The sequence below is a fragment of the Mustela erminea genome, chromosome 2 (genome assembly GCF_009829155.1).
Source record: "Mustela erminea isolate mMusErm1 chromosome 2, mMusErm1.Pri, whole genome shotgun sequence".
Lineage (NCBI taxonomy): Eukaryota > Metazoa > Chordata > Mammalia > Carnivora > Mustelidae > Mustela > Mustela erminea.
Genome location: NC_045615.1, coordinates 95,353,526 through 95,497,704, shown reverse-complemented (window position 1 = coordinate 95,497,704; position 144,179 = coordinate 95,353,526). Strand labels below are relative to the sequence as shown.

Sequence of the window (144,179 nt, the reverse complement as noted above, 5' to 3'; positions counted from 1 at the left end):
ATGCTGAGATTCTCAAAAAGATCCTAGCCAATAGGATCCAACAGCCCGTTAAAAAGATTATCCACCATGACCAGGTGGGATTCATCCCTGGGCTACAAGGATGGTTTAACATTTGCAAATCAATCAACGAGAGAGAACAAATTAATATGAGAAGAGAGAAGAACCACATGGTCCTCTCAATTGATGCAGAAAAGCATTTGACAAAATCCAGCATCCGTTCCTGATTAAAATGCTTCAAAGTATAGGGATAGAGGAAACACTCCTGAACTTCATCAAATCTATCTATGAAAGATCCACAGCAAATATCATCCTCAATGGGAAAAAGCTCACAGCCTTCCCTTTAAGATCAGGAACACGACAAGGATGCCCACTCTCACCACTCCTGTTCAACATAGTATTAGAAGTCCTAGCAACAGCAATCAGACAACAAAGAGAAATAAAATGTATCCAAGTTGGCAATGAAGACGTCATTCTCTCTCTCTTCACAGATGACATGATTCTTTATATGGAAAACCCAAAAGACTCCACCCCCCCAAACTACGAGAACTCATACAACAATTCAGCAACGTGGCAGGATACAAAGTCAATGTACAGAAATCAGTGGCTTTCTTATACACTAACAATGAAAATACAGAAAGAAAAATTAGAGAATCGATTCCATTTACTATAGCACCAAGAACCATAAGATACCTGGGAATAAACCTAACCAAAGAGGTAAAAGATCTGTATTCGAGGAACTACAGAACACTCATGAAAGAAATTGAAGAAGACACAAAAAGATGGAAGACCATTCCATGCTCTTGGATTGGAAGAACAAACATTGTTAAAATGTCTATACTGCCTAGGGCAATCGATACTTTTAATGCCATTCCGATCAAAATTCCACCAGTATTCTTCAAAGAGCTGGAGCAAATAACCCAAAAATTTGTATGGAACCAGAAGAGACCCCAAATCGCTAAGGAAATGTTGAAAAACAAAAATAAAACTGGGGGCATCACGCTACCTGATTTCAAACTTTACTACAAAGCTGTGTTCACCAAGACAGCATGGTACTGGTATAAAAACAGACACATAGACCAGTGGAACAGAGTAGAGAGCCCAGATACAGACCCTCAACTCTATGGGCAAATAATCTTTGACAAAACAGGAAAAAATATACAGTGGAAAAAAGACAGTCTCTTCAATAAATGGTGCTGGGAAAACTGGGCAGCTATATGTAGAAGAATGAAACTCGACCATTCTTTTACACCGTACACAAAGATAAACTCAAAATGGATAAAAGACCTCAACGTGAGACAGGAATCCATCAGAATCCTAGAGGAGGACATAGGCAGTAATCTCTTCAATATCAGCCACAGCAACTTCTTTCAAGATATGTCTCCAAAGGCAAAGGAAACAAAAGCAAAAGTGAACTTTTGGGACTTCATCAAAATCAAAAGCTTCTGCACAGCAAAGGAAACAGTCAAAAAAACAAAGAGGCAACCCACAGAATGGGAGAAGATATTTGCAAATGACAGTAGAGACAAAAGGTTGATATTCAGGATCTATAATGAACTCCTCAAACTCAACACACACAAAACTGACAAGCATATCAAAAAAAATGAGCAGAAGATATGAACAGAGACTTCTCCAATGAAGACATATAAATGGCTATCAGACACATGAAAAAATGTTCATCATTACTAGCCATCAGGGAGATTCAAATTAAAACCACATCGAGATATCACCTTACACCAGTTAGAATGGCCAAAATTAGCAAGACAGGAAACAACATGTGTTGGAGGAGATGTGGAGAAAGGGGAACCCTCTTACACTGTTGGTGGGAATGCAAATTGGTGCAGCCTCTTTGGAGAACAGTGTGGAGATTCCTCAAGAAATTAAAAATAGAACTTCCTTATGACCCTGCAATTGCACTACTGGGTATTTACCCCAAAGATACAGATGTAGTGAAAAGAAGGGCCATCTGTACCCCAATGTTTATAGCAGCAATGGCCACGGTCACCAAACTGTGGAAAGAACCAAGATGCCCTTCAACGGACGAATGGATAAGGAAAATGTGGTCCATATACACTATGGAGTATTATGCCTCCATCAGAAAGGACGAATATCCAAGTTTTGTAGCAACATGGACGGGACTGGAAGAGATTATGCTGAGTGAAATCAGTCAAGCAGAGAGAGTCAATTATCATATGGTTTCACTTATTTGTGGAGCATAACAAATAGCATGGAGGACATGGGGAGTTAGAGAGGAGAAGGGATTTGGGGGTAATTGGAAGGGGAGGTGAACCATGAGAGACTATGGACTCTAAAAAACAATCTCAGGGGTTTGAATTGGTGGGTGGGTGGGAGGTTGGGGGGTTGGGGTACCAGGTGGTGGGTATTATAGAGGGCACGGATTGCATGGAGCACTGGGTGTGGTGAAAAAATAATAAATACTGGTATGCCGAAAATAAATTTTAAAAAAATAAATTAAAATTTTAAAAAAGGTTATTATGGAATTTGTTGTACTGAACCTCTTGTAATGGTAAATAGGTTAAAAAATTAAGAAGAAAAAGAATAGTGAGAACGAATTAAAAATAATTAAATGAATTAAAAAGAAAAGTTGTATTTATGAAATATATAGTTTTTAGGGCAATACCAGCAACTTAATATCTTGTTTTTCCCTGATATTTGGGGTTTTATAGTTTTATGGGATGCTGTGGTAGCTGTCCTCTTGTTCTTTAGGCTGACTTTCTGGGGGAGGGGCCTGCCTCATTGTTTTTCAGTCAGTAGTGCTTGGGTTGAGTCCTCCTGCTCCCTATCAAGGGGCTGGGCTCCGTGGAAACCGGTTTTTCAGGCTTTTGTTTTCTGGAGGTTTTTGTTCTTTGGTGGCTTTTTGGAGGTTTAGTGGAAAGCACCCAGACCTCCATCTTAGAGAGAAGCCTCAGTCTTCTCCCCTCTGGTGGTCCAGAACACACAGACTCTTCCTCTGCAAACTCCGCTGAGCTGAGCCTTGCAACCTCCCACAGGCAGTGCACATCCCCAGCCAAGGTCTCTGGGGTTGCCCAAAGCACCTGCTTGTCTCTGCACCCCCGTGCTACTAAACCGCAAGTGATATTGGTCCAAGGAGCCTGCGTCTAGTGGTTGCCTTTGCCAGGACTGCTGTCTGGGGTCCAGATGCCCCCAGAAATCCCAACCAGAGATAGCCCTCTGAGATTTTCAAGCCGGGGCTGGGAGTGTTCAGACTCTCAGCGGGGTCCTAGAGACCACCGGCTAGCACCTGCATGGAGCTTTCTCAGGGGGAGGGCAAGGAGTGCGGTTCAAGTCCCAGTCACGTAGTGCAGTGTGTATGCAGAGTGCAAAAGGCCATCATTCTAGAGAGTGCTGGCTGGCATCCACACCAGACTCTGTCATGTGCACTAGCGGGAACTGCGCCTAGCCCAGCGCTGGTGTAAGCAGCGGAAAGCTGGGGGCTAAGGGACCACAGCCTGGAGGCTTCCCCGAACTCTCTCTGGCATGGGTGGTCACCGTTGGTGGCTGTCCTGGTCCTGGCTCTGTGGGCTTAAGCCCGTGCCCGTGACTGTCCAATTCCACCAGTTGCCCCTTAAGATATTTTGCTCTCTTTGAGTGCTTTTAACCAGACTCCAAGTTAATGCTGGTCCCCAGTCACAGGGCACTCTCGTATTAGGGTATTACTTTCCAATGGGTTGCTTCTGGTGGTTCCCTCCCCTCTTCTGTTTATCCTTCAATACCAGTCCAATCATTCCCAGTACACTTTACCTCTTCACTGGAGTCTTCTGCCCCCGTAGAGATCCAGAAGTGTATAATCCTACATCTCAGGCTGATTTCATGGGTGTTCAGATTGTTCTGGTAGATAATTAGCTCACTTTGGGGGATCAGTTGAAACAGGGTCTCCTACTTCTCTGCCGTCTTGCCCCAGATGGTCCTTTCTTGAGCTGCAGGAACTGCTTTATGAGGTTACCATATGAAAACTCAGACAGAGTTTGGGAATGCTGTTAATCCTTTATGGTAAAGGAAATGATCTTTGTAGGGATGAATGGAGGCAGAGGAAGAGCAGAAAAGGAGGATGGGGATGGAGAAAATGAAGGAAGAAGAGAAGAATGGAGGGAAAGAAGGAGAAAAAAGAGGCAAAGAGAAAGAAGGCAGAAGAAGAGAAGGCCCTGTATTTTTCTGGTCTAAAATATTGACTTATTCTGTACTCAAGGAGCTCCTAGAACACACATTTCTGATTCCTTTCCCTAATGATGACCTTTCCCATGAAGCCCACAGGCTATACCTTGATAATGTAGGTGGAGAAGAAATGGGAAATAGACAGTCATGGGGATTTTTGAGAGGTGAGGGTAACTACACCTTCAGGAAAAATAATTTCCTTGGCTATAATTATGCAAACTAAGCACTTGCTGTGATGAAGTTCACAATATTCTTTATGTTTTGAAATATCCATAGCTCTGACCAGCAAGTGCAACAATTTTAAGATCCAATCATAGTTTTACTTTTGAAACCCCTCTTCTTTCTTAAAGTTTGGTCTTTGTGTTCTGGTTTTAAAAATAATGAATGGAAACTGCAGTATAGAATTCCCCTTCCTAAATGCGGCGAACAAAATTAATTTTTAAAAAGTCAAAACTTTTAGTAGCAATCAAATGAGTAGAGCTGACTGAGAAAAACACATGACTCTAGACAGAACAAGGAAACACTGAGCAGCAATAAATCATTGCTAATCCCCAGTGAAACCTTGCTACTGCATCAAGAAAGGTCTAAGCATTCTGAGACTCTCCAAATTTGGAGAAAAGCAATTGATTAGGATCCTGGACTTTCTTATATGCTGATTATTGGCTAAATTGCTGCTTGGGACAAACAAGAGTTTCTATAAGGAACAATGTGGGTGGCTCTGTGTCTTCCATGAACTCCAGAGCCCCTCCTGAATTAAGGAAAGAATTCACAAGTTAAGGATTATCCTCAGGAGAATGAAAATCACTCCCAATGCTACCCTGAACCCTGAAGTATGTGGCCTGAATACTGGCACAAGACATTTAAAAAATCTCAGGACAACAGAGACTGAGTACCAAGCTATGCCAAAAATATTCCCATATTGCCTCCGCTAAAATTCTTTTACCTCTACTCTCTCAAACTTTAGGAAAGCCACTAGAATAACAGAGTAAGTCGATTTTAAACTACAACTTGGGAGGGACACAAAGCTGGTTGTCAGTTTTGGTGGGAAGAAAATCTAGCCGGACCACTGTAAGACATACTCATGTCAGTTAGAATAAAAAAAAAAAAAAAAAAAAAAAAAGCAGCCATTAAAAGGTGCAGCAGCATGAATGATGATCTAGCTGAATGTCATTTCCAATCGCCTCTTGGACTAATTGCCTGTGCAATAAAGCAGTTGCACCGAGATAGGCTGTGGCCCTAAGGTCAGAAAGAAGGCTGCAATATAGCAGAGTGAATGTGATGACTCTGTGAAGAGCCACCTAACTCTGAGCTAGATGGAAAGAAATTTTGTGGAAATGGTATTCAATAATAACGTGAGCACAGATGAAGGAAAAGAAACAGTTTGTAAAATGTGGGCTAGTAACCTAGAGGAAAACCACAAATAGTAGAAAATTCCACAGAGTTGCTTCATGCTATAGAAGAATGCAGTGAGACTGTGAATTCAATAAAATATGAATTTAAACAAAAGATGACAGTATAATAGAGTAAGATAACAAGAGAAACTGCATACTTAAGGAAATAAATCGAGGACAAAAATAACATCATTATAGAATTAATATATAAATTAAAATCAGCAAGAAATGGAAGAGATGATAAAAATCAAATTATTGTCACGGAACAGGCCCAAGATAACCACAATAAGTACAGAAAAAAATGGAAAAAGTGATAAATGAAATTAGAGGGAAAACTGAGAAAGATAATTCAACATAAAGATAACAGGTATCTTGGAAGCAAAGAACCCAAAAAACGAAAGAGGAGATGTATTCAAAGATTCACTGCATGAAAAATTCTCTGTCATGAATTTTTATCTTTATCTGCAGAAAAAGAAAACTCAGGGATGAGATATATCTTAATGAAGCTACCAAGTTTCAGGATTAAAGAAATGACTTTTTGGGCGCCTGGGTGGCTCAGTGGGTTAGGGCCTCTGCCTTTGGCTCAGGCCATGGCCTCACGTTCCTGGGATCCAGCACGGCATCGAGCTCTCTGCTCAGCAAGAAGCCTGCTTCCTCCTCTCTCTCTGTGTACTTGAGATCTCTGTCTGTCAAATAAATAAATAAATAATCTTAAAAAAAAAAAAAAAAAGAAATTATTTTTTTCAGGTAGCCAAGAAGAGAAAGAATATCAAAACATGGTTAAAAAAAAAAAAAAAAAGCAAACAGCTAAAGTATGTCCACAAAATCCCACTAGAACCTACGCCCATCCCCATCCGTATACATCTTTGCCCAAATACATCTCCTCTTACGGTAATGTGAAGGAACTGTCTGAGCTCCAAAGTAGAGCCAACCCCTCCATGTTTGTACTCAGTACCCATGCACCTATGAAAGGACATCCTTCACCAGCACCTATGAAAGGACATCCTTCACTAGTTAGCTCTCTCCTGTGTCATTGTGTTTTTGTTTTTCCTTCTTCTGGGATATTTCTTTTCATTATATAAAAAATAATATACTTTCACTACTGCAACAATCTCAGCAACAGATATGTTAATAAACAACACTAGCAGTAACCAAACAGCAAATATTTTATGAAGGTAAAAGTATTCAGGATTCTACCATGAAACGTGTTTCCAGCTGTACATTTTTTATAGATCCTCCTCGCCCAATCAAGTGAGTAATTTTAAATGCCTAGTTTTCTGAGTTTTTAAAAATCATAATCGAATTTTATGAAAACACTTTTTTGTACTTATTGAAGTAGCAATTTTGTTTTTCTCCTTTATTCAGTTAGTGTGGTGGTAAACTACACTGATTAGTTTTTAAATATTATAAACAACCATGTATTTTTTAGACAAATTTCCCCAATCCAACATACACTATCTTTTTTATAAGTGAGTGGATTTTATTTGCTAATATTGAGTTTTAATTTGCTTTTCTTGTCTGCTTTTACATTAAGGTGATACATCGGCCCCAAAAAAGAGTTTGGAAATATTTTTCCTCCACTGAGCTGCATACAAATGGTATTATTTCTTAAATGTATGGTGGACCTGAAGCCTTCTTCACAAGAAGGTTTTAAGTAAGTTTCAGTTTCTTTATTTATTTTTTTAGTGGGTGTGTATCTTTCTGTTTCTTATTCCATCAGATTTGGAATTATGTGTTTTTCAGGGAATTTGTCCACTTTACCTAAATTGTCAAAATTATTGGCATAAAGTTGTTTATATTTCCTTATTACCTTTGAAATGTCATACAATTTATAGGATTGTCTATATTCTCAGAGTTGTTCTGAAATGTCTCCAAAACATTTTTTGGTAAATTGTATTTTTTCTCTCTTTTCAGTCTTGCAAGGGTTTATGAATTATGATAGTCATTTCAGAGAACAAATTGTTAGCTGTTTTGTCAACTTCCTTTATTCTTCAATTGACTCTTATTTCATTGATTTCTGTTCTCTTACTGTTTTCTTTTTTCTACTTTCTAGGGTTTAAAATTTTCACCCATATTCTTGGGTTGGTAGCTTACATCATTGATTTTAAACCCACTTTTTGTTTTTTAGTTTGTTTTGTTTTGTTTTATAAATTGCATTTAAAGTGATGCATTTTACTCTAAGAACTGCTTTACCCATATCTCACAAATTGTAATATGTTGTTTTTATTATTATTTAGCTTAAATAACTTCTAACTAATTGTGATTTTTTCTTTGGTTATGGGTAATTTAGAATTATTATACTTTATATCCAAATACTTAGGGACCTTCTCACTGTGTTGTTACTGAGTTCTTCTTGTGATAAGACATTTGAGATCTCCTACTTCCTGACTCTTCTTTAATCCCCTCCGCACAAACCTAAGGGTTTTCTAATGGAGTTTGTATTTCCACATTTTTTTACATTATTTATTTTTTTTTTCATTTTACTTTATTTCCTTTCAGTGTTCCAAAATTCATTGTTTATGTACCACACCCAGTGCTCCATGCAAAATGTGCCCTCCTTAATACCCACCACCAGACTTATCACCCCATCCTCCGCCCCTCCAAACCCTCAGTTTATTTCTGAGTCCACAGTCTCTCATTATTTATTTCCACATTTAAAAATTTTGTTTCAAAACAAACAAAGAGAAAAGTCTTCTAAAGTTAATACCCATATGACCACCACCCAGTTTCTATCATTTACATTTTATTATATTTATTTTATCAGATTTTCCCATCTGTTTCCATCCCTCTATACAGTCATCAATCAATCTTATTTTTTTCAAATATTTCAAAGTAAATCCCACCATCATTGCACTTCTCTAAGTGCAATGACCACTTCAAATCTAGACGCTTTAATTAAAGTGAATTTCTATTTGCATAAGTAAGGGTTGTCAGCACAAATTTTAACAGAGGTCAAGACAAGTGGATGATAGAGATATAAATGATAGAGAGGAGTGAGGGAGAAAGAGATTGAAATTCTGGTACTTAACATCTCTCTGATTTGTATTTCAGAGTGATGTGGTGATGCAGCCTTGACATATTAATTCTGTAGTCCTTTGTTAAAGAAACACTCGGAAAATCTGGACTTTCAGATGTGTTTCAGTGAACTAAGTCAGAGACAGTTCTTCTTATATATGTTTTCTTCTTTTTTTCATAATAGAGTTTCCAGATTTGGGGCTAGACACAGGCCAACTGAAATAGGCACTACATTTGCCAGCTTCCCTCACAGCTGTTTTTTGCTATGTGATCCAGTTCTATCCAACTTCTGGGAAGAGAGAATGAAGGAAGAGGGCACACCTTCCTCACCCCTCCTCCTTTCTGCTGGCTGGAAGGTAACTGTAACAGCTAATGGTTAGTTACCTTCTTGGACTGTAAAGTCCAAGCAATGAGGGAAGAGCAAGGTAAGAGAAGGCTGGGTCCTGATGTTATCATAAAGCCTTGATCACATTGTATAAACCCCTATTGTGTTTAAATCAGTCCTATTTGGGGGGTTTCAGTAAGACACGGCTAACCCCAATCTTAATATAAAATTTGGTATTTGTGATTAAGTGGAAGAGAAAAAGTGTATTAATGAATCATCTGTGTAATATAATTTTTAAAACTTCAGTTATATCACTTTCACAAAGACAAAGTAATCCCTTATGTCTTTATTTTTAGCATACATATGGAAGTTTTATTCCTGTTCTATCTCTGTAATTGACTTCTCCCCTGCTGGATTATATTATTCGGTATCAGGAGCCGACTGACATAATATATGTAAGAGTCTTCTGTAGTATGTAAGATTTTACTTTATGTTGCCTATGTTAATCTTTTTCATATTTATTTGAAAGAACTATTTTTAAATTATTTTTTTTGTTACATATAGTATGACTCTTTTAGATCATGATTTAAATTTAGTTCATGACATTTGACATTTTTTAACTTAATAGTCTTTTAATTGATATCATAAATTATATTCCTAATTTTATCTACAAGTTCTCTTTGCTTGCATACTTTAAAAAATCCTTTTGTACTCAAGATTTTTGTAATATTTGTGAACACTTTCTTCTAGATTTTGAGAAGGACGTATTATTCTTTAAATGTTAATCTTCAACATATTGGTTTTTTATTAGATAATTTATTACTGAGGCAATATTTTTTATTTAGGTATAATTACATAATATTATATTAGCTTCAGGTATAAACATAATGATTCAATATTTGTATATAATGCAAAATGGTCACTGCAGTAAGTATAGTAAACACTGTTTTTTGTCTCTATTTCTTTTGTTTCTGTGATGGTTGGAATACAGTTTTTTCTAATAGAGAACCAGTTAAATAGCCCTATAATCATTCATTAAGGCATTAATCAATCATTTCCCCCCTCATATAAATGCCTATTTTACTATATACTATATTCTGATATATACTTTATTATTTTCTATATCTTTCATTCTGTTCCACTGAATGTTACTTTGATTCCTTTGGCAGGAATACTTTTGCATTATCTGAATACTGCAAGTTTATAACTTTTTTTATATTGAGCAAAATTCTTTTACTTATACAGCTGGAATCCAACTTTTGTGAAGACTTTCTTCAAATTTTCAATTCTCATTTGTTTTTATATTCTCCAACTTTCAAAAGCATTTAAATTTTTACCACATAATTTAACATATTGTTTTTCTCCTAAATTATCATACCTTCAGAAAATATATATAAAGTACTTACTATCTGCCAAGCAGGTCTAATATAGTGTATAAACTATCATAATGGGTGTTATACAGAGTTGAATAGATACATTTTATGTATTTCCACAAAGAGCTTTTTAATTCCTTGAAATAATAATGGAAAAATACCTGAATTATGAATTTGTAGAAATAATTTTTGGTTGTTTCATTTTGAACAAATCTGTGAATCTCTTTACAGTTCTTTTTATTGATGTGTACCAACTGAGGGAAGTAAAGTCAATGAACCCCAAGTTCTAACAAAGTTCATGATTATTATGAACATTATCATCCTTAGATTCAAAAGATGTGAAACTGGAATGTTGTGAGCTCAACAATAATAACAAGAACTTATTTTTTGTAGCTTAATCAAATATGGTTGCTCTTCTCCAGCTGACCCTCCCAGTGCCTCTGTGCGAAATTATGAGAATCATTTATTAGACATTTCTGCTTAATGAATTTTCACTGGCTTATCTGAAATGAGTATCTTCTTTATAGTCCCATTTGATGCTTCTAAGGACTTTTTTTCTATATTGATAAATACTGAATGTTTAATCTATTAGCAGAAATTCCTGAGACATCTGGAGTCATACTAAAACTTTCTGGAGTCTGAAGCAATGGGAATATTGCATTGAACCAATTAATTTTTTAAAAATGTTTCTTTTTTAATAGATAAGTTTGTATTTGGAACTTATAATGTAATGACCAAGAGCACAGAGTGCAGTCAAACAGCTTCAGTTCAATTGCTTTCTCTGCTGTGTGAATTTAGATGTGTTGGTCTACTTGTCTTTACTTTACATGCCTTTAAGATGAGAATAATAACTTCTTTTCTCTAGGACTGTTTTTAGGTCTAAGTGAGTTAGTGTCTGGCACATAGTAAGAACTAAATAAATGGTTCCTTGTTATCTCCAACTATTGACAATATAAGCAAGAATATTTTGGTCTTGACACATTCTAGCAGAGAGTAGACCTTCAATAATATGTGTTGAACAAACTAGTTGAATCAATAGTCTGTTTAGAGAATTTTTAGGTTAATCCATGTTTGTTTGTTTGTTTTTTCAAACTCAATACTATTGAAATTTTAGACTAGATAATTGTTTGGTCTGAGGACTGACTGTCTTGTCTTAGGAGTATCCTTGGTCTCTACACACTAGGTACCAACAGTACTTCCCCATAAGTTATGACAATTAAAATATCTTCAGACTGAGCTACATACATATTGAGTGATAAAAATCATGCCCCCTCCACACACATACACACACTGAGAATCACTGGGATATACATAACCTTATCTTGAAAGTATAAAATCTATACCTGAGAGGTGTTGATGTTCATATGCCATCAATTACATTTTTTGTTTTGTTGTTGCAATTTTGAATTTGTGCTGAGGAGATAGCAAAAATATTTCTCATTGTTGTAATGTTAAAGGAAACCCTGAAAGAATAAATGGCCTAAAGTTAAAGACCTTGAGACACTGGAAAAATTACTGCTAAGTTAGTCAACTTTTCCTTTCAAGAGATTCATTGATTTATTCATTCAATAGTTGGGATATGACTAAATAAAACAGTGAAGGATTCCTGTTCTCATAGGCCTTACAGTTAGGGAGGGGGGATATTGTTAAATAAAAATTTCAACTGAGTAAATTTGAAGATCTAATTGGCTATATCAAATGATCCATGAATTGGGCAGCTTCCATCTGGCAGAATAGAAAGGTGCTCCTTCAAGGTGTAGAAAAGCAAAAGTTATTAAAGGCCAGAGAAGAAGCAGGAAAAAAAAAAAGGAAATATTGGCAAAACAGTATGGCTTTAGGCAAGATTGCCCTCCTAAGGAGAATGGAGGGCATCTATTGGTAAGTTTCCTAGTTCTGACCAGGAAATTCCACCTTGACTGTCTAAAAGGAAATTCTTGGAGCCACTGAAACTACAGTCAGGTGAGGTAGTAAGTCTTAGTTTGCTTATGTGGGGCCTTAACATAAGTAATTCCATTTAGAGCCTATAGTTTTCTTTTTAACAGTATACAAAATGAGACAGATAATAAACAATAAACTTAATACATAAGTAGATTAAACTGTGTGCTGCAGAATGATAAATGTGATAGATAAAGAAAAAGTAGTGCAGTATAAGGGAAATCAGAAATATAGGGATGGGAGAGAGCAGGTTGCAGTCTTAACATTGACGATGGATGGCCTCATTTGGAAGGTAAAATTTGAGAAAAGTTAAAAAATGTACTGGTGGATATTTTGGACTCCCCTAGATTATTTAAGGCATAAGAAAACAGCTAAACACAGGCACCAAGGCAAGAATAAACCACCTGTATTCAAAAAGCAGTCAGCAACCAGAGTTGCTGGAGCAGAGTGAAATGGGGGCGGGGGGGGGGAGTGGTGGGGAGGAAGAGGGAATGATAATAGAAGATGGGTAAGAAAGGCAGGGAGGGGGGAATCTTGTGCTTTCACTCTATGGGACATAGGAGACTCTTCACCTAGTTTTGAGCAGTACAGGGGATGATCATACATAAGTTTTAAAAATATATCTTCAGTTTCTGTGTTGAGAACAGACTGAAGTGGGCCAAGAATAGAAGCTGGGAAACTTGGTGAGAGGCTACTAAGGGGATTCACATGAGAAATGACAATGGCTTGAGTCAGGATGAGAGCAGCAGAAGTGGTTAAAAATGCTGGGATTCTGGATATATTTTTAAGCTGCAGCCAAGGCTTGCTGAGAAAAATATAAAAGTCAAGAATTACTCTAAGGCCTTGGGCCTGGACACTTGGAAAGATGGCATTGCTATAAATGAGATGGGGAATGCTGTTATTGGAGCAAATGTGGGAGAGAGAGAAAGGAGTTCAGTCTTAACATCTTACATTTCAGATGACTATAGAACATCAAAGTGGAGATGCTGAGTACTCAGTTGTGTATACCTATGGATGTGACGTTCAGAAGAGAAATATGTGGTGGAGACAGGACTTTGCTAGTCATCGGCACAGAGTCAGTATATAAAGCCTTGTGATCCACTTACAGAGAAAGGAAGAGGACCAAGGAAGGCTCGCTCCAAATGTAGATGTGGGGAGAAGGAACAGAACCAAGCAAAGAGACTGAGAAAGAGTGACTAGTGATTTAGGAGAAAAATCTAAAGGTGTGTTGAACTAGAGTCAAGAGTAGAAAATGCTTCTAGAAGGGGTTGAATAACTGTATCAGATCTTGTTGCATGGCCCAACAAGAAGAGACCAGTGTGTGCTGTGAAGTGTGTAAACCTGGTGATTCACAGACCTGTACCCCTGGGGATAGAGTATTATGCCTCCATCAGAAAGGATGAATACCCAACTTTTGTAGCAACATGGATGGGACTGGAAGAGATTATGCTGAGTGAAATAAGTCAAGCAGAGAGAGTCAATTATCATATGGTTTCACTTATTTGTGGAGCATAACAAATAGCATGGAGGACATGGGGACTTAGAGTGGAGAAGGGAGTTGGGGGAAATTGGAAGGAGAGGTGAACCATGAGAGAAGGTCAACAGTAAATGGGGATGATGGAAAGAAGAGAAGTGAAGGCATCCAAAAAGGGCATTAAGCTGTAGGTGTGTTATTCAGCCACAGGTGACAAATGGAGCTTAACTGCACAAGAAAACTCCGGGAGAGTGTGAAACACAGCTCAGAATTAGCCAATGGGCAGGGGAGCTATGGTATTTTATTTTCCCACGAATTAGTTATGCTGTAAGGGCAGTGATGTTCATTCTCTGATGTTTCTCACTTTCCTCTCATGTGAATGTGACTTTCCAAAGGATCTGGAAAGAGCCCTCAGGTGGAGATGCTGATCCTGGTACTTTTCAGGCTGAGCTCCAACACAGTGAAATGGTTATCGTCTAAACAATATGGGTGGGCACTGCAGGGCAAGTGGTGATAACAGTGAAGGCCAGACTGGAGTGGGTTTAGGGGGGAGGGCAGGGGAAAAGCTGATGACATCAGAACACAGCACTCTTTCAAGAGTAATTCTGCTGAAAAGGGGGCAACTGGTGCAGCAGCTGATGGAAGGAGGTAGAGCTGAGACAAGCTCTAACACAAGGATGGCAACTTCAATGTTTTAACTGCTGGTACTGTCTAGTAGAAATCAAGAAAGTGATGTTCCAGAGGGAAGTGGGGAGAATTACAGGTGTCCCACTTGAGTAAGGATGGAGTCTGACCGACACATGAGGGAACTGTCTGTAGACATGAATAGATCAGGATGTGGAAGAGAGTATATAGGTAGTTGGAGGTGTGTCCTGAGATAAAGGAAGTCTGTAGGGCTTCTTATCCAATTGCTCTTTCTTCTTTTCTTTCTTTCTTAATTTCTTTCTTTCTTTCTTTCTTTCTTTCTTTCTTTCTTTTCTTTTTCTCTTTCTTTCTTTCTTTCTTTCTTCTCCTTCCTTCCTTCCTTCCTTCCTTCCTTCCTTCCTTCCTTCCTTTCTCTTTCTACAGTTTGAGTAAAAAGCTACATCTCGTTATTTTTTATTAGTTAGCCACTATATAGTATATCAATAATTTTTGATGTAGTGGTCAATGATTCATCTGTTGTTTATGTTTGTTAGTAAAACAGAGTGAGGCCACAAGCTGACGGTGAAAATGGGCCAGGGATTGTCTACAGTTTGAAGAGAAAAGAGATGGTACAGAAGATAGTGAAAGTGTAAACAGACTGGGAATATATAGTAAGACTCCCTGGCAGATTTACAGCCCATTTGGAATTCGTGGTCATGAGCCATAAAGTAAACAGAGTCAACATGATATATAGATAGATAGATAGATAGATAGATAGATAGATAGATGGATAGATGTTTTGTACCAATGTTTGTTTAAAATATATATGTATATATATATATATATATAGATAGATATATATATATCTATCTATATATATATATATATATATAGATCTGATATAGATAGATAGATAGATAGATAGATGGATAGATGTTTTGTACCAATGTTTGTTTAAAATATATATATTTTAAACAAACATTGGTACAAAACATCTATCCATCTATCTATCTATCTATCTATCTATCTATCTATCTATATATGATTTTTCCCAGTCAATATCAGCTGCCAGAATAAAGAGGCAAAAATGGATGCATTATAGGCAGTGATGTGCTGAAACTGGCTCACACATGAGCTGATGTTGAAAGCTTGACATCAGCATGGTGAGATGATCTACAACAGGGAAACTGGCAAATGCTACATATCAGAGTTTGGTTTTTTTCCCTCTTGGGATACATGGTTGTTTAATATCTAGCAGCATGCTATGCTTTAAAGTTATATACAAGGCCTATTCTGTGCTTTCTTTTTATTTCACCCTAAAGAAACAATTTCTTAAAGAATCAATCCTCAAAGGTACAGATAGTTTGTACTCAACTGATGTCTATCCACTTACACAACCGGAATCATCAAAAGTTTTATCAAAACTTTTCATACCTTAAAATTTCACCTATCAGTTCCTAGTCCCTGGGACCTTTATGGGCAGAGGAAGAAATAGGAATATTCATGCAAGGATGGCTGGCAAGAAATGGTATTCTATACTACAACACAAAGAGAATAGTATATTCTGGTGAACTCTTTGTTCTCTGCCATTCCTTAATCTTCTAGCTCTCTTCATCATTCTACTTCCTTGGGGATGCTTCTGGGAAGGAGATCTTCATGGATGAGAGCCACATCCCAGTGCATTACAATTCAGAAATTACTCCCACTGAAGAGGGCATGTAGTTAAGTAAGGAAAATGTTGATACGGTTGTAGGGAAAACCTGAATCTACCCCATTCTTTAATGTGAATGATTTCTATACTTTAGTAATTTTATTATTAACAGTTTACTTGATCCCAAACCAAAAGTTTGTCCACTAGAGCTGAGAACCATTGCTTTAGTGTAATTTGCATGTCGAGATCATCAGTGTGAGTTACTGTCTTTTAAAGGGATCTTTATTCATAGCAAAAACTATGCCCAATTACTTAGTTTTTAAATTAATACAGATTTTATTAAAGTTGTAATTATAAAGGAAATTGGTTCTCTTAAGCTTTCAACTAACAAATCTTGTTCTACTATTTATAAAACTAATAAGCAAAGACCAATTATTATCTACCTTTCCTTGATGAGTATCTAATTAATTCAGGTTGAACAGACTAAATTACTTTAAATAATTCATCCCATTGACAAATTTAGAAATTACATTTTCTAAATATTTTAGACTACGCTTAGAAATTTAATATATTTTATGTTTAAAACACTTAAAAAATCTTAACAACTCAAAATCAAAACCTCAACAACAACAAAAAAAAACCCTGCATATATACTGAAAGCAGGCTTGTAAATATAATAAAATGTGACTTTAAATAGAGGGCATTGCCAGTTCTTGAATTATTACAAATTTATGCAAATTCTCAGGTATAGTTTAACCCGAAAAGCACAATTCCAAAATCCATCATGTTTTAATTGATACGGAGAGTCTTTTACTTACCAAATTCTTTGAAACATTATAAATTCTTCAGATAACAAACATATAAAACGCACCCCCAAATTTAAAAATGTATTCTAGACCTTATATTAAAAGTAAAACTGACCTTGGTTAATATGCTTTATCATAACTAAATTTAATTTAAAACTTTCTTGATTTGAAAAACTATGAAATCAAGGGAAATCCATTTCACCATTTCAGAGGAGCAAAGTTGACAATCATGATAATGGTATGATTCCATGAGGGTCAGGGCCCAGGAAGGAAACACAAGAGCCATATCCGAGTGATCACCTGACCTCAACCTGACTTACTAAAATCCTTCTTCAGAGTCGCTAGCTGATCAAGAGTTTTCAATCCACACTCATATCCAGTTCTTTCACCTGACTTGCATAGACTAAAATCTGTATTTTTTAATGCAGTTTTACACAACTTCCTTCAACTAAGCTAATTCCTGCTGTTTTGAGTTCTAACATCTTTCATATTTGGGAGATAAGTGCAACTAGAGATATTATATTGATGTGTTTATCTTGTCTTCCTCTGTCCAGTTTCTTATACCATAGAGTCCTCAGTACATCTCACAACTTAGTCTGATATTTTATTTATTTTTTTTATTTTTTTTAAGAGTCTGAATTTTTTAATTTAAATTTGGTTAATTAGCATATAATGTATTATTGGTTTCAGAAGTCGAAGTCAGAGATTCATTATGCCTCACCTCTCTCCCCTCCAGCAACCCTCAGTTTGTTTTCTATGATTAAGTCTCTTATGGTTTGTCTCCCTCTCTGATTTCGTTTTGTTCTATTTTTTCCTCTCTTCCCCTACGATACTGTTTTGTTCCTTAAATTCCACATATGAGATCATATGATAGTTATCTTTCTCTGATTGACTTATTTTGCTTAGCATAATACCCTCTAGTTCCATCCATGTCATTGCAAATGCTAAGATTTCTTTTTTTTGATGGCTGTATATATATATATATATATACCACATCTTCTTTATCCATTCATCTGTTGATGGACATCTCGGCTCTTTCCATAGTTTGGCTATTATGGACATTGCTGCTATAAACATTGGGGTGTAAGTGCCTCTTTGGATCACTACATTTGTATCTTTGGGGTAAAAACCCAGTAGTGCAATTACTGGGTCGTAAGGTAGCTCTACTTTCTATTTTTTGAGGAAACAAGAGTCTGAATTCCTGACTCAGATTGCTAATGAATGAAGGTTGCTCATTTGCTCTGAGTTCATCTGTAAAATGAGATTAATAGTCACTAGTTTATGATTTACAGGTAATCCAAGTAAAGTTCTTAGTATAGGTTCATAATCTGATATTTTAAATACAATTTTGTTGTCATGCAAATTCTGAAGCTCAATTTCTAACATATAGCAGAGAGATGGCTTCATAAACTCTAATTTCATCATTTTTCAATGATTTTTTTTATTATGGTAAAATATACATAGCATAATGCTTAACCATTTCGACTATATTAAGTGTACAATTCAGTGGCATTGAGTACATTCACAACACTGTGCAACTATCACCATTTTTAATCTTTTTCTTTATCGAGAGAAACTCTGTACCCCTTAAACAATTATCCTCTATTTTCCTCTCCCCCCGGTCCCTGATAACCTCTATTATACTTCTTGTCTCTATGAATTTGCCTTTTCTAGGTACTTCAGATAAGTGAAATCATACAATATTTATTATTTTGTGACTGGCTTATTTTGCTTATTATTGTGTCTCCAATGTCCATCCAGGTTGTAGGATGTGTCAGAATTTCACTAATTGCTAAGGGTGAATAGTCTTCCACCATGTATGTATATAGCATGTTTTATTTAATCTATTTATCTGTTGGTGGACATTTGAGTTGTTTCCACCTTTTGGATAGTGTGAATCATGCTGTTAGGAACATCCACGAAGCAGTCTCTACTTGAGTCCTTACTTTCAGTTTTCGTGGGTGTATACCCAGAAGTGCTAGATCACCTGGTAATTCTGTGTTTAACTTTTTAAGGAGCCACCATACTGTTTTCCATATGGCTGCTACCATTTTGCTTTCAATCAGCAACGCACAAGAGTTTGAACTTTTCACATCTTTACCAAAGTTGTTCTTTTCTGGTTTGTTTTGCTGTGTTTTGTTTCTCTGGGGTTTTTTTGTTTGTTTGTTTGTTTGTTTTTTATTTTCATAATAGCCATCCTAATGGGTATGAAGTGGTATCTCATTGTGGTTTTAATTTGCATTTCCATAATGACATAGTGATGTTGAACAAATTTTCATGTGCTTCAACAATTACATTTGACATAAAGTGAACATGGTATATAGGAAAGAGCATGGAATTTGCATTTAGAAAGACTAGAATTCCAAACCAAACAATAACCACTATATGACCAAGACTAATTTATTTAAACTTCTTTGAGCCTCTGTATCCTCATTTATAAAGTGAGGGAAGCAATACTATTTTTCAGAATTTAAGGTACACACTCAGATAATGGTCATAATTAATAACGTTGTAATATAAGAAAACAAATTTAATGTTTTATTTCAGGACACTAGATATACTAGTAAAATTCTAAATGAGATTCCAGTTTTAACAATAGTGAAAAAACTCTATTCTCCAAGTCGTTTAGCATTACACTAGGGGAAAAATAAAGAAAATAGTCCTTCAAATAAAAAAACTAATGATCGTAAACTTGTTTTTTAATGTATAAAAGTAAAGGTGAAACAAAATATTTTAGTATTTTTTTGTTTCCTTTTCTCTACTTGCAAACCATTTTGCATGGTAAAAGTTCTGAGTTAGACAATGGAAGAAATTTTAGATTTCTTGTAATGGAGCTTGAACAAACTAATAAATCTTGAACTACTGGCACACATTTTTCAATGGCAGACACAGGGTGATGTTTTATTTGTTTAATAGAGAGAGAGAATTAGTTCTGGTTGTGCTGTCCAGGCACAGTGATAGATCTAACTCCCTTATCTAAATGAGAACCATTATTTTGAATAAATTCTTCTCCCATGTCAGAGAAAATGGAGTCCAAGAGCCCGTAATATAGATAAAGGATAGGAAGGACATGAGACTGCCCACTCCTTTTCAGGCAGAGACCTGTCACAGATGAAAGCAGGATTGATTAAAACATTCATTTTCTGACTTTCTGCCAAGTTATATCACTTGTAGATAAGAAGAACGGCCTGAAAAGTAATAGGGCTTGCAGGCATTAATCACAGTGACTCTTTACCTTGGCTGATTCAGAACTCCCCTTTTGCAGAGCAACTGATGACTATGCAGAGCTTAATATTCTGTCTTTTAAAACAATCAAGTACGAGAAACCTAAAAATCCTGTACTCACAAAACACTGAGCATTCAAGACATTCAGTGAACCAGTCATTAAGGAATTAACAAATATTTTTCAGCTTTTCCAGTTGGTGACAATTCCTACATCCCTTGAGAAGAACGTGTGAATCTTCATAGATTCCTTTGAAATGCTTCTGTTAATGACGATGATCACCCCTTCTGTGTTCTCCTGTAGGGTGGAAACAATCATTTCTTATAAAAATGAGTCAGGTCTGGGGTTGAATCCTCACACTACTTCATCCCATCTGTGGCTGACCTGAGACAAGATCTCAATGAGCTTCAGTTTCATCATGAAGTTAGGGAGGAGAACCTCAGACTCACAGGACTGTTGGTAGATGAGCTCTGATAACACTGGTGAATGTACCTAGTACAGTGCCAGACCAGCGGGGATTCAAAATAAGTCTACTTCGTTCTTCTTTTTATAGTGTTTTATTTGTTATTATTCATTATAAACTTTCCACAGATGTATGACTCCTCTACCTTCATGTAGAAACTCCTCAAGGGTAGAAAAATGATTTCTCCTTTTTCTACTATACTCATGTAGGGTATTGAATGTAGTCATCCATATGATATGGCTTCTTTTCTAATTATAAAAATAATATATGTTCATTTTAGATGATTTACAAAGTAGTTACACTATAAAGGTAAAAATTAAAATTGCTTATACTACAATACCATAGAGAGAGCCACTCATAACTCATTTTGGCATATTTCCTACTAGTCTTTCCCCCTGTGTGTTTTTAAAAACTCGGATCATGCAGTACTTAGAGATTTGTGCTTTGCTTTTTTTCATTTAACTTTATACGGTGAACATTTGTCACATTAGTATTTTCAAAAATGTACATTTAGTAATCCATCAACTGACTGCTAATACTTTATTTTACCTTCTTTTGGACATTTGTTTCCAAATTTCCACTATGATAAAAAATTATCCATTAAACAATATTGTACATAAATTTTTGTGCAAATTTCTTATTATTTCCTTAAAAATTCCTTTAAGTGAGATGAAAAGATAAAAGAAAGCGACTATTTTTAAGACTCACCATCTCTTCTCTTTAATACAACTTTATGATTTTTACTGATTTATAAGACTCATTACATAAGATTCAGATATTATAAATATCCTTATTCTTTATGGAAAGCAACAATATCTATTTTGTTTACTGCTGTATAGTCAGTGCTTTGTACATGATAGTAGCTCAGTATATATTTATGAAATCAAATGAGCCTGAATGAACTTGTTAACACTTGGCACTACTGACATTTTGGGCTGGATGACTACCAGTGCCCCTGTCTTCCACCTACTTCAGTAGTACTTTCCCAATTGTGACAACCAAGAATATCCCCAGTATTGACAAATGTCCCCTGAGGAAAAAAACAAGTACTGCCACTTCACCACACAAATATCATTGAGAAACCCTACCTTATATTAAACTAAATTCAAAATCATCTATAATTTCACACACATAAATACATTCCATTAATATGTGGTATGTATCGTTTGCCCATGCACCTATACATACCTATTAGTTTTCAAATATGGTCATATTATTTTTGTGTTTTTTGTAGCATGTTGTTTGTTTTTAATTATCTAACACATTATGGACCATCCCTGACAGTGGTAAATATTTATGTCATTATCTTTGATGGCTGTGTAGAATTTCATTGTGTGAAAACACCAAAATTCCTATAATCAAATCCATATGTATTAATATTATTCTCAATTTTTTACTATTATAAATACCCATTTTAGTTAAGCACACACACACACACAATCTTTAAACACTCATCCAGTTTCTACCTTGAGATAAATCCCCAGAAATGGAAGATATTGCCAATTTTTTTTCAGGAGATTATTCTAATTTATATTTGCAAAATTAAATTTGAAGAGATGTAAATGGTACCAACTTTTACTTGCTTTATTAATTTGAGAATGTGCAGATTTCTTCATATCTTTGTCAAGCCTAATTTTATCAGTTTTTTCATGACCTTCTTTCAGCTTGTTTAATGGAACACTGTTTTTACTAGAAATGACAGAGTATGGTTATTCATACTCAGGTACTTGGCAGACATTTTACTCTCCAAAGAAAACGACTATTTGTTGTCAGTAATAAAATTGGAGATTTCAAAGGAAAGCTAAAATTTGGGGGAAATTTGTACCTTCCACCATTAACTTGACAATATCACAATACTTAACGGACTTTCTGACAAGGTCTGCAGTGATGTGAATAAATACGATTATTTGATGTTATATGATGGAATATATCCTTTATAAAATCTTCATAACTCAGTGCATTGCTATTTTCCAAATATATACATTTACAATGCAAAACTAAATGACCGGGGAGTGCCTGGGTGGCTCAGTGGATTACGCCGCTGCCTTCCGCTCAGGTCATGATCTCAGGGACCTAAGATCGAGCCCCACATCGGGCTCTCTGCTCAGCAGGGAGCCTGCTTCCCCCTTTCTCTCTGCCTGCTTGTGATCTCTCTCTCCGTGAAATAAATAAATAAAATCTTAAAAAAAAAAAAGCCAACTAAATGACTGAAAATGCAAAAGAGACAATGGATTTTAATGTAAAAGAGTTCTTTAGTATTAATTATTAACAGTGCTAGTAATTTTATTATCATTTAATATTAACTTTTAAATAATAACTTTTATTAATTATTAACAGTGTAAGAAGTTCTTGAGATCAAAAAGTTTGGGGACCATTATTTTAAAGGATACTTTTTTAAAGGAAAATGAAATATCAGTGTGTGTTCTTTCTATACCTTATTTGTTTTCTATTAATTTATGTTATTTCTTTTTTTTTAAGATTTTATTTTATTTTTTAATATATTTTTTAATATTTTATTTATTTATTTGACAGAGAGAGATCACAAGTAGACAGAGAGGCAGGCAGAGAGACAGAGAGAGGGGAGCAGGCTCCCTGCTGAGCAGAGAGCCTGATACAGGACTCGATCCCAGGCCCTTGAGATCATGACCTGAGCCAAAGGCAGCGGTTTAACCCACTGAGCCACTCAGGCACCCCTTAAGATTTTATTTATATATTTGACAGACAGAGATCACAAGTAGTCAGAGAAGCATGCAGAGAGAGGAAAAGAAGCAGGCTCCCTGCGGAGCAGAAAGCCCAAAGCAGGGCTTGATCCCAGGACCCTGGGATCATGATCTGAGCTGAAGGGAGAGGCTTTAACCCACTGAGACACCCAAGCATCCCTATCTGTGTTATTTCTTATGGAAAAAAAAAACCCCTGTGCTTTGGAGTGAAAATTAGGATGACTTTTCTGAAGGGAAACCTCTCAGTGTGTTTAAATGTTTTAAACTCCTGCTTTTTTTAACCCAAGAATGCCTCTTCTAGAAATTTATGGTAAATTAAAAAAGCACATATGCAAAAAAAGTAGAAGTTTGTTTAAGCATACATGCAAATTTTATAAATTGCTGATAATCAGACAAATTAGAAAAAACTTGTGTCCATCAATAAATATGTTTTTCAATATTTTTCTCTTGATTTCTTTTTTCTCTCTATATTCCAAAAACCATATTTCAAATGATTACCAAACTGATCAATCTTGTCCAAATTCTAAGTATCAAAAATCAGGAGAATTTTACCTTTGAGTATGGAATGAAGAAGAAACTACCAATATTTCAAATTCAATATAATAAAAAAAGGATGAATCTTTTGAACCAAGTGAAATTGATAATTCTGACTGTTTTTGCCTAACAAAAACAGGAATTTCACATGGTTCAACCTAATAAAATGTAACACCTTCCTCCCAGAACCTCAGTTCCTGCATTTGAAACATTTTATTTAATTCTTTCATTTGCTATGTGTAATTAGTATAAGTTATCTAGTCCTATTGCTTCTATTTCTATAAAAATCTCTATTTTATCTCAGTTCATAAAACTCACTACCCTAGTTCAAGGTATCATAACCCCTCACTTGAGTTATTGGAAAAATCTCCATATGGCTCACTATGACTCATTTAGTTGGCAAATTGTGTGCCTGCCCTATCCTAAGCCCTGAACCTGGATGTGCAAAAATAATGTGATATGAATAAACTCTTGAGGGAGATTTATGATCTAGTGGACCCAGAAAAATTATACTCTATGATGTCAACAATAATGATGCTAACAAAACTTTGAGTAACTAAAAAGTCAAACATAGTGAAAGAAATTCAGTGTTATCTTCCACATGCAAAGGGGAATTTTAAAATTATTTATTTTCCTTTATTCTTTAAAAAAGCACTCAACTTTTACTATGAGGTAGGCACTATCGTTGGGCCTGATGGTACTATGAAGAACAAAACATTCTCCTCATGGATCTTACGGGGTGGAAAAGAAAGCCCTAACAGCATAATGCCTGTCCATACAGAATTGCAAGTAGTGGTTTAAGTGTTTTGAAGGAAAAGTGGTGGGGTTTTTTTGTATTATGGTAGTGTGTACAAAAGGACAGAATTGAGAGTGTAGGAGAGTGGAAAGCATCCACAAGAAAGTGACATGTAAGCCAGACTTGAAAGATAAGTAGAGTCACCAGAGAAAATGTACAGTTAAGGCTTTCTGAGCAAAAGGAACAGCTTGAAACAAACACATCATGTGGGAAAGAAGCCCACATATTCATGTGGATACAAAGGGGATGTCAGATGAGAAAATATATACTAAAGCACTCTGTAACTTTGTAAACCATAAATGGTAAGTTGTGTTAATTATTATTGGCAAAAACTATTCACAAGGATAACAACATAACCATATATATATATGGTGTTCTAGAATTTACATATTGATCTCAGGAATATGCTATTTAATCCCCATCATGATTCATGAAGCACTAACATATGAACATAGTGTCCAATTTTTTAAAAAGATTTTATTTATTTATTTGACAGAGAGAGAGAGGGGTCACAAGAAGGCAGAGAGACAGGCAGAGAGAGAGGAGAAGCCGAGCTAGATCCCAGGTGCAGAGCTAGATCCCAGGACTCTGAGATCATGACTGAGGGCAGAGGCTTAACCCACTGAGCCACCCAGGTGCCCCTCCTATTATTTTTTTATCTGAGGATTCTACAAAAGGAAATTTAATTATCTATGATGTATGATTTCCTATTCACACTAGAGAAATGGAAGCAATGTTACTGATAGCACAAAAATAAGATCCAAATTTGTCTGTCTCTGTTTTTGCCTATATTACCTAAATCAGAGCTGATAATCTCCCCCCCTGGACTCCAGGAACCCCTTCTAACCCCCTTTCACCCTCAGCCATGATCCCCCAGTCTGTGTGGTCATGAAATAGTCACGAAACAAGTTTGATTGTATTACTCTCCTGTTTAAACAGCTACAGATTTTGATCTGTAGTAAACCGTGTTTGCCGGTATTCTTTATACATACGACCTCTAACCCATCATCTGTTGGAGAAGCACTTCAGGTATTCATTACACAAGTAAATGAGATGAGAAGAAGCCGCAGAGTCTCTAGGTTTAATGGGGATGAGGGCAAGGATTCACAGTGCATTATTACCCAGAGGCTAAGTTAAGTGCTTGAGAGATTTGTCTTTGGGTGTTCAAATCTGATCTTAGTGGGTAGTTATTTTCATAAAAATGAACTGCATATTTATGTCTTACATTTTTGCCTGCTTCAAATGGCAAAACAACATCCTCTTTAGAATATCTGCTTAATGATATATCAAGAAGTGTCTTCCTTATACTATCATCAAATTTGTACATGTTACCTTTGTTAATAAGACACTTTTTCTTTCCCTGTGCTCAGCTTAGGAACACAGAAGACAATTCTCCAGACACTCTCCTGGCCTTTCTTTCTTTTTTTTTTTTTTAAGATTTTTATTTATTTATTGGACAGAGAGATTTATTTATTGGACAAGTAGGCAGAGAGGCAGGCAGAGAGAGAGGAGGAAGCAGGCTCTCCACTGAGCAGAGAGCCTGATGCGGGGCTCAATCCCAGCACCCTGGGATCATGACCTGAGCCAAAGGCAGAGGCTTAACCCAGTGAGCCACCCAGGCGCCCCTCTCCTGGCCTTTCTTAAACACCTTAATCTCATTCAGGATTCATGTGATTTAATGTAACATCTACCAGCTTCATAAAGATCTCCCAAGCATCTTAAACCACATTTTATACCAATAGGTATGTGTATGTGCCTTCATGTTGAAGTTGTTTCCAGAATGTTACATGGATTTGGCTACAGTTGGGGTGCAGACACTTGCAGAGTTCCACTTCTGTGTGCATTTACTTGACTTCCCGGAAAGAACTGCTGGAACCAAAGGGCCTAATTCCCTATAATTCTATTCTTCCTAGTTCCTGAAACCATGGACCAATAACCTTCGCTTCAAACAGATATCAAATACTATGATCAACCTTCTTTTTAAAAAGCTTAGTGAGGAGGAGGTAGGGAAGATTGGAACAGAAAGAGTAAAACTTCTCTCCAAGACTAGAGAAATTTAGTTTCATCCCTACCAATGTGCATTAGGAAACCTTCCTCCTAGGGCAAGATGAAGCAGATCTGAAAGATTTCAAAGTCATTACCAACACTTAGATCCAGAGAACGTATGATGATCTTAGCAGCTTTCCTAACTTAAAGGTCTGTCGAAATCCCCATTTAACTTCTACATGGACCAGGTACACTTCTTCCATATTTTGGCATATAATAATGCCCAAATAATGGAGACAGCCACGCCATAAAATCCACATTATCTTCCAAGTAGTTTGGCCCTCGGGTAGTTATATATCTTAGCAACAGACTGAAAGAAAGACTGTTATTCTTTTCTTTAAGAGCTTTGTCATGCAATAACAGATCAAATAATGTCTTTTGAAACACTTAATAGCCCAAGATGGACAGTTAAAACAGTGTCTTGCTGTTATGTATTCTTTTTATCAATACCTTTTCTATCATTCTACCTCTCCATACAAATCAAACTACGATTTACCATAAACTGAACTGCAACCTGGGAATCTAGCTTTATTCTGTAGACCCATATATCATCGACTATCTTGAATAACAGCATGTCTGAACTCAGGGGGCAATTCTGTTGATATATGAGACAGAATGGAACACAGCTTATTCTTTTGCTGCTTTATTGACTTTGCTGCATGACAGTAGCAAGAGCACAGCATTTTTTACTTATAATTTTCTTGAACAGCCAGGTCTTAGAAGCTCACAGAAGAGGAACAATGTGGTGACTTTCTTGACTAGCTTGTCATTTTAATACACCACCAGGAATAATAATTATGGAAATAGTTCTGTTATTTGACTCTTAAAGATTGTACTCTAAGTAAACATTCATTCATGGCGTTGTTACCAAAAAAATTTAAGTGAGGGTTAATGACTGTAAGAGAGCAGCCACTAGATATTTAAGAAAATGAATGTGTAAAGTCGGGCACATGGGTGGCTCAGTCAGTTAAGCTTTGCCTTCAGCTCAGATCATGATCCTACGGTTCTGGGATCCGGTCCTGTATTGGGCTCCCTGATCAGCGGGGATTCTGCTTCTCCTTCTGCCTCTCCCCCCCATCTCCGGCTTGGGCTCTCTCTCTCTTGTTCACTCTCTTTCTCTCAAAGAAAGAAATAAAAACTTTAAAAATAAATAAATAAATAAATAAAGCCTTATAAGCAGTTCTGAGGTTGAGAGACATACTTGCAGTATTCATTGCTTTAAGTGTTTAATATGTACAGCTTCATTCAAGTTTGCCAGAAACCCTATCAAATCAGGGGTGTTGCTATTCCATCCATATCCCGTTCCTTTTACCACTTCATTGCACGCTGTCCAGCTTCCCACTTCCAGCAACTGCATTTCTTCAACCTTTACCGAAGGGCTTTCTCTCTTTCATACTAGCTTGTATGGTAGGCTACCAGGCTAGCAGAGAATTAACTCCCTCAGAGCAGCCTCCTTGCAGAGACTGACAAGAGTTGGCATTTCTGCTCCACTTTCCTCCATTCCCATTCCCATGGGGTAACTGCACTGACTCCCAAAATTTCCCACGTGGAATTCATGTTCATACGTTAACTGCTGCTAAATACACATTTTGCTGACCTCCTCCCTATCTCACTTTTTACTCATTCGAATTGTTTTTTTTTTTCTCTCTACTTTATAAATAAAGTACATACACTTAAATTTCTATCTTAAAGTCAGCATTGACTTTCCCAGCATTATCTGGGAAAACTCAAAAAAAAAAAAAAATCCCTCTTTTCACAGAAGGGGAAACTGAGGCCTAGAAAAGTCAAGTTACTTTCCTAAATTCACATAGCTTTTCCCAGGATGCAGGCCCAAAATATTGTCCTTAATCCCTAGCACTTAATCATTATATATGCAACTTCCACTTGGTAAAGTAAAAAGTTCTCAATTTCCCCTTCAACAGTGCACTCATAAACACTTGCTAACAAAACTCTTTCTACTCATACATGTCATTTCTGAACAAAACAGAGAAACATCATTTGGAAAACAAAACATAGTCAAAATCATCCAAGTCCAAACTGATTCAAAAATAAATTTTAAAAAGGCTGGACAAAGCAAATTACTTGAATTAGACATGCAAGTGATTCTACCTTTCTTTTCTTTCTTTCTTCTTTCTTTCGTTCTTTCTTTCTTTCTTTCTTTCTTCCTTTTTTTCTTAAGAAACAAGAACACAGGGGATGCCTGTGTGGCTCAGTTGGTTAAGCTTCTGCCTTTGGCTCAGGTCATAATCCCAGGGTCCTAGAATCGAGTCCCACATTGGGCTCTCTGCTCAGCAGGGAACCTGTTTCTCCCTCTGCCTACTGCTCGCCCTGCTTGTGCTCATTCTCTCTCTTTCTCTCTCTCTTTCTCTATGACAAATAAATAAAATCTTTTTAAAAAAGAAGAAGAAGAAGAAGAACATGGGTTTTAATGCATGCTCTAACACAACCAAGTCCTAACTAAGAAATAGGACGTGTCCTTTCTCGTGCACAGCTCACAACAGGCTCTTAACAAACATGCATTAGTTTCTTGATCCTTCTCTTCCTCCACTGCAAGGGGGGCTTGCAGGAGTAGCTCCTCTTGCTATATGTCAGAATCACAAGGAAGATTTTAAGGACAGATGGCTGAACTCCCCTCCACGAAACATGGACTTAAAATATTCAGAAATGTGTATTTTAAAAAGCTCCAGATGAGCTCTAGAATAGATATACAAAGTGGTCACCTGTGCATCTGTCACAGACAGGGCTTACAGAAACTTGCTGCTGCAACCTACCTACCTGATCAGCATTTGTTTAGGGGAGTAGAGGAGTTAAAGAATAGACACTGTTTAAAGCCAACACACTCATTTCAGACTTTCTTTAAAAAGACTGAAAAACAATCTGAGGGTTTTGAAGGGGTGGGGGGGGTGGGAAGTTGGGGAACCAGGTGGTGGGTATTAGAGAGGGCACAGATTGCATGGAGCACTGGGTGTGGTGCAAAAACAAGGAATACTGTTATGCTGAAAATTAAAAAAAAAAAAAAAGAAAGAAAAATCATCTCTTGGGGCACCTGGGTGGCTCAGTGGTTTGGGCCTCTGCCTTGGGCTCGGGTCGTGGTCTCAGGATCCTGGGATCAAGTCCCACATCAGGCTCCCTGCTGGGCAGGGAGCCTGCTTCCCCCTCTCCCTCTGCTGCTCCCCCTGCTTGTGCTCTCTCTCCTTCTCTCACTCTCTTGTCAAATAAATAAATTCTTTAAAAAAAAATCAGCTCTTGAAAATTCTCATAAATTTTAATATGCTTATCGGGAATCTCTGGGCCTCCTTGACTTTTCCCATAGAAATCTAAATATACCAACTATAATTTTGAGATATAACCTTCTCTCTGCATGTAAGCAAATTCATTTTTAAGATTTTATTTATTTATTTGACAGAGACACAGCCGAGAGAGAACAAACATAAGCGGGAGGAGTGGGAGAGGGAGAAGCAGGCTCCTCACTGAGCAGGGAGCTCTATGCGAAACTCGATCCCAGGATCCTAGGATCATGACCTGAGCGAAGGCAGACGCTTAACGACTGAGCCACCCAGGGGTCCTGCATATAAGCAAATTTAAAATGTGACTTTATTATTAGGATTTTATTCAATGTGGTAGATTAGCAGGATTTGGATTAACAGATTTTTGGCTAAGAATAGTTCATTTTCCAAAAGCTTAAAGCAGCTTTAAAGCACCCTGATACTTGTGTTACTTAAGTTCCAAAATAATTTAGCATTATGATAAAATGATGTGACATTTAGAAAAAACAAGGGAGAAGATTATAGAATTAAATAAAATTTGAAGATCTGTAAACTGTGATTTCTAAGGTAGAAGAGTGAATTTGAGTATTATGTTGTGACTAATCAAGAGTGATTTATTAAAATCCCAAGTTCTCAACCTAAGTTCAAGGTGAAATCAAATGCAAGGATGCAACTCTAGAATTTGGATTAGATGTGAGTAGTAGATACTTAGGATCTGTTCCTTGAAGTATTTGATTTTCTTGGTCACGAGGTAACCTAGAAAGATGACATAGTCTTGGTTCAGTTTCAGAATTCAGAAAGACTTACAATCTAAGAATATGATTGTTTCTGATTTCTTTGAAGGCTTCACATTGTCTATTTATGAAATAAATTCCAGAGATATGATAAGTCATGTTGGTTCTAATCTATCAAAATTTCAGTGTAGATTTAAGATAGAAGCACATTAAAGTTATTTTAAAAAGGAGAATCCTACCATAAAATTGCTGAAAGGGTACTAAGCTTTCAAGTTTAGAGACATCTATTTTAGGAAATTTCTGTTAGGATTTACAGAGAAGCTTACAGTCAGTGAGAAATAATTAGTTGCATTCCCTAATTTTCAAAGCTCCCCAGTCTTCCCAGAAATTTACAGACCTGAATGGCTAGAAAATGCAAAGTGTAGGAGGGACGGGTGACTAGGGTGTTGACTGAAAAAAAAGGAAGACATTCTCTGACTGAAGAGTATTTTAAATTCAGTTCCACAATAGAAAAAAAGTTTATTATGGCTTATAGCCGGGCATAATATTCCAAATATCTAATCACTGCTAGGGCACAGAAAATAATCAATGAGAACAAAACCAGAGGTTAGTCTACATTGGTGCACATAAGGTCAATCTTATGATTCCATGTTAACTGGCAAAGAAATAAAAAATGATAGAACAGATAGGCTGAAAGAAATTGCAAGCCAAAAAGAAGATTTAGAGTGTGGTCTATCTTTTTCAGCAGGCGAAATACAAAGGGAGAGATTTCCAGTTAAAGATCAATTAAATGTACTAGAATCACCATACTCTAGAGAACACCACACACATTTCTTGACTCATGGCACCTACTGTAACTTCAAAGCTGGCAACATCCCATCTCTTAATATTCCTGCGTCGTTCCCTCTTTCTGTTTTTGCCTCCCTTTTCCACTTTGAAGGACCCTTGTGATTAAACGGGGGCACCTGATAATCCAAAATAACCTCCCAGCTTAAATTCATCTGATTTGTACCCCTAATTCTCTTTGCCGTATTACCCAATTTATTCACAGATTCCAAGGTTTAGGCCACAGGATTTCTTGGAAGACCATTATTCTCCCCACCCCAGACAGTAAAGAGATTTTTTTTAAAAGGCCACCAATTCACAAATCCAAAGAGAAGAGGTAAGGAGAAAACAGCACAAATTTATAAACTGAGAATAGTGGTCACTGATTTGGCAGACCAGAGAATGCTAAAATCTTTGTCAGCATGTGGGAAAGTGCAGAAACAAGCTGATTCCTGTCGCACAACCATAAAAAGTAGGAGAGTTAAGTGGAGTTCAGTGTATTTATGGCATGAAACTTGTACCTCCAGATCTTCTTCTCAAATTTCAGCTTTTTGGCAACTGCCTCTTCATAATTCCTTCAGACACTGGATGCATCTCTTGAGAGGTTGATTCAGGAAAAAAATTCGAGTCAGAGACTGAGCCCAGCAGGGTGATGAAGGAGCACGCGGAGGCAGGTGGCTGGAGCACAAGTCTCAGTGTTACATACTGAAGACCCCAGTCTCCTCTCCCCACTAGCCTTGAAAATTCTGGGAGAGTATAAATTCATTTCTGGAGAAATGAACTAAGCACCAGATAAAGACCCATAGATAATAACTGTTGGGAGCCAAATTCAAATTACCCAACCTCTCTACCTCATCATCCTACAGTGGACCCCAGTAGTTACTACTAGCCAAAGTCCTCTCCATCTTTACAGAGCTTCCAATTAAGTTTTTTTTTTTACTGCCATATAATTCACAGCATACAACTCAGTAGTTTAGTACATTCATAATATTATGTAACTATCAGCACTTCTTAAATTTCAAATATTTTCATCACCCCAAAAAGAAGCCCCATATTCATTAGTAGTCACTCCCCATTCCTCCCTACTCTTAGCCCCTGGCAAACATTAATCTATTTTTTTCTCTATCGATTTGCCTATTCTAGTCATTGCATTGAAATAGAATCATATTAAAAAAATAAATGGAATCATATAATCTATGGCCCTGACTCCTTCCATTTATCATGTTTTCAAGGTTTATCCCTTATGTAACATGTATCAGTACTTCACTTCTTTTTGTCGTTGAATAACATTTTATTTTATAGATACACCACATTTCATTTATCTATTCATCATTTGATGGATATTTAGGTGCTTTCCACTTTTCAGCTATTATGTATAGTGCTGCTATTAACAATCAAATACCAGTCTTTATATGAAATCATACAAATCGCTATACCACTTTACACTCCCACCAGCTAAATATGAAGGTTACAGTTTCTCCACAACCTCATACTTTTACTGCCCATCTTTTTTTATTTAGACATCCTAAAAGAGTGAGTGGTTTCTCGTATTTTTTCTCGGTCATTTCTCTGATGGCTAAGCATGTTAAGCATATTTTCATGTGCTCATTGGCTATCTGAATACATTCTTTGAAGGTATTCAAATCTTTGCCCATTTTTAAGATTAAGTTGTCTTTTTATTGTCTGGTTGTAATAATTCCTTATATATTCTGGATACTGTAGACTCTTACCAGATACATAATTTCCAAATATTTTCTCCCAACCTATAGATTGTCTTTTTACTTTCTTAATAGTGTCCTTTGAAGCACATAAGTTTTAGTTTTGGTATAGTCCAATTTATCTAATTTTTATTTGGCTGTTTGTATCCAATTAACATTTTGTGCATGTCTTAAATATAAGTTGACAGCTACAGATCAACAGATGTTGGAGATCTTCTCTAATAAAAATGGCAGTCAAATGAACACACTACCACCACCACCAACAACAACAACAACAACAAAACTAATAGAAATAGAGGCTATGCAGAAAGTAGAGGCAAATTAAAAAATTTACAATTATTATTGTATAGATGAAAAAAGTGAAGAAAATTAGTGTGGAATATTCCAAAACTATTTTTAAAATTGGAAATTTAAAATATACTTGTAGAAATTAAATGTACTAGAATTATCATACTCTATAGAACAGCAACAAAATAGGAAAAAAATAGGTAATAATTCAAGAGATTCTACTCACTAAGTCCTATATTGGATTACTACGTCTAGAGATAGAAAATAGAGGAAAGAAAATTATACTAAAAAATCCTGAAATATGTTCATAACTGAAGAATAGAAACCTAGCTTCTAGATAGAGAAGTTCTATGATGAGCCAAGTACAATGGATAGAAAAACCCCAACACTTCATTTAGCATGAACTTTCAGAGCTTTCAAAACAGAGTATCTTATTGTGTAAGACTGATGAATCACAGACCTGTATCCCTAAAACAAATAATACATTATATATTAATAAAAAATAAAATAATTAAAATATCTTAAATGATTCCAGAAAGAAAAAAATGAATAAATCATACTCAAAAGATAAAAATTATAATCAAACTGCTGAAACTTGGCCCAACTCTTTCATTGAATAGGCATGTTTATTGGAGTTATACCTTAACTTGCTCACATAGTGTTATCAGGTATGCTGAGGGAAAATAACAGGTCTTTTACTTTATGAAAGACCATGAGGAGCTACACCTTGACCCACTGGAAGGGAGAGGGCTGACCACCACCCAGAGGTCTTAGATTTCAAACTTGGGAGGTTTGAGTAAAGACTCCATGAGGCCAGGTTTCATCCAGTTTACTGATGTGTTCCAAAAGTGTAGATGGTTCCTGGCCTTACCTAAGTTCTTGATAAATATTTTTAAAGGAATAAATGAACAAATGAAAATTTGGATATAATTTTAAGGTTATCTTCCTTGTATGTATGTATATATATGTATACATATATATATGCAAAAAAGGGTGGTGAAAGTATTGGGTAGTTCACTCAAAAACCATTCCAATGGAATTTTCTTCCATCTACAAATTATAGAAGCTAGAAAATGTAAGAAACTACCTAGCAAAATTCTTGCAAGGGTGTCCACATGGCCAATGAAATATTATTGATCTTCTAGAATTTTCTTGGAAATTGTTTTCTTTTCCATTATAAATGCTTCTGCTTCTTGCTTTTCTTCATCTTCCTTCTGAGTGGAATGCAGATATAAAGGTTGTTGCCACTGAAGCCTTCTTAGGACCATGCAGACCAGGTGAAAAAATTTGTAGAGACCTTGGTATTGACATTCTGATCCACTGGCCCTACCCTCAAATATACAATCCAAAAAAAAGATTTATATTTGGGCCATTGTTAATAATATTTTTTGGTGTTGCTCACAGCCACAGCCACACACACACACACACACACACACACACACATATTTATATACATATGTATATGTATATATATATGTATATGCTAAAGGATATACTGTCTAAAGGGAGAGATGAACAGAAATATTAAATAAATTAATCTACAAATAAAAACCATAATAAACACTGACTGGGGCACCTGGGTGGCTCAATGGGTTAAGCCCTCTGCTTTCGGCTCAGGTCATGATCCCAGGGTCCTGGGATCGAGCCCCACATTGGGCTCTCTGCTCTGTGAAGAGCCTGCTTCCTCTTCTCTCTCTGCCTTGCCTCTCTGCCTACTTGTGATCTCTGTCAAATCAATAAATAAAATCTTAAAAAAATCATAATAAACACTGAACACAGTGCAATAATGGAGAATGGGTGGAAGGAGATAAAAGTGACTGGATAGGGTGTCAGACAAGCTCTAAATAAGTGACATTTACTAGGGCCTGGAAGATACAATTCAGCCATGGGGAGAATCGGGGAAGACAGATTCGATCAAAGTTGATAAAAACATTCACTAAGCATCTGAGGTGGGTATAAAATGGCATGAAAGCAACTGTGTCCTGAATGCAGAGGGTTGGGGAAAGAGACATCTAGGGAGGTGATGAAAGACCAGTTGTCATGTTTTGGGCCATTGTTAGGAAACTTATACAAAGGATCATGTAAGGCTTTTACAGAAGGTAACGACCAAAATATAGTTTATGCTTTTAAGACAAGTCAGAAAGTTTGGTGGTGAGGGAGAATAGAGAAATAAGATGGTACCTGGAAGGACATGCAGGATCAAGGGAGATATTTTTATACTGATGTTAACTATGTAATAGTGAGGAATAACTGAAGGCCCAGAAGGTAGACGTGGTAACAAAAGAGACAAAATCCTTGAGCAGCTGATAGAGAGTGCTGCCAGGATCCTGAGCACCTATGCAGCAACAAGTCTTTAAAAGGAAGCACAGGGGCACCTGGGCAGCTCAGTGGATTAAGCATCTGCCTTTGAATCAACAAAATCAAAATCATCAAAATCATCTGTCATGATCCTGGCATCCTGGGATGAAGCCCCCATCAGGCTCCCTGCTCAGCGGGGAGACTGCTTCTCCCTCTCCCTCTGCCTGCTGCTCCCCCTGCTCATGCTCTCTCTCTTTGTCAAATAAATAAATAAAAATAAAATCTCTAAAAATAAATAAGTAAAAGGAAGCACAACAGGTCCTCAGGTCCATCACAAGTGGAAAAAAAGGAGAAGGTTTTGGACTGGATAGCCACATGGCTGGTACAGTCACCAGGAGTGATGGCAAGAGCTGGGCCACAGGGAAGAGCGGGGGTTAGCAAGTGAGGCATTCTGAGAAGACAGAAATGAGAACAGGAGGATATGCCCTCATGTGTGATCATTAAAAAAGCAGAGGTTTTATAGGATGGAAGAGTAGAGTTCTGGAGGCAGCTGCAGAGAATAATAAACATAAGCTCCCCATCTCTATATCCAGTGTTCACAGAGTGTGAGAAAAACCCAACTTTCTCCTTAAAGGCCTCCAGGGGAAGCCTTCTGAGTATGGTCACTTAAGGCCAGTATAACAGATAACGATAAGTAAAAGGTGTTCCCAAGTGCTTTTTTCGTGTAAAAAAAATTTTAATAGACTTAATTTTTTTAGAGAAGCTTTAGGTTCATAATAAAATTGAGCAGAAAGTACAGAGATCCAAAATATTTCCTGCCCCCATATTTTCACAGTCTCACTGTGAACATCCCCACCAGATGCACATTTGTTGCAGTTCATGAACCTACCTTGACGTATTATCACCTTAAAGTCCATAGTTCACACTTGGTTCAGTCTTTAGGTTGTGCATTCTATGGGTGTGGATAAATGTATAATAACATGTACCCATCATTCAAGTACCATACAGAATAGTTCCACAGCCCTAAAAATTCTCTATGTTCAGCCTGTTCATCCATCTTAACCCCTAAGCCCTAGCAACCATTGATCTTTTTACTATCTCCAGTTTTTCCTTTTCTAGAATGTTATATAATCAGAATCTTACTGTATGTAGCTTTTTTCAGATTGGCTTTTTCCACTTATTAATATGCATTTGAAGACTCCAACCCCCGTCTTTTCATGTCTTATCCTGCCCATGTCTTTTCACGTTTTGGCAACTAATTTCTCTTTAGTGCCGAATAATATTCCATTGTTTGGATGTATCCACAGTTTATTTACTCACTCACCTACTGAAGGATGTCTTCGTTGCTTCCAAGTTTTGGCAATTATAAATAAAGCTGCTATAAACATTCATGAGCAGATTTTTGCAAGGATCTAAGTTTCAACTCTTACTGGGTAAATATCACAGAGCATGGTTGCTAGAACATGTGTTAAGAGTATGTTTCATTTTATGAGAAATCACCAATCTGCCTTCCAAAGTGGCTGTACCATTTTGCATTCCCACCAACAATGAAAGAGAATTTCTATTGCACATTATTTTATGGGTTATTGTTTTCTTATTGTTGAGTTTTAAGAATTTCTTCTTTTGTATGTTTTGGATAGCGGTCTTTTACCAGGTGTGTCTTTTGCAAATATTTTTTTCCAGTCTATGGCTTGTCTTATTCTCCTGATAGCATCTTTCTCATAACAGAAGTTTTTAATTTTGATGATGTTTGATTTCTCAGTGATGTCCTTCATGGACTATGCCTTCAGTTCTGTACCTACAGTGTCACTGCCAAATCCAAAGTCATCTAGATTCTATGTTATCTTCTAGGAATTTGATAGCTTTGCATTTTACCTTTAAGCCTATAAATCCATTTGGAGCTATTTTTTATGAAAGATATAAGTTCTAAGTCTAGATTCATTCTTTGCAATGTATTTGTGAGGGTCTACTTTTGCCCAAGCATTTTTATTCCTTTAAAACTTATGTGTGGAATGAGAAATTATAGAAAAAATGTGTTACAAAATACACCTAAAAAGAAATTATGTCATTTTTACTGGGCAAGTAGTATCTATGATTTTGTGTAGATATTCTTTGTTTCCCCATCACTAAAAAGGCTTTTCTTAAATTATTGTTTCATAAAGTGGATAGCTGTCATGCATTGCAATATTATAGAACCAGAAGTACTACAAATATGTTTGAGAAAAACACTTGAAATTGATTTATTTTGGTTTTTCTTGACTAATCTCATAAGATCGTAATTGTGAAATGTAGCTGAGTTTGCACTGCCTCATTCCTTTTTCCTTTTTTCCCTTTTTACTCTGAGAGTAAAACAGAAATAAAAAATCCCCTCCAATTATTTAAAAAATTTTTAAAGTAAGAAGTAGGCACAAACTTAAGTGAATTTAACACCTGGGTATGTATTTGTGTGTGTGTGTGTGTTCAGTTAGCCTACATATAGTACATCGTAAGTTTTTGATGTAGTGTTCAATGATTCATTAATTGCATATAACACCCAATGGGTATTTAACAGCTCCCTCCTTTATACAGTAACATTATTTCCATAATAATAATGTAGTAATCAATAATGGTCATTATTCTCTTTTTCCATTCTTTAGTTTTAAAATAATTTAAAATAATGTATGTTAAATTGAAAGATAGTATTCAAACAATATTCCATGTGTAATAGAATATTTGTACTTAACAGGATATTACACTTTGAAATTCACATTTTGCAGAGAAGTCAGGCTGATTCTGAGATGGCATTTTCTTTCAATCTGAAAAATGAAAAGTCTGCCACAGGAAGAGCTCAGGAAGTCATGTTTAAGCAGAGTAAAAGCATATGCTTTTACTAAGTTGGGCCCTGAGTTGGGAAAAATTTAGTATATTTTAGAAATGAGGAAAAAATTTGCTACTGTGACTGGAGTGTCCAGGTGAGGAGGAAAAGTGGCATACTTCTAAATATCAAGCAAATAGGAACTCCAAGTAGTCATAGGGAATTACATAATTGAAAGAGCTTAAGTTTTTCATTTCTCTTAACAATTATTGTACAATCAGTATTTATTTCAAACTTACTCTTTAAATGCAGGAATCTGTAGAATTCCAGAGAGTACTACAGATTCCTACAAAAGGTGTCCATAGAAAGTTCCAACTATTATAAACCATTAAAAATTCATGCTCAGAATCACATTTGTAGCTGAGACTATAGGTACTGAAGTCCAATACGTAGCTGAGACTTCTGAGAATTAACTTTCATGTAAAATACAATATTTACAAAGAGGCAATAAAAATGTGCTGATTTGAAGCTTATGTACACATTATTAAACTCAATGGTAAGTGCAGAAGTTGTTTTGAACTTAGACCAGTGAAAGGTTCTCTTCAAGCAGGAGGAGAGACAATAAATTTTAATTACTGGTAATGTTTAGAATTCCTGGTGTAAAGTGATAATAAAGGACAGCTATGTGAGGAAGAATGAAACTTGACCATTCTCTTACACTATACACAAAGATAAACTCGAAATAGATAAAAGACCTCAATGTGAGGCAGGAATCTATTAAAATCCTAGAGGAGAACATAAGCAGTAACCTCTTCGACATCAGCCACAGCAACTTCCTTCAAGCTTCAAGATATGTCTCCAAAGACAAAGCGAAAATGAACTTTTGGGACTTCATCAAGATGTAAAGCTTCTGCACAGCAAAGGAAACAGTCAACGAAACAAAGAGATAACCCACGGAATGGGAGAAGATATTTGCAAATGACACTACAGACAAAGGGCTGATATCCAAGATCTATAAAGAACTCCTCAAACTCAACACACACAAAAATACAGATAAAAGATAATCATGTCCAAAAAAATGGGCAGAAGACATGAACAGACACTTCTCCAAAGAAGACACACAAATGGCTAACAGACACATGAAAAAATGTTTATCATCACTAGCCATCAGGGAGATTCAAATCAAAACCACACTGAGATACCACCTTACACCAGTTAGAATGGCCAAAATTAATAAGACAGTAAACAACCTGTGTTGGAGAGGGTGTGGAGAAAGGGGAACCCTCTCACACTGTTGGTGGGAATGCAAGTTGGTGCAGCCACTTTGGAAAACAGTGTGGAGATTCCTTAAGAAATTAAAAATAGAGCTTCCCTATGACCCTGCAATTGCACTCCTGGGTATTTACCCCAAAGATACAGATGTAGTGAAAAGAAGGGCCATTTGCACCCCAATGTTCATAGCAACAATGACCATAGTCATCAAACTGTGGAAAGAACAAAGATGCCCTTCAACGGACAAATGGATAAAGAAGATATGGTCCATATATACCATAGAGTATTATGCTTCCATCAGAAAGGATGAATATCCAATTTTTGTATCAACATGGATGGGACTGGAAGAGATTATGCTGAGTGAAATAAGTCAAGCAGAGAGTGTCAATTATCATATGGTTTTACTTACTTGTGGAGCATAAGGAATAGTAGAGGACATTGGGAAATGGAGAGGAGAAGTGAGTTGGGGGATATTGGAGGGGGAGACAAAGCATGGAAGACTGTGGACTCTGAGGAACAAACTGAGGGTTTTGGAGGTGAAGGGGGTGGGGGATTGGGAGAGCCAGGTGGTGGGTATTAAGGACAGGTGTTGCATGGATCACTGGGTGTGGTGCATAAACAATGAATTCTGGAACACTGAAATAAAATAAAATAAATAAAATAATAAATTAACAAAGTGACTTTTACTTGTCATGAGCCATTTTTAAATTCATACCCAGCTCCACCCATTGCATTAACTTATTGCCAGTATCCAAATGAATATTCCACATCCAGCCCTTGATACACCACCAGTAAGAAAACTATTTTACCACTCAATTTCAATAGATTCTTGTAATTTTTTCCAGATTTTCTTAAATTTATAATAATAATTAAACTTGTTAGAGCAGTTACTGTGTGCCTGTTATGATTTTTTTCATAGTTGTAGAAGAGTACTTTATTAATATCCTCAAAATCAAGTTATTCTTTCACTCATAATCAGATACTTGTGTTTGCCTATTATTTTAAATGTTATTAATTTATTTAATCCTCATGATAAGGCTATGATATAGATAGTATTTTAATACTGGAATTATAAATGATTTTTATGTTATCTTTATTGAAAAATGATATTCTCACAGTTTTCTCTTTGTTTCTTATTTAAGGTGTCCTTTTTCTTTTTTTACGGTGTCCTTTTCTACACGTAAGGTTTTTTGTCCCCCCTCCTCCTTCATTTCTGATTTTATCTATTTGAGTCTTCTTTCTCTCTCCCTCCCTCCCTCCTTCTCTTTCTAATGAGTCTGCCAAACGTTTATCCAATTTTGTTAATGTTTTTAAGGAACTAGTTCCTGGTTTTATTGGTTCATTCTATTGGTTTTTTGGTCCCTATTTCATTTCTGCTCTAATCTTATTTCCTTCCTTCTACTGGCTTTGGGCTATTCTTTATCTGGCTCCTTAGGTATAAAGTTAGGTTGTTTATTTGAGATTTTTCTTGCTTCTTTTATATTGGTATGATCTTCCCTCTTAGCTTTTGCTGCATCCCAAAGATTTTGGAACATAATGTTTTTATTTTCATTTGTTCTCCATGTATTTTTTATTTCCTCTGATTTCTTGGTTGACTCTTATTGTTTAGTAGCAAGTTACTTAGCCTCTATGGATTTGTTTTCTTTCCAGGCTTTTTCTTGTGACTGATTTATACATAAGTTTTTAATTTTAAGTAGTCAAATCTGTCAACAGTTATCTTTATGCCTTCTGAGCTTCTCATTTTACTTAGAAAGGCCCTTTGCAAGCATATAAACACATTTGCTTTTCACACTCAAACATTTCCATCTGGAATTTATTTTTGTATCTGCTATGAAATGAGAATCTATCAAATTCTCCCAAATTTGTTCATTTGTTCAACATTTATTAAACTTACAACTTGTACTATACAATATTTAAGGCATGGGGGATATACAAATAAGGTCAATGTAAATAAAATAAATATAAATACATTTAAATACATTTTAATATTTTTATTAAAATTTTTCACAATCTAGCAGGAGAGGCAAATAGATACAAATAAATTTTGTATGAGGTAAGGAGTGTCAAGGAAACCTTCACAGAGAGGATAAAAGTTGAACTTGGCTTTGAAGGGACCTTGCAAGGAGGTAAGGTTGGAATGGGAAAAGGAGAATAGGGCATTCCAGGTGGACATGGCGTTTCAGTCTTGACATAGAAGCTTCAGAATCCATGTATTTGAAGTGTTTGGTGAGGGTACAAGTACACGAATAAAAAAGGCCATATGGATAGAATAAGATGTTGGGCTTAAAAGTTAGATTTGGAACTGTGTGTGTATGTGTGTGTGTGTGTGTGTGTGTGTGTATACACACATTTAACAAATGCCAAGTTCCCTCTGCCATGATGTGCCATAATTACAAGATCTTTAAAAAAAGATCCCTGAGAGACTGTGGATTCTGGGAAACAAACCAAGGGTTATGGAGGGGAGGGGGGGGGGGGATAGGTGACCCTGGTGGTGGGTATTAAGAAGGGCATGTATTGCATGGAGCACTGGGTGTGGTGCATAAACATGAGTCTTGAAACATGAAAAAAATTAAATTAAATTAAGACATTAAAAAAAAATAATCCCTGCTTTGCAACATTCGCTGATTTTGAGATTGTAAATACTGCTATCATGGTAATTTAAAGCTACAGGAGCATCACTGAATTCAGGGCTGGGGAAAGTTGCACACCAGCAGCTCTCCAGGGCTGCTAGGAGATGGCTCCAGCTCACCATTCTCCCTTTGTTTTTTTGCCTACTTCTACTGTGCAGGCTGGAGAAAATAACTGAAGAATTCAGGGAAGGGTATAATTATCATTAACCATGTATTTATAAATGGGGATTTTGGCAACAGTTACAAAGGTGGAATGGGGAGGAATTGCATGTAGGGAAATAAGAGGGTAATTTGGGCAACAGATGAAAAACGATGGTCTGATCAAGGGCTGGAAGAGTGGAAGCAACAAATAATGAATATCTGAGAAACACTGTGATGAGTGTGATGGGTTAGATCGGGCTCAGGAGGGGAAGGAAAGTGGGAATAAAACCCAACCTGAGGTCTCCAGGCTGGAGCCTGGGTTGGGTGTCAAAAACAACTGGCAATATCTAACATGGAAAAGCAGGTTTGTAGGGAAAGACGTTAGTTTAATTTGAGACATAACTTTTGAGAGATCTCCAGAATATTCAAATAGACATATTCAGAATGCAATTAGAAATAGGAATTTGTTTTATGGTAGGAAGTTCTGCCTTGCATTCATCATTGAAAAGGACATCACTGACAAAGCCTCTCTTCTTCTAAACTTCAGTGAGGCCCCTCTAGGCTTCAACCTTGGACTTCAGTGCCCACTTTTTTCAGGTCTGTATTGCCCAGTTATAGCAAGAATCTTCTTAAGTCAGTTTAGAGAGAATTCCCCACCCTGGATATCTGCTCAATTCTTCATTTAGATCCCTGATATCTAGTTACCCTGGCCTGCTTCCAGTAAGAATCTTTTTAAGTCCATTTAGCTAGAAGACCCCCTTACTTCTGATGTTTCTTCTTAGTAAGTTTCCATCCACTGACCCCTCCTCTGCTCCTTGGCTATGAAGTCCCTTGTCCCCGCTGTATTCAGAATTGAGCCCAGCTCTGCACTGAAATCTCTCCTCTCCTATTGTAGTAGTTCCTTAATAAAAGCTGGTTTTACAAGATGGGATTGGGAGAGAGACAAACCGTAAGTGATTCTTAACCTCACAAAACAAACTGAGGGTTGCTGGGGAGAGGGGGGGTTGAGAGAAGGGAGGTGGGGTTATGGACATTGGTCAAGGTATGTGCTATGATGAGTGCTGTGAAGTGTGTAAACCTGGCAATTCACATACCTGTACCCAGGGGGATAAAAATATATTATATATTTATAAAAAATAAAAAATTAATTTAAAAAAAGCTGGTTTTACTGTTTCAATTATTATTCATCCCTGGGTTTTCTTTAACACAATTAAGGGGAAAAGGTGTAGAAGGAAAAGGACCAAGAATGAAACCCAGGGAAAGCTAACACTTAAGGATATGAAGGCATAGTAAGGGGCGCCTGCCTGGCTCAGTCAGTAGAGCATGCAACTCTTGATCTTAGGTTATAAGTTCTAGCCTCACTTTGGGTGTGAAGATTACTTAAAACCTTTTTTTTTTTTTTTTAAGAAGTCATTGTAAAGTGAAATGAGAGTGATCAAATAGGAGAAGAATGATGGAAGAGACATAGGAGTAATCAGATTCATAGAGGAAGAGAATTTCAAGAAATAGAAGGTGACCAAGTGTTGTAGAGACACTATGGAGAATGGCCAAGTAAAGAGTTTGGATTTAGGACATCATCCCTGACCCTTGAGGGAGAAATTTCACCTGAGTGGTGCCAGATGGGAACCAAGTTAAAGTTCAGAGGCAATGAGGGAGTACATAGAGAATGGATAAATTAATGGAAATATTAACAGAAGAACACAAGTAATGTGTGATAAGATGGCAAAACAGAGTAAAAGGCATTTGATTGGATTGATAGTGATCATCATGTCATGAAGGCCAAAGTGTACAAAAAAAAAAGAATAAAATGTGAATCCCAAGCTTTGAAAAATTATAACATTCTATTACCACTTTTATAAGTAAAATTTACTAAAAGTTCTTGCCTAGATATTGTATATTATATAGGGGATGAATTTAGGAGTGAGACTTACTATTAAAATGAGACACACAATTTCTTTGGTGCATTTAAAGGACCCAAATTTCCTAGTCATTCAATTCTAAGACAGACATCTTAAATTTTCTAAGCTTCTACACATTAATTTATCAGTGCTCTGGGGAGAGTTATTCTGCTGGCTTAAAATAACTGAAATTTCCTCCCAGAAGATTGAAAGGGAAAGAAAACTTCTGCTTTCATCAATGCCAAGGTAATAAAAGTCTTTTTTTTTTCTTTTTTCCTTTCTTTCTTTCTTTTTTTTTAAATCTGATCCTGGAATTGAGTGCCTAAAAACAAGATATAATTTTGGGTTAATCTCTCTTTGCTTCCAATGTAAGTGTGATTCTTCTGTGCTATAATTCATTGGAGCTAATGTATGAAACAGGCTGACAAATGGTTTTGAAGATTAGAAAAAATATGTCTGTGTAGGAAGTCTGGGATTTATCTCTACTCTGAACTCTAAAATGTGACCTCCCTCCAAAATATGGAGCTATAATAATTACTATTTCTACTTTTACTTTGATATGAATTTTACTGTCTGAAAATATCGCATCCTCTCCAATTTCATATTTTGCAATTTTTTTGAATGTATGTGGTATGTGTATCATTGAGGAAGATATGACTTTTTTTAAAAGATTATTTATTTATTTATTTGACAGAGATCAAAGTAGGCAGAGAGGCAGGCAGAGAGATGGGGAAGCAGGCTTCCTGCTGAGCAAAGAGCCCCATGTGGGGCTCGATGTGGGGCTCGATGTGGGGCTCGATCCCAGGACTCTGAGATCATGACCGGAGCTGAAGGTAGAGGCTTTAACCCGCTGAGCCACCCAGGCACCCCAAGATACGGCTTTTTAATTGGAATTTGTGCAACTCTTGAAAGCCTTATGTTTTAACTCTGTTCACATATTGGGAACATAAATGGATATGCTCCATTTCCATTTTGTATTTCCCTTCTACTTAAAAGAATATTTTCTTATTGTTTGTAATGGAGAATTATTTGATAATTTGCTTTACTTAGATTCACTTATTTGTGAGGTTTAAGTGACCAATTCAAAACTTGAAATGTGGGAAACAGTGGAGATTCCTTAAGAAATTAAATATAGAGCTATCCTATGACCCTGCAATTGCACTACTGGGTATTTACCCTAAAGATACAAATGTACTGAAAAGAAGGGCCATCTGTACCCCAATGTTCATAGCAACAATGACCACAAGTCACCAAACTGTGGAAACAACCACGATGCCCTTCAATGGACAAATGGATAAAGATATGGTCCATATATACAATGGAGTATTATGCCTCCATCAGAAAGGATGAATACCCAACCTTTATATCAACATGGACGGGACTGGAAGCAATTATGTTGAGTGAAATAAGTCAACCAGAGAGAGTCAATTGTCATATGGTTTCACTTACTTGTGGAGCATGAGGAATAGCATGGAGGACACTGGGAAATGGAGAGGAGGAGTTGGGGAAAATCAGAGGGGGAGACAAACCATGAAAGACTGTGGACTTTGAGAAACTGAGGGTTTTAGAGGGAGGGGGTGGGGGGGTTGGGTGAGCCTGGTGGTGGGTATTAAGGAGGACACGTATTGCATGCTGTGCTGGGTGTGGTGCATAAACAATGAGTTTTGGAACACTGAAAAAAACTTTAATTAAAAAAAATAATAATTATGTAATCAAATAATTATCTAGTCAAAGGCAGGAACCTGGGCCTTTTTTTTTTTTTTTCCCTAAAAGAGAAACCAAAGGGAACTCACTGATTTTGAGTATTTCCTTTTTTTCCACCCCTCATGTCTTAGGAGTGCTAGATGTTAGTAAGGGTGAAAAGAGAGAAACACTCAAAAGAGAATCAATTCTTTCTTTTAATCCCAAAGATAAATAATGTAATTTCCATCAGCAACTATTCATCAAATGCATTCTAAGGCATTTTTACTAAAATTAATCTTTTATGGATATTGCCATCATGGAGCTTATGGTTTTGTAAAGGAGTTAAAGCAGGTGTGAAAATAATTATAATTAGTATAGAAAGTATTTATGATAGATAGGGGTTTGGAAGAAGAATTTTGTATGAAGAAAGGGATTATTCATTACAGAGTTAGCATTTGATTGAGCTTAATCTAGAGTCTGAGCATGCAAATAATGGGTGGGAAAGAGTTATCCAACTTTTGGCATGTAGAGATGGGGAAGAAATTGTTGACAGAGGGAGCAATGTGGACAAAGGCACAGAAGGAATGTTAAGGGGATAATGAAGTTTGGCTGGAGCATAAAGTGACAACTGTGGTGAATCTTTAATCTTTATGCAAATGGAAAACCATTAAGACTTTTGAGCAAGAAATGGTGTTGACCAGAGCTGGCTTCTGGAAGAAAGTTCATTTTGCAGCATTGTGTAGACTTGTCTGGAGTACATTATCTATACTATATTATTCTCCTTTAACCACTTTCTTTTTCTCTTTCTCTCTTCCTCCCTCCCCCCCTCCTCTCTCCCTTTCTTTCTGTCTCTTGCTCTCTTTTCCTCCCTCCCTCCCTCTCTTCCTTCCTTCATATCTATCAGTCTTTCTTTCTTTCATCTACCTATCTATTCCCCCACCCACCTACCAAAATGTTCTCACTCCTGGAGGGTAGGGCTTCATTATCCCATTCCCAGGGACAACGCACACAGGAGAATTAACGGCTGACACTTCCATCTCAAGGTTGTTTCTGAGTGTTGAGTCTACTGCCAAACTGTGGTCAAGGCCAAGGAAATCTGTATCTCCATTTCTGAGTATTACTAATTGAGGAAAATACGTGTCATGTTCGAGGGAATCAATTTTATTCTCCAGTATAACAATGTGTTTGGAGATTGCCTTGAAAATATTTTTTCCACCCCTTTCTTGCCCCTTCTTTGTCCAGAACCTTTTAGTACAAAGACCCCTCCACAACTCAAGATACTTTCTGAAATATTTGATTTAAGGCACAACAGTCCATTGGAGTAAACAACTTCACTTTAGAATGAATACAATTAAAAATATTGTTGCAGAATTGAAATGTATAACAAACTACTCCTCTGAACCTTTAAACTTTAATGGGCACTATTTTCAGATGAAGCACTTAATGTTAATTAAAGCCTTTAGTGACATTTTAAATTTTACCCACAAATTCTGGTTTTTCTTTTGTATTTCTTTTCTATGAGTATTCATGTTTACTTTCAAGGCAAAATAGAAGACAATGTGATTTATTTTCACTGACTCTTTGGTTTATGGCACTCTGTCAGTAGAATGATCTATAGCACATTACATTTTGATGGCATATGTTATAGTATGTTGATGAAATGAATTATTGAGCTTGATTAAAGATTTGAAGGAACACATCTTTCACATAAGGAATAAAATATTAAAACAAAATCTCGTGGAGAAATTGTGATTAGATGGATTGACTCTGTAAATGTGCTTCCTGTTTATTTTAACTCAGTATCAAAAGGTCACATTATTTCATCTACACACTTTGTTTTTCTCAGTGTGATTAAGAAAATAGCAGTTTTAGTGGGTTGTTTGAGATTTTATGTATTCGTATTTCCAAAGTACCTTGACTTTGTATGACTTTGTTATGGCTTTCTTTCTGTCTGAGGAAATAATTTCACTTTTTCTTAATTTTCCTCTTCTGTGTTTCTTATGCTTGCTACTACAAGTAGTGACAATCTCAGCATATTACTGAATAGTTTAAACATTCTGTCTATTATAGATTATAACCTGTATCTCAATTTCCAAAGGGGGAAGAATCCCCAAAATCTGAGAATACAGTGCAACCACTGACATCTCCCTTTCTGGAATGATATGCTTCTCTTAAAAATGACCAGTTAACTCTGGAGTAGCACATTGTTATTGACCATAAAAAGTTAAACACTTACTACTCTTAAATTGCTGCAGTCAGCAGCTTGTGTAGTAGTTACATAAAGTCCATCTGACACCCAGACTTCTATCTAAAGGGGGCCTGCAGTTTGATTTCACTTAAATCTCAACTGGGAAGCCACTGCTTCCAGCAAAGGACAAGGACATTGCCTTCTTGACAGCACAAGCCAAACCCACTGGGCTCAGGCTGATGAGAAGTGAGCAGCCTGGAGCAGACCTAGGGACACTGCTTATTGCACAAGTTGCATCCAGAAGCCTTGCTGACAACAACCCATATATAAAGAACTTTTTTAGTAATCACACACATGTGAACTAAGATTTTTTTCCCAAGTGGAAATAAAGACCTTGATTCTAGGAAGTCTCATTCAAGAATATACCAATATAGGACAAAGCCAATGAGGGACAAACAAGAAAAGAAAAACTTAGATAAGACAAGAAAAATTCACTAAGGGTTTCCACTGGCTTTTTCTTCTCTTTTTCTTTACTTTTATTTTCTTTTTTTTTTAACATTTTATTCTTTTTTTTTTTTTTTTTTTTTTTTTTTTGATAGAGAGAATGCACAAGCAGGGGGTGGCAGGTAGAGGCAAAGGGAGAGGAAGGCTTCCTGATGAACAAGAAACATGATGTGGAATTTGATCCCAGGACTGGGATCATGACCTGAGCTGAAGGCAGACACTTAACCCACTGAGCCACCCAGGCGCAACCCCCCCCCACAAGCTTTTTCTATTCCATTCTGTTCATTCTTCAAAGAAGTATGTACTGGGCACCTCATAGGCATTTGTAATTTATGCTTATGTTACTATATATTCCATAATGAGGATTCGGCCAGTTATAATCAACATTTCCTGTCCCAGTAAATATCCTCTCTTGGTATTGTTTAGAGAAATACCTGGGTCAGACAGTCTCCCCCTATTATAGCTATCACATGCTGTAAGTTGACATCCTGTACAAATCAGGAACCCATCTCCGTTATGTAATATTGCTTCACCAATACTTATTTTGGCTTAATCAACTAAATATCATGATAGATTAAGAGAACATAACTATAAATTTCTAGTAGCCACTTTTCTTTTGTAGGGGAAGGAGGGAACGAATTTTTTAAAAGATGGATAACTGCAAACTAATTTCATAAAAATGATATGGTAATAAATCCCAAATTTATGCATCTGCATAAATATATACATTGGATCTTATAAATTCATTTAGTCTTTTCCATGCAACATCTGTTAAATCACAGCATCCATAGTTATGATCCTAGGACCCATATTTATAATTATAAACATAGATAAAGCTTATTAAATGCCAGGCACTACTCTAAGCACATATAAGTCATTTATTCTTTAAAATGTTGTAAGCCTATCATGTAGATATTGCGATTATAGCCATTTATAGACATGTATGTCTGGACTTTCAAGCTGGCAGCTTGATTTCAGAGTCTACACTCACCAGCTACCCACACTGCCTATCATTAGGATGGGTGTGCAAGAGTGAGCTTACAAAGATTAGAGGGGGCAAGTCTTCCCTTTTCATCTGCTAACATGTACAAAGTCCCTACAAGGTGACAGGTGCCATTTTAGGCATGGAGGACACCAAGGAAAATCAACCCTGGCCTTTGACTACAAAGACTATTTAATACTATTTGGTGAATTCCAAAATGCAAATTCCTTTGAGCACTCTGAAGCAATAAAGTTCAGTGTTATATTTTGGTTATTTCTATGAAAGTTAATCATAGTGTCTGTGTTTAAGATTGAGAGCTGCACTGAGTTTGTCTTCCCCTTTACAGATAGTTCTATATCTTGAAGGGCAAGTGCTTATAGTAGAAAACCCCAAAGGAAATTCTTATTACTGAGATGATTGCCATTCTTCAGTCTCAATTTAGTTTCATACATGTACTGAACATTATATAAAGTGTCTAAGATTGAGGCATTTTACTCCTCTGTGGAAACATCTTGGTGAGGTGGAAAGGCCCAGGACTTGACGTTTGAAAACTGATCCTCCTCACTAGCTTCTAGACCTTGGGTTAATTCTTGTTAAACCTGTTTCCCCATCTATAAAATGAACACATAGGGGTGAAAAGTATCTTCAAAGACTATTACTAAGTGAGTTGTGTGTATGTGTGCATGTGGCAATTTTGATAACATGAGTGATTATTATTTTTTTTAAAAATAAATTGTTCCAGGAGGAACTTTAAACTCTTATAATTATATCTTTCCATAGGGAATATCTTAAGTTTTGTAGGGACAATTAAACTCAATAAACAGTGATATTCCATCTTGTTTTCATCAGTCCTGGTTGAGTGACACTCTGGCTGCTATGACCAAGCCTTCAGAGAGTCTCTTGCTCTGGCCATCAATCATGGTCATCCAGAGAAAACAAATTGGTGTATTTCTTTAGGAGGGGGTAGTGGTAGTACAATATGGATGGGAAGAAGATATATAGACATGATATTGCAAATGTTCTTTTTGAAGTAAGCCAGAAGGTATCTCTAAACCTTATAAGCACTTAACATTCAGAGAGGTAAATAGCTATAGGAAAGCTCTACATCTTTAGAACAGAAAAGAAAAAAAAAAAAAAAACCCCAAAACAAAAAAACCCTGGAAGCTTGAATAAGAAATTTTTCTTTATATAGTACCAAATTCAGCTGCAAACCATATAGATATTTCCAAATGAATACAAAATGTATCAAATGTATTAAATTAATGCTATTAGGCAGCCATTCTGTCAGGCACTAGAGAAACAATTGTGAGTAATATATGTCAATTATCTGGTCTCAAAGCTTGCATTGTGTTAGACATATAAACAAGTAAAGGAATAATGGTGCATGATGACTGATATGAAAGGGGAGATAGAGCATTACAAGGGAAACAGGAAGGGCAATTAAGTCAGGGAGGGCTTTCCAGGGAAAGTATAATTTAAACTGAAAAGGGGAAGATGAAAACAAAATTCTCTACAAGTAAATATTAGTGTCCTCAACTTATAATGAAATTAAGGCATTACTAAGAGGTTACATGGTTTGTAATTACATGGTGGTAATGAGAGTGATAGCAAGTCAAGGCAGCTTGTGTGTGTATGTGTGCGTGTGTGTGTGTGTGTGTGTGTGTGTGTGTGTGTGTGTGTGCAGACACACATAAGAATGAAGACTAGCTTTGATTTTAAAGATGGAATAGATTTAAATATATGTGAAAGATAATGGGAGAGAATCAGTCCCTGTCTGGCTGGAAGGGAAGGGGTTCTAGAGTTCCCAAGAGGGAATGGCCTGGGCATTACATCATTACATTTACCAGAGAAATGTAAACGGTTGAATGCATGTGCAGGCAAGGGAATTTTAATCTAATACTCTAGAGCTGGTTGGTTAACTTTTAAAGTGCCCTCATCAGAAATTCACACTTCAGATGTTGCTGTTTTCAAAATACTGTTCTCAAAATCTACATCAGAGAGTTTTTTTAATTAGGCTGAAATATGTGATAGAGGAGTTAACCTGAAATAATTCTCATTGGTGCAATGGATAGTGCTCAAGATATGTTTTTGTCAGAAAGATTCTCCAGCCCCCACCATATTTGTCTGATTCAGGTTTAAGACTCTGGCCAGTCCAACTTCATTGTATCTCTGCAACATGCTTCTATTTTCCTATACTTCTTGAAGAATTCTATCAGCTAATTCAACTGCATTTTAGGCTGGTCATAGAGTATTTCTTAATGCTTAAATGAAACTTGCACTGCAAGTTTCTGGCTACTAATTTTGCAAAGTCCAGTGCAAACTGAAAATGCAGGGTCACCTGATAATAAACAGGAATATAATGCCATTACAGATATTAAAATATGTTTTTTTTCTTTTCTTCTTAGGTCTTACTTTTGACTTGTCATAGTGTTTTTTAGTTCCTATTTTTTTATTATGGTAAAATACACATAACATGAAATTTATCATCTTAACCCATTTTTAAGTGTAGAGTTCAAGGGTATTAAATATATTCATAATCTTATACAACCATTACTGCCATCCATCTCCATAATCCCTTTCATCTTATAAAACCAAAACTATATCCATTAAATAACTCCCCTTCCCTCTTCCCCAGGCCATGGCAATCACCACTCTACTGTGTGTCTCTATGATTTTGACTATACTAAGTATCACTTAAAGTGGGAGTCACACAGTACTTGTCTTCTTTTTTGTGACTGGCTTATTTCACTTAGTATTATATCTTTAAGGTCCACCCATGTCATAGTATATATCAGAATTTCCTTCCTTTTTAAGACTGCATAATATTCTATTGCATTTCTACACATTTTGCTTATTTATTCATCTGTTGATAGACATTTAGGTTGCTTCCATATTGTAGCATCTGTGAATAATTCTTCCATGAACATGGGTGTACAAATACTTCTATGAGACCTTGCCTTCAATTCTTTTGGGTATATATCCAGAAGTGGAATTGCTGGGTCATCAGGCAATTCTATTTTTAATTTTTTGAGGAGCTACTATATATAGTGGTGGCATCATTTTGTATTTCCACCAAGAGTACACAAGTTTTCTCCAGATCCTTACCAACAACTTGTTATTTTGTTTTGTTTTTTGTTTGATATTAGCTTACCTAAAGGGTATGAGGTAGTATCTCCTTGTAGTTTTGATTTACACTTCCTTAATGATTAGTGTGTTGAGAGCATCTTCTCACATGCTTATTGGCCATCTGTACTGTCTTCTTTGAAGAAATGTCTATTCATGTCCTTTGCTCATTTTTTGAGTTGTTTTTGGTTTTTTTGAGTTTTAGGAGTTCTTTATATATTCTTGATATTAATCCCTTATCAGATATATATTTTGCAAATGTTTTCTCCCATCCTGTGAATTGCCTTTTTACTCTGTTGATATGTTGATATTGCTTTTAATACACATTTTTTTAAAATTTTGTGAATTCCAGTTTGTGTATTTTTTATTATCTATGCTCTTGGTGTCATATTGTCAAATATTGCCAAATCCAATGTCATGAAGACTTCACTCTTTGTTTTCTTCTAAGAGTTTCATAAATTTTTTATCCCTTATACATAGGGCTTTGATCCATTTAAAGTTCATTTTTGTATGTGGTGTTAGGCAAGGGTCCAACTTCATTTTTTTACTTATGGATATCCAGTTTTCACAGCACCATTTGTTGAAGAGATTGTTCTTTCCCCATTGAGTAGTTTTCCCCATCTTTGTCAAAAATCATTTTACCATGTACGTGAGTGCTGATTTCTGGGCTCTTTATTCCATTCCATTGGTCTCCGTATCGGTCTTTATGCCAGTACTACTCTGTTTTTTTTTTTTTTTAATTAATTTTTTATTTTTTATAAACATATATTTTTATCCCCAGACTACTCTGTTTTGATTACTGTAGCTTTACAGTAACTTTTGAAATCAGATGTTGGTTTCCCAATTTTGTTTTTCTTCTTGAAGATGGCTTTGGCTATTCAGTATCTCTTGGGATTACATATGAATTTTAGGATAACATTTTCTATTTCTGCAAAAGCATCATGGCAATTTTAATAGGGAGTGCACTGAATCTGTAAATCACTTCGGGTAGTACTGACATCTTAACAATATTAAGTCTTCAATTCTATAAACATAGGATGTATTTCTATTTATTTATGTGTTCTCTAATTTCTTTCAGCAATATTTTGTTGTTTTTATTGTGTAAGTTTTTCACCTCTTAAGTTAATCCCTAAATATTTTATTCTTTTTTATGCTATTATAAATGGAATAGTTTTCATTACTGTCTTTTCAGATTGTTCATTATTAGTATATAGAAATGCAACTATTTTGTGTGTTCACTTTGTATCCTGCTATTTTATTGAACTTATTACCTCTAACAGATTTTTGGTGCTATCTCTAGGGTTTTCTACATATAAGATAATATTACCTATGAACAGATATCATTTTACCTCTTCCTTTCCAGTTTGGATGCCTTTTTTATCTTGTCTAATTTCTCTGGCTAGAACTTCCAAAACTATGTTGAATAGAATTTCCAACTCTATGGTGAAGTATCATCTTTTCCTTGTTCCTAATATTAGCAGAAACGTTTTCAGTCGTTCACCTTTAGTATACTGCTCTGTGGGTTTTTCATATATGGCTTTTATTACATTGAGGTAGATTTTTTTTCTCTTCCTAGCTTGTTGACTGTTTTTTTGTTTGTTTGTTTGTTTTGTTTTTGTTTTTTTTTTTTCCAGGGGAAAGCGCAAACGCAGTCCCCCACTACCACAAATTATGCAGTCGAGTTTCCCACATTTGGGGAAATCACAGGGGTCAGCACATCCGGAGTGCAATGGATAAGCCTCGCCCTGGGAAAACCACCTTTGTGATCATGGTATCTCCCCTGCCAGGTAAGTATTGTTGACTGTTTTTATCATATAATTTTACTGCAGCAATTGATATGGTCATATGATTTTTCTCCCTCTTTATTCTGTTAACATGGTGTTTTGATCAATTTTCATATGCAATAACATCCTTGCATTCTGGAAATTAATTTCCTTTGGTTATGGTATATAATAATTTTTATGTGATGCTGAATTTGGTTTCCTAGTATTTTGCTGAGGACATCTGCATCAATGTTCATGAGGGCCATTGGTCTGTGTAATTTTCTTTCCTCATAATGTTTGTCTGACTTTGATATCAGGGTAATGCTGGCTCATAGATAGAGTGATGAAGTGTTTCCTCCTCTTCAATTTTCTGGGAAAAAAAAAAAAACCTGAGAAGGACTGGTATTAGCTTTTCAGATGTTTCATAGAATTTATCAGTGAAGACAGTCTGATCCAGGGCTTTTCTTTGTCTGAAGATTTTTTATCATTGATTCAATCTCTTTACTAGTTGTAAGTCTATTCATAGTTTATCTCCTGGTAGCTTTCATGTTTCTAAGGGTATGTCTATTTCAGGTAAGGTACCCAATTTGCTGTTTTAGGATTGTTTGTAGTACTTTCATATAATCCTTTTCATTTCTAGGATCTGTAGTAATGTCCCATTTTAATTTCTGATTAGTAAATGAGTCTTCTAGTTAATCTTGGTAATATTTACCAATTGTGTTGATCTTTTCAAAGAACCAACTTTTTTTTCCCCTAATATTGTATTTATTTGTTTGAGAGAGAGAGAAAGCACAAGCAGTGGGGGGAGGAAGAAGCAGGCTTCCCTCTAAGCAGGGAGGGATCCCTTTTTGAAGCTCGATCCCAGGATCAGGACCTGAGCTAAAGGCAGATGCTTAACCAACTGAGCCACCCATGCACCTCTCAAAGAACCAACTTTTGATTTAATTAATTTTCTCTATTTCTTTAATTTTCTATCTTATTTGTGCTTGAATCATTATTATTTACTTTCTTGAAATAACTTTGAGTTTAGTTTGTCTTTGTTCTTATTTCTAGTTCCTTAAGTAAAGTTAGGTTGTTGATTTGAGATCTTAATTGTTTTTTAATGTGTTATAGCTGTAAGTTTCCCTTTAGTACCACTTTCACTGTGTCCTGTAAGTTCTGGTATGTTGTGTTTTCATTTTCATTTGTCTTTAATTATTTTCTAGTTTTTCTTGTGACTTCTTCTTATACATTGGTTATTTTAAGAGTGTACTATTTAATTTCCATAAGTTTCTGGATTTTCTCATTTTAACTGTGATTGATTTATAATTTCATCCTGTTGTGGTCAGAGAAGATACTTTGAATGATATCTTTTTAAATCTACTGAGACTTCTTTTGTAGACTAACATATGGTCTATCCTGGAAAATGTTCCATGTGCACTGGAGAAGAATGTGTGTGCTGTTGTTGTGTAGAATGTTCTGTATAGATCTGTTAGCTCTAGTTGTTTTATTGTGCTGTGTAAGTCCTTAATTTCCTTATTTATCTTCACTGTTCTCTACATTATTGAGAATGAGATATTGAAATATCCAAACATTACTGTAAAACTGTCCATTTCTCCCTTCAATTCTGCAAGTTTTTGCTTTATATATTTTGAATACTTGACATTAAGTTTATGTTTGTAATTGTTATATCTACTTGTTAAATTGAACATTTTATTAATATATCCTTCTTTGTCTCTTATAACCTTTCTTGATTTAAAATATATTTTGTCTGATATTAGTACAACCACTCCTGCTCTCTTTGGATTATTATTTGTAAGGGGTATCTTTTTCCATCTTTTCACTTTCAATCCATTTGTATCTTTAGATCTAAAGTGAATCTTGTAAACATTATATAGTTGGATTATATGTTTTTATCAATCTTCCAATCTATATCTTTTGAATGAAGAATTTAACCCATTTAAATTAATTATAAAAAAACACTTCTATCATTCTGTTATTTGTTTTTTATTCGCTTTATAGACTTTTTGTCCCTTATTTCCTGCATTAATGTTTTAAGTTTTTTATAGTGAAATGTTTAAATAACTTTATTTCCTAGTGTGTATATTTGATTGCTGTTTTCTTTGTGGTTACCATAGGGATTCCTTTTAACATCCTAAAGTTGTAATATTCTAATTTGAATTTATATAGCTTAACTTCAGCAACATACAAAAAAAACTCTCCTCCATCACAGCATTATTCCTACCTTTTTAGTTATTCCTACCTTTTTGATATCACAAAATTACATCTTTATCAGTTAATAATATTTGAGTGTATTAGTCTCTTAATTTATGTAGAAGACAAAATTTGGAGTTACAAATCAAAGTTATACTAGATTTCACATAATTAGATTTTTTAAAATAAGTTTCTTTAATCAAGTCGAGAACAAAAAAAAGGAGTTACAAACCATTGTTAAAATAATATTAGCCTCTATCATTGCTCATGTGTTTATTTTTATTGAGATCTTTATTTCTTCACATTGCTTCAAGTTACTATCTAATGTCTTCATTTCACCCTGCAGAACTCCCTAAAGCATTTCTCTCAGGACAGATTTAATGTCAACAACTTCCCTCAGCTTTTGTTTATGTGGGAATATTTTTATCTCTTCTTCACTTTTGAAGGACACTTTTGCTGGATATGTAACCCTTGACTTTGACATTATTTAGCACTTTGATTATATCAGCCCATTACCTCCTGGTCTCCAAAGCTTTTGATGAGAAATCTGATAAACCTGTTGAGGATCCTTTCTGTATAATTAGTTACTTCTTTCTTGCAGCTTTTAAGATTTTCCCTGTCTTTATCTTTCGAAAGTTTAAGTATGTCTTGGAGTGGGTATCTTTAAGCTTATACTACCTGGAGTTCTTTGAGCTTCTTAGATGTGTATGTATATTCATGTCCCTGGGTAGTTTCCAGCCCTTGTTTCTTCAAATAATCCCTCCATCCCTTTCTCTCTCTCTTCTTCTGGAATTCTCAGAATACATATATTGGTCTACTTTATAGTATCCCCCAGTTCCCTTAGGCTCTGTTTACTTTTTTTTTCAGTTGTTTTTCTTTCTTTTCCCTGGATTTGATCACTTCCATTGTCTTGTCTTCAAGTTCACTGATTGCTACTGCTTGCTCAAATATGCCTTTGTATCCTAGTTAATTTTTCATTTTGGTTATTGTACATTTTAGCTTTTCAGTTTTTTAAAAATTTTTCTCTTATTGATACTTTCATTTTGTTCATCCATCATTTTTTTGACTTTCCTCACATCTTCTTTTAGTTCTTGGAGTAGTTTTAAAACAGTTGTTTTAGAGGTTTTTTTTTTTGTTGTTGTTGTTGTTTTCTAGGAGATCTGCCATCAGGCCTTTCTCAGTGACCGTCATGATATAGTTTTTTCTTTGAATGAGCCATACTTTTTTGTTTCATCATATGCTTTGTGATTGTTTGGTTGAAAATTAGGCAGTTGAATCTCACAATGTGGTAACATGGAAATCAGATTCTCCCCCTTCCCTTTCCCCAGTATTTGCTATATATTGTTATTATTTTTATTTATTTGTTCATTTTTTATTGTTGTAGACTATCTTCATGCTGAGGATCAGCCTGGTGTAAATTTAAGAACTCTTAGCCCTTTTTTGAGACTTTCTTGGACATGTAATCATTACCTTATTTTCCCTATGCAGTTGTTTTTTAATGTTCTAGTCTTTAACATATTGCTCTCAAAAGGGGAAAAAGATGAAAAAGAAGAAGAAAGAAAAGTGCACTGGCTCTTTAAATTTCCTGGAAGTCACTTCAGCCTGTGGAGGGGTTTGTAGCAACAGGGTAAAGTGCAGCAACCCTGACCTCCCACTACTTTCCATCTCTGTGATCAGAAGCAGCAATCAGTGATCAGATCCCTAGTATTTGAAAGACAAGGTCTTTTCTACTTATTTGCTATTTGATGCCTTTCTAAGTAAAGAAAAATTCAAAGTTTAAATAGCATCTTTATATAGTGCAATGTAGGGGTTTTTTTTTTTTTTTTAAGATTTTTATTTGAAAGAGAGAGAGAGAATCAGTCGGGGAGAGGAAAGAGGAGAAGCAGACTCCTCTCTCCCTGCTGAGCAAGGATCAAGACATGGGTCTCAATTCCAGGACCCCAGATCATGACCTGAGCCAAAGGCAGATGTTTAACCTGCTGAGCCACCCAGGCACCTCTATACAGTAAAATGTAGTTTTAAATAAAAATATAAAAGCATATGACTCATATGCAGAATCACTAAAATTACATAATTTGTATTTTATAGTTAATAATTGCATATGTATTTTGTTCTTAACAGAATGGAAATTCTGCACAAAAGTAACAACAATTTTTATTTCACTTCTTGATACACACACATTCTATTAACATGCTCTACCTTCAGCTTACTGATGGGTCATTCAGAACTAAAAAGAAGAGAAATAGGAGTTGCTTTATCTTCCTATTTCCCTCTATGTCATTATTTTCAGAATAAATGGTTGATTAATACAAGTAAGTAATACTAGTCAGAAAGGATACTGACAAGTTTCCTTGATCATGTATGCTTTCTAAAATACTATGCCCTCTTTTAAGCAAGTTTTACATTAAGAGGAAGGATGGCTTCTCAAGGCTGTCAGAGACCTGCTTACCCAACCAGAGATGGAATATGCTTACCTTGTACTCATTTTGAATCCCACTGACTCCCACACATAGTGGTTCCACCAGATTCTCACTGAGCATCATGAACATTATTTGTGACTAGCCACAAGGAACAGTGGTGGACACACACATTGCATGTGTCTCCTCTGATCATACAAACCCCATTGTCTCACTAGTTTTTATTTTATTCTCAACACCTTAATCCTTAGCAATGATCTCTCTTCTCAATACAGACTACTTTGTATATAAGCTTAAGGATCTCCTAAGGAGACGTCCTAGATCTCAGTCTTCTCCCCCTATTTTTAATAGATTGATATGGACCACAGTGACACTGACTAGGTGTGCCTCCAGATTTCTTGCACAAGTCACCACATCAGAGATGAGAATAATGGTGAGGAAGAGCTCAAAAAACAGAGAATGGATTTACTGCTAATAAAGCTTGGCAAGTGCTAATGCAATTAACTGGAAAAATTACAGAGATCAATTTTATTGTAGGCATCACAAATAATATTAGTTAGATAATCCAATATCCATTCTCCTCAACTATCAGATATCTTGGGTTTGGATTGATAATAAAACCCATGAGATACAATAGGCTTTCCCTAGTATCAAGTTCACTTAGCTGGCAGAAAGAATAAGGGATAGAAAACCCACAGCTTGACTGGTAATGGGGAGGTCTCTTTACTCCCACTAGATATAGTTGCCAAATATCTTCCAAACTCCCCTCATTTAGGAACCTGAGGTCACAAGAGAATAGGCTAATTGACATTGACCACTTCAACCTAGAGAAGCCATCAGCTCTTTGATCTCTTGAGCTTTTTTATCTGGCTTCAGTGCTACTATATCTCATCTGTAGCCCCTACAATTACTTGTTGCATAATCTCAACAATGAGGGACATAGCAATTTCAACCAATTTTGATTTATGTGAGATAGAGTTAAAGTAGTCTCAATATAGTAAAGACAGTGTATATAGCAGATATAGTATACATACATATGGATATGTATGCAATAAAGAGTTAACTTTGTCCCCAGCTCCTGGGAGGTCATCTCTAAGCCCCTGAAATGTCCTATCTGATGGGAATGTCTGTTTAACTGGAGGTCTTAGGCCACATCTGCTCTATGCAAATAATTTTACTATGGTGAAGGCTTTGGGTCATGCAGGTATTAGCTTGACCTGTGGATAGCCTGGAGAATAAGGTCAGCCATAGATGGTTGCCACGTCTACATGGCTGATCCTCAGTAAAGTTTTCTGAAACCCTTAGCAAATTTCAATTATACAATAAAGTGTTATCAACTACAGTCACCACATTATACATTTGATCCTTGAAACTTTTATCTTATAGCTGAAAGTTTATACCCCTTTACCAACCTGTCCCTATAACATTGTATTGTATAACTGAAATTTACTGAGACACACACACACACACACACACAAAATATGTGAGGTAATAAATGTATTAATTAACAAGATGAGAAAAGCCTTTTCACAATGTATACATATATCAAATAATCACAGTGTACACCTTAAATATATGACAATTTTATTTGTCAATTATACTTCAGTAAAGCTGGAAAAAGAAATCTCAAAGACTTGAAGGAGCTTCCCAGATTAGCAATACACTACAGGTACTGTCACACACCATTGCTCTCAGAAGTAAGTACTGTTCAAAGATTCTACTGGAAGAGAACTGGAATCTCATGCTTGGAACTCTCCTGGGACCTGCCCGATGTGCCTCTTCCTTTTGCTGATTTTTCTACAATAAACTGTAGCTGTGATATAACAGTCTTTCTGACTTCTATGAGTCCTTCCAGCAAATCCTTGCACATAGGGTTATGTCGTAAAACCTCCAGGACATGCAATATCCTTCTATGAATTTCCCAAGTTAATGTTTCAAGGAATCCCAGAGGCTACGGGGAAGATCACAGATCTGCTGTTAGCCATCTCCTTCCTTGCAACATGCATTAGAGGGATAGAGCTCTGGGGCAAGTGCACACTGAGGAGCTATATCCAAGGCAGGGGTGGCCTATAACGGATAAGATATGGTTTTTAACTCAAGGAAGAACTAGTTTATTAAGAAAAAAATGGGAAAAAGACATGCAAAATGTAAAATAGTAAGGACACTGATATTCTTCAATTTCTCTTTATCTCAGTTTTCTTATCTGCAAAATGAAGGGGAAAGTCAAATTACATGGAAAATGAAGACAGGCTTACAGACTTCTTTCAATACCTTAGAGCTAAAGGGGGAAAAGAGAGAGAGAGAGAGGCTTTTGTCATATTCCAGCAAAGAAACTCAATTCTTAAAAAAGTTGTTTTCTATACCATAAAGCAAGCCATCTCATTCACTTGCAACTAGGGTTAACAGCCCAGATGTTTGTATTATTCTTTCTTCTTAGAGGAGTACAATATATACCAATTAAAAATAAAATATATAATTGATTTGTGTTTTATTTCCATGTGTTTGGAACTGCCATATTCCAAACTAGTCTCTCCTTGTATGTTTGCTAATTTTCATGTTAATAACAAGATGTGTGACATTTATTAGCCTATAAATTATAACTCTATTTAGAAGTCTCTGCTTCCAATTAGCCTTAAAGACAATTAAAGACCAATTTTTCATTGCTTCCTTTTCTACACAATACCTTCTAATTTTGTTTATTCTTTTGTTCTAATCAAATTTAATAACAGCAAAAGTTTATCTGTGACTCTCTGGTCTCATTTGGTTTATCTTTTACATAGCTAAGAGGTAGTACAGAGTCTGAAAATTCACATGTTCTTACGGGTAAAGAGGAAAAAATTATGAAAGAAACCCTCTATTTATAGAACCTAGGCAATAGGTAAAATTCACATGAATTTAACAACTTGGCAAAAAAAAATGTCTATTTTTCCTTTTTCTTTTAATGACAGAGGCTACTATACTCACAATTACCATTTACTTTTTATGTCCAAAACCTATATTCACTAATGGTTAAAAATTAGAAATAAATACTAATGAATCACTTCTGTGATCTGTTACCTCAGTTAACTCAGATGTTTCCACTTGCTACTGATGAAGCCAAGGTCATGGGAGTAATAGAAATAATTGGATCTAGAGTGTTAATGACTATAAAGGTCCTTTACAAGTATTATACCATTTGGCCCTCACAACATCCCTGTGAGATCCTTAGAACAAGCATGATTATTTCCACTTTATGAAAAAATAAACAGATTCCTAAAGGCTAAATAAGTGACTAGTATAACGTCACGTAATTAATAGACAGGGTTAAAATCTTGACTCTACATTTTCTGACACCGGCCTTCTTTCCACTCAGTAACACTGCTTCAAATTGAATGTGTTAACTGTTTCCCTGTAAATAATAAAATGATTATGACATTCATTACCCTGTTGATTATACCTGCATTTAGAAGACCTTGACTTTTGGGTTGAGATCATGATCTCAATGTAAATGAATTACAGGCAAAATCATAAGGAAAGGCAATAATCTGCAATAGCTTAAAACATAAAGACAGGAATCAAATGTATATGCCAGACACTGACTGATAATTCCATCGACTTTAATGTTGCAGCAGCTGGATAAAGCAGCATTACCAGTGGTCTGCCTGCAATCTACTCTCTGAACTAGAATGACATAACCGGAAATAAAGAGGAGAGAAAGAAGCTTTGACTCATTTTTACTGCTTGTTTTCAAGCAACAAATACCACACTAATAAAAAAAAACTGAAGGATGAGGGCACCTGGGTGGTTCAGTGGGTTAAGCCTCTGCCTTCAGGTCAGGTCATTATCTCAGGATCCTGGGATTGAGCCCCGCATCGGGCTCTCTGCTCAGAGGGAAGCCTGCCTCCTCCCCTCTCTCTACCTCTCTGCCTACTTGTGATCTTCCTCTCTGTCAAATAAATAAATAAAATCTTAAAAACAAACAAACAAAAAGGCAAAAAAAAAAAAAAAAAAAATGAAGTGTGCCTGGGTAGCTCAGTCAGATAAGTGTTGGACTCTTGATTTCAGCTCAGGTCATGATCTCAGGGTTGTGAGATGGAGCCCCAAGTGGGGCCCTGCCCTCAGCAGGGAGTCTTCTCCTTTTCCCTCTCCTTTTCCCTCTGCCCCACCCCAACTCACAACTCTCTCTTCTCTCTCTCACCTCTTTCTCTCTCCTTCTCGCTGTCACTCTCAAATACATACATAAATCTTAAAAGAAAAAAAGAAAAGAAAACTAAGTAGCCACCCTCTGCTGTCTTTTGAGACAGCTGAGATCTTGCACTTCCCTTCTCAATTGCCTTCACCCGGTAAAATGCTATTTGTACAAGGCAGGAATAGATAGCAATGGAAAGTGGCCCTTGTATCCTAGGAAGATGACCTTTCAAGTGAAGCTAAATAAATAGTAGCAGAGACAGAAAGAGCCCTGGAGTGGTGCTGGCTGGGAAGAACAATCTTTCATGGACTGCACCTAATTAAATAATGGAGGGCTGTTTTAGAATATATGCTATCTCTCTTATAGTAAAGAAACTGAGAAGTAAAAACAGAATTTTCCATTACAGTACCAGATGAATGTTTCTGAGGTATTATACACTGAGTTAAGGCTGTGTACAAGAGCATGGTTTTTACCGATACACAACTGACAGTAAGGACAGTCATGGACAATCTATAGCAGCAATGTGTCTGCAAACCCAAGGCCTGGATATAAATCACTTCATACCAGAATGAGAAAAACAGCAGAGAGTAAAATAAGAACAGGCTACATTAAAAAGCAAACATTTTAAAGAAAATTTACACATTGTAATAACAGGATTAAAATTTTCATTGGAGTCATGCAGAACAGAACTGAGTCCAAACAAATTGAGTCAGTAATGTGAGCAAAAAACTTCTAAATTTCTAAGAAGAAAGAGGGAAAAATCATAAAAATGGCAACTGTGACAACATATGAGAGAAGAGAGCCAATATATTGACAAAAAGATATTCTAAAAAAAGGAAACAAATCAAGTAAAAGAGAAACTATAATCCAAGATATCATAGAAGAATACTTTTCTAGACAGGAAAAAACAGATCTATTGTGTTCCTCAAAAAATTAATAAAACATTTTTAATTACAAGCATAAGAGTAGAATGCTTTCTTAAATATTAAATTCCAGTAAAGAGAATAATGTCTACAGAGGCCTGGTTTAAAAATGGGGAACACAGAATCCCAAATTAAGCCAAATGTCACTCATGTGTGATAGTAACAGAAAACATTCTTATACATGCAAAAGCATCAAAAAAATACAACACCCACTTCCCTTCCATGAATGAGAGAAATGAAACAAAACCTCAGGGATGTACTCCACCCACTTGGAAGTTCAATCATCATCAAGATCTCTAAAATGGAGAAGTACTTGGGAATTGTTAGTAATGAACAATGAACCTAGCTACAACTATGCAAAGATATTTTAAGGTGTCTTCTGAAAATTCTCAGAATTAAAGTGAAAACTCAAAAATATTGCTGTAGTTAAACCTTGATGTTAAAAATTCATAATCATGGTCTATAATTATAATCTCAGGAAAAAGTAACACCAAAATAGGAAGTGGGTGTGTAGTAAAGGAAATTAATATTTGTTAAATTCCTGATTTTAAAACAATTACACAACTGTTGTTTTACTCTTGATTTAATAATTAAATATAGGGCCAAGTGGGTTGTGTTTTTTTTTTAATATTTAAAATAGTTATTTCTCTTATGAAACACAGGCTATATCTTGAATTTTTAAAGAAAATGAAAGCAAATTAAAGTTGAAGGGCTAGAATTTCCCTAGACTGTTGAATACAAATAAATGTTTTGTTTTGTTTGTTACGCTTTGTTTTTAATTTTCAAACTGTATTTCAGGGAGTACTTGGTGTTTCCTCAGCCACAGCTGGGGTTGGAGGGATGAGGCAGGAAAGTGTGACTGGGGCAGGGGTTGGGGGGAGGGGAGGTACTACAGCTGGGTCTCCTGCCTCTGTCTGATTAAGCAGAGAGTCTTATGTTGTTTACATGTGGGGCTTCTGAGTTGGATGTCCATTGTTCTATTGTAAAAATGCTTAAGAAACATGCTCTAAATTAGGACTCTATGAGCTGTCTTTGGCCAAATTAACAGAAAGACCATTTGTTCATAGGGTGGGTTTCATGCAGGTTGAACCAGTGTGGTCACACAGAGCCCCTACCACAGAAGGCCCTGTGCTTGAGATTTATTGCTCTTTGGTCACCATCTTAAAATTTTCAATAATTTTATATTTGAGTTTGTATGCTATAAGTGAAGGCAATAAAACAATGAAGCATCTGTTGGGGGCTTGGAGCCTTGGCTCATGGGCACTTCTACTTACATGCAGTCTTAATTCCTACCACTTCCTGCCTTCCCTGCCCCACTGCATGCTGCCTCCCCACTTCTCTTACTTCCTTCTCTGCCCAGCAAGCACTGCTGAGCTCAGCCTCTTTTGCAGGCCTGAGTGTGGATATGGGGAGGGTCCAGATAAGACAGGTGTGGAGGCCAAGAAAAACAAGGCTGTACCCACCTCAAGTCTAGCCCTGACATAAGTACAGCCATCTTGACAAAGCAAAAGCTGGCACCTTGCACCCCCTTTCCACCTGCTCCCCTCCCCTCGGTAATATGTGTGAACAAATAGTTAACTTGCAGAAATCACAATCCTGCAAGACAGGGGCTTCCCTCGGTTTACAAATGTCCCAGTGCTAAATCTCACTAACAAGGACACTTGATAGGAGGAATGTGACATTCCACCAGGAAACTCCCAACTGTCTTCATGTTAGTGCCTCATTAGAGGGAAAAACGGCATTGGCTTGGTAATAACTAGGCCTCCAATATCCTCCAATATCCTGACAGTTTTCTTTACCCTGAGAGCCCTTCTGAACACCCCCTTTATCTTCACCCACCCCCGAGTCCACCCCTACCCTGCCTTTAAAAACTCTGACTATAATCTGGTTCAGGGCCCAAGTCCCTACTCCACTGTGTTGGGTATACTTGGGCCCAAGCTTAAGCTTGTCAATAAGCCCTCGTGTGATTACATCAGTGTTGGCTCCTTGGTGGTATCTCAGACGCAAAAACTCGGGCATAACACAGGTACCTGGGACAGCATCTCAGGGCAGACATGGCAGTGGTTGTCCCTGCCACAGGCAGGCCATACATCCATACATTCAATTGTCACTACATAACGGTGAGCTTCTGAACTTCTTATCCACGCCACCCAGAGAAAGGACTCATCCAGGTATTGAGGTTTTTCTCTTTGGTCATCTCTAGTCCACTGCAAACTGGGATGGCAGGTCACAGGAAGGGGAGATTTATTTCCCTGCCTCCAACTGGGACATGGTACTGTGCAGTGATGGTTGGGGGAGGAACGGAGGAAGCCCTGCCACTAGGGGGTTGTGTACTAGACAAACCAGGGGGGCACCTGTAAGCACCTATATCCAATGAGAATCCCCATGCCAAGGGCTCAAAATTAAATAGCAAATAATACACTATGACAGGTCAAGAGAGACCCAGGAAGAAAGGGAAAAGCTTTATATTTTAGTACCTTTAATGGCACTTCTTTTTCCTGTCTTTTGAATGAGGAGCACGTATTTTCATTTCACAAGGGGGCCTTGCAAATCATGTAGCTGACTCTATAAAGGTTTTCCTTTTCAGGTATTTCTGTGAATGCTTAGGCACTTACTGGTTTCTCAGAGAATTCTGATCATCCTGGAAGCTAGATTCAAAGCCATCCACTTGAATGCTAATTGGGAGAACAATGGGACTAATGAGTCTGGACCACCACCATTCACAAGGAAAAGCAGCAGCAGCAGTAACCGAATTGCAAGGACTTCTTTGTTTCTGACTTGGGAGATCAGGTTGCTGGAGATTTCCCTGATCAGTACAGACTGGAGGGAGGAGATATTTGGGAGTTCTATAACCTTATTAGTTCTGCTTTAGATATACTGAGATGTATACTGGAACATTTTATTTGCAAGTTATAGAAATCTAACTCAGAAAACATCAAATAGGTACCACTGGCTTATATAAAAAGAAAAAGGGTAATTGAGGAATCCAAATGCACCATCAACGTCCATCAACGTCCATGGTTCTCTAATTGTAGGTTTATTCTTTTCAGGTGTTGCCACATTGCAGCTATACAGATGATCTAGATTTGGAGTCTATCTTTACAGCTCATGACCCAGGAATAAAGAGATCTTTTTCCCTCCCAATGTGAAGCTGAAGAAAAGGACTGATTGCCTTGGTTAGTATGTTCATTCTCAAGCCAACACTATTACCAATTAGATGCATACTATGACTGCCCAGTTCTGGGTTATACATCAGAGTAGGACAATTCTGGAACTGGCATCCTTGCGATCATAAGGAGAGGCAGAGAAGTAGCCCTGCAGTGGAAGAGGCTACTAATTCCAGAAGAAGGATGAGTATAGAGACTAAGCATTAGGTGCTGACTATAAATTATCTGTGAAATGTCCAGATGGGGGGTGGGTATATTTTTAAAAACCAGAAAACTGCCTTCTACTTCCTGGATCCATGTAGCAGGTATAATGAGAAAACTCCAATACCTTGCGTTTGATGTATACTGGGAAGTCTTTCTGTTCTTTCTGTTCCCACACAGTGACCTCTAGATTGCCCTGCTCATGGCTTGCAGTCCATCTCTGCTCAGTACGAGGTATTGGAGGCAAGGAAATCTTTCTGGCTATTCATTTTTCTCTTTTTCCCCTGACTTGGTGATGTGCTTTGGATTGGCATCTCTCTGAGTGCAGTTGCAAGATCAACTTGGATGGAGGTTGAAAGTGAAATATACGTTGTTTGAGGGTAAATGTTGCTTTAACCTAAGACCCTTCTCAAATTAAATCTTTCCGTGCAACTTTTACGGGAGATTTTCACAGTTACAGGATAATTGCCAAGCTATTGTCAAAAGGTACTTTCCAGTTTGGTTATTATCCCTGTAAGTTTCCTTTCTTGCAGGAAATCAGAGAAGAAAATAATCATAGTTGAGATTATTCAGGCACCAGAAATTTCTAACTGCATCTAGATATAGAACTCATAAGAGAGGTAAGAGTGAAGTCTAGAATTATAATTTTGAGAGTAGATCGTTTGTGAGTGATGTTGGGAATCATGGGAGTGGCAATGATTATTCTGGGGGAGAAAGTAAGGAATGAGAAAGAAAGAGCAGCTAGGGACTTTTTCCTTCTTATCAATGGTAATTAATGGTAGTAAAACACTGTAAATCCAACGTCTATATGCTCTTTTCCTAGATGATAGACACTACTGAGCAAGAATATGAAGAAAAGTCCTCTTGGGTAAAGCCTGTATGTTAGTATGGTACACTGACTTAATCTATTTTTATTGGAAAATAAAGAAAAATCTATTCATCCATGTCTCCAATGAGGGAAAGGATTTATTATTGATATCACCACTGAGTTCACCTCAAATAACCCAACAGATTTTCAAATGGGTATTATTAATTGTCCACAATCCCTGTCTTTGGGAAAGTAATTACAAGGATTAAAAACAAACAAACAAACAAACAAACAAAAAATTAAAAAAAAAAACCTCCTCTGGAATGGTCAATGATGCAATGGCAGAAGTTTGACAGCAAATAATGGACATCCTCTCTGGGGTTTTTTCCCCCCTCAAAATCTACATGAACTGATCCAGTCTGAAGAATCTGGAAAAGTAAGGAATGTGAAGAATTATCAGTTTTAAGCTGATAGCAAGAGTTTCATAAATATCTGCTGCTACTACTAATATTAAGATACTTAATCTTTGTAAGGTACTCTGTGTCCTTTATACAGATTATTTAGTTTATTCTTCATTATAACTTTAAAAAAAAATTTTTTTCTTTTACAGATAAAGATCTTAAAATTAAATAACTAACCTAGGGGGCAGTGCTATCATTTCCCTAAAGAGCCCCCTCCAAATCCACTGATTAGAGTAACTGGCAGCCCCAGGTCTATCCACGGGGGTCCAGGCTCCCCAGCATAAGCTGCTAAGAGAATACATCTTAAAGTTCTCCTCACAAAGAAAAAAGATCGTAAATGTGTGTGGTGATCACCAGTCACTGTGCTGATCATTTCTCAGTATACACATATCTACAATCAGGATTGTATACCTGAAATTAATATAATGTTCTATGTCCATTATTATCTTAATTTTTAAAAATAGTAACTCACTGCAAGGTAAAAATTTCAAAAATGAAAGAAAAGAAATAACTCATCACTACTGTTCTCTGCTGCCAAGAATATTGTTACTATTAATTATGGATTCTCAAACTTGAACCGTGATTCAAGTCACAAAAGAGTACAGTAGAAAAACAAAGTTAAATTATGAGCTTGAAGATCACACAACATGTAAGTAGAGAAATCAGTATTTGAATTTGAGTCTCTCTGATAACAAAGTTCATGCTCTTCCAACAGTCTATACTGCTTTCTGTGAGTAGTAGAAGAGATGAGAGCAAATGATGTCACAAAAGTGAAGGTATAAGGAATCTGTGAACTAAGAACTGAAAAAGGACCATATGACTTGAAGAGTAAGTAATTCTTACAACATGGTGAACTAAGTTAATGTAGTTAAGCATTGAACACGTTAAAAATACATAGAAATGATGCATAAAGGTAATCAAAAATATTTTTTAAAGATTTATTTATATTGGAGAGAGCGAGAGAGTATGTAGAGGAGAGGGGCAGCAGGAGAAGGAGAAGGAGAGAGAAGCTCAAGCAGACTCCCTACTGAGCACAGGGCCAGACAAGTGGCTCCCTCTCAGGACCCTGAGATCTCAACCCAAACCTAAACCAAGATCCAGATGCTTAACTGACTGTGCCACCCAGGTGCCCCCCCAAAATATTTTTTAATATTGTATTTATTATATATTTATATACAATATATTATATGTTATAAATGTATTATTATATAATATATAATAAATTGTAAAATACATTATTTTGTAGTATTTTATTTAAATATTATTTATTTAAAAATTGTTAACATTTTATTTTTTAACATTTTATTTTTTAACATTCTCTCTCTCTCTCTAATAAATGAAGAAAATCTTTCTTAAAAAGTGATAATTCCATTCACTGATTATCTATAGAGTCTTCATTCTTATTTATAGCTTCATTATATATTGTGCAATTTTTGTTGGCAGCTCTTCTTCAGAAATTGTTTTAACTGTGGGAATGAATACCTTGTGCCCTGGGTTTTAAAAGTGTCCTTTTGAGAGAGTTTGATATTTCTGGATCACGGTATTTTATTAGTTCTCAACCACACAGATAGTATGCGTCCAGGTATCTCTGGAGTGAATATGTGTTTCTTTGATTGCTCTATAGGAACAGCAGATATCCTTATTTCTTTCTCATCCGGTTGTACACAGCTTGTTTACTTCCTTTTTTAAAAGACAGGACATCCTTTGAGGCCCTCCCTGCCTGAGGCTCTATCTCAAGACCTACACGGGTATTGAAAACCCAGACTCCAATCCCAGAGCCAATATAAGTCTGAGCACTCAATCTCCCAACACAGTATTAGTTTCTACTTCCCATTAAATATTTGAATTCAGTCTTCTTTTTGGTATTTTGGAATGTTTTCCCATCTCTTGCAAAGAGGCGACCCTGACCAGTCAGTTTGGTTCTCGATGCTTGGCGCGAAATAAAGCTTTGCTTGACCTTCGCTTTGTATCAGTCTCGCTCCTTTGATTATGGACCCTAACATTGGAGGGGGCACCCGGATTCAAAACGAGGAGAACTGAGCCAGCATCAGAATTTTTGGGAAAAGCCTCCGGAGGAAAGATCACGGGATCCTATCTGTCTGTCTGGTTAGAGCTCCAGGGTATGGTCCACCAGGGAGAAGCTGGATGCAGCCATGCTCCCCAGGGCTGGAGTGGATGCGGGGACTCCCCATCCCTCTGCTGGCAGATCGACAGTGCCCCTGGGCAGTTGGGGGGTTCGAGTCCCCCTAGACGGTCAGGGGGTTTGAGTCCCCCTACACGGATGGGGGGTTTGAGTCCCCCTGGGCGGTCAGAGGGTTTGCCGGGGGGTTCGAGTCCCCCTGGACGGTTGAGGGGTTCGAGTCCCCCTAGGCCATCGGGGGATAAAGAAATCCCCCCACAGGTGGCAGGATAGCTGAGGCAGAAGAAGAGAGCTGTCAGAGGAAGAAGAAGGCAGAAGGAGAGTCGGCGGGAGCAGAAGAAGGAGAGCTGTCGGGAGAGAGAAGAAGGAGAGCAGTTAGAGCTCTCATAAAATCTGTAAGAGCTGTAAGAGCTCTTGTCAGAGCTGTAATAGCCGCCCGGAACCACGGCGCTTGGCAGCGGCACCGTGGGGAACCGCCCAGCCGCCAGCAGCCTTGCCACCACAGAGGAGCACCCCACCCGCCAACAGCCTCGCTGCCCTGAGCCGTGGCCCCGCCCTGAGTGGCCTCGCCACCCGGAATCGCGCCCCACCCCAAGGGGCCTCACCCGAGCGGCGTCATTCCAAGGAGCGGCCTCCTCGTCCAGCGGCCTCATCTGGAGCGGTGGCCTCCTCTGGGGAGCCAGCCTTGTCAGAGTGGCGTCATGGGAAGCAGAGTCTGTGTCATCGGGGTTGTTGTCCTCCTTGTCATCATCGCTGTCGTTGTCACCTCTTTGTCGTTGGGAGCGGCCTCATCCAGGAAGCGTCCTCGTCCAGAGTGGCCTCTTCTTGCGAGCAGCTCCAACCGGGGAGCGGCCTCATCTGCGGAGCAGCCTTGTCCAGAGCAGCCTCGTCTGGAGGGTCCTTCTTGGGAGTGACCTTGTCGGGATCATCGTTGTCGCCTTTTCGTTAGAGACAGCCCTGACTGGTCAGTTTGATTTTTTTTTTTTTTAAGATTTTATTTATTTTATTTGACAGAGAGAGAGATCACAAGTAGGCAGAGAGTCAGGCAGAGAAAGAAGGGGAAGCAGGCTCCTCCCCGCTGAACAGAGAGCCCGATGCGGGGCTCGATCCCAGGACCCTGAGATCATGACCCCAGCCGAAGGCAGCGGCCTAATCCACTGAGCCACCCAGGCGCCCCCGGTCAGTTTGATTTTTGATGCTTGGAGTGAAATAAAGCTCTGTTTGATTTTCATTTTATATCAGTCTCGTTCCTCTGATTATGGACCCTAAAAGAAACATTTATGAAAGAATAGTAAGGGGCACCTGGGTGGCTCAGACTGTTAAGCTGCAGCCTTCAGCTCAGGTCACGATCCCAGCGTTCTGGGATCTAGCCTCACATAGGGCTGCTTACTGAGCAGGGGACCCTGTTTCTCCCCTGCCTGCCATTCCCCCTGCTTGTGCTTGCTCTCTCCTTCTCTGTCAAATAAATAAATAAAAATCTTAAAAAAAAAAAAAAGAAAAAGAAAAAAAAATGAAAGATTTAAAAATAGAACCAAATCAAATTTCTAAAAGGAAATACAGTTATTAAATTTTTATACCAATGTTAATAGCTTTATCGAGGTACAATTTACATACAAGAAAATCAACCCATTGTAAGGACACAGCTCAATAATTTTCAGTAAATGTGTAGAGCTGTACATTTACTATTGCAATCTTGTTCTGGAACATGTCCTTTGCCCCCAAACAGTCATTATATTTTAATATTAATGGGAAGTCAAATAAAACTCCAGAAAAGAAGCATAACCTATATTAGAAAAGGTAAGCAAATCAGTGATTATTGTGGTCAAGGGCTAGATGGAGATGCATATAAAGGAACTTTCTAAGGTAATGAAATGTTCTGTATCTTGGTTGTGGTAGAAGTTACAGAATATATAAAATTGCAAAGCTCATGGAAATGCATACTTACATTTGTCTTTCTTAGTCCATTCTGGTTGTCACAGCAAAATATCACAGATTGGGTGGTCTCTAAACAATAGAAATTTATTTCTCAGAATTCTGAAGCCTAGAAGTCCAAGATCAGAGGGCAGCATGGTTGGGTGAAGGTCCTCTTCTGGACTGCAGAATTCTTTCTGTGTCCTTCCTTGAAAGAAGGGACAAGGGAACTCTCTGAGCTCTATTGCACAAGGATATAATCCCATCAGAAGGGTTGTACTCTGATGACCTAATCAGTTCCAAAAGGGCTCATCTGCAAATACCCTCTCACTGGGGATTAAGTATCAATACATGAATCTCCGGGGGGGGGGGGGCGGTAGGGAAACACAAACATTCAATCTATAGCAAGGATGTCTTCAGCTTGAAGAAATGCAATAAGCACTGAAAAGGATAAACAGAAACAAATCCACAATGGTGGCAGGATGAAACTACAGAACACCACTTATCAAAATTAAAAGCAACCAAAGAAGAAAAATTACCTTGAAAACAGCAACAGTTTGATTGATAGCAAACTCCTTTTCAGCATCAATAGGAATCAGAAGAAATAAAATAATGTCTTCAAAATACTAAAATAATATCTGTCAACCAAGAATTCTACCTTTAGCTAAACCTTCAATCTGGAGTAAGGAATAGAAAACCATTTTCAGATTAAAATAGAGAGTTTACTATTCATAAACTAAACACTGTATCTCAGAAATCAAAGCCTTTGTATAGTAAAAAATGAACTGAAGGCTCTTCCCAGGGCCAAATCAAGAGTGGGATAATGGTACAACCTCACAGTATTGGCTCAAAAGTGAGCAGAAAGAAGGAATTTAGGAGAATCCAGGAAGGTGAGGCTTGTGCCTTTTTCTTTTCTAGTTGTAGTACATCAGGTGAAAATGTTACTGAAGGAGAGTCGAGTGTGGTTGTGGATCCAGCAGTAAAGCTCAGCATAGTTGTAGGCTAACTAAAAAACAAGAGAAAGTGTTATTGAAGAAATGATGATTGTCCAGCTGAGAATGGAAACCAAGAATTACTACCAAGAATCCATAACAAATTCTTTGGGCAGAAATATATTGCTCCTTTAATTCAATTCAGAGTGAAGTTTTAGAGAGCTGTTAATAAGTCTTTGGTGATAGCATCTTTCAATTCCAGGTTTTGAAAGATACTTCAAAATGATTAACCATCATGGCAAGCCAAGATTTTCAGAAGGTATGTCAGAAATAAGGAGGTGGGGGAAAGGCAATAGGGAGTTGTCATAAATATTGACTTGCTTGCCATTCTATGTGGGGTGTTTCTTTTCAAAATATTTCTTGAATATATTCTGGGTAGAAGAATTTTAAAGAAAGATCTAAAATATATATCTTTGTATATATATTTATATGAATATATGTTTTCTATATTTTATTATTTATTATATATTTTTATATTTTGTTATTAAATATTATACATTATTTATATATTATATATTATTTATTGTAATTATATATTACATATCTTGTGTGTGTGTGTGTGTGTGTGTGTGCGCGCGTGCCTAGGCTACTGCTCTGCTAGAGGAGACTATTTTAGGTATAGCAGTGAACACAAATTTGAAAACAAAATGTTTACTATCTAACATGAAAAGGCACATCCCCAGGATTTTAGTATAACAATGCTGAATATGCATTTTTTGAAGTCTGCAACACTTTGGGCCTCTATGTCTGAGTAGGACCATATTTGTATTCTTATGGTAAGGAGACTGATATTTCAAGAGAAGAAAGACATACCAACCAATTAAAGGGTCTCACCAGTTTTCATAGTCTTCACTATCTTTCCCAACCCTCTTCTTAAGATGGGAATCTCTGGGTCTCTTACAGGACCTCTGAGATGACTTTGCTCCCATAGGGAGAGAGGGGTTGCCCTCACCTTAGAGCCCAGATTTTGGAGAATGAACTAGTTTCAGCAAATGTAACAGTACTCTTCTGCTTTTCATTACTCTCTCTCAGGCAAAAATAGTGGGTCCACAGTGAAATCCAATTGTAATTTCATTTTATTTGGTATACAAAAGTGAAAATTTCTCCCTTACTTCTTTTCAGAGCAAGCATGTGGGTTTCGTAAATAAGAGGACCATTAGTCAAGGAATCAACTCATTTTACCTTGGTGTAAACACTCTATTTTAACAAAAGGAATTCATCTGGATTTAATTCATCTTAAGAATGATACTAATCATAATTTATTACTTTTCCATAATCCCATAAGAAGGAGAAACATTGACACATGTGAGCAATGTCTCATTACAGGATGACTTCCCTGAGGCTCCCCACAAAGGGCACAAGGCAGCAATACAAAGGGATGAAGAACAGCTAAGCTGAACATTTAGTGACTCATAAAAGCGACAAAATATTTGCTTATCTGAATGACAGATGAAATATTAAAAGGTATGATTTCTTTCAGAGGCATTTAGTTGCAATATTAGGCAAATGTGATTATATTTAGGAGTCAAGCAGAGAGAGTCAATTATCATATGGTTTCACTTATTTGTGGAGCATAACAAATAGCATGGAGGACATGGGGAGTTAGGTGAAGGGAGTTGGGGGAAATTGGAAGGGAAGGTGAACCATGAGAGACTATGGACTCTGAAAAACAGTCTGAGGGGTTTTAAGTGGTGGGGAGGTAGGAGGTTGGGGGAACCAGGTGGTGGGTATTAGAGAGGGCACGGATTGCACGGAGCACTGGGTGTGGTACAAAAACAATGAATACTCTTATGCTGAAAATAAATAAAAAAATAAATTAAAAAAAAAAAGAATCAATTAATCAAGGGGTACCTGGGTGGCTCCATCAGTTAACTATCTGACTCTTGATTTCAGTTTGGATCACAGAGTTGTGGGATGGAGCCCCTAGTAGGGCTCCACATTCAGCGTAGAGTCTGCTTGAGACTCTCTCCCCCTCCCCCCCATTCACACATGTGTGTGTGTCTGTGTGTGCGTGCATACACGCACTCTCTCTCTCAAATAACTAAATCTTTTTTTTTTTTTTTAAGGATCAGTTGATCTGAACATTTGGATTCTAACAGTGAAGAAATAATTGATTTAATACCAACTGTGTTTTACTTGGAAATATTATCATTCATTTAAAGGTTTTTTTCTATTTTTCCTGGCTATAATATATGTGGAGGTACATGTAGAAATGTCAAGAAATAAGAAATGGAACTGGGTAGAGAGCACCAGTAAAGTAATAGAGGACATCATTTACGTATAAGACACGGTTATGCATTCCATAGACAAAATCCAAAGACATGAAAACCGGGTATAAACCAGACTACAAACTCAAACTGGAATGTAAATCTCAGCAAAGACTAAGCCAAAAAGGTAAGACAGGACAATCTAATGGTTACCATTTGTCAAAGTTATTTTGAAGGTAAAGAAACAGGCTCAGACAGGTTAAATGACTAGCTCACGTTTACACAGCTATTAAGGTAGCAGAGCCAGAATTCAAAACCTCAGGTCTGCCTAACATCCGATGTGCTTTCTGCTCTCCCTTCCTCACCTGGCTCGAGTATCACAGAGCCAGATACCAAGTGTATAGTCAGCTGGTTCTAGGCCTCTAGGTAGGAAGGGGCCCCAGGGGCCAGAGAGAACTTTAACCTTTCCTCTTCCATGCAATGTCAGGCTGTCCCAGATATTCCAGTAAAAGACATCACAGCGATACATGTACACTTCCCTGTCAACTGAAATTGAACTTTTTATTTTTTAAGATTTTATTTATTTATTTGTCAGAGAGAAAGAGAGCACAAACAGGGGGAGCAGCAGGTAGAGGGAGAAGCAGACTCCCCACTGAGAAAGGAGCCCAATGCAGGACTTGATCCCAGCACGTGAGATCATCACCTGAGCCAATGGCAGATGCTTAACTAAGTGAGCCACCCAGGGGTCCCAAAAATTTAGCTTCTTTAATCAAAGCTCATACACAGTTGGAATTCAGCTCTTCACCCTCCCAGAAAGTCAAACATTGCACTTAAGGATCAGCTTTCACCCCCATACCTCTCTTTTATTACTCATAGTATCCAATTAAATTCTGTTAAGCTATTAATAGGTTTTATTCTTGTGTCTCTGAATGTACTAAGCCAATTTTGATTTTTTTTTTTTTGCCAATTTTGATTTAATGGAGATTGTAAAATAGGTACTTCGTAGCCTTGTTGTAAATAGAAATAGTGTTTAATGTCCATTGTATAGTATAATGCCTCATGTATTCGATAGATTCATTTCATCATCCTGCAGATGGGATCAACCACCTTCAATGCAGAGAGCCTATATCAGAACAGGCCTTACATTCTACAACTACTGTAAATTTCAAGCAAGGCCTACTGCACTAACTTAAGACTTTCTGTTCTTTTGCTTTGATTTTTAGTAACTGTAATTCAAAAAACGTGTTAGATGATCTATTTTCCCAGAAAATGCCATACTGCTCCACAAACATTTATTTTGGTTTTCATTACCATGCTGAGATTTCTCTGTATCTTAGAATTAGAAAGGAATTTAGAAATCATCCATCTCTGTCTGCACTTTACATGCAGAGGAATGGAGTATTAGAGCAGTTCAACAATGTGGCCAAGGTCACACACACTGCAGTAGCCCGGACGAACCCAGGGTTTGTGATTACAGACCAAGGCTCCAACAGTTCATGCCCCTTATGCTGCCGAATATCAAGTGTTAACAGTAGAGAAGCTGCCAATACTGAATTCATGCACTTTAGAAATATACTTTAGGCATAGCCAGACTACACTTTAGAAAGGAATTTTTTTAATTAGGGGAAAGACCTAAAAAAATGATAATTCATAACCAAGTAGTATAAAATAGATGCAAACCTATTCCAATCAATCAGATTCGTTAGCAAAAATTGCTCATAGCATGACATGTGAGAAGTTCTCTAAGGCCTGTTCTGATATAGGCTCTCTGCATTGAAGGTGGTTGATCCCATCTGCAGAATGATGAAATGAATCTATCGAATACATGAGGCATTATCCTACACAATGGACATTAAACACTATTTCTATTTACAACAAGGCTACAAAGTACCTATTTTACAATCTCCATTTCACAGATAGGGAAATTGAGTCTTCCATTCTGTAACAGGTGGAGTCAACAAAACAGTTGTGAGAACAGAGACTCCCCAGTGGAGTGAAGATCACTGGATGGACAGTTAGGAGAGTTTCCTCTCAGGCTACTGAGTTGGTGCCGTTGGGTAAGTCACCTCTCCTCTCATGCCTTCCTTTCACTGGCTGTTAAAGGAGGATGTTTGCCTAAATAAAACTTAAATTTCATGCCAAGGTAACAGACCCAGTTCCAAGTCTCTCAATGCCTCATCTCTAATTGCACAACACTGAATGTAGTCAATACAAAATGAGAAGTGGTGTCTGGAACAAATCTAAACTGACTGCTGAAGGAAACAATGTGCTTTGAATGTGGACCAAAGGATGAAGGAAAGACAGAAACTGTGGGAGGATGCTTTGCCATCAGCAAGCTAAATTTGAGGACTGTGTGGGAGACCAGTTAATGCTCTGAAGATTTAAGACAATGTTGCCTGAATTTACATATTTATAGATACTACTGGTGGTCAAACCTAGAATGAGAGCAGTGCCAGGCACCACATAACCTACTATATCATTACTATGCTACTTTACACATTTTCCCCCCAAATCTTGGCTAAATCTTCCTTAAATTAGCGATAATATCCCAGTTTCTTAAAACAGCATCTCTGCAAATCCATCTGAATTACTAAATAAGGATTGAACATGAGCTGCTGCAATGGTATCCGGATATAGTTCTCAAAGGTTTAATAGGACACCAAAGGAGGGCAAGAAGCCACTCAGTCATTTAATGTGAAGTGGTACATTTTTCCTACCAGTTTTAATTGGATCAAGTCACAGCATTTCCCCTTCTCCCCACTCCCTCTCACTGCTGTGCTGTCAGGGGCTGCTGGCTGGATTGGGCGGCATGGATGACTATTATGGGAAATGAAGGGAGAAAGCCCAAGCCTAAAACAATTCATTTTTTCTTGTTTTTTCTTTTTCCACTCTCGGTATCAGCAAGTCATAAAAAAGCACAGACTTTTATAGCCATTTACAGTCAACATGTTTTCATTTATTTATGTTTTGTTTAAAGAAAACAGAACATCAAGAGACTCCGTATGCATGTGTGTGCATGTGTGTGTTGCCCTCTCTCAGTTTCCAATTCTTACCAAATCCTATTTTCTAGTGACATAATGTTAAAATCCAAATAATGAAAACATTCCCAGGGCCACCTGGGTGGCTCAGTGGGTTGGGCGACTGCCTTTGGCTCGGGTCATGATCCCAGAGTTCCAGGATGGAGTCCCCCATTGGACTCCCAGCAACATGGGGAGTCTGCTTCTCCCTCTGACCTTCTCCCCTCTCATTTTCTCTCTTACTCTCTCTCAGATAAATAAATAAAATCTCTAAAACAACAACAACAACAACAAAAACATTCCCAGAGTTTAAATGCAGCATGTATTATAATGTCTGACATAAAGTATGTTTCTAATAAATATGTATTATTTGATTGAGTAAATACATAATCATAAAATATATTATGACTCATTCTCTCATTAACTTTTAAGAGATTTGAAAAAAAGGACAAAATTGACATCTTTTAATTCAAAAATTATTAAGTGGGTTTTGTTTTTCCTTTTTGTCTTGTTCTCATTTTGTTACATAAACCAAAAAAGAAGAACTGAGTAAGGGGTCAAGAGGTCAAGTGTGAGTAACAGGAAGGAAACAGAAGCTGACTTGCCAAAGAAGGGAGTGAGGATGACAGTTTGTGAAGGAGGAACATTTAGAAGTCCATCGGCCTCTGACAGAACAAAGCAATAAAGTTCAATACCAATGAGCACAGGGCCATCAAGAACTGCACAGCTTCCAAACTACCTAAATTTAGCCTCATTTCAACAATGTGTGAGTAATTCCATTATAGGAAGGTATGGCCAGTAATTTGTTTTTTAAATTTAAATATTTCAAAAAGAAGTTATGACTTCCTAATGCAAACCATCCTTATTACCCTGATCAGCATGAGTTAGAAACGCAGATCATAGGTGTACAGTATAAACATGGGCTTAAAAGTGTTCAGACTGGGGGTGCCTGGATGGTGCGTTCAGTTGGTTAAGCATCTGCCTTTGGCTCAGGTCATGATCCCAGGGTCCTGGGACCAACTCCCACATTGGGCTCCCTGTTTAGCTGTGAGTCTGTTTCTCCCTCAGCCTCTGCCTCTCCACCTGCTTGTGGTCACTCTCTCTTTTTCTCAAATAAATAAAATCTTTTTTAAAAATTGTGTTCGGACTGAGGGTTTTCAACACCCTAACAGCTAAATTAGATTAACTAAAGAACGAATCTTTGCACACAAGCAAGCCTGTAAGAAAGAAAACAAGAAGGTGGCTATGACATCTGTTTGCCCTTTTTGCTGCACAGGAGCCCTTGAGATTGATTCAAAGTTAAGTGCAGTGTTCATTTATCCCTGTCCCTTCTGGAATCTTCTATTGCACCAAAGAGAGGGTATAAAGACCATGAAGGAAGGGAGGGAAAGAAAGTAACATAGTCAAGAATTTACTGTATACCAAAGAGCTGTAAAAATGTTAGAAAAATTCAAATTTTTTCACTTTATTAGTAACCCTAGCACAGATTTACATGAAAATTTAAATGCCCAACTATGTGAAAGAGGTTCATATCTGTAAACGGTCTACATTTCCCATATTCCAGAGACGGTAACCAATGAAGATGTCTACAAATACTTGTTGGCTTTTCACAACAGATTTCTGTTCCAAAGTTTCATCCAGTCATAAGTATGCTGCCCACATCTGAAGGAGCAACATAGACATTTCCGAGATTTTTTGGCCTTTCATTTTTTTACCTTATCCCAAGAACATCCTTTTTAAGGAGAATTCTCTACATTTTAAAGAAGTAGTCAAATTGTCATTACTCAGCTGCACATTTCTGTGCTAATGCTTTAGGAATATACAGTTCACACGAAATCAATTTTATTTCTTTTTATCAGTAACATCCGGTTTTCTAAGAAATGAAAGGAGATTGAGGTGAACAGTGATCCATTATATCCTTGATGAACACACTATGGCTGGTTTTCAAAGTGGTTCTGAGGAATTTTTTTTTTTAAGATTTTATTTTTTTGACAGAGAAAGAAAGATCACAAGTAGGCCAAGAGGCAGGCAGAGAGAGGGAAGCAGGCTCCCTGCTGAGCAGCCCGATGCGGGGCTAAATCCCAAGACCCCAGGATCATGACCTGAGCTGAAGGCAGAAGCTTAACCCACTGAGCAACCCAGGTTCCCCTCTAAGGCATTTTGATTACTTAGTGTCCCAAGACTTATCATAAGCTTTGGGTTTTTGTTGTTGTTGTTGTTGGTGGTGGTGGTGGTTGGTTGTTTAGATGGTTTTAGGAAAGGTGTGCCTCTATTTTTTGTTTTAAGGTCTGTTTGAAATACAGAGAACAGAAAAACTCATAACCATTGTTATAGTTGATTAACAAAAATTCCCACTGATTTTAATTCCAATCTAATGTTTCCCTATCCCCCAGAAAAAATGCTTCACATAATTATAATAATAATAACCAGGTACTCTACTACCACTTTGTATATATTTCTCATGTTTTCCTTGGAAATAACCTGATGAGGTAGGAGTGTCATGCCATTTGGCACACACTGTTTTGTTCACTGCTGTATCTCCAGTACTTTGTGTGTACCTAGCTGATACTGTTTGATAAATATTTGTTTCATGATCAAATGAATGATTAAACTAAGTTGTGGAGAGTTCAAATGTCCCAAGAGTTGCCCACCACGTAAGTCCAGGAGTAGGGATTCAAGCTCAAATCGATCTGACTTTTGAGCCTGAGGCAAAATTGTCTAGAATTAGCGTGAACAAATAACAGGATGCCACAGTATGCTTTTGGTAACCATTCCAGAATTCTGCCTACCAAACTCTGAGGAAGTGTCTGCTTTTTTCCCAATTAAAATACCTTGTACTACTGTTGAGACATTATTTCTTTTGTTTTGTTTAGAGTGAAAATGCAGACATCTCATCTTCTAGTATTCTCTACCTCATGGTATTTCTAAAGTGACTGAACAATTTTACTTAAACTCAAGTATTACAAATTGTCATTGCACTACAGGAATTTGCTTCCTAAAGTAATTTTATAGTGAATAATGCCCTGCACCATAGGATCACATGGAGAGTGTTTTAAAAATCCTGAGGCCTAAATCATATCCCAGACCAATTAACTTAGAAGTCCCAGGGATGGGACCAAGGCATCAGCGTATTTTTAAAGTTTCCCTGGTGATTATAATATGAGCTTAAATTGGAGAACTATTGTCTTAGAAGAGGAAACAATTCACTGCTAATATCTCTTTTCAAATGAATGTTATCTTTTTCTCAGCCACCTCTTTCCTCTAATAATTCCTAGTTTCCTTAACCTCTTCCCCGAGTTGTAATTTTTTACTTTCATTATTTTACTAGCTCTTTTGTAGCTTTTTGCCAAATTCTTATATGTAGAAATGAATTAAGCATAGAGCTATAAGGGTCAAATATGTTCGATTACTACTAAGAACTTCCTTCTGATAGTTATAATTCACTATATGTAATAGCACTTATGAAATGACTATGCTCTAAATTAAGTTATCCAAAAGGACTGAATGATACAGATTTCCATGCAACCACCATTTAAGGTGGATCCTTTTCTTACTCTGAGATCATGACAGTAACACTTCCCTCAGAGTGGCAGAGCTTACTAATCACTTGGATTTCAAATGTGTATATTCAGTGTTAGAGTAAACAGTGGCTTTTGGTTCTGAAGGTCTATTTGCATATTTACACTTATTTATAAATTCCATGCCAGACTAGAACATATTGAAAAGGAGTGATCTTTTTTTTTTTTTTTTTGAAAAGGAGGGATCTTATTTTGTTTCTAGTCTTACCTTAGATTTTTCATACTCTATTCCTTTTCATTAATAATTTTAAAATGTCCCCCAAAATTCATCATAAGGGAAAATAAGCACATTGTCATTTTATGGTGTAGAATGACAGCTTAGAAGCATACAATTTCAAGTCTGCATGAAAAGTTTAATCTTTCCCTAAACCCTAAAAGAAGACTTTAGATTTCCACTGTTTAGTCATTGCAGACTACACTATTTAGACACACACACACACCCCACCCTAAAAATAAGGAATAATACTGGATAAAATAGTCTCTTAATTTTGAAAAACTTACAATATAGGAAAGAATTATCAGCTCGAGGCATACAAGAAAACAAGAACCCAGAAAACCATGTAAGCAGGATATTCAAAGTCTACTTTGACCAGAAGTCCTTTACCCATCCAGGACAAAATGAACTATAAAACGGAATTGGAGACTGCCCACCTTAAAGGGAGCACCCCAAAGGATTATACCTTCATGGTAAGGAAGAATTCCAAATAGCTACATCTTGCGGGTAAGGAGGCCTACTACTTACCAAGCCTACTACTCCTGCTACCATAAATCTCAGGACTTCCAAAAATTTACACGGTGCTAGGCAGATTAGGGCAAATGTATGTTAAGAAAACTATCTTGAGTTGAGATATTATAATCATGGCTGATGTATCTGTATTTGCAGTCTACATTTTTTTACCATCAAAGTGTTGCAAGAAGCCATAAGCAATAAATTGGAAGTAGTATTGAACTAAGAGTGCTCCTAAATACCTGAAAGGAACAAATGTAAATCACTTCTAGAGGAAAGCACATATATCCTAAGCCTCAGGGAACTTCCATAAATAATGTTTTCAAGGACAATGTGCAGTGTACAATTAAACATAACTAAGCATAAAAGTAAATAAGCTTCCATAAGCAATAAACAGCAGGAATAACAGGCAGAAGAAGACTACAGATACTGCCATTATCAGATAGCGTATAAAAAATGGATGGTCACATGCATAAAAGAAACAAAAGAGAAATCTGAAGTTATATGCATGAAATAGGAAAATATAAGAAGTAATGTAGAAGATTTAGCAAAGAACCAAGAGAACTTTAAGAAGTTAAAACAAACTGAAGTGAAAAACTCAATGGCGAAGTACGGTAGCAGATTACACAAAACAGAAAAGATAATTATTAGTGAATTAAAAAGTAGGTTAAAAGAAATCATCCATAATTTAGAATGAAGATATCCAAAACAATGGGGAAAAAAACAGTTGTTTAGTAGACAAGAAAGAAAGAAAGTCTTACATGCATCTTATCATAGTTCCTGAAAGAAGGAAATGGAGTAGAAGTAGTATTTGAAGGAGTAACAGAGGGGCTGAAGAAAGATGTTGACTGGAATCCATAAAATAGGTCATCCTATTTACTTGATCATGAAAATCCTCCTCTCCTAAGCTCATGCTTTGGTGAATATTCATATAGGACATAAATGCTTGCATGTTTTTCACCCACTCAGAGAGGTCTATCCACATACCTCTTCCCTAGATCTCTTCATCATCAATATTCCAATCATAGTTCTTCCAACTTCCTGACTATCCAAACTACTAACTGCAGCCCATGAATTAGCATACAGTCACACTTCTGGCCATTTCACCTTTCAGGCAAAATGAACAAGCAGATACATTGCCTGAAGTTTTGCTCACCGGGAGGTTTTCACTTCACCCCTCTCCTTCACAGACATCTCAAAAAAGGGCTATGGTACTACAGCTATCCACTTCTGGGTGGTGACTTACACCATCTGTAAACCAGACCCAAGTTTTCTTTTCCTCAGTCAACTGATTGTAAAGAGTTTCTCATGAGATCACAGATCATAGATCATAGATAGGGTGAGACAAAGTGATGTAGCAGGAATAGGGACCAGAGGCATTTGGGCCACTTCCTTATGCAACTTATTTGTGGCTTTAGATCCTGCTCAAGGCCAATCTCATATGTACCATTTCTGTGTGACTGTGTGACTGTGGGAGGGCAGCCTATAACAAACTTCATCCTACCCTCACCAAGAAGGGATATCTTGATGACATGCCCCACACTGCTGGGTAGAAATTTCACTGAGGTAGGTCTCTGAATTTCCCTAGTTCCTACCCACGACAGGCAAATATCTTATCAATATGTTCCTCACTTGATCCAATAAGCATAATGTCATCAATGTAATGAACCAGTATAATATTTTATAGAAAGGAAAGGTGATCAAGTTCCCTGCAGATTAAATTATGACACAGGGCTAGAGAGCTGATATAATAAGATACAATCATGAAGGTGTACTGCTGACCTTGCCAACTGAAAGCAAACTGTGTCTGGTCATCTTTACTAAAAGGAATAGAGAAAAACAATCTGAGAAGTCAATAGCAGCATGATAGCTACCAGATGTGTTAATTTGCTCAAGCAATATAATCTGAAAGAGCAGCTGCAATTGGAGTCACCACCTGGTTACATTACAACAACCCACGGTTATTCTCTAAAATCCATCTGTGTTGTGCAAGGCCAACTAAATAAACTAGGGATGATGTGGTAGGATTCACCAGCCCTGGATCCTTCAAGTCCTAATTATCTGCAATCTTTAAAGGAATAGTGCTTCAGGGTTACTATTTTACCATGTAGAAGTAGGTCTAGTGGCGTACACTTAGCCTTTCCTACCATAATAGTATTCACTTCAGGGAACCAATGTGAGGATTCTGCCAGTTGCTGAGTATAGACATTCTGATACTGGGGAAATAACTACTCAGGAAGGATGGATTTGGAATACACTTGACCCATGGTGGAACAACCCTGAGCAAAAACTCTACTGATTACCTAACATTTCTAAGTCCCTACTCTGACTGGTAGACACAATCATATTTTGGGGCATCCTGAAATTAGTACCACTTTAAATACAGGGTCCAGTAATCCCTAAGAAATCTAATTATTTCCTTTTCCCCATTTCATCCTAGTAAATGGCCATGAATCCAAGACTAATAGTATAAATGCTCTCAAGGATTCTTCCTTGAGAACACCCAGCTACCCTGTTACTTTGAGAGGTTCTGAGTCTATAAATTGGCTCAAATATGGGAACTGATTGAGAGAACATGACTCTTTGTTTCAATGATTCAAGTCAGAGGTATGTTCAACTGATCTAGAACTTTTCTGCTCAGACCAAGTAAAAATTTAGTAGACTACTTATTTCACCTGGAGGAACACCATGACCAATTAGCTAATGTCACAGATTTGTGAATCAGACTAATTATTGCACTTACTCTGCAGTCCATTATGGTAACCAAGCCTAACTTGCCTTTGGTCATTAAGTGTCACCACTTGGGTCCTGCCACTCCAGGATCCAATTATACCCATTGCATTTAGGGATCCTGTACAATGTCAGCAGTTTCTACTGTAATTCCTGATCTACAGAGAAGACTGACCACAGAGTTCTTCAAGGGTGTAGGATCTTCTCAAATTTTTCATTCTAGAAAGCTGTTACTTGCTGAGGTGGATGAGCAAGTCTTATGTGATTAATCTACTCTAACATTCTAATTCTCTAAGCCTTTAGATACCATACTGTACAGTTTATTAATGCACTTCTGTCGTTTCAACTTATTTAGCACAGGCCATTTTTTGGGCCACGCTTCAACTAACCAAACAAACTGCCGGAGCCCTTTCTAACTCTTCAAATTACAACACTGACTCCAGAATGTATGTTTAGTGGACCCATTTCAGTAAATTCCACCTGATCTGACTCAACACTCCTTCCTCCAATTTCCAAACCCTTAACATCCATTCTTACACATATTTCCCGGATTTCTACATATACAAACTAACAAAATCAAGTAGTTCTTTGAAGTATGATACATCTCCTTCTGTGTCAGATTGTGTGCCTCACCTTTTGGGACCTGGGGCACTTGAGTCTACTGATGCGGCTAGAAGCAAGACAGGTGGTTGAAGAGTAGAGGTGCTGAAAACAATCAATGGTGTCTTGTGAGGCAACTACTTTAGGGAAGATCATTATAAGTTCCTCAGGTGAAGCACAGTTAACCTCCTCAAATGGAGACAGACCAACTGCTATTGGCAAAGAAGATGCATCAGAATTTGGACATTCAATGTCATGTCCCCAACTTCATCAGGATCTGCCCATATGTTTTCATTTCAATTCTCAGGATTCCATTCCTTCACAATCAATATATTTACTTTAATAGCAAACATCTTGTGAGCTTGGGTATTCAATTTATGTTGTAATTCAGCCACTCACAGGATGAGACTGTGATTAGTCTTCAGAAATTCCATCTCTGCAGCTATAGGAGATAAGGCAGACACAGAAATGGTGAGAATTCTCCAGGCAAACAAAAACAATGGATTATATAGAAAGTATTATAAAATAACCGAATGGGTGTGTGTGTGTGTGTGTATACACACTGTGTGTGTGTGTGTGTATATATACATACATAACACACACACACAGACACTTATTTTAGAAATTGGTTCATGTGATTGTGGGTCTGGCAAATCTGAAATCTGGATGTCAATCAGAAGGCCTGAAACTCAGGTAAGAGTTGGCGCTACAGTCTTGAATCTGAAACTCATAGGAGATACTAGAGACTGAAAACTCGGGCAGAATTTCTATGTGACAGTCTTGAGACAGAATTTCTTTTTCTCTGGGAAACCTCTGTTTTTTCTCATAAGGTCTTCAACTGATTAAATGAGGTCAATATACATTACTGAAGGAGTATCCTTTACCTGGCTATAGTATCTGACTATAAATGTTTAATCATACCTACACAATACCTTCACAGTAATATCTAGACAGGTGTTTGACTAAACACCTAGGCACCAGAGCCTAGTCAAGCTGCCATATAAAATTGAGACTTAATAATACCATTTACAAATATGATTTTGTAATATATTAGAGATTGCAACACAAATAAAATATACATAGAATAATATGGGTAGTGGGGTGCCTGTATGGCTTAGTTGGCAGAGTCTCTGACCCTTGATTTCAGCTCAGGTCATGATCTCAGGGTCCTGGAATTGAGCTCCATGTCCAGCTCCCTGCTCAGCAGGGAATCTGCTTCTCCCTCTCCCTCTCTCTACCCCTCTTGCCCATTCATGCTCGCTTGCTTGCTCTCTCTCTTCCTCAAATTTTAAAAAAAGTCTTTAAAAAACTATGAAAAGCTGCTCAATCTCATTTATATTTAATGCAAATTAAAATCACTATTAAAAATACTATTATAGGGAGCCTGGATGGCTCAGTCTTTAAGCATCTGACTTCAGTTCAGGTCACGATCCCAGGATCCCCACATTGGGCTCCCTGCTTGGAAGGAAGCCTGCTTTCCCTCCCCTACTTCCCCTGCTTGTGTTCCTGCTCTCAGTGTGTCTCTCTCTGTCCAAAACAGACACACACACACACACACACACACACACAACTATTAAAGACCTACAAAGCTAGCAAAAAGAGTATGAAAACAGATATGAGAGTGAAGGAGAGGCATCACAGCAGAGTGCTTTAATCTCTTGAGCTGAACTCCGTACCACATTCAAATGTGAAGCCAGTTGTTCCTCCTCTCTGTGCCTTTATTTCATTATTTGGAAAGTACAAGTAGCAATACTACATAATCTTAATGCTATTATAAAATTTAAGTCAGTGCTCTTAAAATATGGCCTGGCACACAGTAAATATTATTGGTTTTATTCTTTAATAAAATAAATGTGGTAAAAGAGAAACCTTACTACTCTGCTGGTAGGCGTGAAGATTGAAACCACCACTTTGGAAAACAATTGACATGATATATTATCATTAAAGATGCATAGACTCTGTAATACATCAAATCTGCTTCCAGATATATAACCAAAGTACATACAGTAGAACCCATTTATAAGAGTGTTTATAGCAATATCGCTTAATATTACAGAAATGGAAACAATCATCTACAAAAGAATAGGAAAATAAATTGGAGGAGACATATAATAAAATACTATACAGAATGAAAAGGAACAAACTACAGCAGTAAACTTCAGGTATACCCAAGAATACAGATAATATCACAAACATGTTGAGTGAAAGCAGCAGACACAAAAGAATGCAAATTATGACTCTATTTCATAAAATTCAAAAACAGGAAAGATTCAAATATATTAGTTAAGTTTAGAGTGTAGTAAGATTATTGTCATGTAAGCAAGGATAGCAGCTATCTATAGAAGGAGCAAGATTTTCTGGAGAGGGTTAGAGGGAGTATAATAGGTATACCCAATCTGCAGAAAGTTATTTCACTTCTGTAAGACTGAATAATATTGCTATAAACATTCTTGTCATGTTACCTGGTTTATGTACTCTTGGTGATGTATCTAGGAGTAGAATTCCTGGGTCATGGGTATCAATATTTTTCTGTCTCTAGACCTCAGTGGAAGATACACAGTTACTTTTTAATATATATGATTCATGTACATTTTCTGTATTTATATTTCATAATAAAAATCAGTGAATGGATTGTGAGTAAATGGGGGAACCAAGCATGAAACCACTTAAGAAATTGGGTTGGGGAGAAGACAGCATGGTAGTGAGTAGATGGAGACAAGAAGTAGAGAGAGATTGGCTAATTTGCTTTTTCCTTTTTTCCCTCAACTTTATGGAGATATAATGACCAAAAATATGGTGTAAGATTAAGGTGTGCCATGTGATGATTTGATATATGTATACACTGTGCAATGATTACCAACTTCTCCCCCATTTCTTCCACCCCCTAGTCTCTGACAACCACCAATCTACTCTCTGTTTCTATGAATTTGGCTTTTTCATACTCTCCATATAAGTGAGATCTACAGTATTTGACTTTCTCTGACTTACTTATTTCACTTAGTAAAATGCCTCCAAGTTTCATTCATGTTGTCACAAATGGCAGGATTTCCTTCTTTTTTATGGGTAAATTATATCCCATTATTTATATACACACATTTTCTTTAAAGATTTTTTTTTCATCTTGTGTGTTCAGTATTTTTTTTGGCAATAATATTTTTAATATGACATCAAAACAAAAAAATGGGACTACATATATGATCATTATTTGCATACATGAAAACAAGATTCATATTTTTTTCCAGTAAAAAAAGGAATCCCCTTATCAACATGCACATTATGGTACCATGTCCACTCTTCAATTTATTTATTTGACAGAGAGAGCAAGCAAGCACAAGCAGAGAGAGGGGCACTGGAATGGGGAAAAACAGACTCCCCACTGAGCAAGAAGCCCATGTGGGACTTGATCCAAGGGCCCTGGGATCATGACCCAAGTTGAAGGCAGATATTTAACTGACTGAGCCACCCAGGTGCCCCACACATTTTCTTTATCCATTCATCTGTTGACAATTAGGTTGTTTCCATGTCATGACTGTTGTGAATAATTCTGCAATAAACACAGGGGCTCAGATATCTTTTCAAGACAGTGATTCTACTTCCTTGGATGTATACCAGAAGTGGGATTATTGGATTATATGGTAATTTTTTTTTAATTTTTTGAGGAAACACCATAATGCTCCTCTAAGATCAGGAACAAGGGTGTTTACTCTTGCACCCCTATTCAACATAGTACTAGACATCCTAATCAAAGCAATTAGGCAAAAATAAAACTGTTTTTGTTTGCAGATGACATGATCTTATATAGAGAAAGTCCTAAAGAATTCACCGAAGATCATTAGAACTAATAAAGTAATTTAATAAAGTTGCAGGATACAAAATCAACATACAAAAGTTAGTTGTGTTTCCATACACTAACAATGAACTATCTAAAATAAGAAAAGAAAAGAATCCCATTTACAACATCATCAGAAACAATAAAATACTTAGGAATAAATTTAATCAAGGAGGTGAAAGATCTGTAATCTGAAAACTGAGACACTGATGAAAGAATATGAAGACACGAATAAATGGAAAGATAATCCATGTTCATGAACTGAAAGAATTAACATTGTTAAAATGTCTATCCTACCTAAATCCATCTACAGATTCTATTAAAATTTCATGATATTTTCACAGGAATAGAAAACAGAATCCTAAAATTCTTGTGGAACCACAAAAGACCCCAAATAGTCAAAGCAGTCCTGAGAAAAAACAAAGCTGGAGTCACCATACTTCCTGACTTCAAACTATATTACAGAACTACTGTAATTAAAACAGCATGGTATTGGCATAAAAACTGATACAAAGACTAATGGAACATTATCAAGAGCCCAAAAATAAGCCCACAATATTCAATCAACAAATACTTGACAAGGGAGCCAAGAATACTCAATGCAAAAATGACAGTCTTTTCAATAAATGGTTGGGAAAACTGGATTTTCACATTTTTTTCTTTTTTGGAAGATAACTATTCAAGAATTTCTAAATGTTTATGGGAAATATTCAGTTAAGAGAAGAATTCAACTGCACAACAAAAAGGGGGGCCATCAATTGAGTACAGATTCTATAAAGTAGGGAGTATTACTCTGTGTGATACTATAATGATGGATACATGTCATCATACATTTGTCCAAACCCAGAGAATGTACAACCTAAGGGGACTATGGACTCTGGATGATAAGATGTATCAATACTGGCTCGTCAATTGTAACAAATGTACCACTCTGGTGAAGGATGTTGATAATGAAGAGGCTCTGCATGTGCCAGTGGAGGAGATACATGAGAAATTTCTGTACCCTTCTCTCAATTCCCGTGAACCTAAAAAGTTTAAAAAAAAAAAAAAAAAAGAAAAGTAGAGATTGTTGGGATGCCACATGGACCTCTAGTGCACCTGTTTTTGGGATAGAGGCGCTAACTACTTTTGTTCTGGACCATCTTTTCAAAGATGTTGTATAGGAAACAGCCTTGAAAGAGATAGCGTCAGTCTCTCTCTAGCAAAGGGCAAGTTTATTTTATGTAATAAAGATGATCTCTCCATGCCAAATGTCAGTCAGGCTTATTACCCATTGTAAAATATTCTGGTTCCTAAGCTCAGGATTCATTTATCTATCTATCCATCTTCTTCTTCTTCTTCTTCTTCTTTTTTTTTAACATAGGATTCCTCCCTTGAACATAACCCACTATGTATTCCAAGAGTCGCCTGGCTCTTATAACATCACTCTGCAGGACACTGGGGCTCAAGAACGGGTACAAATGCTGATACTCTGGCTACCGTCTTTGCTCTGAGTAATTAACTATCTTCTGTGTCTGATCCGAACACCTCATATCTTCTGCCAGCATCCATAAAAGAGCATCAGACTAATTAGCTAGCTTGGAATTAGGTAAACTCTCAGACTTTTCCATTTTTTATGGGTAGGGTAGGGGCATAAAATCTAAAGCATAGGCATTTGGATCATCTAAAATGACTTCAGGTATGTTGCCTAAAGCTGTTAGCTTTGTATCTATGTAAGACACTGTGTAGTTTTTTCTATATGGGTTATATATAATTTAATCCTTAAAAATTCTATTAGAATTCCCACCTTACAGCCAAACAACATAAAAAAGCAAGTTGACCAAGATCTGACATTAATAAGTGCCTGAGACTAGATTCCGACAAGGGCCTCCTGGCTGATCCCAGAGCTGCAGCACTTGCATTTTCTGCCAGTGTTTCCCAAATCATAGTTTATAGACTGGTGCCACCGCCTGAGAAGTATTTACAAAGTGAAATAGCACAAGTATTCATGAAGGGAATTAAAGGGAAAAAAACCCACAATAGAAGAATTTTTTCATTCAGCTAAATATAACCAACTACAAGGTCTAACTTTATTTTGAGAACTAGCCCTTCCTTTTTGGGGGTAAAGGGTGTTTTTATATGCTTTTTTAAAGGAATGAAAGGGATAGTAAACTGTAGTTTTGTTTGGGGATGTCTTTTTTTTTTTTTTTAAAGATTTTATTTATTTATTTGACAGAGAGAAATCACAAGTAGATGGAGAGGCAGGCAGAGAGAGAGAGAGAGGGAAGCAGGCTCCCTGCTGAGCAGAGAGCCCGATGTGGGACTCGATCCCAGGACTCTGAGATCATGACCTGAGCCGAAGGCAGCGGCTTAACCCACTGAGCCACCCAGGCGCCCCTGGGGATGTCTTTAATATCCTCCCTTGACAACATAAATGGCTAGCAATCCTATATGGGTCTTTTCATCTTCTTTCCCTTTCCTTTTCAATGAAATCCTAAATTCTTAGAACCACTAGCTATAGTTTATATTCTAAGTAAGTGTTGCTGAGCACTACTGCCCCCTAAATGGGCTCATAGTCTAGTTCACATCTCTAATATGGTGAAATATCTCCATGTGCTGATGTGTAAGTGTGGTTATGGTTGTGGAATGTAGGCACATTTGCATCAAACTGTCTTCGGAAAACTAAACATAGGACTTTCATTATGATCTCTTCTTGTTGGCTTTTATAATATTTGAGAACTCAAGGCCAGCCCAGGGCCTGACATATAGTAGGCACTGAATAAATATTTGTCAAATGAATGAATATGTGAATAAATGTATGAAAGGATGCATTGATGGACTTTGAGGTTCTTGATTGCTTTGGAAATTTAGTGGTGCATATGATTGAATATCCCTTCTCCTGTCATAGCAATAGGATTGATTAATTCAGAACCATTCTACTCTTTTTTAATGAACTTTTTAAAGATTTTATTTATTAGAGAGAGAGAGAGCACAAGCAGGGAGAGTGGCAGGCAGAGGGAGAAGCAGGCTCCCCTCTGAGCAAGGAGCCCGATGTGGGACTCAATCTCAGGACCCTAGGATCATGACCTGAGCAGAAGGCAGACACTTAACCGACTGAGCCACCCAGGAGTCCCAGAACCATTCCACTCTTTAAAGAGAAAATAAGAAATAAGTGGCATATATTGCCTGACATGGAGCTTAACGACATTTGATTTTTTTTTTTACATGTAATAATCTGTTCAGGATAACAAGAAATACATATCTCCTGAAATATTTCTAAACATAGGCAGATAACTGCATTGCAAACAAATAAGCTAGTGCCTGAACTATGTTTGCTCCATTCAAGGAAGCAGTGACTGCATGCTAACCTCTAAGAAAAGACAGAGACTTGGGATGTTTTGTGATTGTTGATGATTTACTTTTTTTTTTTTTTTCATATTTGGTTTGGAACATCTTTAACACATTTTCTATTTCTTGGACATTTTAAAATAACACTGAATTTATTATCTCTCAAAGTGTGCAAATGAATTAAAAAGATCATGTTTAGTATGTTGATAATTGGTTGTTACACTTTCTGAATTTGAGAGCTGGACTATTCTCTTACTACATACATCTAAGACCTTTGTGGAGTCAAATGATCAGAATTTCCTTTTGTTTGAATTAGGTGCAATCATCAAACTTCCCTTTACAGTATTCTTTCACTTTCCTTTAAACTGCCTCAGAACTGGTAATTAACAGATTACCTTCAACAGGAAGTCTTTGTTCTCTGCTCTTCTTGAAGATACCAGAGGAAGCTCTGGTTTGATTTGGTTAGTGTTGCAATATCATAGTTCATCACCATGGAAATACTGTAATATGACAAATATTCAAGCAACTAAAATAGGAAGGGGTTGATGAGAATAGAAGAAGGCTTGTGGCTGGGAACAGATCTCAGTTTCTAATCTTCTATTCCACCCTCCAGGGGAATCTCCCTGGAAGACATGCCTTCCAGTCTTACACAGAAATATGCTCAGGTAGCCCTTCCACTTTAGAATCACTATCACGATTTCCGCTTCTCACCGTCAGACAGATCCCTCTTTCTCATATTTAGTGACTTTGTTTAATTACTTTTTCTCATATAATTTTTATAAAAATTGGATTCAAAGCAACTACTGAGCAATCAGGAATAAAACAGGAAATATGTCACAGTCTGCTGAGTCAATGAGGTAAATGGGGAAAGGGACAGATGAGAAGGTAGATAACATGAGTTTTTATCTTGGCCCCACCACTTATGTAACTCTAAATGTCTTTATCAGAGAGGCTTAAGAACCAACTGAGATGATATATGGGAGAAAAAAAAAAAAAAACCCTTAATAAACAAAATCCCATATAAAATGTTATATAGTAATCTTAAAAGAATACAAAACATGATTAAGCTAAATTGTTCTCATTCACATACACTGGTCCATAATAAGTCCTAATAAACCTGTCCTTTAGCATCATCACCCTAAACTATATCAAAAGACCAGGTTTTCCAGAGACTGTATGACCTTGATAGTTTAAAACATGAACTATGCAAAGTCCTGGAAAGAAAAGTGCTAAAATTAATTTGGCTTTGGCAGAAAGATGTACTTACTGGATGAATGAACAGGGAATTTTTAATCTCTACTTTCTGAGGTAGCAGAAACAACAGCATCCCAGCACCAGGTGATCATAAGCCTTATAATGTCCTACTGAGCTAATTCACATCAGGAGTGGGCACATTGCGACTTCTGCTATGGGTTCTACAAAAGAACAACAACAAAAAATTCTCTTTACTAGGAAACAAATTGCCTGAATTAAAAACTCCTATAGGTTTAAAACAGCAGAAGCAATCTAATTTCAAAAGGGCTCCAAAGACACATTTTTCTTCACCGAATGGACATAAGATGTGAGTAATTATTAAACTCATAAACTAGATATAATTGGGAAGATATTTCAGTAGATCAAAGCTCTGTTGTCAAGGTTGGTCCAGACCTGCAGACAGAACCAGGAAGATTTGAACCAGTCTATGAATGAAGTTCATTGGTTGATGTGATCTTCCTTTTGGTCCTTTCCCTCTCCTGCCTTCCTTTTCCCTTATCTACCCCCTTCTCTTCCTTGCTTCCTTTTTCCTCCTTTATTCATTTCTCTTACTTTACTCTTTTTTCTTTCTTTCTTTTTTTGTCCTGCCTCACCCAAATTGATCATCCAGGTTTTTGCAAGTAATAATTATGCAAAAAAAAGCATGCTATTTGTTTTGTTCTAAATTGGTTGGTGTTTTCATTCTAACCTATTCAAAATTTAACAGGTAATTTTGCCACACCGTTTCACTTTTACTTTTTAGACCTTATTATGGGTTGAATTGTATCCACTCCCACCCCCATGACCCCCCTCGCCGAGTAAAAGCTACGTTAAAGCCTTAACTCCAAGTACCTCAGAACGTGACTAACTTCAGGAAGAGGGTCATTATAGATGTAATCAGTTATCAAAGGAATGCTATGTGAAGGGGCACTGACATGCACAGATGAAAACTACATGGAGACACAGGAAGAACGCCATGTGTAAATGAAGGCAGAGACTGGAGTTATGTTACCACAAACCAAGGAGTGTCAAAGATGGCCAGCAAACTTGAGAAGCTAGGAAAGAGATTCTCTGTCACAGTCCTTGAAGGAACCAACCGTGTCAACACATTGATTTCCAACATCTAGCCTTCATATCTATGAGACAATAAATTCATGTCATCCTAAGTTGCCCACAAAGTGTGTGACTTCATTACCACAATACCAGTAAATTCAGATCTGGACCATAATCTTCCTTTATTTCTCTTTTTTTTGAAAAATATATTTATACCATAACACTTCCTTCTCTAGGACCTGAACATTTATAGCCCAATCCATAAATGTCAGCCCTTCCTGAGTAAGCTAAGTTCTAACTGCTTTATCATGCTAACACAGAAGCAATTAGACTCAAATTTATTTGAAAACCTAATTTTTTTTTAGAACAAGAACAATAAATGTATAGCTCACAAACTCATAAGCCAAGAATAATGAAAAAAATCAATATTGACATTTTAATTCTAACAATAAAATGACTTCTTAGTTGTGAATGTAGCATATTCAGGTTGAATTATGAACTTATATGTAGAACAGGAGCCACAAAAAGGATTGATTTGGAAACAACTGGTAAACAAAATGAGCACTAGTTTGGGAATCAGATGTTAATTTTTTTTTTAATTTAGCTTAGTCTTTTATTTTTTTTAATTAATTTATTTGTTTTCAGCATAACAGTATTCATTATTTTTTCACCACACCCAGTGCTCCATGCAATCCATGCCCTCTCTAATACCCACCACCTGGTTCCCCCAACCTCCCACACCCCCACCACTTCAAACCCCTCAGATTGTTTTTCAGAGTCCGTATTCTCTCATGATTCACCTCCCCTTCCAATTTACCCCAACTCCCTTCTCCTCTCTAACTCCCCATGTCCTCCATGCTATTTGTTATGCTCCACAAATAAGTGAAACCATATGGTATTGACTCTCTCTGCTTGACTTATTTCACTCAGCATAATCTCTTCCAGTCCCGTCCATGTTGCTACAAAAGTTGGGTATTCATCCTTTCTGATGGAGGCATTATACTCCATAGTGTATATGGATTAGTTTAGTCTAATAAGACTTTAGTCAAATAACTTAATCCTCTGAAGTGTTGTTTTTCTCTAGCAAGGTACCTACCTGGCACATAGGCAGACTCCTTAAAGTATGCCTAGTATTTAATAAAGTTTCCTTTTCCTAAATACTAAAACATTTATATCTAGTAGGGCCTAGCTACATGCCATGCCTTTTCAGCCAGAAGTTTGCAATAAAAAATGTTTCCTTTTTATTAATCCCCAAAGCCTCTATTTACTTAATGACAAAACCCCCAACCAGAGCACTTACAAAACTTCTTAGTTTATTTCAGTGTGAGATTCCTGAAATTTTATATATTTCACAGCCAAAAAATAAGTAACACCAGTCAGGACTTTAAAACTAAACTGAAGGGTAAGTTATCACCTCAAATAATTTAAACTTCAGTTCCAAATCTAAAATTAAACTCACAAGCTCTTAGAGGTTGTATTTCAGAGTTTGGAATAGATAAATCCATGTCAAAATGAATGGTGAAAGCATGATTTACATTGCTTGGTAAAGATCAAATTTTTAAAGTTTTGGTGCTTACAGAAACCTATAAATATAGATAGAAATCTTATCTTATAAAGGATTAACCTGTGGGAAGTTCAAAGAATAGCTGAAAGGAACATTTGCTTCTCAGTGTTATCCTGCAAAGAGCCCAGGAGAAAAGGAAAGTCATGCTTGCTGAGTGTTCCAGGCAATAATTGGGCACTTACCAATTATATATACTACCTATATACCTATATATGATAAGTATATATACTATAGGTATATACCTATAGTATATATACCTATATATATACACTATGTATATATGTATACTATGTATAGTATGTATACTACCTCATTAGATGAATCTGCATGGTGCTCTATAATCATTTAATCCATCTTATGGATGAGAACTGAAGTAATTCTAGGTCGCTTGTCAAAATCAGAAATCAGATATGGGATTGGCTAAACCAAGAACCCATGGACCCTACTAACCAGACGCAGAGTTTTGTTTCTGAATCTATACTTGCCAAGCTGGGTGAACTTGAATAATTTACTGAATCTATATAGATCTCAGTATCTACCAGTATAAAGTATAATGTTTTACAGTAGATGATTTTGTAGGCTCCTAACACCTAGAGAATTACTACTTAAAAAAAAATTTTTTTTTTCAACACAAGCCAGAATAGTAGGGGCCAAATAGGTAATTGCTGACTCCACTATGCTATTCCACTTTGATTCCATCACGATTGTTCACATTTGCTTACATATTCAGTAGAACCTGCAGTACCGTTATGCCTTTAAACATGAGTTTTACTATATATCAGATTATATGCATCACTTGAATTAATTTTTATTGCTTAAAACTGTAAATGAACTGAAAAACACTGTAGAAAGAAGGTGTAAGTACAATATTAAAGGCCATCAATTTTTATTTTGCAATAATTTTAGAGTGAGATATTATTTCATCAAACCCATTCTTTATAAGTTAGTCCCCAGAAATGTATATGCTTTTATTATGGTTAGTTTAAGAAAGGTGTCAAAGAGACTAAGATAAGTGAGTAATCTCTTCAATAAGTCTTCTACAAATTGAATAAAATATTGTCCTAAGACAATGTAGATAAAATCATGTTAGCTTTGGATATAGCAAAACTCAATACTGCCACAACCCTTATTTTATGTAACTATTAAAGTAAAACTTGCTTGATGACACATTTATATAATATACCTAAGAAAACAATTTGGATGTATAGAGCATCCTTTTGGCAGACATCTATAGTGTTTATCTCCTTGGCTACTGTTCATTTAACCAAGAGGCAAAAATATGTTGCAATGGCTACAAACAAGCAATTTGCTGTTCAGTGTTGATTGATAGAGAATTAACACATTACTGTGAGGGTGAATCTTGATGAAATGGGCCCTTCCAAGATGAACTGAAATAGTGCCATAATCACAGGCCAAGAAATCTTGGCCAGTATCTTCGGATCCTGTCATCACACTCACTAAAAATGTTGCAAAAACCTGCCCAAGACAAACAAACATGTATGTGCCACTTGCAAAGAATCCAAAGGAAATGTGGAAATTGAGATTCATCAAGAAATGCCAACTGCCACAAAAACTGGATGATTTTCACATGCTGGGTGGAACTAGACAGTTATCATGTCCTGAGAATATAAAAGAGTATAGAAGAGCATGAAAATTTGTATGGATTATAATTGCTGTCCCTTAGCCTCTGCTCTTACCACACTGCATGATATCTTACACATTTTGTTTCAGATTAGAGGCAGCACCCCCCAAGATCACTTTATGTTAAGTGTTCCCTATTTGTGTTCTGTACTTGGCAAAGTTGTTCCAATATGCAGTTGTCTGAGTTTTGAACTGGCCATTGGCCTGGCCACAGTTATTCTGATTTAATCTCTCATTTATAAGCCATCAATAATACAAACACTGACAGTGATGATTAAAAACACCTATCAATTCAATATAGTAAAGTAAACAAATCTTTAAAAAAAACAAAAAACAAAAAACTATTTAACCAGAAGACATGAGCATTCTTCTCTGACCTCCCTAGGAAAGTTTCTTATTTACTCTGATTAGATTTGAATTTTCTTGCACTGTAATTTTGCAATCAGTCAGAAAAAGTTGCCATAAAAAAAAAAATTAGACACTGAGCTTGTTTGCTTAATTGACCTAAAGCTTTTCTTCCTTTTTAATAGTGCAACTGGATGCCAAAGAATGATAAATTGGTCTTAGAAAGGTATGGTACATACAACTACATAATGGAAATAACTCATTTTAATTATCTTAATAATTATCATGATGATTTTTAAAACATTTCATGTCTTCAGAGTCTTAACTAAATGAAGAGGGTATAAAAATCATCCATATAGAAAGGAATGTGCTCTAAAAGCATTGCTTTATCTCTGGCATATATTGAGAAAGGGGCAATATGGATGACTTGTGTAGGCATTCTAATTTAAATGAAGGAACTGGGACTAGCTCTCCCCCATCACCCTTTGCAGAGAATAAGGATCCTTTATCTTTGGCACTGCCTTTCTCGGTAGGTGGTTCTATGAAAACAATTCAAGTTTGTCGCCTAAATACCTGATAATACCAGGGATCAGATAGGCCTAAGGCCAAATGCAAATTTTATTTGGTGAATTAACCAAAGATGAAGCTTTCAATTTAAACACAGAAATAAGAATTGACTGACATGAACCATTTAGAAAGCAATCAAAACAGGAATTAGTTTCTTTTTATCTGAGTAGTTCAAATTGACAGGTGAAAGAATATTTCAGTCTCTCTAGTCTGAGTTCAGATTCTGATGTTTTTTATTTATTTGGTCATCAGGGCAGAGCAAAGTTTCTTGGAAATTCAAGATTTATAGGACAGAATGGTTCAAATTACAGGTGCAAACCTAGGCCATTGTACTACACATGACTGGCTCTCTGTCTTTCTGTCTCTGTCTCTCTGTCTATAATTCTCTCTGTCCATCTAAAAGTTTTATAAGTAACAGTATTTTTCATTGACACTAATACAAACGACAGGATATAAAATCCTTTTCACACACACAAAAAGTAAGGAATTGTTTTCTTAACAGCTGATTTTCTTCCTTCCTAAACTATAATGACAATTAGGAAAAAATGGCTATAGTTTGTTTTTCATAAAAGATATTTAAGAATTAGGGGGTATTTTAAAGAATTAAAAATATTGTATTTTCATTTTCTCAAGAAATACTTGAGGTGGAGCACCTGGGTGGCTCAGTGGGTTAAGACTCTGCCTTTGGCTCAGGTCATGATCTCAAGGTCCTCAGATCTAGCCCCGTATTGGGCTCTCTGTTCAGCGGGGAGCCTGCTTCCCTTCCTCTCTCTCTGCCTGCCACTCTACCTACTTGTGATCTCTGTCTGTCAAATAAATAAATAAAATCTTTTTTAAAAAATCTAATTTAGGTTCATAAGTACATTTGTTAGAGATGGAAATATATCATTACCAGACATGAAACAACAGTGTCATTTGCCAGAAGTTGGAGAAAAGAACCATAAGAAGAAAAATAAAAGTGGTTATCACACTCTGAAATAATGTTGCTATAGTTTAGATCTACACAATAAATGCAAATGGAAAGTTGAGTCTATTGGAAAAGAAAAATACACCTGGCTAATGCACAGCTGTGCTCATACATACACATTCACTCACACACACCCCCTACCTGTGGACCGGAACTGCTGACTTCAGCCAAAGACTAGCTAGCTGTAGGTCACGCTTACCCTGTTCTTCCCACTTACCCAGATACACTCAATAAATTAACAGACATCAGTTTCTCAACTACCAGAGTACAAATCTCTCTGTTGGGCACAAAAATCTTTAAAAACCTTACCCTGTCAGAGTTTTATCCCCCAATGTCTTAAATAGCTGAGTCTTTTCCTAACTCTCTACAAATATGTGTCATGTGCTTGCCATATGAAAAGCACTGGGTTCCGTGCTGGGAATTCAGTGGAAACACCAAAATCACCTTCTTTCAAGAAGTTTATGGCTTGTGATAAATAAAGAAAACTAAACAGAAAGATTAATATGATGTATGAATTGTATGTGGAACCCAGGCTTGAGGCTTATATTCACCACTGTTCAGAAGATAATAGAAAATCAGAAAGCTAAACACATGAGCCAAGCAACACATAACAAGCTAAGATCACTTTATGACAATATGGAACTTGGATGCTGGGCACCTGGATGGCTCCGTGGGTTAAGCCTCTGCCTTCAGGTCAGGTCACGATCTCAGGGTCCTGTGATCGAGCCCCACATCAGGTTCTCTGCTCGACGGGGAGTCTGCTTCCCCTCCCCCCTCTGCCACCTGCCTCTCTGCCTACTTGTGCTCTCTCTCTCTGTCAAACAAATAAATAAAATCTTTTAAAAATATATAGAACTTGGATGCAAAAGATCTGTGTGCAGGATTATTTCCACTAACAGATACATCTGGCCTCTCTGTCCATAGTATTCAAAATAGTTACAGTTTGCTGGGGCACCTGGTGGCTCAGTCAGTTAAGTGCCCAGCTCTTGCTTTCAGCTCAGGTCATGATCTCAGAGCTGTGGAACTGAGCCACGAGTCAGGCTTCATGCTCAGCATAGAGTCTGTTAAAGATTCTCTCTCTCTCTCTCCCTCCCCTTTTGCACACATGCTCACTCACTCCCTCTCTCTCAAATAATCTTATAAAAAATATTACAGTTTGCTAATCAACTATTATGTACCAGTCACTTAGCTAAGTTCTACCTTCTACCTTATAGTCATTTTCTACTATTCCTCACACATGAGGAACAAGCATGTTTTCACCCCAGAGTATTTGAACTTTTTCTTTTCTCTTCCTTAGAGACTCTTTTCAGATTTCACCTGGCATCATTATAGCACTTTAGACCTCTGCTTCCCTAAAAGACTTTGGTGTCACCCAACCTAAACCAGCAATCTGAGCCCCTCTTTACCCCCTGGCTTAATACTATTCCAAATCTTTTGTTTTTGTATTTATCTGTTTATTCTCAGTCTCCCCAGATAACATGTAAGCTACATCAGGAGAGACATGCTGCTGTTGTTTCAGCCATCCTGTCACTAGGATCTGGTCATTGTTTATCATGTCATATCAAACGTTCTCAATACATGTTGTTGATTAAACAAATACATTTTATTTAATCTTAAAACAATAGGAAGAAATTGAGAACACTGAGGATTGGGGTGGATAAGCCCAGTCATATGTCTCATAAGTAGTAAACGAAAGAGCTGTAATTTGAATCCACGTGAGTCTGTGGATTTAAACCATTACACTATTGCCTTTAGGATTAGTGTGAGTAATTAATAAAAAGAGAGGTGTTAATAAAAAGAGAGGTGTTCAGGTTAAAGAAAGTTAAGAATGTAGAATGAGTTAAAAAATGGTCTATGTGTGCCCAGACCATTGCAAGAATGGGTTCAATTTTGTTGAAAGTGGAAAAAAAAAAAAGAAAGTTTGAGGTAAATGGGTAAATATGAGAATCTAACTATCTCAACATTAGGGAAAAATAAAACAACAAACAATAAAAATGACACACAAGAGCCATCGATCTTATAACTTGCAGACACAGGAATTCTGTTAATATCTTCTTCTATGGCTGGTGAAAGAGAGAGAGAAAGTCATTGAATTGGATCACACATACCTTTTTGGAATGGCTATATGCTCCCACTTGGGAATGGCTATATGACTATTACCAAGTCAGAATGCAGACCCACTCTGTCAATCTGAGTCACACTGCTCCTGGCCCTGACCTAGATTATCTTGAAGAGTCTCTTCTATGCTTGTATTATGTCTTTCCTCTCCACCATGAAAAAATATGGCCCTTTTCCCTAAGCTTTATACATATTTCAAGATACTGGAAACAAATTCACCAAGCACCTTTTCTAGTCAAGTTTTAAATTTCATAAATTATCTAATTTTCACCTTTTAGTGGAAGAACTATTTCACAGTCTAGTAAGTCACCATGAGCATCTTTTTCTCATGCTTAGATAAAGAAGCAATTCCAGTCTACCTCAGAGACACAGTGAGTAAAACCACTTTTACTGTTCAACACACAGAGCCATCCTTACAAGGCTTCAGACCACGGTCCCCTCACCCATAGGTTCATGGAGTGTGGGCCTGCCACACACTGCATCTCCAGAGACCAAGGAGTCAGTGTGCCTCCCCCCACCCCTCCAAATCCTAACTACAGCCAGAGAAAGACTTGGGCACCAGAGAGAAATGAAGGCCATTAGGTGCCTGCAAGCACAGACCTGGGTACTCAATCATGTTAAACGAAGGCCATAAAAACAGGCAGCAGAGAATAACAGAGATTTTGCACCCATCCTCCGCTAACAGGCTGCCAAGAACATTGTTATCTAAATAAATCATTGAGGTATCATTCTATTTTAAATTCTCTGTCTTGGCTCCCATCTCCTTTTTTCAAAGACGCATTGAGTGCTGTCTTAATTTATATTTTCAAGAGAGCATCATTTCACTGTACAATACAAACACAGTATTATTGGGGACTGTGTCTCAAGCAGTATTAGAGCAGGCTTCTAAAAATGCAGGTGGGTACATTATAGAGGAATAAGTCATTTTTCCTGGAGGTGTTAATACCTCCAATTTTTCACTCTTTCCAGTTAAGAAAAAATGTCATCCTAGACTGCTAAAGATAGTGGTCACAGACCTGAGCCCCAGGCCTAAGGGAGCACTGTGATGAATGAGCTGCTGCCACCATGTGAAATGAGGATGGGGTTATCTGATTGGTAGAACTACAAAGCAATTTGACCTTAGTAGATTTCATTTAATTTCAGTTGAACAAACCTTCACTGAGTCTGTGCTGGACACTCTGCTAGGCACTTTCACATTGTCACTGTTTTTCAACCTCCATAAAGGTTGATATCATATTACCATGAGGTCTAGACATCATTTATCCCATTCTGATGGAATAAAGCCAAGGTTGAGAAATGTTAAAAAAAAAAAAAAAAAAATTGCCCACAGGGAAGAACTGAAACGCAAACTACCAACCTCTGAAGTCATACGTGAAAATTTTGCACAAGGTGGATTCCAATGTCTTGTCACATGCGAGAGTGGACGAAAATATTTTCCTTGAATATTGGGGGAGTTTCACAGCTGGCTTTTACGCCATAGAGGGGCTCTTTTAATTAAGAACTTGCCACACATCCCAACATATATCTGCATCCCAAACTGGTCTTTCTTCTCTACTGTAAGTAGTTATTTCCAAAGCCGTACATTTTTCATCTTAGTCTTTGATTCTTAACCTCGGTTCCATCTTTACTACCAAATTTTATTTTCTCTTTAAAATGCTTCTCAGAGGGTGCCTGAGTGGCTCAGTGGGTTAAAGCCTCTGCCTTCAGCTCGGGTCATGATTCCAGGGTCCTGGGATCTGCCCGGCAGAGAGCCTGCTTCCTCCTCTCTCTCTGCCTGCCTCTCTGCCTACTTGGAATCTCTGTCTGTCAAATAAATAAATAAAACCTTTAAAAAAAGTACTTCTCAGTTTCATACCCTTTCTCTTCATCTCAGATTCTTCACTCCACCATTTCTGTACTGTGCTACTGCCACAGCCTTCAAACACAGCTTCCTTTCTATACCTTCTCACTCTTTCCACTGACCTCACCATCTGGGGCCATCCTAGGATGTGCAGAATCCTGGGCAAATATTTTTTTGTGTGGGATCCCTATCTATCTAAAACCAGTTGATTAAAAAATGTGTTATAAAATTCATGGTCCCAGGTGAAATATAATGATTTATCAATGGTGATTTAGAATAATTAGTAGAAAAGAGATAATTACATATTTCTTTATTTTATAATCAGTGCACAGGAAGATTCTTCATAGTGCAGTCACCCTTTCTTCCTATTCAGTCCAGGAAACAACTCTTCATCATCTTTAGATTTTCCTAATTTTGTATCTCTCACCATGAAAAAAAAGGTAGCAATGTTGTTACTACTCGTTGTTTAGAATCAATTTCTATTGAAATGATCTAGATCTTCTTGTTTCTTAATTTCCTTAATACCATTTATTTAATATTGGTTACATCATTATTCAAGATGCTCCAACATTCATTATGCCACCTATGAATACTGACTTTCAAGGGCTCTCACAGGTTATTCTGTGCATCACTGATGATGTTCATTAATGAAAGTCTTACTCAGACCATGTTGGAAAAAAAAATTTTAATAATTTCCTGGTGATGTTAATTTATCATTCAGAATTTTATACTATTAACATAAAATAATATGTCTTCCAGCCATGTGTTCCCTTGACTTTTTGGCCCTGAATATTGCATTGCTAACATGAATTATCTTCTCAGCTTTATTGAAGTGTATTTAATATACAAAATAGTATACACATTTAGTGTATACTTTGATAAGTTCAGACTTATGAATGAATACACCCATGATATCACCAGCACAATCAAGGTAATAAATATATCCATTACCTCCAAAAAATTTCTTACACACCCTTTCTCCTTCCTTCCATCCCTCTCTCCCTCCCTCTTTCTTTTCTTTCCTTCCTTCCTTCCTTCTTTCCTCTCTCTCTCTCTTTCTCTTTCTTTCATAGTAAGAACACCTAGCATGAGATTTATCCTCTTAAGTTTTTGAGTGTACAATACCATCATGTTAACTCTTGGTACTGTGTTTATAAGGGGATCTCCAGAGTTTATTCATCTTGTATAACTATATCTATACCCACTGAACAAAAACTCTTCGTTTTCCTCCTTCCCAATCCCTGGCAATCACCATTCAATTCTCAGCTTCTATGAGTTTGATTATTTTAGGTACCTCATATGTATAAGTGGAATCATTCAGTATTTAGCCTTCTGGGATAGACTTATTTCACTTAGCATAATGTTTTCTGGGTCCATTCTATTTGTTGCAAGTGAGAGAACTTCCTTCCTTTTTAAGGATAAATAATATTGCATAATACCATAAGTCCTAACCAGAACAAGAGGCAATACAAAGAAATAAAAGGGATCCAAAACAGAATGGAAGAAGTAAAACTGTTTCTGTAGGCATTACCTACATTATTTATTGAAAACCGTAAATATTCTACAAAAAGTTGTTAAAATTAATAAAACAAGTACAATAAAGTTTCAGGGTGCAAAAATCAATGCACAAAAATAATCTGCATTATCTATACATTAACAAAAACCTAACTAAAAAGGAAATTATAAAAACAATTCAATTTATAGTATCAAAAGAATAAAATATAAAGGAATAAACTTAATCAAGTAGGTGAAAGATGTGTACATTAAAAACTAAAATACACTGATGAAAGAAATTAAAGAAGACACAAATAAGTGGAAATACATCCATGTTCATTGATTAGAGGATAATATTGTTAAAATGCCCGTACTACCCAAAAGAATCTACAGATTAAATATAGTTCCCATCAAAACTCCAATTACATTTTTTGGAGAAATAGGAAAAATAATCCTGAAAAATTAATATAAAACAAGAGAAGACACTAAAAAGCCAAAGGAGTCTTGAGAATGAGAACAAAGCTGAAGGTATTACACTCCTCAATTTCAAACTATACCACAAAGCTAGAGTAATCAAAACAGTATGGTACTAACCCAAAAACAGACACATAGATCAGTGGAACAGAACAGAGATCCCCAAAACCAACACATGCCTTTCTGGTCAATTAATCTATGACAAAGAAAGCAAAAGTATAAAATGGGGACAAGACAGTCCCTTCAATAAATGGGAAAACTGGACAGCTACATGTAAAAGAATGAAACAGGACCACTTTCTTATACCATACCCAAACAAACTCAAAATGGGATTAAAATCTTAAAAATAAGAACTAAAACTGTAAAGTAAGCTCTTATTTTGGGGGTTCTTTTTTCGGGAACTTCTGTGCATTGTTTATGGGAATGCAAGTTGGTGCAGCCACTATGAAAACAGTGTGGAGTTTCCTCAAATTAAAAATAGAACTACAATATGATCCAACAATTCTACTAATAGGTATTTATACAAAAAAAATGAAACATTAATTTAAAAAGACATATGGCGACCCCATGCCCTCTGCAGCATTTTTACAAGTCAAGATATGGAAGCAATCTACGTGACCATCAAGAGATGAAAGGATAAAGATGTGATACACGCACAATGAAATATTAGTCCGCCATGAAAAAAGAATGAAATCTTGCCATTTGTGATAACACGGATGGACTTAAAGGGTATTATGCTAATAACTCTGACTCTGAAGTAAGTCAGAAAGAGAAAGGCAAACACCATATGATTTCTTTTATATGTGGAATCTAAAAAAAAAAAACCAACAACAACAAGGGACACCTAGGTGGTATAGTCAGTTAAGCATCTGACTCAGTTTCAGCTCAGGTACAGAGCTCAGGGTTGTGAGAAAGAAACCCTGCATTGGACTCTGTGCTCAGCACTGAGTCTACTTGATATTCTCTCTCCCTCCCCTTCTGTTCCTATCCCCCACTCTTTTTCTCTCTCTCAAAAAATAAATAAATAAATCTTTTTAAAAAATGAACAAACAAGACATAGAAAGACTCATAGATATAGAGAGAACAAACTGATGGCTTCCAGCAGGAAGCGATAGGGAGATGGACATAATACATGAAAGGAATTAAGAACTACCGTCTTTTGCTTTATAAAATAAATAAGATACGGAGACATTATATACAGTATAAGAAATACAGTCAATAATACTGTCACAACTTTGTATGGTGACAGCTGGTAACTAGACATTGTGGTGAATATTTCATAATGTATACAAATATCAAATTACTGTGTTGTACACCTGAAACTAATACAATATTGTATGTCAATTATTCTTAAATTTAAAAGAAAGAAACTGTAAAACTCATCAACAAAAACTCAGGGAGAAAACCTCATGGCATTAATCTTGGCAATGATTTCACAGCTATGACATCAAAAGGACAGGCAAAAAAAGCAAAAATAGACAAGTGAGATTACATTAAATTAAAAGGCTCTGTATAGCAATGGAAACAGAGTGAAAAGGCAATCTACAAAATGGAAGAAAATATTTGCAAATAGTAAATCTGATAATGGATTCCAAAATATATAGGAAACTCCTACACTCCATAGCAGAAAGACAAATAACTGGATTTTAAAATGAGCATCAGACTTAAATGGACTTTTCTCCAGAAAGGATACACAGATGGCAAAGTATATGAGAAGATGTTCAACATCACTTCCTGCCAGGGAAATGCAAATCGAAACTACAATGAGATATCACCTCACACCTGTCAGAATTATTTGCTATTATCAAAAAGCAAAAGATATTATCAAAAAGCAAAAGATAACAAGAGTTGGCAAAGATGTGGAGTAACTGGAATCCTTGTGTACTGTTATGGAAATGTAAAATGATGCAGCCGCTATGGAAAACAGTATGAAATTTCCTCAGAAGTTAAAGATAGAACTATCTTATCCAAAAAACGTGCTTCTGGGTATATATCCAAAAGAACGGAAATGAGGATCTCAAAGAAATACCTGTGTTCCCAGGTTATGGCAGCATTATTCACAGTAGCTAAACTGTGGAAACAACCCAAATCTGTCTACAGAGGAAAGGGTCACATTCGAATCTGATGGCACACCTGCCTTCTACATATCATTGCCCTTTATACTTTCAGATCTGCTTTACCTGATCCAGCATACTCTAACCTCTACAGTCTTAGAGTCCAATTTCTCTGTTTCCAATTCACATGCTTAAGCAAGTTTTAACCATCTCTTACAAGCTCATTTCAACCCAAGTATCTTTGTTCACATTCTTCTCTCTAACTTTCCTCATTCCAACTATACATATTCTATCCATTTAAAAAGATTCAACTCAACTCCCAAGTCATCTATGAGTACATTATTTTGTACTGTTTTCTCCATTTTTATCATCATGCTGTGTTTAAATGTCACTACAATGAATTGTTACACTGAAAAGAAATAAATAATTTTTTTAAAAGTCACTACTAATCCATTTAGGATAAAACTGCTTGCCTTTTCTTTTCTTTGTGTATATGAACATATTAGTTATCTCTCTTCAATTAAACTACAGATTCTTGATATCTGGAAATATGTAATATACTTTCTGGGATCCACTCAGTGCTTTGAACAATATGTGCTGATAGAGTAATTCAATAAAGCCACAAATCATCAACCAAAGCTGAACTTGCTCACTTTGTTAAAAATAAGGCATTTCTTATTGTTAGGAATCTTGGTGAAAATGAATGATTAAAATAAAGGCAAGAAAATAGCACATGATTTAAAGGAAAGTTGAAATTTAGATAACAATAAAGATAAAAGAAAACAGTAAAGGAAAAGATGGGTTTTATGCCCACTTCCTCAAAATATATTTTATCTAAGAAATCGGCCAGGTCATTGTTTTTCTCCTGGGAGGTCAGATGATAGGTGAAGTGAAACTACTTAACTGTGATTTCCTGAAGACATGTAATGCCACAGAGAGCACTTTAAATTTGAAGAAAATAAAGTCAAGTCCTTTTTAACTGTGTAAAAAAAAAAAAAAAAATGAATGGGAGATCTGCAGGTTATGGAAGAGAGAGCTAAAAGCAAACACAAAAATCCTTACAATTTCTCTATCCATCTTTATTATACTAATTGCATTTTAAAACAGAAGCTGAAAAATAAAAAAGATCATTTATTTTTAAAATCATTATATCTGCTCTATCCTTGTAACTTGTTATTATGGAAAATTTCAAACATATATAAAAGGAGTAATAAAGCAAATCACATGTACCACTCACTCAGGTTGCAATTATCAGCTCATAACTATTCTTACATCATCTCTACCTCCTACCTCTCCATCCAAATAATTTCTAAGCAAATTTCTGACATCATACAATTTCAAATAAATATTTCAGTATGTATCTCTAAATGACACACATTTGAATGTCATTAAATACAAAAAAGGCAATATTTTTATTAAATGCACAAAATACACACATATTCACCCATTTCCCTACTATCAAATAGCCTATGTTCACATTTTCCAAACTGTGCTATGATTTTTAACATTGTGTATATTTGAATTAAAGATCAAAACCAGGCCATACATTGGATTAGTTAATATGTCACTTATCTTAATATATAGATTCCTACCTCTATTTCATGTTGCATTTTTTTCCTTGAAATTATTTCCTTGAAATAACTTATATGTAGCCTATAAATTCCTCACCATGCATTTTCCTGATTTCATCCTCTTTTGTATCATTTAACATGTCCCCATGGCTCTCCTCTTTTCTCTAATTTAACAGCGCTAAATGCTTGAATATTTAAGGTTACATTTTTGGAGGCAAGGGGTACAAACTCCTTCATAGGTGATATTATAAGTAGATGCTTACTGATTTACTGTCTGGTTTTTTTTTTTTTTTTTTTTTGGTAATGTTACCAGCCATTGATGAACATGGTTTGGATCAATCAGTTCCTTAAGGTAGGAAAATGATGATTTGTTAACTTTATCATTCTCTACTTGTTCAGTGGAATATTTTTAGAAAGAGAAATTTCCTCTCATCAACTACACCAAGGTAATAGTTTTACTAGCATAAGTTACTTATCTCCTTATATTTATTTATCCATTTTCTAAGTAAAATACATCCTTTATGAATATAGATGCAAAAATACTAGCAAACTGAATCCAACAATACATTAAAAAAATTATTCACCCCCATCAAATGGGATTTATTCCTGGGTTGCAGGGTGGTTTAATATTTGCAAATCAATTAACACAATACATCGCATTAATTAAAAGAAAGGATAAAAACCATATGATCATTTCAATAGGTGCAGAAAAAGCATTTGACAAAAGTACAACACCCATTAATGATTAAAAACCTCGGGATGCCTGGGTGGCTCAGTTGGTTGGGCAACTGCCTTTGGCTCAGGTCATGATCCCAGAGTCCTTGGATCAAGTCCCACATTAGGATCCCAGCTCCATGGGGAGTTTTCTTCTCCCTCTGACCTCCCCTCTCATGCTCTCTCACTCTGTCTCTCTCTCTCTCTCTCAAATAAATAAATAAATAAAATCTTAAAAAAAAATTAAAAACCTCAACAAAGTAGGTCCAAAGGGAACATACCTCAGCATAATAAAGGCAATATACAAAGACACCACAATGAATAATCTTCCTAGATGGGAAAAAACCTGAGAGCTTTTCCTTTCTGGTCAGGAACAAGACAGGGATGTCCACTGCCACCACTTTTATTCAACATAGTACTGGAAGTACTAGCCTCAGCAATCAGACAACAAAAAGAAAGAAATGGCATGCAAATCATCAAAGTAGAAATAAAACTTTACCATTTGCAGATGACATGATACTATATACAGAAAATCCAGAAGACTCCACAAAAAAACTGCTAGAATGGATAAAAGAACTCAGTAAAGTCACAGAATACAAAATCAACATACAGAAATTTGTTGCATTTCTATACACCAATAGTGAAGCTGTAGAAAGAGAAATTAAGAATCAATCTCATTTACAATTGTACCAAAAAAAAATAAGATATCCAGGAATAAACCTAACCAAAGAGATGCAAAATCTGTATTCTGAACACTACAAAACACTGATGAAAGAAACTGAAGATGACATAAAAAAATGGATGCTCATGGATTGGAAGAATAAATACTGTTAAAATGTTTATACTACCCAAAGCAATCTACACATTCAACACAATCCCTATCAAAATACCAATGGCATTTTTTATAGAGCTAGAACAAATAATCCTTAAATTCATATGAAACCACGGAAGACCTTGAATAGCCAAAGCAACCTTGAAAATGAAAAGCAAAGCTGGAGAGAACAAAATTCCATACTTCAAGTTATATTATAAAACTGTGGTAATCAAAACAGTATGGTACTACCACAAAGACAGAAACATAGATCAATAGAACTGATTAGAAAAAAAAAAAAAACAGAAATGAACTTGCAACTATATGGTCAATTAATTTTTGAAAAAGCAGGCAAGAATATTCAATGGGAAAAAGAAAGACTCTTCAACAAATGGCCCTGGGAAAACTGGACAGCAACATGCAAAAGAATGAAATTGGATCACTTCCTACACCATACCTAAAAATAAATTCAAAGTGGATTAAGGACCTAAATGGGAGACCTGAAAGCATAAAAATCCTAGAGGAGAGCACAAGCAAAAACTTCTTTGCCATCGATCATAGCAACTTCTTTCTAGATATGTTGCAAGAAGCAAGGGAAACAAAGGAAAAAAGAAACTACTGGGACTACACCAAAATAAAAATCTTCTTCAGAGGAAAAGAAACAATCAATAAAACTAAAAGGCAATCTACTGACTGGGAGAAAATATTTGTAAATGACATATCTGATAAAGGGTTAGTATCCGAAAATATAAAAAAACTCAACTCAACATCCCCAAAATGAATAATCTGATTAAAAATGGGCAGAAGGGGTGCCTGGGTGGCTCAGTGGGTTAAAGCCTCTGCCTTCAGCTCAGGTCATGATCCCAGGGTCCTGGGATTGAGCCCCACCTCGGGCTCTCTGCTCAGCAGGGAACCTGCTTCCCCTTCTCTGTCTCTGCCTGACTCTGCCTACTTGTGATCTCTGTAAAAAAAAAAAAAAAAAAAAAAAAAAAAAAAAAAAAAACCTTAAAAAATAAAATAAAAATGGGCAGAAGATATGAATAGACATTTTTCCAAAGAAGACATCCAGATGTCCAACAGACATTTGAAAAGATGCTCAACATCACTGATCATCAGGGAAATGCAACTCAAAACTACAATGGGATACCTCCTCACACCCATCAGAATGGCTAAAAATCAACAACACAAGAAACAACAGGTGTTGGCAAGGATGTGCAGAAAGGAGGATCCTCTCACGCTATTGATGGGAATGCAATCTGGTTCAGCCACTCTGGAAAACGTATGGAGGCCCCTCAAAAAGTTAAAAATAAAAATCTACCCTATGATCCAGCAATTTTACTAATAGGTATTTACCCATATACAAAAATACTAATTCAAAGGGATCCATGCACCTTGATGTGTATAGCAGCATTAGCTACAAAAGCCAAATTACGGATATAGCCCAAGCATCCATACACTAATAAAAAGATAAAGAAGAGGTAGCATGCATATATAAATATGTGTGTGTGTACACACACACACACACACACACACACACACATATACATACACATGTATACACACACATGCACACACACACACACACTGAAACTAATATTACATTGAATATTAACTAACTGGAATTTAAATAAAAACTTTTCAAAAAACTTGTTTCCCAAGTATTTCCAATAATGATCAAAGAGATGTCTTAAGTATCATTGTACACTCATGAATTTAGATATATTTAATGTGTTTCAAGTTTTTTTAGTTATTATCCTTATTGTCTCAATTTTGGTGAGTGGGAACCTGTTCAAGTTGGCTATTGTACCCTTTTGACAGAATTCTGATAGTCTTTAATTGTATCCTTGCTTTCTAACTAAAATATTCTAGATACATCTTGCTTATTACTACCCCCAGACCTAAAAGCAGCCATTTCTCCAGTGAGGACACATATACATACATACACACACACATACATAAATATACACATACATACATAATTACACATATATATTATATATTAATATGTAATCATATATTTATATAATCATACATTATCTATTATTTATTAGTATACTATAATATGTATAAGATATATAGAATTTTATATATATGTAATCCTTTTAAGGACAAAAGTTGTCATAAAATCATACTGATATTCTCATTCTAATTCCAAAATACATGTTTTGGCTTATCCTCAGCAATCTTAGAGGCATGTCTCTCTATATTCCATGCCAAACAGCCTGAGTCTAAGTCTTACGAAGTCTGCTTTATCTTACATCACACACAAATAGTTTGAGAATAGCAATAACAATGAAACCACCAAAGATGTGATTACTAAAAACATAAGTATATAATCAAACTACTGTGATTTATAGCTATTTGGAATAGTTTCTATCTTCACAGTTGTTGCATAACCTGGATGTACATTTATGTTCATCTGTCTTACGCTGCATTCCACTTTTTAAGAATTACTTTCTAAAATTCAATTTTAACTATTATTTTAAACATACATTTACAAAGTCAAACATAAAATGAAGTGTACTAAAAAATGTATCACTTATATCCCTTATTCCTTCCAAACTTATTTCTCCTTCCTTTTAAAGAAAAACTTTTATTTTAATATTATGATTTATCATCCTATTTAGTGGTAGCATATATACAAACAAAACTTTATCTACCTATTCCTTTTACTCATACTAAAGCCTGCTCCAGAGTTCTATATTATATTTTAAAATTAATAATAAACAAATACTAAATTCAAATTAATTAAATTTGAGTAAAATGAAAAATTCAGTTTCTCAGTTTTACTTGTCTCACCAAGTCTGATCCAAAACCAAGGCTGAAGCCCCTGATATGGAATCATCCCTTAAAGAAATCACAATTAATCAATTAACCTCAACTACTTATGGCAACTTGATTAAATTCAACCACTTTCTCCTTAGAAATACAAAATTCATTCCAGCCAAGATTGATAGGTGCCTTAGGTATGGTTTTGGCTTTCCTTCCCACAGTTTCTCAGTTACTTGAAGACTCACACAGTGTCTTGAGCTACTGATATGGGATCCTACTAAATAAGTCTTTGGCCTAAAAGACCAGTTTTCCATCCAAAGATGGGCACCTGTACACAACTATGGGTTCCACTATGGCCTACCACATACTACACTGTCCAAAAGCTACTTGCCTGATAGGCCAGTAAAATGAATTTTTGGAAACATATCTGAGGCACCAGCTTACACAGGATACCCTCTGAGGACAGAATACAATCTTTCAAGATGAAGGTCATCTTAAATTAGTGGCCTTCATACAGCACAATGTCTGCAACAATTAGAATACTTAAGTCTACGAGTCAAGGTGGAGGAAATAGAAATGACCATGCTTAATATCTATCATGGGGACCCACTTGATTTTGTGCTTCACATCTCCACCGTTCTTGATTCTGTGAGTCTATGGTTCCAATTACTGCCTGGCCACACTGGATTCCTCGATCCAAGGAACTGTGTACTGTATATATGACTACACCCCATTAAGGCTTTATATAAAATCTTAAGATTCTGGCAGACAGGTGCAGTGATCTAATCATCTTGACGCTGCCCAAGACAAGTCTCATATGTAAGTTCCCTTGCTTATTAGAACTGCCACCTACCAATCTGGAGTGGTCATGTCTTTCTGCGGTCTTTGTCCTCTGTGTATGGGGGCCAGTTTCCAATTCTACCTAGGGAACTCCAAAGGTTGTGAATCAACAAGTGGACAGTGCATATCATACTAACTTTCCTATTGTAAAGTTTCCCAAAACTGGAGCTAACTAAAAACACTAAGAAGCTATCAGTGAACAGAGAAAACTCAATGGGAGAAAGAAGTAGAGTTTAGTGGTACAAGTGGTACACTCTACAGATACTGTTAGCATGCCCCTGAAATCTTATTTAGTAGGCAGTGTACTCATCTCCCAGTTGGTCTGAGTATAGTTCACACCTCTAGCTTTCTGCAGAGGATTGCCTTAGGCTGACAGGAGCCACCTTGCCCAGAAATGCCCAGGAATTTATGCACCCATCCCCATTAGAGCTGGTCTATAGCCAATGACTATGGTATAGTTTAGATCCCTTGACTCAGCTAGATGAGACAACCTCTGTACTGCAATTCAATTCATGCTCCAAAGTACTCCATAGAATCATGTTAGGGCATGATTTCCCATGGTTCCTTCCCTGACACTGTTCTGTTTTCCTTATTCTCTTGATTTTTTCCTAAATAAATCCTCAATCACTTGCAAAAAAAAAATTCTCATCTCAGAAACCCAATCAAAAATCATACTTACAGGACTCTCGGTATTACTACCCTGAATCTGTTGTTTCTATATGTCCATTTATGTTTGTGGTTGTATAGATTAGGATGAAGCTAGTGAATATTTTTGTGATATTCTAACTCTACCATTCCCAGTGTCATTGCAATTATCACCCAGCACCCTACCACTTTTGTGGTAGAAGAAAATAAATACAGATGTAAAGTGATAGAGATTTAAAAAAAAAAAAAACTCTTAAAATTAAAAATTTTTTAAAAACCTCTTTTTATCTAAATTTTGATTGGAAGCTCATCTTCATGAGATATTTTTTCTTAAGATACTTTTTGAAAGACAAAGGTCATAGTTCTGTACATTAAAAAGTTCTATAAATTATGACAGATTCAGTGGCAAAATGCTCAGATTGTCTTGAAAATACTATTTTCCAATAAAAGTAACCAGGGCTCCTTGACGTTATTCTGATTATCTATATTCAGAATCAGAATCATGAACTCTAAGTTCACAACAAAGTGTATACCAGATGAACCTGAAATATCCTATCATAATAGATAACAAGGTGATTATCTAACATTATCTGGAACCAACTTAAAGAGGCTTGCACTGGCCATAGATGGGGTAATTTTATAAGGATAGCAACTGTAATAAATTGAAATAAAGCCAATATGCTTAAATCCATGAGTTAATAATAATACTAAAAGAGCAAAACAAAACAAATTGTGCACTGCTACAAAACAAACTATAGACAATGCTAGCAAATTCAATTCAATTAAAGATAGTAGAAATGGCCAAATCTCTCAAATTAGATCACAGACTTTACAAAGCTAGAAATGTTCTATCACAAAGTACTGCTTCCAATTTCTTACCCAATTTCAGATTTTTTTTCAATTTCTAAGGTTATATAATTCAATACGGTTAAAAACAAAATCAAATGCATGCATAATGTTAATTTATATAAAAATATAACTAATAAAAATAATTTAATTGGTGTCCCCATTAACTGTATTTCTAATATTTAAGGATATGAAGTATAATTTTTGAGTAATAGAATATTAGAATAACCTTAGAGATCATAAGCCAATATCTCATTTTACAGATCAAGTAGTTGAGGATTTTCTTTCTAAGACCTCATCCATATAGCTATGGTAAGACACTATTTCCATTAGAGAGTTGAATGTTGGTTCTGAAGAGCATTGCATGTAAGATGTCTGTTCCTCCCTTTTTCCAACATGGCAGAAGGTCTGCTTTTATTGTTACTGCTACATGCTGAGTTCTTGTTGAAGCCTTTGGGTGTGTTGGAAAAACATTTTATTTTCCTTCTGCTCATGAATTGATAGGCTTTGCTTTTTGGCAATTATTTTTATGGCTCATAATCGTTACAATGAGGAACTTACTGTGGTGGGACACAGATGCATAAACTCCTGCCCAAACTTGTTTGTGGCTCTGTGGAAGAAGAGAAAGTCTGCTAAATAAAGGAAGTAGTCAGCAGGGCTGATCTGGAAGCAATCCTGGAGACAGCTGCCAGAGAGAACAGTGTTCTGGAGACCCTGTGGCCAGGACAGGCTGGGGGTGGAAGGGGAGTGGAGGGGGTGGTATGTGATGATCATAAGTTGAAAGTTCACGGATGATCTGCCATTACACTGTAAACATATTTCTTTGATGAGTGAGTACACACAGTCATGCCAAGCAGAGGGATGGGAATATGAAACATAGAAAACTCACTCTGCAGAGGCAGAAACACTTAACGGAATTAAGCTGATAAAAGGCCTTTAAACTCATAAGTGAAATCCAGTGAGCTACTAACAAGAAAGACCTTTATAATCTCAAATATGTCAGGTAAATTTTAAGTAATCTATACGAAAAAGTCAAGCAATTAATTTTTTTCTTGAGAGAACACAGTGTTTTCTATGAGAAGACTATTGTTGGCCATACCCCCTATTAGAATGAGGGGTACAATTCTTAATCTCATAATGAATGTGGAAAGATATTCACCAAAGAAAACAAGAGTTACGTCAGATCCAGCTGTAGTGAGTTCCACAGGAGTGTTTAAATTCCTTTATTGCTCTGGACCTTTCTGATGCTCAGTTTCTCCATATATAAAATGGTGTATCATCATATATATCTCCTACATTTACCATCAGAGCCAAACAAATAATATATGCACAGCAGAGTCCTCTGTTGTCTCACAACACCTTCCTTCTGCTAAAATGGCAGAGTTGAATAGTTGCAACGGGGGCATATGGTCCACAAAGCATAAAATATTTACCATCTGGCTTCTTTTTAGAAAGAGCATGTGCATGCATGTGCAAGTGGTGAGAGGTGGGGTTGGGAAGGGAGGGGCAAATGGAGAGGGAGGGAGAGAATCTTTATTTTTGTTTGTTTCTTTCTTTTTTTCCCCCTTAAAGAGAGAGAGAGAGAGCCCAGAGGGAAGGAGCAGAGGGAGGGGGAGAAGAGAATCCCAACCAGGCTCCATGCTCAGCACAGAGCCTAAGGCAGGGCTCGATGTCATAACCCAGAGATCATGACCTGAGTCAAAATCAAGAGTCTGCCACTTGGGGCACCTGGATGGCTCATTTGGTTAAGCATCTGATTTTTGGTTTCAGCTCAGGTGATCTCATGGTCGTAATACTGAGCCCCATTTCCAGCTCCAGGCTCAGTGTGGAGTCTGCATCAGATTCTCTCTCCCTCTCTCTCTGCTTTTCCCATTGCTCATGTGCTTGCTCTCTCTCTCTCTCTCTCAAATAAATTTAAATAAAATCTTTTAAAAAAGAAGAAGGAGGAGGAGGAGGGGGAGGAGGAAGAGAAGAAGAAGAGGGTCAGATGCTTACTGAGCCACGCAGATGCCCCTTCTATCTGACTTCTTACAGAAAAGTTTCTTGATCCTAATCTAAATCAACAGTACTAAATAAGTACTTACACATTAGAGACTCACCCAGGACCCAAAATTCTGAACTGCTTCCTATTGAATCTCAGCAAGAATATCAGGCTAAAAGAAAACAGAAGCTCACTGAGTCAGTCTAGAGCCAATATTCCTGTGGAAAACACAATTAGCATTTGAAATGAGTAATCTCAAGGATGTGCTATTTCTTTTTTTTTTTTCTTAAGATTTTATTTATTTATTTGTCAGAGAGTGTGGGACAGAGAGCACAAGCAGGCGGAGCTGCAGGCAGAGGGAGAAGCAGGCTCCCCACTGAGCAAGGATCTTGATGTGGGACTTGATCCCAGGACCCTAGGATCATGACCTGAGCCAAAGGCAGACACTTAACCAACAGAGCCACACAGGCATCCCAAGGATGTGCTACTTCTAAAATCCTCCAGGTACTAGTATATAAGAAGTCATAGTCTAGAAAGTTACCTCCCTTGATTACTTTGCTTCATTTCTTCACAGCAATTTCTTATAGGACTAGAATTTTAAATGTTGACCTTAATCTTATGAAGAACAATTCTGTACCTTAAATAGAACTCAAGTTCAAGTACTTGCCCATTATGCTCTAAAATATTCTTTGGGGAATCTATGTTAAAGGGACATTTTTTTTTTAAAGATTTTATTTATTTATTTGACAGAGAGAAATCACAAGTAGATGGAGAGGCAGGCAGAGAGAGAGAGAGAGAGGGAAGCAGGCTCCCTGCCGAGCAGAGAGCCCGATGCAGGACTCGATCCCAGGACCCTGAGATCATGACCTGAGCCGAAGGCAGCGGCTTAACCCACTGAGCCACCCAGGCGCCCTGTTAAAGGGACATTTTAATTGATTCTACCTACACTGTGACTGTAAGACCATGTTATGACCTCAGAAAGTATGCACTGTATTTCTACTTGTAAAAAAAAAAAAAATTCTTGCATTCAATATTAGGGACAGCTGGTAAAAGCTCTTATTTTCATTTTTAGTGTGATATGGACTACATAATTTAATCCTTTACACTTCCCTTTTTTCATTCTGGCGTATGGAGTGACAGAAGTCAGCTTGAAGTCTAACTTGGAAGCAGAGAGCTAGCTGGACCTGAAGCTTCCCCTCCCCTCAGAAATTCAAATGCCCAAAAGGTTGTCAGGTGCTAGCGACTAGCAAACTGATTTTTCTCCACCCACAAAGCTGCCCTTATGTTCACTGCATAAAGACAGAAGCAGTAATGAGGCAGGTCCCTTGCTTAAAACAAAACCTATGAGTATCCAGCTAGACTCAGCCCACTGCACAAGATTCAAAGCCCCCAGTAGAACCTCCTGACCATTCTGCCCACGAGGTATAGCCAGCACATACTGACAATGCTTGCTCTCCTATGCCCTTTTACTAGAAAACTCAGAGCTAAATCCTGAGGTGAAATGCCCTAGGCCTTATGACGTACGCATTTCAATATTCATTATGGTTCTTGTTTTTGTTTTTTATAAATCAGTCCTATTATGTCTATTACTATAAGCCAGTTCAAATCTTTTTCAGAAGCACACAGAGTATAAATAATAAATAAGTGAAATAAGTAAATCCCTTTTCTTTGCCCAGCATGTGCTATGTACTTTAGAGGACATGAGAAAACATAATCACTGCTCTCCCAGAGATTTCAGTATCAATTGGGGGATGAGAAATATACATGTTAAACAACTACGGAATATTGTAAGACCATCATTCTTTACTGCTCAGTTGTCTGATACAGACTGTATCTATTAATAGAGATTCAGAAAGAGGTGCGTTCAATATAAGCAGAATTGGTCAGAGAAAGCTTCATATATAGGATGAGATACATTCTATTTCACATCACTTCCCGAGCTCAAAGCTCCCCAACCAGTGTGCCAAGTAGATATCTATCCTCTCTTCTCCCAGGGTAGCTGGGCAGGGCAGGAGGCAGCAAGAGCAGCATCTGGTTGGGAGCAGCCCACTCTAAACTGTGAACTGCCCTCAGTTTTACTCTAGTGGGTCACATAAACATTATCATTTTCTTTCTGTGAAAAGCAGTCTCATGATTGGGTCCAGGGAAAACGAAACTTTTACTGTATTAATTTCAGCTTCCCATATTGGATTGCATTCAGTAAAATTTCCCTTAAACAAAATCCAGCTTATCTGAATCTTTCTGGTTGAACTGTTGGCTTTGCAAACAGTTTTCAAAAATTTACAGTCTCATAAAATCAGTCACTGTGCCTGCTTGCTAGAAGCAATTCTGGCCAACTAAACAGTTCATTCACTCATTCCCTCTGGGTATTCAATAGCTTCTTGTTAGCTGATTGTTGCTACCATAAAAAATAATCTCTTTCTTTTCCACGACTATTTAGGCAAGTTTACTTTCCATTATACTTGATATTATGTGTGTGTGTGTGTGTATATATGTGTGTGTGTGTGTGTGTGTGTGTGTGTGTGTGTGTGTGTGTGTGTATAATTATACATACACAATTCAAATATATATTCAGATTAACATATATAATCTGTATTGGTCTATGTACTTGAGAGTAACATCTTTTATTACAAAAAAGAGGAAAATAGACTTTGATTTATTACCAGTCATCAGGCTTCTACCTTCACATTTCTAGCTCTGCCAAAAGTTTAAGTTCTTTCAGGGAATGGATTTCTAATCACTTTCATCACCCAAACAGTATCTTTACATTAAAGAACTACAAGGCAGTGAGAACTAAAATAAAGAGAAAACTTCCAAATGTTATGTTTGGCAATCTAAAGAATCTACAGATACAAATGTTAAAAAAAAAAAATCAACAACTTGGAAAAATAAAATAGAAAAATAAGGGAAAGATAATGAAAACAAAAAACAAAACAAAAAAAAACCCCACATATATAGAGTGCTCTGAGAACCCAAGCTTTCAGTGTCAAGGAAGAGACCCTAGACGTAGTTTTCTAGAATATCATTCAGCCTTTCAGGCATGTACCAAAGACCCTTCCTTCAAAAGAGAACCCAGCAGTAGATTCCAGGTGGAGGTGTCTGGCTAAGCATCCTTCTGTACTCACTGTGAATGCTTCCAAAGTTCATGTCCTATACAAATGCAAAAGTACTTTTGTTTCTTTCTTTACTTTGAATCTTCCATATCTTAAAAAGATTTTTTAAAAAGCTTAAAAATATCCTGCAATTACTCTGACTTCCTATAAGTGAATTTTCTATAGTCAATAGAAAACATCAACTCCCAATTATTCAGATCTTATGTGTTTTGATGCCTACATGAAGTCTAAATCAGGACTGGCACATTTTTTCTCCAACTGTTAAATAGTAAATACTTCAGCTCAGGGACCAGACCTTCTGTGTTGCAACTTGTCAACTTTGTGGTTGTAGGGGGACAGCAGCCATAGACACTACATTACCAAATGGCCATAACTCTGTTTCCATAAAACTTGATTTATAAACACTGACATTTGAATTTAATGTAATTTTCTAATCACAAAATAGGATTCTTCTGATTTTTTTCAGTAACTTAAAAATGTAAAAATAGATTTTTATGTTGTGGGCTGTACGAAAACAAGCTGTTTTTGGCCCTCTGGATACCCTGTCCTGACCCCTGGCCTAGATTATTGGTTTGCAATTCGTGGCTCCTAAATTCTATGTTGGTGGGTGGGAGAGGGAAGTTTTGAGCAGAGTTATTACAAGGAATCTTCAAATGAAGCACTGTCTCTAAACCAGATAACCTGTCTCATGTATATGCTATTTTCCAAATGTACATAGCTATAATTGAAAGTAGTAAAATAAAAAATCACAGTACCTTCAAGGAATTTAACAAGATAGTACAAGATAGTCAAATAGATTTTAATCCACCTGTTCCTAAAGAGTTGCTTTATTTTGTGTTTGTTCAATAAGAGTGTATCAGCTTTAATCTTTAGAATGAAATGAGGTACAAACAGAACAATCAGAATGAATGAAAGGAGAAAGAAAGGGAGGAAGGAAGGAAGGGAACATGGGAGGGAATGACAAAGAGAGGGAGAAAGATCTGAACAAGGCAAGACCAAGCAAGACGAAAGAGCATGATCTCACTGGGACTGAAAGATGGCAAAGAGTTAAGAGAGATAGAGAGGTAGGCACTGTTTTCAGTAAAGCACTCACGTTTCAAATGATGATTTCTAATCTTTCCATGACAGATCAAACCATAACATGAGAACAACTATATATCGGTGTCACAAATGCTTATTTCATAAGCACAATTTCTAAACCTAGATCATTCCTTTGCTTACGTGCAAAGTCTCCAAGGGAGCCAAGAAGACAAGCCTTTATGTCCAATACTAAGTTACAAGTTCACAGGGAAGAAAAGCAACCAACAAAAAGGACTTGGGATGCTGGGAAGATTATAATTATGTTAATAATATGATGATAATAAATGAATAGGAGTAATAAGAGTAAAAAATAACATATACAGAAGTCCATTTTGGTATCTAGTAGGATGGATGCAGTTAATTTGGCAAATTGACAAAGAGAAAAAACCATTTCTGGATACTTGAGAAAATAAAAAATACTATTTTTACAAAGAATTTTTATTACAGATATGCTTGATTATGGCCACTGCATTTATTACAAAACTAAATTGCTAACTAAAAGAACTGAAATCCAGCTGTGAGTAAATATGCTAAAATTTAGGGGCACCTAGATGGCTCAGTCGTTAAGCGTCTGCCTTTGGCTCAGGTCATGATCCCAAGGCCCTGGAATCAAGCCCCGCACCAAGCTCCCTGCTCAGAGGGAAGCCTGCTTCTTCCTCTTCCACTCCCCCTGCTTGTGTTCCCTCTATCGCTGTCATTTAAATATGTTATGATAGAATTTACTAAATGTTACCCCATAATGAGATCATAATAATTAATCTTTAAATATATCTGACTATAAGTTATATTTTATGGTTTCTGTATATTAAAAGGACATATATGAATGTGTATATATATTTATTGGTTTTTATTGTCCAAACAAAATCTAATATTGTAAAAATGAAAACCAATATTTTCAGGAATAAAGAAACTAACAGCATGAAAAAATTAGAATGAAAAGAAGAGAAAGAAGATAGAGAGGTGAAGTAGGAGGAATAAGAAAAAAAGAGGACAAGCAGAGGAGAAAGGAAAAGAAATAGTGGATGTTTGGGGCCCAGGCATGGAGTATTGTGTTTTATTCTCTCAAGCTAATATTCTGGAGAAGGGATGTGGTAAACATGATTATGCATGAAGAATTAAAGAGGGTCTGAACACAAATAAGAGTTCAAGACATTTAGCTCCAAAAACTTAAATCTATACCTTTGATTAAGATTCCTTTGAATACAAGACTCCAGTATACTCCGTGGAGGGAAGGAAGAATTTCTGATCGGAGTGGTTTACCTTAAGACATAAAAAGAGGTGAGAGGGATGCTGTCATATCATTCGTAAATGATGCTTCCAGACCTCTGGTGTAGAGTTAACAAGTAGTTTTTATCCCCTTCTTTAGAATAACCTGCTTCAAAGTAGCTCAGGTAAGATGTATGTTGTCGATATGTGCGTTTATTCCTTTTCCTTCCTCATCCTCTGCCCTTGTCTGTGGAGGTATTTACGGATAGCAGCACAGACCAAGAGTTGTCCCCTCATTGTCCAGTCTCCCTTTCTTCTTTGGTCCCAGAAGTTCCAGCTGGGGACATAGCACTCCACTGAAGACTCTATTTCTCAGCTGTCTTACTACCACAGGTGGCCATGTAACTAGGTTCTGGTCAGTAAAGAAGTGGAAAGGACTCTGTGATTTCTGGGGTCCACCTTTCAAAAGAACAGAGCGTGATCCCCTCTCCTCTTTCATTCCTTCAATATCTTTTCTTGAAGGCCATGTCATGGCAGAATCTAGAGTAAATACGTCTCTCTGACCTCTATGCCCATGACTTACTTTACATCATTTCTCATAGCACAGATTACCTTAACATAATGAACATTAGTTACTCATTATACTCACGTTGTCACTCTTCTGTAGGAAAAGTCCGGGTTTTTTGCGGGCAAAGGGTTGTCTGTTTTGTTTCCCTAGCACCTAAAACACCTCAAGATACATAGAATGTGCTCAATAAATGATTATTGGATAATGAATATTCATATGAACAGAATCAGGAGAGCTTGGAAAATTAGAAATTTAGAAATAATTTTGAAACCTCTAGGAGCAACATTTAGTTTGGATTATGACCGTTAAACAAACCGTCCTAAATATTTGCTTAAATACTTTCTTAACATGACCACTCTATTTCTTTTTCTGAATTTTTGTTTGTGTAGCATAAAGAAGAAAAGAAGGGGGAAAGGCAAAAATCATTTATAATTTTTTTTCTTTCAATCAAAATCCAAAATCCAAAGGAGAAAGAGGGTCAAAATTTAGACATTAAAAAAAGGGGGGGGGGAGAAGGAGGGGGAACTTAGGTGGCTTAGTCAGTTAAGTGCCCAACTCTTGGTTTCAGCTCAGGTTGTGATCTCATGGTGGTAGGATAGAGCCACCTGGGGCTCTAGGCTTAGTGCACAGCTTTAAAAAAGGTAAAAATAAACAAACAAACAAACAAACAAATAAATAAATGAAATGGAGTAAAATGAGAGAGGAGAGGAGACATATATTTGGATTCAGCAAGCAAACAATAAGACAAAGTCATACACATACACAAACAGAAAGGTATTTCTAGTTATTTCAGCTTGTGTATGGGTATATATATTCATGCCATATACACTTTAAATGGATGCACTGTATTTTATATAAGGCAATTCTATCATTTCTTTGGTCATCGCATGACAATACTGCAGTGAAAATCTTTTCTGTATGACTCCCAGTGTTTTCTATATAAGTTGCCAAGATTTGAAGATGCTGTCACAGAATACAAGCAATTTCAAAATTTTAGTAAATACTATCAAATAATCCTTTATTGTCAGAAACCTTTATTGGAACAATAATTTAAAAGCATGTAAATATGAAGCACTGCACATGTGTAGACATTATTCCCCTTCTAAATGATGGAAAATATACAATTAGCTCCATCTCATCAAGGGAAAATAAGTCAGAAGGAAGTAATCGACTTCATTATATCTTCTAGGATTAGGAACAAGGAGGCCTCAACCATTCATTGAAAAAAATACTCATCTAGCCTGTTATCAGCCAAGCACTCTTCTAATTACTGTGAATAGGATAGTGAATAAAACACAGGCCTTGCTAACAAAGAATTTACACTCTAGCTGGCGCAGTCAATACACAAATAAATGAGTGAATATTAAGCTATGATTTACGGTGACAGGTGTTAAGGAGAAATAGAATGCTGGATAAAGGGGTAAAGGTTAGGGGGATGAGAAACTTGGTATTTATATACACTGATCAGAGAGGGAGTTTTGATAAGGTGGTACTTAGACAAAAACTGAAGGATGTTAGAGAGAAAGACATGATTATTTTTGGAAATGGTACTGCAGGTTGCAGAAACAGCAACAAAGCCAGTGTGGCTGAAGGAAGGGAATGAGGGGGAAGAAGTATGAGAAGACGTTGGGGGTTGCAGAGGCCCAACTGATTATGGTCTTTAAGTTTTACCCTGAGTTATGCTGCAAGATTCTGAGTAGAGAAGTGACAGGATCTACCTTTCAAGACAGCTCCATTAAGAACAGAGTGTAAGGGGGAAGGTAGAAGGAGGGGCCCAATGTCCCAATTACTGTAACAATCCTGGCCACAGGAGGCAATGGCTAGAATTGGGAGGTAGCAGGAGGCGGCATGGACGTGGTCAGGTTAATTCCAAAAAGATTATCTTCTTTCCTTCTCTTCATACACACATATTTTTCATTATAAATGCACAGGATATTTTCACACACAATGAAGTTACACTTCAAAATATAAGCAATTATCAGTGAAAAATGAATAACAAAACTAAGATTCCCAAAAAGTATCCTTCTATTGTCTTGGAGTAAATAAATGCAAAGATCAATCGTGTCAATTTCTTAAACTACAAGGTAAGTTGTTTTCTGCCTGCAAAAGCCCAAGTAATAGTCCTTCTATTTCCTTACCAGACTTTCAGTCCCTTCAGCATATAACCAAGAAAACTGTTTATGGATGGTAGCTACTAATGACAAAGTGGGTCCTTGGACAGTGATGTATTAATTCTATAGTGCCAAAAGTCCCATAAATAATGATCATGAAAACACAAATAAATTTTTACTTTTATTAGAAGTTCTGCCCAAGTATCAACATCTCCCCTGAGAAGAATTTACATTTACAGTTGAATCTAATTACCCCTCTGCTAGACACTATAAAGGAGTAAGTGTGGCAGTGTGTGTGTGTGTGCGTGCACATATATACACACATATACAAGTACACACATATGTGTTTAAATAACCATCCCCAAGCACTAAAAACACTCCTCAAATGACAGGTTTTGTTTTTACTATCACAGTAAGCAGATATTATTTTGAAAAGCAATTTATCTTCTGTTAATTACAGTACTTTCTTTTTTTCTTTTTTTCAAATAATCACAAAAGTGTGCATATTTTGAAGAACTGGTAGGCTTAACAATGAGCTATCAACCATTTAGATCTCTTTATTTTCAATCTATGCTGTGACTATGGAATGGAGAGAGGAAAAAACAGTAACAAGAAAGAAAACCAGACCATGCAAACTCAGCAGCACTAGTGAGAGGCTTTTCCTTGCCTATTAATTTCTCAGGAAAAGGTAAGTCCTATTTTCCTATGGAAAATTTACTCATATTAAAAAATGGCTAATATTTATTGAGCATTTGTTATATGCCTGGCAATATTTTTATTGCTAATAAAAATTAACAATTGTTAAGTCCTAAGACTCAATATAAATTAGCTCATTTGATTATCATAATTCACCCCATTTTAAATAAGGACACTGTAGCCAGAAATGTTAAGCAACATTCCCAAGGTCTCCCAACAGGCAACAGGCACACTGTGACTGGCAGTGTGACACAGAGACCCCTCACCCGATATGCCACACCCCTATCTACTTTTACAAGATTGTTCAGTGATGCTCTTGTGAACTATAGCATACCTTCCTCTATGGTCTCGTCTCTTCTGTTCAACTTAATCCTTCACATTTCAGATTCACTGAAAGGGTCCTTCTGCCTCTACTCTTAACAGGATGTCATTCAATTTCTCTCCTTTTTTGAAACATGATAATTCACTTCTAAGAGAACATATTAAAAATCAGCATGTAACTGACAAGGGGCTGCAGACCATGAAGGGGCTTTATCTTTCTATTTGTTATACCATCTAATCTGCTCTGGCAACAAAATTGATAGAGCACAACTGATCTTATTTTTTGCAATGGCCCTTCCAATAAAAACAGAAATGTAATTTCGATATGTCTGGATATGCGCATATAAATAGAAGCTGCTTACTAGCCTCGCCTCCATCCAGCCATCCTCTTTACCATAGTGACAGCTGCTTAGTTTTCCCCATCATGTGTGATATTCATTTTTATCAGGTCTATTTCTCTCCGAACTTGTCTTTCATGGGTGAGGACCTAATTGCCCTTAGATCCTGTTATTCTCTTGTCTTATCTATGTCAGCTGCTCTAATGAGCCCATGGTGACAGGAAAGAGATAATTCAGATCACTGGAGAGAAGGGCAAATAAATAGGAAGACAAAAAAAACTCCTGTGGACCATATAAAGTTGAAAGTCAGATGTTTTAAGGGAACTACTTTTTGCTTATCAGGACATGCTTTTCAGAGTACTCATAATTTTATTTTCTTATGTGTTTCTTTTCTGTTGACATCTACATATTTTTGGCCTACTAAAAGAAACATGGACTCAGGAAGCAGAAAGACTTTTAATAAAGGCTCTGCTACTCCCCTGACATGTGATCTTAAGCAACTTACTTAACTTATTTCAGCCCCAGTTTCTTCATCTATAAAATGGAGGTAAACACACATACAAAAAAGGGTGTCATAAAGAGTAAACTGAATTATGTATATAAAGCCCTTAGGACAGAGAACAGAATGTAGTATACACACATGTAAACATATACATGCTTAGTTGGTATAAGTAATAGCTCCCTTTTCATGTTTATTCATAGTCACCTCATATTTAATATGGATTATATACATAAATTTGGGCACACTGTATAGAGAAAAAATAATTTTTATTAGCAAAGACTATATATATCCATAGACAGAATTATTTGAAGGATTAGTTCACTTGTTTAATAAAGGGAGATTTTTTAAAAAGCCTGAAAATGCCATACTTCAAAATGAGAAGTTCTAATATTATTTCAGAAAAATTTCATTAAGTTCTGATAATTAAAAAATATAAATTAATATGTATGGATGTCAAATCTAGGTCTAGGCAAGTTGAAGAAGACAATATAAGCTCTAATAAAGTTTTCACATCCTGCATTGATTTCCAATAAAATAAATTTTTAGCAAAATACATCTTTTATTCATGTTTCTCACTATTCATTCAGTGATATTTCCATATGGTAAAAGATTTTTCAAGAAATACTGCTAGTGAATGCTAAAATAGGGGAAGGCTCTTTGCTTTAGATATAAACCCTTTTGTGCCAACACCTCTTTTATCTGGCTATTAAAGGTCCTGTATGCAGGAGAATACTTAATACATATACCACATGTTGAGCACCTGGGTAGCTCAGTGGGTTAAAGCCTCTATCTTCAGCTCACGTCATGATCCCAGGGTCCTGGGACCGAGCCCCGCATCGGGCTCTCCGCTCAGTGGGGAACCTGCTTCCCTTCCTCTCTCTCTGCCTGCCTTTCTGCCTACTTGTGATCTCGGTCTTTCAAATAAATAAATAAAATCTTAAAAAAAAAATACATATACCACATGACAGTGAAAGCTCTCCAATTTATGTCAACCAAATCTACCACATTGTTTCTTTTTAGAAATGAAATACATTGTCTGCTAAGGCTTCTAGACTAACAATGTGATGATGGAAAATTTACTCAACAATAAACCACTCATGTTCCTCAACAGGAAACAAGATCAGACTAGATTTTTCTCCAGGATTCTCCCAACTTTATTCACATTTATTAAACAGATACTAAACAATTATTTACTCTGTAAATATTTTACTCTGTAAAACAAAAAACAAAACGAACAAGCAGTATTGAACAGGGAGTCAGAAGAGGGAGAAAGAAAAACAATGAATATTCACGGCCCTTCTACAAAGGATTTATTATCAGCTAGGTACATCATTGAGGCAGCTAGGGGCCACATATGCTTCAGTCTTCTTCTCGTAAAAGAATGAAGTCATGTCGCAGAGCCTCAGCACTCTCACTGACCATGCTGACCATGTATGATCATCTCATAAATTGACAGCAGATGAGAAATTGGATATAATTTACTTTCTCTTATCACACCTTTTATTTCTTTGTGAAATAGATCATAACACTTCTGACACACAATTATTGGTTCAGATGATTTTGAATCCAGTTTAAACAAATCACATTTAAATTACTTGATTCTCATACTGGACCAGCTTCCCTGGGTGATATCCTGCTTCTAAGTCTCTAATTTCAGTAGTTTTGGGTAGAGGAGCAGCATTGACTTTGAGGTAGATGCCTGCCTTCTTAGTCCTATTATTCAGTTGCAGTGTTTGCTTGCAGTTTATTTTCACCTTTCTTACTTCCAAAGTTTATAATAACCTTGCTTTTCTTTTTGATTCATTTCTTAACACATTTTACATAACGAAAAGGGAAAGCTATCCTTTCATTCTCTGATCTTTAATTTCTCCAACTCTAAAAGTTATGTTTTAAAATTAAAATGTCTTGTGATTTTTCTCTCACATAATGCAGAGTTCTTTTTATTCACAGCTCTAGAGAAGTTACCATTATTTTACCTTCCTTTCTTTGAAATCCCCTAAATGCCTTTGCAATTTCACATGGGCACAATAATAAAGTAAAATTTGAAACATAAGCATCCTCTCTGCTGATCTTGAAGATCCAGTGGGAGTTTCCATTGTGTGACATAAAAATCTTAATTCATAGAAAATTTCTGTTTCTGGGAGAATGCTGGTTTTAATAGAAGAACATAGAAATGTCATGTAAATATTTGGGGCAGGGAGATGCTACATCATGAATATTCCTCTAATAATTTGACATTTGTCAGTTTATTTAAAATTGGAATTAATGCAATTATAACAAAGATACAGAGTTTCAAAAGGTAAAGGATCAAGCTGCCTACTAATGTCACAGAAACCTGATGACTTCTCATGCAACCAAACACACAAAAAAGTTGTTTTACAAATTTAATGGTGTCTAATATGTTCATTGAATTTCAATAATTTCCTCTTTTAAAAAGTCTATTTTATCATTGTTGTTTCATTTTACATACATTTATTTGTGTGAAAACTAAGAACTTGCAGAACTTTTTTCTCTTTTTTGTAAGTTACTTCTTTTTGACCTCTTACTCAGTAATCCTCAAACCATCTGCCTTCTCACATCAGTTTTTTTTTTTCCCCCACATAGGAAGAAATAAATTAGTTCCACATTCTTTTTCTTTTAAATTTGCCTGCTGGAATTAAGTTGAAATCATAATTGGAGTTCAAACTTCTTTTAAAATATAAAACAAAACCACTGTTTGAAATATGATTATAAAATAATATTCTAGATTTTAAACTTTAATTTTATTTATTTTTTGTAAAATTGGTTCCATACTCTATAATAGTTAGACTTAGGAGGTAATAAATAGAAAGAGGCAGCTTAGATTTTAAAAATAGCACATCTTTAAAAATAAATAAATAAAATAAATAAAAAAATAAAAATAGCACATCTTTTATTTTTATAAGATTTATAGTATCAAATTTCTTGCCATTTGCGACAACATGGATGGATCTGTCAAAACATTCCATAATGAGTTTAATGATCCCACGTTAATCACAAAGAGTTAAAACAGTCATGCTCTAACACTGATAATTAATAAACTAATATATGTGTTTTTTAGTATCAATCAACTTATGAAATACAGACGAAACATTTTGTTTTCAGAATCACCAGGTGGGAGATGCCTGGATGGCTCAGTCGGTTGAGCATCTGCCTTCCGCTCAGGTCATGATCCCACAGTCCTGGGATCAAGTCCCCTACTAGGCTCCTTGCTCAGCAGGAAGCCTGCTTCTCCCTCTGCCTCTGCCTGCTGCTCCCCCTTCTTATGCATGCTTGTTCTCGCTCCCTGACAAGTAAGTAAATAAAATCTTATAAAAAATAAAAATCTACAGGGGGCAAAATTAAGTTATACCCGAGACCCTTAAGGGGCCACAACACAGTGACAAGTGTACTTTATCACTAATAAGTCACCAAGGCAGATGGACCACACTATCCTGCAAGTTTACCTCAGAACTATATGCCCTTTCTCTAAGGCTCTAAACCTAGAAACTTCCCTTTTCTCAGCAAATTAATGTCAAATCTAATTTGGTCAAACAAGGAATAATTCTAAAACACATTACATAAGTATTAGGCCACACCAAAGATAATAAAGAAAATTTTTAAATGAAGAAAACATCCATATTCTACTTTAATACAAACACTAGAGATCAAACAAGGAGTCCATCTAAAGATCACAAAAACTCAAGATAAAGGATTTGCTTATAGAGCCCAGGCACCATAAAAATTGCACATCACTGCTATGCCTCTATGTTTGGCCCAGAATATGTAGAAATTTCTATTCTTTGATATTAAACCTACAAAGAGACTGCAGTCATTTAAGTGACATTGTATGGAACATTGGCCTGCAAGTTTCCTCACCAACAGTTTTATACATGGTCCTAAATGGACACATATCACTTCAGCTCACAAGTCACTGGCCAGGATTACTTAATCAAGGCACTGTTAACATTTCGGCCAGATAATTTCTCATTGTGCATTTTAGGATGCTTAGCAGTATCCCTGGCTTCTACCCATTAGTGCCAGTAGCACCTCCCTGAACCCCAGTATGCCAGCCAAACATATCCATATTCAGACATTGCCAAACATATCCAGGATTGGGATAGAGACTATGCACCAAATCGCCTTTGGATGACAACCACTACATTAGCTAAATTGGTCATGTGGTCTAACCTAAACATTTGAGGCCAAGAAGTGCAATTCTACTATATATCTGGAAGGCAAGGAAGCAGAAGTACTTCATGACTATTTCAAGAACCATTTCAATATAGCAATGATTCTCAAACTTGAGTGTTCATAGAGGTACCTGAGTGGCACTGTTAGGGTCTGACTCTTGATTTCAGCTTAGGTCACGATCTTGGGGTCATGAGCTCAAGCCCCATGTCAGGCTCTGTACTCAGCACAGAGTCTGCCGGTCCCTCTCCCTCCACTCCTGCCTCTCCCACCCTACTCAAGCTCTATCTCTGTCTCTCTCAAATCAATAAATTAATAAAATCTTCAAAAAATATTTAGTGCTTTTAAAAATCACTCTGGCAACGTTTTCTGTTTTAAATGCTTGGGTACCAACCTTAGAAATTCTAATTCTCAAGACCCAGGTAACTGCTTATCAAGCATGGAAGATGACATCATTAGATAGAAGCAGGCAGAGGATCTCACTCTGATATTGCACTTAGAGGACCTGATTAAGGACAGTCAACTGCTTTTCAAAGAGAAGGAAATGGATATTGATATCAGCTTCTACAGCACAGCCTTTAGAACTTTTGCCATGTATAGTGAATTATACTGTTTATTCACTTAACAAATATGTTATTTCAGCCTAGAAACACCACAGCAAACAAAACCCACAAAAATCTCTACTTTCATCAATTTTATGTTAGTAAGTTCAACAATTCTCATCAACTTCTTCCTTCCTTCTCTACTTCCTTCTTTCCATCCTCTTTCAATTTTTTCTTTTGCTTTTTTCCTAATTTTGTAGTCCTAAATAATAAATTCTCAAGATATTAGTTCATGTAAATACCAGAGAGATTGAATGAATAACTGGATTTAAGTAACTGGGTTTTCTTTTCTTATTTATTTTGTGTATTTCTGCATTTTCTTTATATACTAATTTAATTAAAAACTGTTTTTCTTACTGTTTTTCTTTCTTTGAAAAGGTAAGCTTTTGGATAAGTTAACCCTTCTTTAACTTTCTTTTAAAGGCACTGATTTTCTTCTGAATTGTTTTGGCTGTATCTTATTCGTGTTCACAAATTTAAATGATATTATTTTATATTATTTATGTAATCTTCATTTTAATTCTCCCTCCTTCCTAGGAATTCTTTAAGAAACGTATGTTTAATTCTCAGGTCATTATATCTACTATTTGTCTTTTTATGTTGTGAAGAATTTTACCTAATTGCTTTGAGACCAGAAAATATTGTCTGTAAAATTTCTTGTTTTTAAATGTATTAATATTGATATGCCTGGGTGGCTCAGTGGTTTAAAGCCTCTGCCTTCAGCTCAGGTCATGATCTCAGGGTCCTGGGATCAAGCCCCAAATCAGGCTCTCTGCTCAGTGGGGAACCTGTTTCCTCCTCTCATTCTCTGCCCACTTGTGATCTCTATCCAATAAAATCTTTTAAAAATAAATAAATCAATTAATTAGTTAATTAATATCTAATCTATGGTCATTTTTGTATGGGTAGCTGAACTGATGACACAGTCAAAGAACTTTATGGTGGTTCATTTAATTTGTTTATTTTCTGATATTAATCTGTTAACATTTGCATCCATGTCAATGCATATTGTATAAATTCTCTCTTTATCATAGTTAACCAGTGACTTGGTTATTTTTAAGAGATAGCTTTTGATCAAGAAAGGAGGCTGAGAAAATGAGAAGTAAGAGGACCCTAAGATCACCTCCTCCCACAAATATGAATAGATAATACTAACGCCAGGATAATTAATCCAGAAAATGACACATAGACTGGCAGAACAAATCCCACAACTAAACAAAAGGCAGAGACATGGTGCAGAGTAAAACCAATCACAGCAATGTGTGTGGGGAGGGGAGGAGCCTTGAGCATGAAGAGGAGAGAAAAACAGACTATCACACCAGGAAACTGGCATGGGGAACATGGATCCTTGTAATATTTGGCTTTGAAAGCAAAAGAGGCAGGCTAGAGGAAGCAGAGGAAAAAATTACCCTGGAAGACAGGGTAACAAAGTAATCAAGCTGAGTAGGGGAGAAGAAAAGAAGTTATGCAAAATAAGAACAGACTTAGAGAACACAATGATTCCATCAAGCGTAATAATATTCACACGATAGGGATTCCAGAAGAAGGAAAGAAAAGGGGGCAGAAAATTTGTTTGAAAAATATAGCTAAAAACTTCCCTAATCTGGGGAAGGAAACAGATCCAGACTCAGCAGGTATAGAGATCCCCCAACAAAATCAACCCAAGGAGATCCACACCAAAACATACAGCAATTAAAATGGCAAAAAGTAATGAAAAAGAAAGACTTTTTTAAAGCAACAAGAAAAAAGAAGACAGTTACATATAAGGGAAAGCCCATAAAGCTTTCGGTGGATTCTACAGGAGAACCTCTGCAGGCCAGAAGGGAGGGACATGATCTATTCAAAGTGTTGAATGGAAAAACTCTGCAGCCAAGAATATGCTATCCAGCAGGGCTATCCTTCAGAATAGGAAAGATAAAGATTTTTCTCAGACAAACAAAAGCTAAAGGAGTTCATGACACTAAACTAACCCCACAAAAAATTGTTTAAGGGGAACTCTTTGAGTAGAAAAACCATAAGTAAGAGTATGAAAAGTGGAAAATAAAAAAGCAGTTACAATAAATATATCTGTAAGAACAAGCCAAGTAATTCACAAAATAAAAGGCTGTAAAATATCACACCATATACCTAAACTGTGAGTGGAGAGGAGAGAGAGAGCACTGAATGGGTTCAAACTTAAGTGACCATCAATTTAACTAAACTGCTATATGCAGAAGATATTATATACAAACCCAGTGGTAACCACAGATCAAAAACAGTAATAGATATGCAAAGAATAAAGAGAAAGGCATCCAAGTATATCACTGAAGAAACCCAGCAAACACTGAAAGAGAACAAGAGAAAAAAAGCCTCAGAGGAAAACTACAAAAACAACCACTAACAAGAAACACAATAGCAATAGATTCATCTCTATCAATAATTACTTTGAATGTTAGTGGACTAAATGCTTCAATTAAAAGACATCCGGTGATGGAAAGAATTCAAAAACAAGACCTATCTATGTGTTGCATACAAGAGACTCATTTCAGACAATACAATCTGCATAAATACACATGCAGATTGAAAGTGAGGGGGTGGAGAAACATTTATCATGCAAATGGATGCCAAAAGAAAGCCAGATAGCAATAGTTAACGTTGGAAAAAACAGACTTTAAAACAAAGACTGTTTCAAGAGACAAAGAAGGACACTATTCAACAAGAAGGTGTAACTACAGTAAAAGAAGGACACTATTCAACAAGAAGGTGTAACTACAGTAAATACGTATGCACCCAACATGGAAGCAGCTAAATACATGAAGAGTTAATAACAAACATAAATGAACCAATCAATAGTAACACAGCAATAGTAGAGGACTTTACCACCCCACTTACATTAATGGACAGATCCTCCAAACAGAAAATCAAGAAAATGGTAACTTTGAATGACACACTTGACCAGATGGATTTAACAGATACATTCAGAACATTCTGTCCTAAAACAGCAGAATATACATTCTTTCCACATGCACACAAAACATTCTCCTGAATAGATCATATATTAGGCCAAAAAACAAATCCCAACAAATTTAAAAAGCAAAGCTATACCATGCATCTTTTATGAACACAATGCATAAAACTAGAAATGAATCACAAGAAAAATATAGAAAGAGCACAAATAGGTTAAAGAACATGCTACTAAAAAATGGGTCGACCAAAAATCAAAGAAGAAATAAAAAATTACATGGAGAGAAATGAAAATCAAAATGGGTCAAAAATCTCTGGGAAGCAGCAAAAGTTATTTTAAGAAAAAAGTTTATAGCAATGCAGGCCTACCCAAAAAAGCAAAAAAAAAAATCTCAAATAAGCAAATTAACCTTACAGAAACACAAGAACAAACAAAACCCCAAATCAGCAGAAGGAAGAAAATAATAAAGAGAAGAAAAGAAATGAGAAGAAATGAATGATATAGAAACTAAAAAAAAAAACAAAACAAAACACAATAGAACACATGAATGAAACCAGCACCTGGTTCTTCAAGATCAACAAAATTGATAAACCTCTAGCCAGACACATCCAAAAAGCTGGGGGGGGGGGGGGGGGGATGACTGAGATAAACAAAATCACAAATGAGAAAGGAGAAATAACAACCAACACTACAGAAATACAAATGACTGTAAAAGAATATTATGAAAAAATTATATGCCAACAACTTGGACAACCCAGAAGAAATGGATATATTCCTAGAAACATAAAACCTACTAAAACTGAAGCAGCAATGAAATTGAATCAGTAAACAAAAAACTCCTAACAAACAGAAGTCCAGGGCCAGATAGCTTCACAAGTGAAAACTATATTTAAAGAAGAGTTAATACCTATTATTCTCAAACTATTGCCAAAAATAGAAGAGGAAGGAAGAGTTCCAAATTCATTCTATGACACCAGCATTACCCCGATATGAAAGACAGGTAAGTCACACACACACACACACACACACACACACACACACACACACAAAAAGGGCACAAAAAGGGGTGCCTGGGTGGCTAAGTGGGTAAAGCCCCTGCCTTCAGCTCAGGTCATGATCTCAGGGTCCTGGGATTGAGTCCCACACTGGGCTCTCTGCTCAGCGGGGAGCCTGGTTCCCCTTCTCTTTCTGCCTACGTGTGATATCTCTCTCTCTCTCTCTCTTTCTCTCTGTCAAATAAATAAATAAATAATCTTAAAAAAAAAAAAAAACTGCAGGCCAATTTCTCTGATGAACATAGATGCAAAAATCCTCAACAATATCAGCAAACCAAAGCCAACAATACATGTTAAAAATCAATCTGACACAATCAAGTGGACTTATTCTAGGGATTCAAAGGTGATTCAATAGTCATAAATCAATCAAAATGATACATCATATCAGTAAGAGAAAAGATAAAAATCACATGATCATTTCACTAGATGCAGAAAAAGTATCTGACAAAGTATAACATCTAAAAACATCTATTCATGATTAAAACACTCAATAAGGTAGATCTAGAGGAAACATACCTCAACATAATAAAGGCCTTACATGAAAACCAACAGTAAACTTCATACTCAATGGAGAAAAACTGATGGCTCTTTTCCTGATGTCAGAGAAAAGACAGAGATGTCCACTCTCACCACTTCTACTGAATGTAGTAGACGTCTTAGCCATAGCAATCAGACAACTAAAGGAAATAAAAGGCATCCAAGTTGTTAAGGAAAAAGTAAAACTTTCACTATTCATATTCAATATTTTCACTGTTCACAGATAACAGAAAACCTGAAAGACTCCACCAAAAAACTGCTAGAACTGATAAAAGAATTCAGTAAGATCACAGGATACAAAATTAATATACTAGAAATCCACTGCATTTCTATACACTAATAAAGGAGCAGAAAGAGAAATTAAGAAACAAATCGCATTTATAATTGCACTTAATAAAATACATAAGAATAAACCTAACCAAAGAGGTGAAAAACTTACACTCTGAAAACTAAAAAGATTGACAAATCAAATTAAAAATGACATAATGAAATGGAAAGACATCCCATGCTCATGGGTTGAAAGAACAAATGTTGTTAAAACATCTATACTATCCACAGCACTCTACAAATTTGATGCACTCCCTATCAAAATACCAATAGCATTTTTCACAGAACTAGAACAAAGAATCCTAAAATTTGTATGGACCAAAAACCCCCAAATAACCAAGCAATCCTGAAAAAGAAAAACAAAACTAGAGGTAAAACAGGGTGCCTGGATGGCTCAGTCAGTTAAACATCTGCCTTCAGCTCAGGCCACGATCTCTGGGTCTTGGGATGGAGCCCTGTGTCAGGCTTCCTGCTCATCAAGAAGTCTGCTTCTCCCTCTGCTCTTCCCCCCACTCATATGTTCTCTCTCTCAAATAAAAATAAATAAATAAATAAATAAATAAACCAAAAAACTGGAGGTATCACAATTCTAGACTTAAAGTTATGTTTCAAAGCTATAGTAATCAAAACATTATGGTACTGGCACAAAAATAGACACACAGATCAACAGAACAGATCTGAAAGCCCAGAAATAACCTACAATTATATGGTCAATTATTCTTTCACACAGGAGGTAAGAATAAGCAATGGGGGACAAAAGTCTCTTCAACAAATACTGCTAAGAAAACTGGATACCTACATGCAAATGAATGAAATTGAATCACTTTCTTACCCCATACACAAAAATAAACTCAAAATGGATTAAGGACCTAAATGTGAGACCTGAAACCATAAAAATCCTAGAAGAGAGCACAGGCAGTAATTTCTCTGACACTGGTCAGAGCAACATCTTTCTACATATGTTGAGTGAGGCAAGGGAAACAAAACCAAAAATCGACCACTGGGACTACACCGAAATAAAAAGCTTCTGCAGAGCAAAGGAAATAACCAAGAAAACTAAAAGATAAGAGAAGATATTTACAAATGACATATTTGATAAAGGGTTAGGTTAGGTTGCAAAATATATGAAGAATTTATACAACTCAACACCAAAAACCAAATCCAATTTAAAAATGGGCAGAATGGGGTACTTGGGTGGATCAGTGGGTTGGGCCTTTGCTTTTAGCTCAGGTCATGATCTTGGGGTCCTAGGAACTAGCCCTGCATCGGGCTCCCTGCTCAGTGGGGAGCCTGCTCCCCGCCCCCTCTGCCTGCCTCTCCGCCTACTGTCAAATAAATAAATAAAATCTTTGAAAAAAAATTAAATTAAATTAAAATAAAAATGGGCAGAAGACATGAACATTTTTCTAAAGACATCCAACAGATACATGAAAAAATGCTCAACATCATTGATCATCAGGAAATACACATCAAAACTACAATGAAATATCACTTCACACCTGTCACAATGGCTAAAGCAAAACAACTCAAGAAACAAGTGTTGGTGACATGTGGAGAAAAGGAATCCTAATGTACTGTTGTTGGGAATGTAATCTGGTGCAGCCAATATATAAGAAAGTATGGAGGTTCCTCAAAAAATTAAAAATAAAATACCTCTATGATCCAGAATACAAAAATACTAACTCAAAGGGATATATGCATCCCTATGTTTATTGCAGCATTATTTACACTAGCCAAATTATAAAACCATCCCAAGTATCCTTTGACAAGTGAATGGAAAAAGAAGTGGTGTATACACACACACACACACACACACACACACACACACACACACACAGAGAGGAATATTATTCTGCCATAAAAAAGAACAAAATCTTGCCATTTGCAATAATGTGCATGGCTCTAGGAAATATAGTGCTTAGCAAAATAAGACAGCAAGAGAAAGACAGGGGTGCCTGGGTGGCTCAGTCCTTTGGGTGTCTGTCTTTGGCTCAGGTCGTGGTCTCCGGGTCCTAGGATCCAGGCCTGTATTGAGCTCTTGGCTCAGCAGGGAGTCTGCTTCTCCCTCTCCCTCTGCCTTTCTACTTTCTTGTGTTCTCTCTGACTCTGTCTCTCTCTCAAATTAATAAATAAAATATAAAAAAGAGAGAGAGAGAGAAAGAGAAAGAAAAACACTATATGACTTCACTCATACATGGAATTTAAGAAACAAAATAAACAAAGGAAAAAAAAGAGACAAACCAAAAAAACAGAATCTTAACTATATAGAACAGATTGTTTCCAGAGGGGAAGTGAGTGGGGGGATGGTTGCAATAGGTAACAGATTAAGAGCACAGTGATGTTAATGAGCACTTAGTAAAGTACAGAATGGCTGAATCACTATATTGTACATTTAAAACCTATATAACACTTTGTGTTAATTACACTAAAGTTAAAACTAAAAAATTAAGAAATTTTAAAAATTTAAGAGACTTCTGATTTTACATATTGTTTTTACCATTTTTATCTCCATCATGATTTTGCTCTAATTCATTTTGTTGGTCCTATTCATACTTCTTGAGTCAGATAATCTTTTTGTTATTTTATTTTTTATTTATTAATATTAGCAGTACATAGAATTTCCTTATAATATTTAAATTATCATTATTTTCCATATATTTTTGTCATACCTTTTTAAGAGTTAAGAGACTTTTTTTTTCCACAACAAAAAGAACTTTTGTTTTATAATTTTGTTAAGTTCTAGTTTTATTGGAATGTGACTACTGAATGTCATCTCTTCTACTGCCACCCTTTTGAATTTTCTTAATGACCAGGTATATAGCTACTTTTTGTGAGTGTTATTTACGTAAATGCTTAGGGAACAGAGACTGATATTCTCTGGGTTGTTTCCTTTTATTTTTCTTTTCAAGACTGAAATATTTTTTAATGCCTTTATATTGAAGTAACAGTTTATCAAGTATAAAATTATTGGGGAATACTTATTTCCTTGATGACATTGTTCTAGTACTTCTAGAATACACAGTGAGACCATCATCCACAAAAGGAAAGATAAAACTTAAAATCCAAACTAAAGAGAATAGTTATGTATCATCTGAAAGATCAGCAGTCTCCAGAGTATGTTAACAGACCAAAACCTCACAACATATTATTCAAAATCCCCAGGGTATAATCCAAAATTTTCTAACACATAAAGAACCATGAAAATGTGACCACTTCACCAGGGAAAGGAAAACTAACAGATGCCAATACCAAGATAACACAGAATGCTGGAACTATCAGAAAAACATTTTTAGTTATTTGTTTATTTAAAGATTTTGTTTTTTAATAATCTCTACACCTAATATGGGACCTGAATTTACAACCTTGAGATCAAAAGTCCCATGCTTTACTAACTGAGCCAGCCAGGCACCCCCTGGAAAACATTTTATTTTTTTTTTTAAAGATTTTATTTATTTATTTGACAGAGAGAAATCACAAGTAGATGGAGAAGCAGGCAGAGAGAGAGAGAGGGAAGCAGGCTCTCCGCTGAGCAGAGAGCCCGATGCGGGACTCGATCCCAGGACTCTGAGATCATGACCTGAGCCGAAGGCAGCAGCTTAACCCACTGAGCCACCCAGGCGCCCCTGGAAAACATTTTAAAACGGTCATTACAACCATGGTCATTATACAAATGTTAAATTCTACTGATATGAAAAAATAAAATATAAGATTTCTTAAGAGAAAAAAATTATAATGAGCAGTAAAGAAAAATTTGAGAAGTAAAAACCACAATACCTGAAATAAAAATTTTACTACATGGGCCCAATAACCAAATGGAAATAACAGAAGACAGAGTAAGTGAACATCAGTACAGACCAATGGGATTTTTGTCCCATGTCAAAAATACTAAGAAAAAAAAAAAAAAAGGAAACTAAGAGAATCAGTGGCCACCAGATCTGCTATAAAAGAAAGGGTGCAAAAGTTCTTCAGACTAAAGAAAATTATATCAGAGGGAAAAATGAAACTTCAGGAATGAAAGAAGAGCAAAAGAAATGGAAAATAACCTGAGTAACTATAATAGACTATGTTTAGCATCCTAAATACTTTAAATATGTACAAGTATTCAAAACAATATTTATAACATTGGTTGAATTTTTAATGTTACAATATATAATATCCAACTCTAACATATGTAGAGGAAGGGGCCTAAATGATTTAAGATTTTAGGGGAATGGAGGAATGGGCAAAATGGGTCAAAGGAAGTGAGAGGTACAGGCTTCCAATTATGGAATGAAGAAGTCATAGGGATGAAAGGTACAGCACAGGGAATATAGTCAATGCTATGTAATAGCAATATATTGCTATTACATCTACACATATATATTGTATATACATATATATGTATATTACATATATATGTGGATGGAACTAGGAACTAATATACATATAGTAATTATGTATGTATATGCATATGTAATTATCAAGTAATATGTATACTACATATACATATATATTACTATATAGCAGTGACATAATGTATAGACCTGTCAAATCACTAAGTTATACTCTTAAAACTAATCTAACATTGTGTATCAACTATACTTCAATAAACAAGCAAACAATTTTAGAGGCTAGCAGGAATTAGTGTATTTTAGTATACCATTTTATGTAAATAAATTATAATCAATAAAATATCTATGCAATATAAAAAAAGAAAGGTTTCTACATTTAATATAAATGCTAAATATTCCTATGTTTAGTACAGGTCTTAGTAGACTGTGAAATGTTAGGATTGATTAATGTAAAACCTAGAGCAACTTCTTACAAAAATTACAATATTTAGTTAGAAATCCAAGAGATTAATTGAAATAGGATACAGTAAGTATTCTAGTAATCCAAAAGAATGCAAGAAAGGGGAACAGAGAAACAGAAAACAAATAATAAAATGTAAAACCTAAATGTGATTTTTATCAATAATCATATAGCATGTAAAAGGGAGAAACAAACAAATTAAAAGACAGAGATCACCAAAT

At 36.4% G+C, this 144,179-nt stretch overlaps 1 long non-coding RNA gene and 1 other non-coding gene across 3 annotated transcripts; both read right to left on the bottom strand.

Annotated features, from left to right (window-relative positions):
- Positions 1 to 30,519: 30,519 nt before the first annotated feature.
- LOC116584757 lies at positions 30,520 to 72,079 on the bottom strand. 2 transcript variants are annotated; one of them, XR_004283317.1, is made up of 3 exons: positions 71,737 to 72,079; positions 31,893 to 32,049; positions 30,520 to 30,568 (listed from the first exon to the last, which is right to left on the bottom strand). It is a non-coding gene; the product is annotated as an uncharacterized LOC116584757 (long non-coding RNA). The 2 variants fall into 2 exon arrangements; XR_004283318.1 differs by lacking the exon at positions 71,737 to 72,079 and adding an exon at positions 34,465 to 34,697.
- LOC116585465 lies at positions 54,522 to 54,685 on the bottom strand. The gene has a single exon (XR_004283650.1). It is a non-coding gene; the product is annotated as a U1 spliceosomal RNA (small nuclear RNA).
- Positions 72,080 to 144,179: the final 72,100 nt, after the last annotated feature.